This window comes from Xenopus laevis, chromosome 8L (genome assembly GCF_017654675.1).
Source record: "Xenopus laevis strain J_2021 chromosome 8L, Xenopus_laevis_v10.1, whole genome shotgun sequence".
Lineage (NCBI taxonomy): Eukaryota > Metazoa > Chordata > Amphibia > Anura > Pipidae > Xenopus > Xenopus laevis.
The window spans coordinates 72,070,052-72,204,773 of record NC_054385.1 but is presented as its reverse complement, the minus strand read 5'-3'; the positions used below and the strand labels follow the sequence as shown (position 1 = coordinate 72,204,773).

General features: G+C 38.9%; 4 protein-coding genes and 1 pseudogene across 8 annotated transcripts in view; 1 reads left to right on the top strand and 4 right to left on the bottom strand.

The window, feature by feature from the left end:
• The first annotated feature begins 46,664 nt into the window (after window positions 1-46,664).
• On the top strand, window positions 46,665-47,065 carry LOC108698958 (annotated as a pseudogene).
• Window positions 47,066-47,288: 223 nt separating this feature from the next.
• nccrp1.L (non-specific cytotoxic cell receptor protein 1 homolog L homeolog) lies at window positions 47,289-68,562 on the bottom strand. Of its 2 annotated transcripts, XM_041572965.1 has the most exons (6): window positions 65,088-68,555; window positions 63,477-63,551; window positions 60,175-60,271; window positions 52,408-52,503; window positions 51,777-51,915; window positions 47,289-47,467 (listed from the first exon to the last, which is right to left on the bottom strand). In XM_041572965.1, the coding sequence occupies exons 1-6, from the start codon at window positions 68,038-68,040 to the stop codon at window positions 47,330-47,332; spliced, it is 3,498 nt and encodes a 1,165-aa protein (XP_041428899.1). In that variant the 5' UTR covers window positions 68,041-68,555; the 3' UTR covers window positions 47,289-47,329. The 2 variants fall into 2 exon arrangements, with proteins under 2 accessions (XP_041428899.1, XP_041428900.1); XM_041572966.1 differs by lacking the exons at window positions 47,289-47,467; window positions 51,777-51,915; window positions 52,408-52,503 and adding an exon at window positions 54,592-55,632 and having other exon boundaries at window positions 65,088-68,562.
• Window positions 68,563-86,248: 17,686 nt separating this feature from the next.
• pak4.L (p21 protein (Cdc42/Rac)-activated kinase 4 L homeolog) lies at window positions 86,249-111,442 on the bottom strand. 4 transcript variants are annotated; one of them, XM_018228715.2, is made up of 10 exons: window positions 111,297-111,400; window positions 109,590-109,614; window positions 94,703-94,920; window positions 93,758-94,411; window positions 92,411-92,827; window positions 92,139-92,272; window positions 90,733-90,859; window positions 90,094-90,219; window positions 89,881-90,015; window positions 86,249-86,902 (listed from the first exon to the last, which is right to left on the bottom strand). In XM_018228715.2, the coding sequence occupies exons 3-10, from the start codon at window positions 94,904-94,906 to the stop codon at window positions 86,747-86,749; spliced, it is 1,953 nt and encodes a 650-aa protein (XP_018084204.1). In that variant the 5' UTR covers window positions 94,907-94,920; window positions 109,590-109,614; window positions 111,297-111,400; the 3' UTR covers window positions 86,249-86,746.
• Window positions 111,443-113,344: 1,902 nt separating this feature from the next.
• On the bottom strand, window positions 113,345-129,307 carry acp7.L (acid phosphatase 7, tartrate resistant (putative) L homeolog). Its single transcript, XM_018230309.2, has 14 exons — window positions 129,181-129,307; window positions 124,050-124,248; window positions 123,481-123,678; window positions 121,223-121,405; window positions 120,706-120,731; window positions 119,898-119,995; window positions 119,212-119,274; window positions 119,010-119,124; window positions 118,743-118,856; window positions 118,040-118,097; window positions 117,019-117,086; window positions 116,354-116,425; window positions 115,007-115,144; window positions 113,345-114,780 (listed from the first exon to the last, which is right to left on the bottom strand). Exons 2-14 carry the CDS (start codon window positions 124,156-124,158, stop codon window positions 114,733-114,735), a joined length of 1,290 nt encoding a protein of 429 aa, XP_018085798.1. The 5' UTR covers window positions 124,159-124,248; window positions 129,181-129,307; the 3' UTR covers window positions 113,345-114,732.
• A 3,429-nt stretch (window positions 129,308-132,736) lies between these two features.
• Window positions 132,737-134,722, bottom strand: part of mrps12.L (mitochondrial ribosomal protein S12 L homeolog) — a 3,373-nt gene continuing 1,387 nt past the window's right edge. The window contains 2 exon segments of the mRNA NM_001087176.1: window positions 132,737-134,182; window positions 134,342-134,406. Coding sequence (NP_001080645.1) covers window positions 133,779-134,182; window positions 134,342-134,390 — 453 coding nt within the window. The 5' untranslated portion in view covers window positions 134,391-134,406 and the 3' untranslated portion in view covers window positions 132,737-133,778.

Genomic DNA, 134,722 nt, shown 5'->3' with positions numbered 1-134,722 from the left:
AGGGTGAGCTAGAGCTGACAATTTAAATCTTTGCTCGTTATCCACAAGGTTACAATTAAAGAGATACTGACACCAGAAATTAAACCTTTTTTACATATACCATAAAATTTATTTTGTTTGCTACTTAAGTAGCAAAAGTATTTGCCCAATGCTTTTTCATTACTTATCTGACTCCCTATGTTCCTGTATTAGGATTCAGATTTGGTTCGGCCAGGCAGAAGGATTCGGCCGAATCCGAACCGAATCCTGGATTCGGTGCATCCCTGCAGTAGCAACCATGCATTAATTTGAATAAGAGACTGGAATCTGAATAGGAGAGGGCCTGAATGGAAAGATGAGTAATAAAAAGTAGCTACAACCATACATTTGTGACCTCTATTTGAAAGCTGGAAATAAATATCAAAATAAATAATGAAGACCAATTGAAAAGTTGCTTAGAAATGGCCATTCTATAACATATTAAAAGTTAATTTAAAGGTGAACCAACTTTAAAGGTATTTATAAATATTATAAATATTTCTAAATCTAAAAATGATTTTTGAACAAGCAACAGCCAGCTGTTGCCAATAATCATTATTTTGTGCACAAAGCATGCAATACAAAAATAAAATAGGAATTATCATTAATATAGTAAACCCCTTTGTTTGTAATGGGATCTTTGTGATCTGTGGCACAATCAGTTAACAATACATGAAGACTTCTTTGGCTGACCTGTGTTTATCCATACAAAAGTCATTACACATTCCTCCCACTCATGCAGCACACAGGCAGCTCCCTTTGGGGAATGCTGGCCCAGATAAGGACAGTTCTATCAGATTAGTGACAAATAGCTTTAACTCTTCATTGCTGAGAGAAGCTGTGCAATTCAACAGTAACACATGCAATCACTGCCTAAATCACTGCATGTTCCATTAAAGAGAAGTGCTTGTTATCTTCAGTTAGAGGGAATGAGATTTCAGCACTAGGGACAGTGCAGTGCTTTGATGTTCTGGGAATCTGTGCTGTGTGAAAAAAGACCATTTACTATTTCATGCACAGACCCCTCTTACATACAGAATGTGATCCTGTACCATGGTTTACAGATGGGCTTGCCTGCTGCTGAAGAGCGTGTGCTTTATTAACTTCTGCAAGGAGAGCTAGCAACACATAGATTTTAAGGGTAAGTCCACACTGGGCGTTTTGGGGAGATTTGGTCGCCTGGCGACTAATCGCCTCATTTTTGCGGTGACCAATCTCCCCAAACGCCGTCCCTGACTCTGCTCTGGCTTAAAATGAAAAAACGCTGGCGCTATTCACACGCGGCGGTTCGTTTTCCGAAGTCACCCAAAGTTGCCTCACGAGGAAGCTTTGGGAGACTTCGGAAAACTAAGCCGGCGCAGAGTCAGGGACGGCGTGGCAACCAAATCTCCCCAAAATGCTCAGCATGGCCTAACCCTAAAGGGGAACTATTGCAAAAATGAAAATTTTATATAAGCTTCAGCATAATGAAATAAGAAAACTTGTACATACAATCAATTAAATATTCTGCATAATTTCTGAAATAATCAAGTTTATCTTCACTATTCCTCTCTCAGCATCTGTGTCTCTTCAGTCTGTCTTCATGCAGCAGTTGGGTGTCAGATATTCAGTGACCGTTAGATCCAAAAGGAACCCCCCTATAAGATATATTGAATCTAACTGTCAATAATTACCCAACACCCAACTCCTGCACGAAGAGAGAATGAAGAGAAACAGATGCTGAGTGAGGAATAGTGAAGATCAACTTGATTATTTCAGAAATTATGCAGAATATTTAATTGATTGTATTTAGAAAGTTTCTTATTTCACTTTGTGGAAGCTTAAATTAAATTTTAATTTTCACAATAGTTCCACTTTGGGGGTCATTAACAAAAAATAATATAATGATCTTTATTGGAAGAAAGGGTTTCCATTGGAGAGAAACAGCTGACTTTGCAATATTTTTGCATACTTTTTTCCTCATTGCATACATCCTTTGTTTGTTGCATGGGTCATCAGCTTTAGAAACCACTACACGTATATGTCAAAGCTGCAATGCCTTTTCTGCATGTTTGAAATAAAAGATTGTGAGGAATAACAGACAACATAAAACATTCACCAACTTTTGTGATTAAGCTGTAAATATATTATAATTGTGTTGCACAATCTAAGCTTGATTTTTAATGTAATCAGACTTATCTTACAAAAATATTAGAGTATTTTACTGGCTTTAATTTTGACTCTATATATGTTCTACATTGGTTTATTTCTAAATAGCTTATGGCTATTGTGGGCTGCAGTGACACTCTTTATTTCAGTTCCTGCACTGAAATTAAGCCATGAATGTGCCACACGGTCAGCTGTTACACATAGTCAATTTTAGCAACATATATTAGTAGGGCTGAAAGCTGGAGTATAACTCATATTTGACATTTAGAATGCTTGCTTAACAGTTTATTTGGCCTTCAACTAATCAAGCACTTCATAACAGCTTCTACTACACCAGTATAGGACATCTGATGGGTTGAAAGAGCCAGCTGCTCTTTGCACATAGTGCCTAATCAAAATATTGAGATGAAAAACAAGGCTAGTACATTGGAGAGCCCCAGAGGAATACAGTAAATGAGGATAGAGAGTAATGCAATTACAATGTAACTTTAAAAAAACAGTGCTATTTAGAATGCACATTGAGACAATAATGTCTTCCTAGCTTCATGTTGTAAAATTCTCTCTCGGTCTCCACCTCTTCTCAGTCTGGGAATGTGTTCAAGTACCTGAAACCTTATTTGAGACACAGTGTGGCCTTTTTCTTTAATGTCTTGCGATGGGTTTTTTACCAACATAACCTAGTCCACAAGGACATTTAAGATACTAGACAAGAAAGGTACTACTGAAGCAGGTATAGTAACCCAAGATTGGTATTGTTTGTACTAGGATGCATTTGATAACACCGTTACACTGAGCACAGTTTCTACACGGAAAGGTTCCATTAAGTGTTTTCAACAAAAAGGTTTGTTTTAAACTTGTGCTTTGGTGTGTCAGTGTATATTAATATGTCACTCAAGTTCCTAGCTCTCTTAAAGGCAAAGTGTTTTCCTGTAAAAAGATCACCAACCTGAGGATCATATCGTAGCGTATGCCAGTTTGTCGGAATATCCTTTATCTCATTAGATTATAGACAGTAGGTTTAAACACATGCAATCGTATTCTGTGTCACCTTACTCTGAAGAAGGGATTCTCTGTCACTTTTCTACAATTTCTGTTTGAATATCTGAATTGGACTGTCAAAATGGGTTTCAGCGTATTAGTGTTTTCGCCTGTCCGAATGAAAATGCCTCAGTAAGTTGTTTTCAGCGTTATTTGGTTCTTACTATTCTTACTTTATTATGTATGTACATTTTCTAAAAAATTCTGCCTCTTTTCATTACCATTGGGCCCTAACTCCTGTGTTATGCATTTGTGTTTAATTATTATTAGGCTAGATGTAAACACAGATATGGACCTGAACTCCACGTAAGAAGCTATTTGGATAATGTAAAAAATACATACATCACATAATCTGGTAAAATAATTGAAATAACATTATAAAGTGCTTAGTTTATTTTAAAAGTCAATAGTGTTGTATCAGTGAGCTATGTAGCAAGCAGAAACACGAGCTCCAATGCTTAAAGTAGTTTTATTCAGATATAAAAGCTACAAATGACGGTACTCAAGTGGAGAGGGAGAAATATAGTCTGTGCCATCTATGTGAGCAAACTTGCAATCAAAGAGCTGTGCTAGGTGAACAGGCATCATTTCCTTGGTGTCCATTCCATAAAAAGGATCTGTAGTGTGTGTCAGTGCAGAGCAAGTTTGCTCCGATTGATTTGACTGGCTGTATTTCACTATTTACTTGGGAGAGCAGTAAATTTTCCTTTCAGTATAGCTGCGGGAAGCATTGAAGCACAGACCAATATGTATAAGTGACTACTGATGTTCAGTCGATGAGCCTGCCTCTCTTGCCTGCAACTGGTTTACTGGGCAGGCAGAATGCTGGATCAACATGACTAATGTTTGTGTAATGTCTACACAAGCTCCTGACATCGTCAAATTCAGGTTATAAATTATTTTTATTGCTGCCTATTGGAGGCCTGTGGATATTCATATTTATTAAAGCATTTACCCCGATTATATGGCTTCAATGGTACACTGCCTATCAGACAAAACAAAATAAAGGCGAATGCAAATGACAATTCTCATAGCTATGAGAGAAAGAAAATCTATTTAACCTGAAGATTTTTCACAAAATATGACACAAGAAAATGCATATTGCTTTGGTTTGAAAATGTTTTTATAACAGCCATAAGTATTTACGAATTTTCATTCTTTTGCAGACAGTGAAATATATGGAACATTTGTGCTGAATTTAATGGGCTGTCTGGGGTAGTCATCACTGGCAGTGGTAATTCTACATTAGTCTTACATTAGAAAGTCAGTGGCAGAAATACAGTATGTGGCTCATTAATCTAAGAACATTGTTTAATTCTGCCATGACAGAGATTGAAATAACTTTAGAAATATTTATAGAGTGAGAGAATAAGAAAAGCTAAGGATGAGGTTAATAGTCAGTATCTTATAGGTAACATGCTGTCTTATCCTGTGGAACCATTATAACAGCAAAATGTAGGTTAATGACAATCATCCCATAACTAGGTGGGGATATGATGTAATCACAATGATGTAATCGTTTATTTATATAGCTTCAGAAAGTAATATGATACTTTACACTAATGCTATACCAAATAGTAGCCATGCAGCATATTAACATTTACAGTAGTATTACAGGTATGCAACCTATTATTCAGAATTATCGGGACCTGGGTCTTTCCGGATAACAGGTATTTCTCTAATTTGGATCTTTACCCCTTAAGACTACTAGAAAATCATCTAAACATTAACTAAACCTAATAGGCTGGTTTTGATTCTATATAAGGATTAATTATAACTTAGTTTGGATAAAGTACAAGGTACTGTTTTATTATTATAGAGAAAAAGGAAATACTTTTTAAAAATCTGGGTTATTTGCTTATAATGGAGTCTATTGGACACTGCCTTTCCGTAATTCGGATCTTTCTGGATAACGGGTTTCTGGATAACGGATCCCATACCTGTATACCTAACAGCAGTCATACAGCATATTAATACTTACAGTAATATTGCAGTATACTGGCTACTTAAGTAGCCATACAGCAAATGAACATAGGTTGGAGAACCTTGCTCTTTCTTCCATCCAGGTTGCATTGGTTACATTCCTAGAGCCCATATACCCAGTACAGAATCTTGCTTAAACATAGATGAAGTCTATTGAATGTGGCATGGTGCATGAAATTTTACAAGAATACTAAATTTACTAATTCTCCTCTGGAGCTACAGACAGCCTGTAGACCATCAACTTTCCCATCATGTGTTATTGCAATAGCTATTACACATCCTCTAACTATTACACTGGATAGGCTTCACACTGTTTGCCTTTAAATAGGCAACACCACCCTTCAGGTGTGAGCACCACAAAGTACTCCTTTCATCATATATTTTTCCAGTGGGTCACCTGATTCTGTCTGTGGATCTACCTTAAGCATATGCATTCTGGAAATGCTTACCGGTATATTAGTTTAACATAGAGCTTTTCTGCAGATAGGTTACCTTCTTTGCAGGTAGAAGTAACAGAAGACTTTAAACAGCCCATAACTGGTTTGTTTGAGGTAAAGAATGTAGCATAGGACTGGCCAAATTTTTAAGCTGTAATGAAATGTTTAGATAATCAGCTTCCTGTAAGTTTATTCACGTCTGTCTGCTACTGCTTCTCAACCTCTGCAGAGAAAGAAGGTGGAGGGATTCTTGGACTTCTCTACAGAAAAGCACACAGTGTTCAGAACTTGTAAAAACATTGATTATTCAAAGATAATGAGACAATGGGTAGATTTGGGGATGTTAAAAGTGTAATATGCCATTTTTGGACTATATACGGCAGTCTAGCAGTGTGAGATAATGGTGGCATGGGATGAGTAGCTAATTACCAGTATAACAGCATGCATTCTTTATTGGGGTGCTTTTGGATGGGATGTCCTAGCACTATATTTAGGGGAAAGTAAGGGTTATGCTACATAATTTGCTCCAGTAGTAGAGTGTTTATAAAATGTCTAGAGGATAGATTGTTAATAATGAGTTAAAATATTGCATTTTTATGCATCACCTGAGAAAATGAATTCTAAAAATTCCATGGAGCATTATAGCACTGTGACTTGAGCAATAAATATTACTCAGTGTCTGTGGTTAGACCATGACACATTTAATTTGCTCTATACTTCAGTTAATATGCTTGAAATCAAACCTTTTCTGAGCTGTGAATGCTAGCATAAAGGTCACTTTAACAATACCGAATCAGCACTGTTTGTATTTGGCATACATAATTAAGGTAGAGAACCTGTGGTACCCTCAAATGTACATATTCTGGATGAAAGAAGCAAGGCAACCAGGTGCATATGGAATGGTTTTCGGCTTTTACACCCTAGTTCTGATATGAGTCTCTCCACATTGGCTGACTGGTTAGGTAAACATATATAAATCCAAGGTATCTCATTTTGGGTAAATCAGGTGAGAAGAAACATTAATTATTTTAAATAAGTTCATTTAAAGTTAAATTGCCTCTTAAACTGTGACAATGTTTCTCTCTGTTAAAATTTTTTATCTGTACCTTTCTGTATCCATGTCATTCCTTCCAAACCTACTTGAGTTAAGGTTGCCTTGATAAAGAGTAGTAATGAGGAAAATCAAGGTATTATGTTTCGGTCAGGCTCTGCTGAGATTTGAGCCAGGGACCTTTGGGTTTCTGATTTGCTGCTTTAACCACTGGGCCAGGTGAGCAGCCCATAGGGTTGCTCACTAGATGTTACCTGGCCTTTGCAGCCCTAGCCCAGCAGCAGCCTGATTGGTTTGCAGTCTGCCAGGGCTGACCTTGCGCTATTTAAGGCCAGCCCTCCAAACTCTCCTTGCCTGAGCATTGACTTCCCAAACTAGCAGTGTGATGTTGGCCCTAGCCCTAGGGTTCCAGCTCTAGCCTCCTTTCCTTGTCTTGTCCTGCCTTACCTTGCCTTACCTTGAACCTTTCCTTGAACATTTCCTCCTTACCTTATTCTGTTCCTGCCTTGTCTTTCCCTCCCGATTTTGCTCCAGTCCTACTTTTAACCTTGCCTTTACCTATTTCTGCCTTGACCTTGACCTGACCTTGCCTTGCCTCGCCGGTTCCTGCTACCTGTGCTGTTCTGACTTGTACCCTGTCTTATATCTTCCCTCTTTCTCGCTCTGCATCTTGCTCTGCCTATTTCTTCCTCTTCTGTTATCTGCTCCAGTCCTCTCCATTTATCCACTCCAGTCCTCTCGTGCTATCCGCTCCAGTCCTCTCCTGCTATCCAGATCCTTCTGTTCCCCTATTCTCAGTCTAATCTGATTCTACACCCGCACCGTTCTGTCTCTCCCCATCTGTTCCTGTTCTACACCTGCTCCATCCCCCTCTTACCCAGTCTGCTCTTGTCCTGACTCATCCTGTCCAGTCCTGATCTTCACCCATTCCATCCTGTTCCAGTCTGACTCATTACCCTGTTCCTGCCCTTTTCCTGTCAGTGTCCTGTGGGTTCAGCCAGCTCTTGCCTAAAGGACTCGCCTTCCTCCTGCTGCCTCAACAGCGGCCCTTACCTAATCCTTGACAGTTTCACCTAAATGTTTGCTGAAATGCACTGGATTCAAAGGGATGGCAACATTTACATTCCAGCATATACACTGCCCTACCTTGTTAGAGAAGCACCGTTCCACTGTGCTAAAACTGTTCTTCCAAAAAAAAATTGTACCGTCTATATATTTCTTCCAGTTGTTCAGGGCAGACACTCTCTAAATCAGGTTGAACTAAACTACTTTCAATTTTCCATTAATTATGCACTGTAGTGAATGCAGCTATCTCTCCAGAGAGCAGCAGAGGTGAAAGGCAAGGGGCCGATTAATGACATCTGCTGGGAGTGTTTTTTATTTCCAGCTAAACAGACTGCATGGAGAAATTCTATTTCAGATTCATGAAAATGTTTGCCTCTGGTGAAACCTCAAGTTTTGCTGCAAAACTGTACTGGGTGAAAAAGTTACCCCATCCCTAATAAAGAGACCAGCTTGGGCCTAACTTCAAAAATACAAAGTGGTAGGGGTTGCCACATCAAACACTAGGAACCTAAGCAGTCCTAAAAATCACTTGGAACCTTATGATTGCTGACAGAACAGATTCCAATGTCAGTGGAGGCTCCCAGTAAAAAAACCATTCTGCCAAACTGCCCCACTGCATAAGTCCTCCTGTTGTTGCCACTGGCCAGCACAGTAAAATGACAACCATGGCGACCCATGAAAATGTGAGTGGGTAAAAAATGGTGGTGATTAGGAAAGTAGGAGTGATGTGCCCATTGTTTCATTATTGGGTTTAAACAATTCAGTGAAAGTACTGCTTGAGAGGTGGTCTAAAACTGTATTCTTCACTAATCTTTATTTTCTTTCTTTTGGATTCGCTACTGATAGAAACAATTGAGTTTATCTACATAAAGGACACAGAGATGGGGTGTTGCTAGCTTCTAAAAAAGACCCAGTGCACAGCCCTTAACAATAACTATATATTCAAAAATTGGACCAGCCTGAAGTACACAGGGAGTATGCTCGCATCAAAGTCATTGTGAATGCTACCAGGGGACAGAGGTTTAGATAGGCTGCTCAGCATTCCTTACTCTTAAGACTGGCATCAACCTCCTTAACATTTGTTATTGTCTGTTTCCATTGAGCTTTTCTTTTGGATTTCATACCAGATGTCATGTGAATGAGAAGAAGTGGCATGCTCCTTTTGGTTTAGCTCCTCATTTTCCTTACTCATATCTGTGTTTGCAGAAGAGTTTAAAAAGTAGAAATTTTGATTTCAAGTACTTAATGGTACCTGTGGTTTTGGGATATTTAAACCTATGCTTGCCTCAAACAGGTCCTCAAGAAGTTCGCAGCTTCCAACACGTCTAACAATATCAGGCTTAATTTAGTCTACCAGAGCTAGATACTTCATTTTAGCTGACTGAATCAGTATTACCTCCCAGGAGTGTGGGTGGTTGACAGGTTTTACTGAAGAGAAGAAACATGTATTAGAGAAACAAAAACAACAGCGGCAGACTGTGGCTCAAGTCTAAATTGATTGTTGTGATTTTTTTTATTACTGATAGCTTTGTTTGCCATGTACTGTACTTGGTGTTTACCAATGTTTTTGTTGGGATGGGCACTTTGGTTTTAAGATTTTATTATCATCAACAGTTTTCACTGATTTTTTGAATATATATGTAAATATTTCTCTGTGAATAATCAGAGTTCCAATTTCAGTTGTCAGCTTGTAGAAGCATCCCTGTCATGATGACTATCATATATCACACGTGCAGAACACAAATTCTTTCATATGAGAGAAGCAATGGTTTTGAAATTTCTCTTTAAATTATGGGCAATTTTGCACACTAAGGGGGTTATTTACTAAACTTCGAATTTTTCTGGTCTGGCTTTTGGGGCAAAAACTGGACCTTTTCCTGAAAAAAAAACTCAAATTTTTGGAGATTTACTACACCGAGATGCTGCAAAAAGCCTGAATCTGAAAATCTGCAGACTTGTCAAGGTCTTGTATAAGTTAATGAAATAGGTACCAATCTCAATTTGAAGATATTGTGGTTTGAGCTGAGTATAGCCAGAAATCCAAAAAATTTGGGGTTTTCGGGGAAAAGTCCGATGATTCGGGTTTCCCTTGATTTTATCAGGTTTTTCCGCAAACTGATTAATTTGAGTTTTTCTATTTATAAATACAGTAAAGTCAAATCGGGCATGGGAGTTTGGATGTGTTTTTTTTTTTTTTTTATAAAATATGAGATGAATAGAGTAAATGAGTAAATAACACCTGAAATCTCTGCTTTGTATGACTTTACAGTTGTTATCTTTTTAATTGTACCTATTCCATGTTTGGTCATTGTGTTGTAGATCATTAGATTTGAAGTGCTCAGATAATCCCTATTCAGTTTCCCTGTTTGCTCTGTTAAAATCAAGAAAAAACAAAACAGTAGAACAAAAGACAGAAATTATGTTCAGCACAAGCCTTATCCATTGCACTCATGAACAAGGGCTAATCTGCTTCTGTAATGCAGGATTTTGCTTAGTTTACAAAGGGGTCACGGAAAAGTATCACTAGCTCTAGGTAAGAAGTGATTCAGGTTTTTAGTGCCAGCGACGCCATGCTTCATTTTTTGGCAAACTGCAGCACTCGGCTATATACCTCCATTTACAGTATATTAACCAACACGACAGAGAAAGTGTTGCAGTGAGGCTGGTTCATCAAAGTAAGCATGTAATCCATCTGCTAACACACTATGTGCAGCTCATGCTCCACGCCAATATTAATTGCTCTGCTGCCCATGTGAAATGTATCCCAGCAGCCTTTCTTCTGTTCAGAGGCTGCTCTTATGCTCCAGCAAAAGATCATGTACAGAGCTTTCCCTGCTGCTGATTCAGCAATGTATCACTGAACACAATCTAGTATTAATGAGCAATAAAAAGATTTCCTTATTGCAAAGGCAATGCCCGGGGGAGTTCTGCTCAGCAGCATGCTGTAAAATGCTTTTTCCTTTATTCCTCTACTTGTGTTTATCCCTCCCTTTATGGGCACTTTATTTCCTGAAGCATATCATTTTGTGTGAATAGAGTTAAGGCACACAAAAAAAAATCTTGTTCAGTATTCAAGATCAAATAGTATTGTTTGGTAACAGGTAGAATGGAAGCCAGGGGTCTCATATTTTGGAGGTAGAATTCACTGGTAGGAGGGTATTATTCACATGGCTCATTTACTAGCATAGTTGCTAAACTGTAGTTGCCAGTAGCAACAAATCAGCATTTAGCTCTGAACAGTCTACTACAAATTAGATAATGAAAGCAAAGATCCGATTGGTTACTTTATAGATAACTGCGCTGGTGCAATTCGGCAAGTTTGTTTGTAAATCATGTACATCATGTACATATGTACTATTTTATTTCTCTAACCAGTAGTAGCTTATACAGGTTTCTCTCCAGCAGCTCTTAAACCAACCTAATAGAGCAACACAGTAATTGTATAGTTTTCTCCTCTAATGACATAGATCTCTCTCTATTCTCATACTTGCAGCTGCATGCCAATGCAATCATGCTGGTGTCACCACAGGTACCACTACCAGGTCCTCACCTAATGAATTCCTTCGTTAGTTCTTCCCTACTCAATGTGTTTCAGCAGGTGTCCAGCCTCACTGTTCCACAGCAGCATGTTATACTAATTCTTTGTTTAGCATTAGCTCTATCCCCTAAACTTGTGAATTCACAGCCATCTTTTGTTCAAAACTTGTTTGCTTCAAAGCTAGTTTCTTTAAGATGACCAACATTATTCTGCAATGCTCTTTTTACCTTTAATGTAAAAGAAAAGTGATTTAGGCGTAATGTTTGCTTGAACATCACATCTCTAAAAAGTTACAGACTGACAAAGTGAATAACAAACTTTGTCTATAAGAACAAAGGGAGATGATGTGTTATATTTTATGTTGGAAAAAAATATATTTACTGTATTTTTAACTTTTATTTCCTAACACATACTTCCCAACATTTGAAAAATAGAAAGAGGGACAAAAAGATCTGCCATGTATAGCACACCAATATTTTTTGGCCAAGCCCATTTTATGGCCACATCCCCTAAATACAACATACATTTTACAAAACTTGGCAGGTTATAGAAAGTTTGAATGCATTTCAGGGGGTTTTAGGGTCAGGTTTTATGTCTTATCCAAGTTTTGCTAGTGAAGGTAAAGTGCACTTTAAGCTGCAAGTCACAGTTTCCCAAAGAGACCTGCTTACCTTGAATACCGGTAGTTACAATTGTATCTTTTTTATCTTAAATCGTTACAAATGCATTTAAGTGCATGCGCCGAGTATTCTGGGCTCTCTGTCAAAAGCTTCTTATTTAATTGCATTTCAGAAAAAATTATCTTTTTCTGGCTGTTCAGTGCAGGAGATCAAAAAGAAACTTGGGACATTTCAGTAAGAAACTGGGACTGCGGGCTGAGCTGTCAAAATCGTGACTGTCCTGTGAAAAACAGGACAGTTGCGAGGTATGCTTAACATTCTCACCATAAATTAGCTATTGTTAAGTTATGGTGAAGTTTATATTTCTATATTTTGCCTTTCACTACTTATCAGACATCTGAATTGTTAACACATTATAAAGGATATAGGAAGGGTGATAATAGTCTGAAGCAAATACAAGATTCTGAGTTTTGGCAGCTCAGTTACTATTGCTAAATATTTGGAAAACTGCATATTAATCTTTTACTTATGCCCACTGCAAAACCACTAAGAGGTGCAAAATTGTGCCCTTTGCCATGGGCTTGTATGTTATTCCTATTTATCTAGTATTTATCACCTGTTTGCAAGCAGGTGATTCATTATTATTTTTTACAGGGTATAAAGGGTTTAATTTGTCTGTTATTTGTTGCTGCTGCTGTTGCCATTAGAGGAGTTGGTGCCATTCTGTCTGCTGAATCCAAGCCTTTTCAATTTTCTCCTTTTCCATGGCTTCACACACAGATTCAAGTGAAGAAAACCATCCTATTTCTGAGAGGAGGAGGAGGAGTAGGGAACAAACAATGGTGTACTTAAGACTAGGAAGAACTATGATGATGAGTCAGTTTCAAAATCTAATTTTGTATAGGAGAAAAGAAGAAAAGTATCCCCGTCTTCTTAATAACAAAAGAATATATATTATCACTGTGTGATCTGTTTTCAGTTAAACCATTAGGTCACGTGATCCAATATCTATGAATTCCCTCTTTTTATTTAATTAATTGATCCCACAAAGTGCTAGTGCTTAACCTCAATAAGTTAACATTAAATAGAGTAAAACTAAAACACAATTAATTTTCCTTTTAATTATTGTGTATATTGGGTAAATTCTAACTCATGAAGGAAGGCCCACATGTCGGGGTGTACAGGGGATATACTAGCTGGTCAAGTTGGGCAAGCGGATTGGGGGGGTGAGCAGACCACAGCTAAACCATGGGGATACTAACTGTTATAAACGTTTGCTTAAAATGGTAACAACATTGTGTACTGATTGCTGAATAAAATAACTTGAAAAATATAGAGGTCCTTTGCCTGATATATATCATTTATGGCCTATGGGTTGAGTCAGCCTGTTACACCCTCAGTGCTCATTTACACAGTACTTGTATACAGGGCATTATTGTACTCTGCACCTTGCACTGTATTAAAAAGGTGTAAGTATAAATGAAGATCACAACACTGTCTGAATGATACAGAATCAGGGGGGCCATATAAGCCTGGCCCTCATGAATGCACTGCAGGCAAAGGCTGTAGTACTGTATTCATCGTGGAGTGGCTATTGGAGTTAACCAAGGGGCACAGTGCAGACTGTGAAAAACATGGACCCTTTAATGGAAAAACTTGAACGCATTGCATTATAATAACACTTTTTTTTGCTGTAGGATGAAACTTCAAATTATCAAAGGGGATCACAGAGACCCTCCCTAAAAAGGATAATTTGTGGTTCCTGACTCATACGTTAAGATTAGAATCCACAACATAACTGCAAAGGTTCTCTATTATAAAACAGTGTAAGAAAAGGCAAAGGACATAAATAGATGTACTACAAATATACTTTATTACACATCATTAGCATTCCAAAAAATATTATTTAATAAAGCGTATGTGAAGTAGCTCTGTATGTGTCCTGCATCTCTCTCCATGCCGTTTTACTATTTTCAGCTCTGAGTGGTGAGTGTGGGGGAGTTAGCACGCAGCACTGTCAGAATACCGTATTCTATACAAATGCTTTCAAGGCCCTCTGGCTCACTTATGGCTATGTACTACCTAAGCCCTTGGGCGTTTCATAGTTCTCTGCTTTCTGCATGCTCTAGGCTACAACATTAGCATTATTGCTCTGTGAAAACAAAACAGGAAGTGAATTTACTCTACACTGGTAAATAAAAGGAAAAAATCAAATTATGTACATTTTAGGAATAGAATAACTCACAAATCATTCTGAGGTCAAAAGGAGAAAACTCCATGCATATAAAGTCATTCTGCACTCACATAGCCAAAGTTCAGCTGAACACAACAGAGGACTCAGTAGATAAACAGTGTTTAGCCAGTAGATAAAAAATGTTTATAGGACCTGTGAGCAAACACACTTCCAATTGGTGTGTAATTCCACTTCTACTAATCAAGTTTTGAATGTTGTGATCCTGTTCCCAGAATCACGTGTAAACTTAGCGACAACCGTGTATATATTACTCTCTATATGATGCTCAACTATAACACACAGCTTGTTGTAGCGTCGGGTGCAAGCTGCTGGTCCCCCTGCGAGGGACCCACGTATAACTCCAAGAAACACACTCTGCAGAATCCTGTGACAGCGTTTATTGTGCCAACAAACTAGGCAACGTTTCAGGCCAACGCTGCCCTTTCTCAAGCCTCTTGAGAAAGGGCGTTGGCCTGAAATGTTGCCTAGTTCGTTAATAATAACCACAATAAACCACTGTCACCAGATTCGAAGTGCTGCAGCGTGTGTTTCTTGGGGATATCCCGTCTGGGATACAAAATCTAGAAAGGGACATCCACTAAACAAAATAACATGGACATAATTCTATCCCATTCAATATAGCATCCACTGTTATTTCACTATAAAAGGCACAGAAACAAGTATTTCTGTATTAGTGCAGTTATAGCAAACACTTGCTAATTTAATAGACATACTAACAGCAGTTGGTGTACTACTCTATTGCACCCACATGATTATTACTTTCTGTGTGTTTGTTCCAAATGTTACTGAATTATTTAGCAATTTTCACCATCTCCCTCCAGTCAGTAACAATACCATTTACATGCAGATTATAGGCTTTTTTCCTCCCAGCCTCCCCTTTAATGCCTCTAGCAATATGCGTGCAGATAAACCCAAAGAAAGATGAGGCACCTGTTGTAAATTGATGGCTCAGGCTGAGGCACTCAGCAGTGTTCATTTGATTCGAGTGTGACCATTTTTTATGAACAAGTTAATATACTTTAAAACAAACTAAAAAATTGCTCACAAAGCTGACAACTACTGGATGTATGCCCCTGGGGGAAACAATGGCATTTGCACTTGGGCTTTGTTTTGTATATTGATTCTTGTCTCACATGCCACTACTGGGAGAGTGCAGTGGATCTGTCTGTGGTGCTGAAATTGCTTTTTCCTATATACTCAGTGACCTCCAATATCTGGACAGTGCAGCCCACAGGGGGCTAGTGGTCTCTGGTGCTAAAATTGCATTTCTTTGGTTTTCTGCCAACAGCCCGCATCTGCTGCTTTCTCTTAAAGGTGTGTGTTGGTGGAAAGGGGCAAATAAAGCTGACAAGAGACCAAAGTAACATTTAAATCAAGTTCAGGTAGATCATTTACTGGGAAAAGTATAAAGGATTAAACAGATATATCTTATATTACAGAATGCATAACAGTCAGAAATCTTTTATTAATTTATCAACAGATCAGAAAGTCCAAATGTCTGGTTCTTATGCATTGGTTATTGGACATGTATTTGTATTTTACATAATACAAAAAAGTGAAAGTTTAGTCTAGTGGTCTGTAACAACCAATTGGGTTGGGGAACAAACAGCTGATTGGTTGCTATGGGTTGCTTTGTCTGAACACACTTTATACCCTTTATTACATTTCCTCTTTGGACTTCCCTGTTCTAAACAAATCTATCAAATATAAACAAAGCTGCAACAAATTTATTCCATGTACCAACCCATCACCTTCGATGAACTCACGGGGTTTCAAGATATCACAGTGTTATTATTCAGTTATCCTGCTGTACTGTTTTCAGTGTCTGCCAAACAGCTTCACATAAACTGTCTGCCACTATGACCACTTTCCAACCAAGGATCTGCAACTGATTCCTGCCTGTATCTGCATTGCCTTTGGATGCCACTATAAAGTATAAATGTCTTGATCTGTAACAGGTCTGTCTTAACCTCATTTTTGTTGCAGTATTATTCTAATCTGGTGAGTTGATGTACATTATAGAAATTCTGCCCCAACCTGTCACTGTCTCCTTGCATCCTGTATCAGAATAGACATGTTACAATAAACCTGAATGTTGCATTTTATATGCTTCCCCAACCTGACATTTCTCAGGTCTCAGACTTTACTTCATGTAGTCATATGATGACAGTTACACTAATATTACCCAGAAGTGTTTCACATTTAAATATCAAATCCTCATTAGACAAAATGGGATATTGCTAGGAAACATGGCAGTGTGTGCATGCGTGTCTGTGGTTATAGCACGGATGAAATGCTTTGATGTAAGACGAAGCACATTACTACATTAGCATATAACTGTGCCCTATACTATAAGATGGCAAAAATGAGCCATCATATACAGTATACTCTATTCTCGAATCCACTACTGTTTATCCAAAGGCAGCAAGAATAAAACACAAACTTTAAACATCTTCAGTGTTACCACAGGAGAAAAATATCGATATATCTTAGCTTTGTCATTTTCATTATACATAACTTCAAAAATGTACTATATAATTGTTCTATAACTTGAAAATTCCAGAGAGACAAAGAGATTGGCTCTTAAGAGGGTTGTCAGTTGGTGCCACACTGGCTTGCTCCAGAAATGTCAGTTGTGTGTAGTCATAAAACTCTCGCAATTAACCCCTGCTACAGTCAGCTGTTAATTACCACAGGAGAATAAAATTTAGGGTCCCTGTGCTAGATTTGTGTCCATTCCCTTCCCCTTTGCTAAAAAAACAGATAGAAGTATATTTCTATTAATGGTATGGCTACTCCTGCAGATGGTGCATTTGTACATAGCACAAGTCACAAACACTTGCACGTTGACATTAAGGGGCAGATTTACATAGGGTTAATTAACCCTCGATATTCGACTGCCGAATGTAAATCCTTCGACTTCGAATAACTAAGTCGAAGGATTTACCGCAAATAGTTCTATCGAACAAAAAATCCTTCGATCGAACGATTTACATAGGGTTAATTAACCCTCGATATTCGACTGCCGAATGTAAATCCTTCGACTTCGAATAACTAAGTCGAAGGATTTACCGCAAATAGTTCTATCGAACAAAAAATCCTTCGATCGAACGATTAAATCTTCGAATCGTTCGATTCTAAGGATTTTAATCCATCGATCGAACGATTTTTCTTCAACCAAAAAATAGTTAGAAAGCCTATGGGGACCTTCCCCATAGGCTAACATGGCACCTCGGTAGGTTTTAGGTGGCTAAGTAGGGGGTCGAAGTTTTTTTTAAAGAGACAGTACTTCGACGATCGAATGGTTGAATATTTCGAACGATTTTTAGTTCGATTTGAAGTCAGAGTCAAAGGTCGAATTAGCCAAAAAAAAACATTCGACATTCGAAGTTTTTTTTATTCTATTCCTTCACTCGAGCAAAGTAAATGGGCCCCTAAGTGACAGGATATGAGAGTAGAGTAAACCCTTTGCATTAAGTAAAGAAAAAAACCATATCATTCATGAAATACATAGGAACAATTGGGCTACAGATAACATTCTGCATAAATATCATCACTGTACCTGTTTAAATGCCCCACACTACATTTTAACTGTGTAGACCATGAACTGGACTATCTTGCCTATGGTGATATAATTGCTATGAATAGGCTATAGCTCTGTACTTAAAAAAAGAAACATATCTGCAGTCCCTGTGCCTTGTACAACAATAAGCTGCTCTGCACAGCTCTGTCAGGATGAGAACAGCATTTCACAGCTCAGCAGCTTGAACCTGACACATTTATTAATAGAACAGAGGAAAGATTCGGCAGGCTGGGAGTTTGGAAAGGTTACTAGCGCTTTCGTTTTTTTGAGAACTCACCTGCAGGGGGCATGAGAGGCTTTCCAGGGGAAGGGGTGTCACTAGGAGCATTCCTTTAATGGCGCAGAGGAAGGAGAACCCAATGCTTTCTCTCTTTAAGTTTGATTATGGTCTGCCAGCAATTCTACATAGTTTTATGCTTGACCTTGAAGGTGACATTGAAAGCAGTGCCTCACTGTCAGTTGAAGACAAAGAATATGCAAAGCTCTGAAATGGTGGTTATACTCGACAGAGTGTTTTAGATTAAGAAACAGTAATGATGAGTTGCATTGCAGATAGGGTTCAATTCTACTATAGGAAAGATTATGAAGGGTTCATCAGTGAAATAGCCATGAAAATAATTACTGAAACATAGATAAAAACTGTAATAGTTGATGTTGATTGAAAGCTTTGGGTTCCTTGCTAATTACAATTCAGCACAAAATGATTTTGAGTTTAAAATATGGAAATATATTAGGTTATATCAGGGGTCAGTAACCTTTACTATCAAAAGAGCCATTTTGCCCCCTCTTCCACTAAAGAAAAATAGTCTGGAGCCGCAAAACATAACACAGCTTATAAACTTTTAAATGTTTAAACCTTTTTTTAATTGTAACTGTTACAACAACAGAATACAACAAACAGAAGTGCAATGTGTACTGTAGGTCTTATTTTGAAATAAATGAAACACTGAATAGCCCTATTAAATGCTAGTGTTCTCATCAGTTTAATGTGACTTCTGTTTCTGACGCTCCATGCTGATCTTCCCTCTCTTGTCTTGAGTGTGTGACCACGGTAAGGACCATAATGAATCTTCTTGTTGCGGCTTGTTCTTACCTGTCACTCCTGGGACATCTATATAGCCCTCACACCTGCTGGCGGCTTCCTGAGTGTGCGACCGCGGTCGCGGTCGCACACTCAAGAAGCCGCCAGCAGGTGCGAGGGCTGTATAGACAAGGCAAAGCCGCTAGACTGAGCCGCAGCAAGCAGGATAAAGAGCCGCAGGTTCCCTACCCCTGGGTTATATAGACAGGGATATGTGTTAATAGATACAGTATTGAAAAAATTCCAGTGGGTGGCCACTGTAAGAAGAAGAAGGTTAACAAATTCCCACTGCAAAAGAAACAATATTCCCAGAGATGAAGTAATTCTGCTCAGAAGTGGAACTGACAATATTTTCAGTTGAAACCTGTGGCCTTAGTGCATCCCCAGCATCCCTTGGGAATAAACATTTTTTGACACTATAAAACAACATACAGAGCCATTTCCCAATCTACCAGAGATCTTTGGAGATGGCTGAATAGAAGGGGTGGGTTTCACAGGGGATCTAGGGGCAATTTACATGCCTTGTTTTATAATCTGTTTCATACATGGAGAGTCTCAGAGATCTGCTGCGGAGTCCTCTTCTGAAATTAAGTTCTACACAGAAGCCATGGCCACATGTTTTATGCATATTCTTAGTAATCACTACAACAAAACAGTAGACATTACACTGCAAAATTTTGTCACTGAGAATTTCCCTATGGGATAAGAGCAGGTAGGCGAAGCGGTTACACTAGCACTACAATGTTTACCTGGAATAAGACTGTACATAATTACTAGGTTCTCAAGCACTGCCATTTCTCAGGGATCTTTAGTAAAAAGTGGATCCCACCATTTTCATAATGATGATAATTTGGTCACCAGAGGTTCTGCTTTAGTACACTCTGTGAGAATGAAATGTTTAATGGTTACAATTAGTTTTGTCACATATATAATAATACAGCTGAGAGAAAATCCATCAGAGCATGCCATCAGTGTTCTGTTAGGTTCAATGTTCAGTCAGCAGAAAATGTTCTATATACTGTATTGTATTTCAAATCTTTAAAAGCAAACCTGGCAGGAAGAGAAGTGCAAATCAATGCATCTACATACAAGTAGACTTTCAGATACACTCTGTCTTCTTTACTCACCGTTTCTTAATTTATCTCACACAGAGAGAAGCAGGGTTACTCAGTCTGTGCACACATGCAAATGACTCTGCCTCACTCACAACCAGACTCACTCTCATACACACACAGGCAAAGTCACATGATTACTGACACACATACACAAGCAGATTTACTCGTCCTTTAAACACACAAGCAGACAAAGCCAGACCCACTCTGTCTCAAATACACATACATAATAACGCACGCACAAACTTTATCTCTCACACACACACATTATTGTATCATTAACAAAGCTTGGTTCTTGCCTATTTTTAGTATGACTGGCTATTTATGAGATTCTTGTGCTGGTCATCTGACAGTGAATAATCCTGCCTGATTAAACCCACAGGGGGAAACGTAATAAAATTTGCAAAACTTTGCAAATAAAAACACCTGCTCTGGAGTTTTGTTTTATATTTTGTGGCAAAAAGGTTTTGCGATTACAAATTTGTATTACATATACTGTGAGAAAGTCGGTAAGGTCTTTAATCCGTCAAGAATGGGCAAGCATGGTGGCTCACGTTTGCAAGAGTCTTTGTGACCGTTTTTTGCGCTAGCAACACATATTTCATTCTCCCCCATAGCATTTGTTTGATCCCAATGACCTCACAGTATTAATCCAAACCACAAATATCTCGATACTCCCTTTTCATCAACTCATTTTTAAGGCTGTTCAGGGGCTTTTTTTTGTGCCACCATGTGTGGGAATATGACACACAATGTGTGTTGCAGAGGTCTGCTTTTTCTTGCTTTAAAGCATTTGGCTTTTTTGAGCTAAACTAAATTAATGACGCGTTTCTTACTATTTACTCTAATTTATATAGCCCCAAGTATGGGATTCTTTCTCCCTTCTGTATGGTCTATTAGTCTATTCACTCAATGGTGCTCCCCTACTGATTGGGATGAATTTATTCAAGAGGTTTTGCACTTGTTTGAGCTTGTTTTCTGTGTCTTAAGATTTTGACAAGCTGATAAACCACTTTGCATTAGAAAAATTGATCCTCGAACTTCATTTCTTTTACAGTCTCTCTATTAAAAAGCCTTTGATAAAGCTAGCATATACATATACTTGTGATCCATTCACTGATGAGTGTCATTCTGCTATGTACCACTTTATTTGGTAAATGTATTTAGTACAGTAAGGTGATTACACTGGAAAGTGGGATATCTGAGAGAATGTTGGAAATACTGTTGGAAATCTTAAAAAGGATGTATAAAATACTGTATATCGCTGCTATTTAATGTGGTAAAGTAAAGGTGGAAATGTCCTGCAGTGTATGTCATCCTAAGAAGCAGTATGGAATAACTTCTGCACACTTTCCATCTGTGGTTACACAGAAGTCACATCAAAAACTGCATTAATAATGGCAGGGAATTTAAATGTGCATGAAACAAGATGTGGACAAATCAGATAACAGTGACATATGGAACATAGCCAGAGCTAAGAATATAGAGCTATTTGTATGATTTATGAAGTTTCCTGAGATTCAAGTTGTACTTATAGCTTTTGCATTTCCAATTCAAATGTATGCACTGACTGTTATGCAGCTATTCAGTTCAGACTATAAGCCACTGGAAATCAGTTATGCATACTGCCATGTTTTCTTTTCTTTTTTTAAATAATATTGTAACTGTTATTATCCCTTTGGCGCAATGATATGATATTAGTTAGGGTTGGACCAAAGATAAAATTACTTTGGTAATGTACAGTTAGTATAGGTTTTCCCCTGTACTGAACAATTCAGCAGGAAAGTATAAGTATTTAGGGGTGAAATTCACTAAGATTCGTAGTTGCGCCTTCGTCTGATTCGCCGCACTTTGCCAGGTGTATTCTCGCCAGCGCTACGCAAATTCACTAAAATCCGAAGTTGCGCTCAGGGGAACTGTAAGGTTGCGAAGTTGCACTAGCGGTAATTCGCCAAGCAAAGCGAAGTTACGCTAGCTATGCTTAATTTGCATACGGCGCCAAATTGAAGTTACAATGGAGGTATATGTAGGATCACTACACAAGCCTGGGAAACCTTCAAAACAGCAAATAAAATTTTTATTTTGCCCTACACATGTGCTCCACTGTACAGTTAAGGTGCCAAGAGTTAGGAAATGTAGGGGGGTAGGAGGGGAGCCCCAAAAAAAATTTCATTCTTTTTCAGTCTATCACCCATAAAAAAAGAAAAAAACGCCAGCGTTTTTTTGGGACTTAGAAATTTTTAACTTTTTTTTTTTGAAGCAATCCCTATCTACTCTATTGCACTTCGCCTGGTCTGAGGTGGTGAAGGAAATCTGGCGTAAAAGGTAGCGTTCAGAAAAATGAGCGCATCAGTGAATTTGCGTAGTTATGTCCGTTGCGAAAATTCGCCAGTCGAATTTACGCCAGTGTCCGTTAGTGAATCAGTGAATTAACGAAAATGCGCTACGCTAGCGAAGCGTTAGGCACTTCGTCCTTTAGTGAATTTGCCCCATAGTTTCCCTTAACTGTGTAGCAATATGTTCAGGAAAAGCAACAGAATAGACAGTGTTCTGGAGACAGAATTGTCAAGCAACAATGTATTATAGAGATAAAAATTAAGACAGGAAACAGCCCTAGAGTTGGGGGTCAGTTTACTAAAGTGCGGTAAATCTGACTTTACGTTTCCGCATGTAATTGCTGAGAATATTTTTACGCCAGAATATTCGCAGCGACTAAGTTTACTAAACAGTGATACGCTCAGAAGTCATTGCGATCACTTGCGGTAACTATGTTAATGAACCAGCTTACGTCAGCGGTAATGTTAGCGAGTTGCGAATTTTCTGGTGAAAAATTAAGTTTTTGCGAATAATTATGCTATAAAATAGTCTTGTTTTATGGCGGTTATTATGGCAATTTTTACTGTGACATTTATGGCCAGAAATGTTTCTTCAAAACTCATATTGACTGATGATTATACCATCCAACAACATTACCAGAGTAACACCAATCATACAAATATGCATCATATAAACCCTTCTGCCAATAGAATCATATGAACAAGAAATCATACCAGTCAATCTCTTTGCGTCATAGAAATGCACAGTTTAATGTAGCCAATCACAATGAAACCAAAAAAGTGTAGAAGCTGAGAATCCTTGGACTGTGATGCCCGCTGCCAATAATACGCCTCTGAGCTGAAACTGCTGCTGTTGCCACAGATAGAAGCAGAAGCCAAAACATCCTGTCAGCAATAGCTACAGATCTCTCTCCTGTCAGCAAAGAATGATGGGTAAAAAAAAAACAGTATTATGGGATGTTTCCTGCCCCTTGAGAATTTTCTGGCGAAAAAAATTCTTTTACGCCACTACATAGGTGGCGGTAAAATTTTGCGAATATTCTGGCGTTAATTTTGTCTTTAGCACATTTCGCTGTTTTATTTTTCAGTGAATGCGATAACTGGCAAACAATTATTCTTTATTTTGCAAATTTATATTTACCACAGGTTAGTAAACTGGCGATAACATATTTGGCGAAAATTCTGTCTATATACTGTATTGTTCAAATATTTTTAACGCACTTTAGTAAACGGACCCCTTGATCTGGATTCACAACTATAGACTGCAATTGACCAAAAACCTTAGCATGTATTGGATCAGTTAGATACAAGCATAATAACATAGTAAGTTAGGTTGAAAAAAAAGACATCAAGTTTAACCTTTTAAGTCTATATGTAACCTGCCTAACTGCTAATTGATCCATCGGAAGGCAAAAAACCCATTTGAAACCTCTCCAGTTTGCCTCAAAGTGAAAAGATTCCTTCCTGACTCCAAGATGGCAATCAGACTAGTCCCTGGATCAACTTGTACTATGAGCTATCTTTCATATCTCTGTACTTCTTCATTTACTAAAAAGCCATCCAATGTCATCTTCAGGGAGAGAATTCCACATCTCCACAACTGTAACTGTAAAAAAAAAAAACCTTTTTGAATATTTAGATGTAACCTCCTTTCTTCTAAACGGAATGGGTGCCCTCTTGTCAACTGGAAGGACCTACCGGTAAATAAAGCATCAGAGAGTTATTGTACGATCCCCTTATATATTTATACATAGTTATCAAAATAACCCTTAAGCACCTCTTCTCCAGTGTGAACATCCCCAACTTGCCTAGTCTTTCCTCATAGCTGAGATTTTCCATACCTTTTACCAGCTTAGTTGCCCTTCTCTGTACCCTGTTGTACAAAACTGTTGTTATTGTGCTCTGTAAAGTTGAAGAATGACCCTTCCTCTGGCGAATATAGCCCCCCTTTTAATACAGCTCAAGACCTTGCTTGCCCTTGAAGCTGCTGACTGGAATTGCTTGCCACAGCCAAGTTTATCATCTACAAGTACTCCAAGGCCATTTTCCATTATGGAATTGCCTAGTGCAGTCCCATTAAGGGTATAAATGGCTTGCATATTTTTACATCCCAGGTCCATGACTTCACATTTATCAACGTTGAGTCTCATCTACCACTTAACTGCCCAGATTGCCAGTTTGTCAAGATCCTGTTGCAAGGATGCCGCATCCTGGATGGAATTAATTAGGCTGCATAATATTGTGTCATCTGCAAACACTGATACATTACTCACAATACCCTCCCCTAAGCCATTAATGAACAAGTTAAATAAAATGGGACCCAATACAGAGCACTGAGTGACCCCACTAAGAACCTTACCCCAAGTAGAGAATGTACCATTAACAACCACCCTCTGTCTCTGTTCCTGTAGCCAGTTTCCTATCAATCTGCAAACAACTTAATTCAGCCAAACAGACTGCCTGTGGGTGTATTCCATCTGGCCCAGGTGCCTTGATCACATTGATTTTTAGTAAAGCTTTATGAACAATATTCTGAGTCAACCACTGACTAGATTGAGCTGAGCCAACATTGCAGTTATGAGGTGGGTGTGGGAACCCTGACTCCTCTACTGTATACACTGAAGAAAAGAACTGATTTAGCAAATTTGCCTTTGCTGTATCTGTTACAACTGAACTGGTACCATTATTTAAAAGAGCAATACTCTCAACCTACATCATTTTACTATTAATATACTTAAAAACTTTTTGTTGTTAGTGTTAGCCTCTACCACAATGGGTTCCTCATTTTCTATCTTTGCCTTCCGGATTGCTGATTTACAACATTTATTATAGTGTTTATATTCGTTAAATGCAGCTTCTGTCCCCCAAATACTAAAATACTAGTAGTTTTTAAATGCCTTTCTCTTCTTTCCTATTACCTTCTTTCCTTTTATATTAAGCCACATAGGGTGGTTCTTGGTGCTTCTACATTTACTACTTAAGGGACTAAATTGAGAACAGTAACAATTTAATAACATTTTAATTGACAACCATTGATGTTCTGTGTTAGTAGCAAAAAACAATGCCCCAATCTATGCTCTGAAGGGCACCCCTTAAGGCACTTAGATTTGATTTTCTGAAATCTAGAGTTTTTGATGCACCAGTGTAAATTTGGTTTTTGCCCCAGGCATTAATTAAGATTACATTATGGTCACTATTACCCAGGGGTTTAATTACTTACACATTTCCTATATGTTCTGGGTCATAAGAGATTAGTAGATCCAGTATAGCATTTTTTCTGGTTGGCTCCTCAAGAACCTGTGTCATAAAATTGTCACGCAGTACTATTGCTCCATTCAATATCTTGATAATTAAAATCCCCCCATTAGCATTACTTTCCCCAAGCTAGCAGTTTTTTCTATATGCATCAGGAGCTTAGCCACTTCCTCTTCACTTACATTAGGGGGTCTATAGCATACGCCTACATTTAATTTGCTAGATTTTTTACAACCAGTCAAAAGTATATCCACTGATGTTAACTGACCAGTCACGATACTCATTCAGCCATGTTTCGCAACACCAATCACATCATATTTTTCCACCAGAGCCACCACCTCCAGCTCTTCCATTTTACCAGTCAGAATCCTTGTATTTTAAAACAGGAACCAGTGAGATTTTTGTAAATACAACATGCAGGCTGATTGCTAAATACAATTTGAATATTTTCAGCACAACTATATAAACCTTTGTACCATTACCCAGCATAAAACAGTTCTAAAGAGATTGCAGCATGGTTTTTCAAAACTGCCTCCTGAGGAACCTATATTTGATGGTTAAGCAAAAAAGCGAAAACTGTAATGCCATTATTTAGATTACATTAAAAACTAATTTCAACCTCTAAAGCCCCACAGAAGTAAGTGATTTAGAACCACAAAAAAATATTACTTTTCAGGTCCCCATTAAAGGGTGAAGAACAGTCTCACACTTGGTTTAGGATTTTGCAGAAGAAGAAGAAGGAGAGAGAAACTAAATAAAACAAATCATGACAAATCATTCTTTGTAGTACACAGAAGCCAACAGATAAGGAGAGTGTGACCACAAATGCCATTGCTCACTCTACTATATGGGCCACAACTAATGTTTCTACCTTCTCAGTTAGAGACTAGTAACTACTAGATTTCCTCTGTCTTTAAAAGTAATGCCTGCATTTATGTAGTCAACACATTAAAGAATATTTTTTTTGTAAAACTTTTCCATTTTGGCAACTATTTCACCTTGCCACCTCTCCCTTCCACGGGGCCATAACAGATGTTACACATGCTGATCATTTACATGAGTTCTTCTACTGATCCACTGTGTTTATTTCCTGCCTGTTCCTTTTTTTAGCTTCATATTTGACTTTCTCTTTAACTCCTTTGGATTCCAAGTCACTGTTCTTAAACAGGTTTAGCAGTTTGTTTCTGTTTTTGTCACCCTCACTGTCTTTAGCTCTGCTAATGTAGCTAATTTCTTGCAGCTGGAACAGGGCCTCTGACATCCTTACTCCATATTACATTGATACAGATATCTAATTGATGTCTTATTAGGCACCCATTAAAAGTCCCAGAAGCATTGCAGGCAGAGAATAAATTAATCTTCATGACTATTAGCAGAGCTCCTAATTAAACATCTCCTCCCTTCTTCCATCAGGGTCAGCACAATGTCTGTACAAGAGGTGGGAGGGACAAGTATTTTTATAGAAGAGTTTTTTTGTCTTCTGTTATTTGCTGCTGTGTAAAAATAAATTCTTCTCAATGTAGTTAAAAGCCTTTGAACCTGTTTGCTGAATGAGGTAGCTCATAAACAGATTAGGAGATTGCTTATTATGTTTTCAGAGCTACTGCAATACAAGATATTTAAAGACAAGCTTAATCAAAAGTGCAAGGCAAAGAGAATGTCACATCCCTGCTTTTGTAAAAAAAAAAAAAAACATTAATTTACCAGTGAATCATACTCTTTTTTTTTATAGAAGTAACGGAAAGGCTCAAAAAAAGTTGAAAAAGGGGCTGATTTATTGAATATTTTTGTAAAAACCCTAATAGTCCCACCCATCTGATCCACTTCCGGCTACCTCTTTCCCCAGGCTGCACAGGGTAGCAGTCGGCACTCAGCATACTGCGCTGTAGGCTACAAACCCATCAGCAGCTAGGCTGACCTGATAGGGAACTGAAGTCTGTATTTGCTTGTGTGATTGCAGGTGATTGGCTGTTCCCCTCCAACTATGATTTGGCAGGAACCATTAGGACACACCTACCCGCTCCTTTGAAACACAGACAGGGACCATAGCAGATCTATAGGGAGCTCAAATAAAGGGACCATTCTTGAAGATAATATTCATTTTTAGCCCAGAGTAAAACTAGCACCATACTTTTCTCATTATTGCCTACGAAATTAGGGGTTTACATATCCTATATGTCACTTTTAAGATGCATTAACCACATAAGAAGTATGATCAACAAAATACAAAGATTGTGGAGCTGAGACTGATATCTTTTATTATAGAATCGTGACTATTTCTTTCTATGCCCGTCAGCTGCCAGGCCCTGTGCTTGTGACTGCAAATACAAAATGCCACACAGTGTTGTGGATAAAGTACTAGGCTGCTGCATACTGCAAGTTCCTTTACCATTTTGTGAACCAGAAAGGTTGAGACCTTTATACAGCAGCTTCTATTTAATCTACATATTTTAATGTCATGGATTGCTATTAGCAGAGTAAAATGGAAACGTATCATATACAGTAAGTTTACTTGTTGTCTGCATTGAAGATTTGTATTTTGTTTTGTTCACTTTCAAATACACACTCTGCTATGCTGTAATATCTCTTAATAACTCAGAGTTGTATGGCTATCTGCAACTGTATCTCTGAAATGTTTCTTTGCAGCATTTTTATTTCTGGAGCTGTACAGTTGTGTTATGCCCATGGAGCAAATTGGGCTAATATTCAGTTTCAAAAGCAGCTGTTTCAGTAGCAGAACAATTGTTTTGCCTGTCCCTAAGGATGAAAATGCATGTTATATGCAGCTGTTGTGATATTGGTGTACAGCTATTTTCTTGTTGTTACACACCTGGGTTTGGGGAATGAAATTGTTTTGTTATTCATTTTGACAAGATATTGCTTTTAGTTCTAGTCATGGTTCTTAGCTTCATTTTAGGAGAATTAGTTTGGAGCTCGGAATTATTAAAACATTACATTTACCACGATTTCACAATTTGCTAAATGGTTTCACTCATCTCTAAAGTTTGTCAGGAAGGGGGCATACCCTGTGGTACTTGCTTCCCTGATGGACACATTACAGTCTGTATGACTCATATCCATAAGAGGTTGGATAAAAAAACTGTACTGTGCTGTACTGCATCAACCCTATCCCACTGTCTCCCTGCAAGCAGAGGTTCAAAGCTGGCAATTGAGCTGCCATAAGACGTATTGCTAAAAACTGAACAGCAAATACAGAACATTTCCCACTGTTTCTTATAAGACAACATTTCTCATGTTTACCAGCATAATCATTCCCTATGTGATCCCACTGGTACTAGGGTTGCCACCTGGCCAGTATTTTACCGGCCTGGCCGGTAAAAATGATGGTTCATCCCAATGTTATTAATAGGAAAAAAAAGATAAATATATAAGGTATTTTTTTTCCAAAAAAGGTGGCAACCCTAACTGGCAACCTTCTCAAACAACAGCAAGAGATTTAAAGCACTGCGTCGGCTCTATATACTGTAAATAAATGATGATGCTTTACCTGGTAACACCTTTTTCCCAGAAATGTGAAAATATGATTTTAATGCCATGCAAATTACTGGGTTGTTCTCAAGATGTTATAAGAGTTACACATTCACAGAATTTCTTTTCCATGTAAAAATAATTAAAATGTGATATGCAGCACAAAAAAGGAAAGGCAATAAGTGGCAAAGTATGCATGTGTAGCTATATAATGTATAATACATAATGCACAGTAATTCACATTTGTTTATCTCTCAGAGGAACAGGGATTGCCATAATACAGGGCAATTTACACAAATGACATATTGTAACATGACATTTATTTTACAAATACAACATTTATGCACTGTATTTTTTTCATAATAAAATATAAACATAATGGAATACATAATGAAATATATTGTATGAATTTGCAATACAACTGTAGTGCCAAATATGTATTGTGTTAGCAGAAGGTTTCTAGGAAAACATGAATATAAATTTCATGCATTTTATATATTGTGCTGGGAAACCTCTTAAAAATATTTAAATGTATGCCATGATTGCAAAATGAAGTCTGTCAACATAGAATGCAGTCTTTGAACAAAAATGAATATTCTGCAATCACACAAACTATATAAGATGTGAGCAAAGAACATACAGTACACATGGGGACATGTGTGTGTATGTATATATATATATATATATATATATATATATATATATATATATATATATATATATATATATATATATATATATATATATATATATATATATATACACACATATATATAGTATATTTTTGTTCCAGCAAATTTATATTCAGCTCTTTGGTAAAGCAAAGAACTGTATATCAGCAAGTGCTAGCATCTGTTGCATTCCCAGTAAAGGCTGATATCAGATATAGTAAATCCAATACAAACAGTGAACACCTGGTTTCCTGAACAAGTAAATGTTGGCATTGCAATGCCTTGTTAATTGACTGTGCAGCACAAACCCCTAAAATAGAGGAAGTTATTCCCACCACTGCATAGGCTCATGCTGCAAGGGATGAAAAAGCTATACAGTTATTTATATTTCACATCTGCAGCCTTTCTATCCACTCGGATAGATGTACTATGGATTTGTTTGTTGTTTCTTTAACACTAGTAAGCTGACAAAGAAAAACTCATGAAACTGAATCCGAGGCTCCCATTAACTTAAATGAGAAATACTTTATAATAGAAAAATTGGTGGTTTTCAACCTTTAAATGTGTTAAGTGCTTTAGTCTAAGTCAGTAGGCTTTGTAGGCAGTAGCTGTGTGTGTATTTGTCAGGGAGCCGGGAGCTCCCTCCAGGGAGGTTGTCAGGATCAAGGAGGAAGCCCTCTTGAGGGAACAAGGTCGCGGTGTCCAAAGGGTTAAACGAAGAATAGTCAGGATCAAGCAAGAGTTCACAGGCAGGCAGAATACAAACAAAGTCCAAAGTCCAGGCAAAGGGTCAAGAAACAGATCAGGAACAAGATTTGGCAATAAGGCACACAGGAAACCCAGGATACACTTTAGGGAAAGTATTCCTATTCTTGGGCGCCATTCTGGCGTCTAGTTGGTGCTTTTATTTTCAAATTTGGCGCCATTCTGACGTCATTGACGCTCTTGCGCCGACGTCGACGCGCTGACGTCATCGCGCCGGCGCCGCTACCCACGTGGCGGCCATGGGCGCCGCCATTTTGGGAGCGACGCCGGCAAGGAGGGACGCGCCGCCCGGAGATCGTGACAGTACCCCCCCCCTCACGGGGGGCCTCCGGACCACCAGGACTTGGCTTCTGGGGAAATTTGGAGTGGAACTCCCTCACCAGACGAGGAGCGTGAACATCACGGTGTCCTTCCCAGGAGCATTCTTCAGGGCCAAAGCCCCTCCACTGAATGAGGTACTGAAGGGACCCTCTGGAGATCCTGGAGTCTAGGATTTTCTCCACCTCGTACTCGAGTTGACCCTCCACAGAGATGGCAGGAGGAGGAGATTGACCGCCAGAGAACCGGTTGGTGATGGCGGGTTTCACCAGAGACACGTGGAACACGTTGGGGATTCTCATCTCTGGTGGAAGCTGGAGTCTGACAGCCACAGGGTTGATTATCTCCAAGATGGGAAATGGACCCACGAATTTTGGACCCAACTTGGGAGATGGTATCTTCAACCGGATATTTCTGGAAGAGAGCCAGACATTATCACCCACCTTGTAGGGAGGAGAGGATCTTCGACGACGATCCGCGAAAGTCTTATGAACAAGAGCGCTCTTCTCTAGGTTCAACTTGGTAGCAGCCCAAATAGCAGACATATGGGCTGCGGAATCGTCAGCAGCCGGGACGTCAGATAGCACAAAGTCTTGGGGAAAAGCTTGAGGATGCTGACCATACACCGACATGAACGGAGACCTCCCTGTAGAGGAATGACAAGCATTATTATGAGCGAATTCCGCCCATGGGAGGAGATCAGACCAGTCATCCTGGCAGAGGGATACGTGGTTCCTCAGGAACTGTTCCAGGGCTTGGTTCACACGTTCAGCTGCCCCATTCGTCTGCGGGTGGTAGGCAGACGAAAATTGAAGTGTTATTCCCAAGTCTTTACATAGGGAACGCCAGAACTTGGCGGTAAACTGGGTGCCTCTGTCGGAGACGATCTCCACCGGGAAACCATGCAGGCGGAAGATGTACTTAATAAAGAGTTGGGATAATTCCACCGCAGAGGGTAACTTCTTCAAAGGGATGAAATGGGCCATTTTGCTGAAGCGGTCTATGACAACCCAGATCACAGTATTCCCACCGGAGGGAGGAAGTTCGACAATAAAGTCCATAGAGAGGTGCGTCCACGGACGAGAGGGAACCGGCAAAGGCTGTAACAACCCGCTGGGGCGGGAATGGCTAGGCTTAGAAGTGGCACAGACATTACAAGCAGCCACAAAGTCCTTTACATCCTTGCGGATATCAGGCCACCAGACTAGGCGCCTCAAGAGTTCAAGGGTCTTGGCCGGACCAGGATGTCCAGCTTGCCTGGAGCAGTGGGTCTGTTGCAGGATGGCCAGGCGAAGTTCTGGAGGGACGAAGGCCATGCCAATCGGAGTATCTTGAGGAGCCGAGGACTGCCCAGCCAAGATCTGGTCGGCAAATTGGGGATACAGAGAGGCAATGATCTTGACTGGTGGAATGATTGGTTCCTGCCTCTCAGGGTCACGGTCCATCGGAGTGAAGCTACGAGACAAGGCGTCGGCCTTCAGATTCTTGGAACCTGGGCGATACGTCAAAACAAAGTTAAATCGAGAAAAGAAAAGGGCCCACCTGGCTTGTCTGGGATTTAGCCTCTTGAGGGACTGTATAAACTCCAGATTCTTGTGATCTGTGTAAATCTGGACAGGAATTTCAGAGCCCTCCAGGTGGTGACGCCATTCTTCAAGGGCAAGCTTGACTGCCAAGAGTTCTCGATTTCCGACATCATAGTTCTGCTCTGCGGATGAGAACTTCTTGGAGAAATACGCACAGGGGTGCAATTTTCCATCAGTGGAGTGTCTCTGAGAAAGGATAGCTCCGGCTCCGACTTCTGAAGCATCAACCTCGATGCAGAAGGGTAGTGCGGGATTGGGATGTCGGAGAACAGGAGCGGACGTGAAGGCCTCTTTCAAGGACTGAAAGGCTTCTAAGGCAGATGGAGGCCACAGGCTTGGTTTACCCCCTTTCCGGATGAGGGCCAGGATAGGTGCAATGCGGGAAGAGAACCCCCGGATGAACTGTCGATAATAATTAGCAAATCCGATGAATCTCTGGATTGCCTTGGTACTCAGTGGGAGAGGCCACTCCTGGATGGCCGACACTTTCACGGGGTCCATCTCAAATCCCTCTGGAGAGATAATGTACCCTAGGAAGGGGATCTTGGATACCTCGAAGACACACTTCTCCAACTTGGCGAAGAGAGAGTTCTTCCTCAGACGAGAGAGTACCTCCTTCACCTGGGAGCGATGACTTTCAAGGTCCTTGGAGAAGATCAGGATGTCGTCCAAGTATACGACTACGAACCTTCCTAGGAGATCTCGGAACACATCATTAACAAACTCCTGGAAGACGGCAGGAGCATTGCATAGGCCGAAGGGCATGACAAGATATTCATAGTGCCCATCCCGAGTGTTGAATGCCGTCTTCCATTCGTCACCCTCCCGGATGCGAATGAGGTTGTAGGCCCCCCGGAGATCCAACTTGGAGAAAATCTTTGCTCCTTTCAGCTGGTCAAAGAGCTCGGCAATCAGGGGCAGGGGGTACCTGTTTTTCACGGTGATCTTATTCAGGCCCCGATAGTCTATACAAGGCCGAAGGCCTCCGTCCTTCTTCTCCACGAAGAAGAACCCAGCCCCTGCAGGAGAGGTAGAAGGGCGGATAAACCCTCGCTGGAGATTTTCTTGGATGTACTCCTTCATAGCGGTAGTCTCAGCAGGAGAGAGAGGGTAAGTGCGCCCTCTGGGGGGCATGGCTCCTGGCAGGAGTTCAACCGGACAGTCATAGGAGCGATGTGGGGGAAGGAACTCTGCAGACTTTTTACAAAACACATCGGAAAATCCCTTGTAAGTGGAGGGCAAAGTCTTTAGTTCCGCAGTGGAGACATTCACCTTCTCGAGGGGTTTTGGCGGAAGGCAATGTTGCAGGCAAAATAAACTCCAACGAGAGATCTGCCCAGTGGACCAGTCTATGGTGGGGTTATGCAGACGTAACCATGGAAGACCCAATATTACTGGAGTAGAAGGACAGGGAATGATGAAGAATGAAAGTTTTTCTTGATGCAGCGCCCCAACTTGTACAGATAGTTCCGCCGTGAACATTGTGACGAATTCAAACTCCAGGGGTTTGTCATCTATGGCGGTAATTCGCAGGGGTGAAGACAATGGAAGCAGGGGAATCTTCATGCGTTCAGCAAAGAAGGCGTCCATGAAATTGCCATCCGCACCGGAGTCGAGGAAGGCCCTTTCGAAGATAGACTTACTTGCCAGATGAATCTGCAAAGGAAGGAGAAGTCTGCGTGAATTTTCTTGATACTTCTCCTGAGAACCTCGAGTGATGCCCCCTACATGAGAAACCTGAGACATACCTCGGGGTACAAAACTCTTGGCTTTGGCAGGACAGGCGTTGGCAAAATGGGAATGCCCACCACAGTACAAACAGAGCCCTGCCATACGTCTTCGGAGTCTTTCCTGCTCGGAGAGGCAAGCTTTTCCTACTTGCATAGGTTCCTCCAGGGGAGACGTGGACACATGAGTCACAGGGACAGCGGGTGCTTGCAGAATCGGCCTTTGAAAGCGAGGGGCCAACATGGGAGAAAATCGTCTGCTGCGCTCTCTCTCCACCTGGTGTTCTCTGAGGCGGGTGTCCACCTTAATAGATAGAGCGATCAGTCCTTCCAGGGTGTCAGGAGTCTCTCTGGAGACGAGATCATCTTTGATGCGGATGGATAGGCCTTGGTAGTATACGGCCTTGTAAGCGTCATCACACCAGGAAGTCTCCGCCATCAGTGTTCGGAAGTCTATAGCGTACTCATTGACACTGCGGCTTCCCTGCCGGAGCTGCAAGAGACGGGCAGGGGCGTTCGTGACCCGACCTGGAGCATCAAAGACTATGCGAAAAGCTTGGAGAAAGTCTTTAACATCATAAGTCACCGGGGAATTCTTCTCCCAAAGAGACGTTGCCCACTCCAGTGGCTTGCCTTCCAATCGAGACATCACATACCCCACCTTGGAACGTTCACTTGGAAACTGTGTGGGTTGGAACTCAAATTGAATTTGGCACTGTGTGGCAAATCCCCTGCAGGCTTGTGGATCCCCACTAAAGCGAAGGGGAGGTGGAATGCGAGGCTCACCTGTCGGGTAGCTTGCGTTCATAGAGGCTGCCGCCATGGGGGGATCTCCAGTAGGTGGAGCAGCGGAGGGCGCAGAAGGCACTCGAGTAAGCAGGACATCGAGTGCTTGCCCAATGCGAACCTGCTGGTTTTCGTAGTCCTCCATGCGGGATGCCAGTCCGCGGAGTGCTCGTCCGACATCAGGTGTGGCTTCCTCAGAAGGATCCATGGCCCAAGAATAATGTCAGGGAGCCGGGAGCTCCCTCCAGGGAGGTTGTCAGGATCAAGGAGGAAGCCCTCTTGAGGGAACAAGGTCGCGGTGTCCAAAGGGTTAAACGAAGAATAGTCAGGATCAGGCAAGAGTTCACAGGCAGGCAGAATACAAACAAAGTCCAAAGTCCAGGCAAAGGGTCAAGAAACAGATCAGGAACAAGATTTGGCAATAAGGCACACAGGAAACCCAGGATACACTTTAGGGAAAGTATTCCTATTCTTGGGCGCCATTCTGGCGTCTAGTTGGTGCTTTTATTTTCAAATTTGGCGCCATTCTGACGTCATTGACGCTCTTGCGCCGACGTTGACGCGCTGACGTCATCGCGCCGGCGCCGCTACCCACGTGGCGGCCATGGGCGCCGCCATTTTGGGAGCGACGCCGGCAAGGAGGGACGCGCCGCCCGGAGCTCCGGGCGGCGATCGTGACAGTATTTAACTGGCTGAAGTGCCACGTGTGCTATGAGCCTTAAGCTACTGAGGCATTTGGCTTCCTTGGGAAAATCTAGTGTAGGTTAATCTAAAAACAACTGGACTTACTGAGTAATTAATCAGCAAGTCCAGTTGTTTTTTAGATTTACCTATATCTACCTAGATATACCATGACCTAGATGAATAAAATCTTCATAGTCATATTCCTTGGGAAAAAGTTTTTCCTCCTCAAATCAAATCGTGTCCATAAGTTTTTATGTGATTAAACCATAAAATAAAATTTTCTCTTTGACTTGAATCTGACCCTTTGGGCCAGATTTAATTTAGTGAGAAAAAGGTTTATCACGTGAAAAGTCATGGACGAGATTCAATTTGAGAAACATTTTTCTCCACGTTTTGAATCTCATCCATGACTTTTCATGTGATAAACCACGACATAACTTTTTCTCACTGATTTGATTCTTGCCCTTTATGTGAGTAGTGAACATATTGCAAATTCTGCCGAACACACAGGTTATTGCATTCTCTGGCAAGATGGAACATCACTGCCTATCCTGTTATTTTAAAATCGCCGTACAATGGGTGGGAGCATTTAGTTTATCTGTAGAATGGTTGAAGCCCCTCCCCAACAGATCATTGGTGAGCCAACACTTTGAAAACAATTTGCTTTTTGTTTACTGCTCACAGTGCTGCCATTCTTTTCTTTGAAAATAGACTTTAACCAGCGAATGGTTTTGAACTTGTAGTCATAATATAGTCAATAGCTTGTGCGTAGCATGTTAAACAATTTCTCCCTCAGAGTATTTTGCTTTACATTAATATCTTATGCTTAACTTTTACAGTCCCAGTTGTGGTAAATGCTTTTCCAATAATTCACATAATTCTTCCCTCATTCTCTCTCTCTTTTTCTGTCTGCAATATGGTTAGAAATTGTAACTCCTGATTCCTTTCTGTGTTTGTTCTCTTTCTGTTTCTTTATGTATTTAACTTTTGGTGCACGTAGGAGCCCTCACTGCAATGTCGTCCATGTCTCCCCAAATCAGATTGATAACACTCTCAACAAAATGCCCATCCTTATCCCTCTCTGCTGTTGCACCAACACAGGTAAAATAAATGGTTGGAGACTGCAGGGAGAGGAGTAACACTAAAAATTATACATAATATGTAGACCCAGGTTATTTGGTTCTTATTTTATAATCTGGTAAAATCTGGCAAATTTTCAGTTGGATATTAAGCAGCCAGGTTATTTAGAAAAAAAATTACAGCTCACATAATCATAATCATATTTTCCCTATATATTGTAAAGTGTGCCTGAATATATTGGCACTCAATGTTCCTATAAAACAAATATCATTAGCAATTTAATTCTTTAGGCCAGTGACAAGTAAACCCCTATTTACAGCCCTCTGTTTAACAGTTTTACTCACTTTTGCCATATTTATAAATATCACAATCTACTTTGAGTAAAACTGCACAGACATTACTTTACAGCTCAGGCTTGATGATATTCTAATATTTCCAGTTGGAGGAAAAAAGATACTTGTTTGGTAAAATGAGATATTTGCTACCCAGGGAAAGTCATTGAAATGTCATTGACACAGTAATTTTCTTCTACTTCAGTTACTTCGTCATTACTATTTTGGCAAGTGCTTCACTTCCACCCAACTTTGCAGGAAACTATCTGAAGCTTTAGAAATAGGTTATAACGAAACTGAAGAAAGTGGTCACCTGCAACAAAGCTGTAAATTAACAAATTGGAACAGCTTTTTGTCTTACAACTGTAACTGGCCTTACTTTATGTGTTTGAATTATTTCACTTTTTTCTCCTTTCCACTTTGGAATTTAAACTATGTGGTTAGTGGGGTCCTAGCAACCAGGTGGTGGTTTGAATGGCAGACTAAACAATGAACAATAGTGGTGGTGAATTGTAAGATAAGTGATAAAAAGAATTTAACTAACAATAAAAATTTAGCATATGGATTCATTACCTTCCTGGTTTGGGGTGTTACTGACCCTGGCAACCACTTTAGATTGTAAGTTCTACAAGGTAAAGAACTGGGGGCAAATTTACTAACCACAAAAATTCACCAGTGACGGCTTTGCTCACATCGCAACACTTCGCCAGGCGTAGATTCGCCAGGACAACTCATTCTTTAAAATACAAAGTTGTGTCCAGGGCACTGAATGCTGGCGAAGTAGCGCTAGCGTTACTGCGACAAGCGAAGTGAAGTTGCACTGAGGTTGCCTAATTTGCATACGGCGGAAGTTAAAGTTGAATGGACGTATATGTTGCAGCAAATACATTACACTACACAAGCCCGGTAAACCTTAATACAATAAAATAGAGTTTTTATATTGCCCTACACATGAGCCCAGTGTATAGTTTATGTGCCATATGTTAGGAAATGTAGGGGGGAAGCCGGGTACCCCAGTAAAAATGTACGATCTTTTGCAGTCTATCACTCTGAAAAATGAAAAGTCGCCAGCATTTTTTGGGAAAAATTTAGAAATACTATTTTTTGAGGAAGTCCTATCTACTCTATTGCACTTTGCCTGGTCTGAGGTGGCGAAAGGCAAGTCTGGCGCAAGGAGTAACGTTTAGTAAAATCCGAATTTGCGTAGTTACGTCCATTCGCCATATCACAACTTCGCCAGGCGTAAGGGAGAAAAGTACCGCTCGAGTCTTCCTCTTTCGCTAGCGAAGTAACGCTAGCGACCATAAGTAAATTGGCGAAGTAACAAAATTATGTCACACTGGTGAATTTTCGCAAGCGTTAGTCACTTCACCCTTTAGTAAATCTGCCCCCTGGTTCCTCATGCCTCTTTTAATATTGCCATTTAATCTTTGTTATTGTGTATAATTTTGTAACTTTGTATAATTATACTGATTTATTGCAAAGTGTGTGCCCTGCTTGTACCATTACTGTATAATAGCATTGTACATTGCTGCATACACAGCAGCATAATATAAATAAAGATATGCATACATACATATCATTTCATAGGCTGGGAAATGGCAGACTTAAAGGGCAAATATTGTAGCATATTTCAAAAATATACTGCCCCTACTGCTTCACCCATTAGAAGTGTGAATGCAAACAGTCAAGCTCAGAAGCTTCCTATAGCTCATATCCTATATAAAATAAATGACAGGGATCAGCAATGAGAATGTCAAGGGAAATAAAACTTCTTTAGGTGAAGTGATGGTTGATGGTCAGAACACTGTGATAAGACAAGTTCCAAGGAGATTTAGAGAAGGTCTGTCAATCATCCCTGCTAATAGCTGAGTGGAGGTATTGGGGTGGGGATCTGTAAGTATGCAACAGACAAGCAGGGAAAAACAGTGGGTGCTACCATTTTAGATGACAGGGACATACAGCAGATATCAATAGTGAAATAAAATGTAAAGAAAGTTTCAACCATTAATTAGAAGGTTGTTTGTAATATGTATGATGGTGAATTGGATATTGTGTGAGTCTGATGTCTTAGAAGTCAGTTGCCAGGTAGCGGTTGCTGCTGCATAGGATTTAGGGGTGAATAAAAAAGAAGTGCTTAAAATCTGCCTGTTCTAGATCTGCAGCTAAAGATGGAGGTGAAAAATATGACTTTACTGTTTGACAAGACAGGGTTAAGAGTTATCAATTTCCTGCTATAAACTGTTATTGCTTTTTTAAAGTCAGTGGGGCTGTGTCAGCCAAGGTGTATACGACCTTCATGCTGCCAAATTAGAGCTGAGCCCCCAGGAGAAGAGGAGAAAGGAGACAGAGAGAACGTGAGGAGAAGAATGAGGCAGAGAACATGCCGCAGCCTGCAAAGCAGGGAAACAGCTGTCTGTCTGTTCTAGGAAGGGAGGGAGGATCTTGATTAACTTAGTATTTTTGCCTAGCACCTGCCAACTTGGTAACCAGTTTCTCTTTAAATTTGAGATAAATAGTTTCAGCTATCCTATCGCTCATTTAAATAGGATGTATCACTTCTTAGCTAACATATATATGTTTTTTTTTTCTATAAGGATATGTTGTACAGCTGATTACAATAAGGGCTCTGAATTCAAAAGTTATTTTGCAGAAATACAATAGATTTATAGACAAGTCATTTCTGCAGCAGAGTCTTTTCTTGCTAGTTTTCATTAAATGAAGGTTTTTTTCCATGCGGCGGCAATAATACGGTATCAGGATATGATTTATGCAGCAGACATAACTGTGTTGTTTGAAATGGAATAAGATTTGAAAGAAGCATCACCCTGGAATGGCAGCCCCTGATTTTAATTGGATAGAACAGCTCTGCACCCAACTTTTCCCACTCATCTTCCTCACTGGCTCATATTTTTCATACTTGCCAAGGAACATGCAGTTCGTTTTTAGACACCTATGCCTGCTGGTGCAAGTTACACTTTCTTAGGGGCAGCTTAACCATTCAACCTTTGTCCAATAACTGTCATAAATCAGTTTCTTATTTCATTTAAAAATTATTTTACAGGATAATTTTATTATTCTTTTCTGTTCTTTAATTAAATGTGTTTATAGATACGTGATATATAGCTACATAGATACACACATAAATTAACAGATAGACACATGCACTGGACAGCACTAACTGCACTTTATATTGTGTCTAACCCTAGTCCATTGAGTCAGGGACAACAACTTTGCAGTCATACATGGTTTCCTGCTAAAGAGAGGAATCCTATGCTTTTCAATTGAAAAATTGCTTACAGTAACAGAGACAGAGCTTTGCACTTATAAAGCATTAGCCAACTGATTAGGTATATATTAAACAGATTTGTATCTCCCTTGTAAAAAATATTAAGTCCCCATTTAAACCTGTTTTATTTTCTAAAACCAAGAGGCTCTAAAGTCTAGGCCTAGAGCCCAAAAGAGATGGATATTTAATATAGCCATGTACCAATTGTGGGCCCGGCCCGTGTGCCTACACTTCCTGCCCCCGTTGACATGTGCGTGCCCTTTCCTACTGGTACTGAGGACTTTGAATGTGAGAGATTTCATGTAAGAATTGTGGAGTAGATACAACTGGGCGGCATGCCACACCAAAATAAGGTGCCACCTTAGGCCCAGGCATTGGTGGCCTTCCCTCAAAGCTGGACTTATTTGTGCCACCTAAACAGTAGCCCCAAGCTATTGGCCAGTCAGGACTAGATATGCTATCAGTTTCCCAGTTGCCCTTAGTCATGTGACTTGTGCTCTAAAAACTCAGTCACTCTGCATTGCTGAACACTGTGACTCCTTCGGTTACATTGAATAGGAGAAACAATAGCTAAACTGAAAGCAATTTCATCATGGCTCTTTCTGAAAGCACATGACCAGGCAAAATGAACTGAGATGGCTACACACCAATATTAGAACTAAAAAAATACATTTGTTAGTTGAGGAATACAATATTATATGGCAGAGTGAATTATTTGCAGTGTAAACAGTGTAATTTAGAAATAGAAACGATACCTTAAAAATCATGACAGAATCCCTTTTAACTAAAGCCACACAATAGTGCAATAAACTCTGTGGGTAGAGCCCTATACCGTTTGTATCAGTTATTGGGTTTCTTTGTATGTTTTCTTGAATGTTCAATGAATGCAATCTTAAATGTTCAATGTTGTATATTCTGTACAACACTGCATAAATATGTGAAAATAATAATAACACAGTGTTCAGTGTGTCTACATGATCAAAGAATGAAAAAATAATGTCTGGGACATTATCCAGTGAGAAACACACATATCCCTGCTGTAATCTTACAGAACAATTGCAGGGAAAGAGTTTCACACAGTGCATGAAAGTCTCCTTTTTGTCTGAACACCACACACACAGAAACACACACACAGAAACACACACACATATACATCATTAAAACAGATATGCCTGAGGGGTGCATTTATTCTCTGTTTTTATTGGTTTGTATTGTTTAAAAGCAGCAAGCACCAAACAACTGCTGAAATTCAGCAAGTGCCCCATAAATCTTTAAAAGCAGTAAAGACAGTTTACCTGTTAAAATCTAATCTGTTTGCTGTTGCTATTAAAAATCAGATAGAACTTGCACCATTTAAAATCTCAAGATAAGATAATCAGAAGAGCAGCCATATGCAGACAAAACTATGGCCCTTAATCTCTGCGAAGATCAATTGATCCTCTTTGATTCTTGGAATCACTCTATAATTGCATAACTAAGCCCATTAATGTTACATACTTACTTTGCACATTTTTTTATTGCTATTGTGGCAATATGGCCTTTAATACAAATTATTCTCCTAGTTGCTGTGTTTTATTTAGATTTTAAAGATTTGTTCAAACGCCCTATGATTATGGTGGCATCCAGCTCCTCCAGATATACAGTAACTGCCCCCATTGCCCTTTTTTTGATCAATGTTCTTTTTTTTCGTGCAATTACGTCAGGATTCTATATTTTGTGAGGATATAGTGACCTATGTGAGTGACCTTCCAAAGCTCCTTGCAGCAATCAGAATATTAGCAATCCATATACAGCCCACAGCCATATTTCTTTTCTCTGTGATGGAAAGGCAGAAATCATATTACTGTTTTTTTCTTTTTTAATATCTTGTTTTTAATACATTCTGCAAGAGACATGTAGGAGCATCCTGCTATTCTATTGTTTTATTTATTTCTGTTGTCAATGCTTTGCATTAAGTAATCTGATGAATATTTTACTTGTGTTGGTGCTAAGCCATAGATTCACAGAAACTCTTCCACTACATCAGTGAGAGGACACGTTTCCACACTTCCATGCTCTGTTGTGATTAATGGGGTTTCCTTTTCCATTTCTTTAAAATAATTACTTTTGCCGATGCTGTAAGCTCTCACAAGTAGCAGGCTCTCTACAGTTTGGTCCGTTTACTGTTTGTATTACACAATTTCTGTCGGTTAGGGTTTGGTCTGGCCTGCTCAAGATATTATATATGATCTTTGTGAGGAGGAAAAGCTTTCAGCAATGTACAAAGTGTTATCCTGCATGATGACGGATTACACTGTGGATTGTTTATACTATTTTTGTAGATTTTCCTAAGCTTTCTTACAATAATTTTTTCTTCCATTCAAAGAAATGCTTCTGTTTTCTCCAAGCATGCAGATACCAGGAAAGCTTCATTCAGCAAATTTTACATAGTTAAATTGGGTTGAAAAAAGGCAATGTCCATCAAGTTCAACCCCTCCAAATGAAAACCCAGCATCCATACACACACATAAATTATATATACCCATATCTATACTTACTATAGAGTTTAGTATCACAATAGCCTTTGATCTTGGATATTGTCTGTCTTTTTATGCAAGACAGAACTTTATTTGCTTTAGTAGCCACAGAATGACACTGCCCAGAATTAGATAACTTGTTATCTACAAAAACCCCTAGATCCTTCTCATTTAAGGAAACTCCCAAAACAATGCCATTTAGTGTATAACTTACATTTATATTATTTTTGCCAAAGTGCATAACCTTGCATTTATCAACATTGAACCTCATTTTCCAGTTTGCTGCCCAGTTTTCCAGTTTAGACAAATCACTCTGCAAAGTGGCAGCATCCTGCATGGAACCTATAGTTCTGCACAATTTAGTATCATCTGCAAAAATAGAAACAGTACTTTCAATGCCCACCTCCAGGTCATTAAAAGGATACTGTCATGGGAAAAAAATGTTTTTTCAAAATGAATCCGTTAATAGTACTGCTCCAGCAGAATTCTACACTGAAATCAATTTCTCAAAAGAGCAAACAGATTTTTTTTATATTGAATTTTGAAATCTGACATGGGGCTAGACATATTGTCAGTTTCCCAGCTGCCCCAAGTCATGTGAATTGTGCTCTGATAAACTTCAATCACTCTTTACTGCTGTACTGCAAGTTGGAGTGATATCACCCCCCTCCCTTTTCCCCCCAGCAGCCAAACAAAAGAACAATGGGAAGGTAACCAAATAACAGTTCCCTAACACAAGATAACAGCTGCCTGGTAGATCTAAGAGCAACACTCAATAGTAAAAACCCATGTCCCACTGAGACACATTCAGTTACATTGAGAAGGAAAAACAGCAGCCTGCCAGAAAGCATTTCTCTCCTAAAGTGCAGGCACAAGTCACATGACATGGGGCATCTGGGAAATTGACAAAATGTCAAGCCCCATGTCAGATTTCAAAATTGAATATAAAAAAATCTGTTTGCTCTTTTGAGAAATGGATTTCAGTGCAGAATTCTGCTGGAGTAGCACTTTTACCTGATGCGTTTTGAAAAAAAACATGTTTTCCGATGACAGGATCCCTTTAGGGATGGGCGAATTTTTTTGCCTTGTTTCGCCGCGGAAATGACCATAGACTTGTATGGCGGTGTGCGTAAAAAAAAAAAAAAGACGCGCGACAAAAAAAATTTCACCGCGCAACAAAATTTTTTTGACGCCCATAGACTTTAATGGGCGACAGCGTCAATTCGCCGGCGGCGAATTTTTGGCGAAACGAAACGCCTCAGATTCGCCCATACCTAGATCCCTTTAATAAATAAGTTGAAAGGCAAGGGACCTAGTACAAAAATATGTTACTTAGGCTTGTTATTTGGTTGCTGTAAAAAAAAAAGGAAGCTAGTTTTGACTAAAAGGCTGTTAGAAATCCCTTTGAAATATTTCAAATCTAAAAAAAGAAAGCCTATATTGTAATATCTTGGTTTGTAATTTTTACCTAGATAATGTTATTGTTATATTATTACATATATATCTTGGTATTTTAAGAAAGCTTGAACAAATGTTGGACAACAAGGAGCTTTGAAACAGGGTTCGATTGACCCAGTGGCCCCGGTATGGGTGGGTCCTTCCTCTTTCTGGAGCAAAGTGCATTAAAACTTTTTATTAGGTTCTTCTTCTATTTTCATTAATTCCCAGAAAATGTGAAATTCACAGAGTGCTGCGGATTTCATACTCTGTTTCCTTAAAAAGAACTGTTTGATTCAAGGTACCTAAGGTAAGCCAAGTCATAAAAGAAAACCGTGAGCAAGATCGAAAGCTAGCTGAGGGAAATGACAGAGGCTAAATTTATTGCCACATAAAGCAGGAGGGACTGTTAATCTTAGGATGAGATTTATATGGAAGAATTTGTACAGTGTAAATGGCAGAGCAAGATCTAATGCATTAGGCAGAAACTTGTCATACATATATAATACGATCTGTTTGTTTTTGAAGGCCGCCAAAGAAGCAGGGCCAAATCAGGCTGATCCAATCTTTGGGCAGGGGGTGGGTGACCAGAGCATAATTCAGGCCTACAGATATCTGTTGATCGAGAATAGCATCAAAGCACCAATGCAGCTTTTGCCCAGTGGACTTTTTCACTTCCAACAGATATGTGGTCAATTTTATATCAGGCATTCTTTGACAGGTCCTCATACAGTGACCAATAGCCTGTTAACTCTGCCTGAAATGGGCGACTTGGCAGCTTATATTGGCCTAAATATGGCCAGCTTTAAAGATATATTAACCCAAACAACAATATAGTCTGTCTTATAAACAGACTATATGGCTGTTTGGTAAACAATGAACTTTTCAAACATAGAAATATGTGGGCCCCTGGTATTAGATTTTCTAGGGGGCCCTTGGTGCCATAGTCTAACACTGATCTGTGTTTATTGTTATTTTAAATGCAGAGTTTATTATAAACGGAAAATGTTGATTCTTACTACATTTTATCCCAAACAGATATGTTGTGAGTATAATTTTTGATCTATAAATTGTTAATTGCATGTAAATATATTGTATATATTTTATTAAATAAATGCTTAGTTTTGTTTTTCTGTGCATTTCTTATGCATGTTTATACAGCATAGGTGCCTCCATGACACCTGAACAGTTCCAAAAGCAGTGTTGAATGAGTTTTATTACAATGTCCCTTCTGCAGAACAACTGATATAACTGGGAAGTTTTTCTTTCTTCTAAATTCATTTATAGTTTGTAATAAATGTACTATATGTGTAAATCCTTTTCTATCCTGCCGGGGTCTCACTGGCGCCTACAGAGTTATTCAATTGTTCTACAGAAAAAAAAGTTATAATATGTCTGGGCTGACTCATACTGTTTGTCTGGCTTGAACTATTCAGGTACCTCCTGTAAATCACTGAAAAGGGAAAAACCTGATATGGATGCAATGCACATGCAGAAATAAATACACACAGATGTTAAATTGAGAAATGAATCAAAATATAGTCAGTTAGATATAAACACTGATGTGTTGGCACAATAGATCTTCCTAAATTCTGTTATTTGCTGGCATCATTCGTGCTTGATTCAGAGGTTCTTGTAAATGAATGACACCATTGATCGTTTGTCACTTCTGCACTAATTTTCACCAGTTGCCATGTCTAGGGGTAAATCTTTTCCTCAGGCTTCAGATGATGCTGACCAGTCTAGCATTTGTGTGGCCAACAAAACAGTAGAAATATTTTAAATGAAGCATATGCAGAAATTTTCATCAGTTATTTCTACAACTTAACGGTTTTTTTTTCCATGTGAAACTTCTGATACAGAACAGGTGTTAGGTGAATAAGACAGCACAGTTAAGGCACACAATGTTCAAAACATTGCGATCCATTGTGTGCTCAATGAGTTAATGAGAACTCATTACCTGCTAATCATCGCATTTATTCCAGAACAGCAGCAAAGCGTACATCTGCCTGTGCAAATATGTGCAAACTGTATTACATGTCTGAGCACAGCCTTGTTGACTGTCTGCAGGGTGTTCTACATTACATGAAGCTGAAAATAGCTGCTTACCTGCAGAGCAACCTACATTAATCTGAAATGCAAAGCACTCTACAATGAGTTCTAATATATACTTCACCTCTCTAGTTATTATTTTCCTCTGCTCCATTATAGAGTACAATGCATTGCAGGGTCATCTGTTGTTTAGCTACTTTGTAAACTCTCTGTGATCCCTATTCGCCAGCTTATCAGGGTCACTAGCAGTGTCAGATCCCCCAATTCTCACACTTATCAGTTGGCAGACTCCTCAGAATTCACCTTGACCACAGCTGTCAGACTTCTGGAGCAAAAGGTTTCTCTCCATGCCAAAATACTTCCGTTCCCCCTCAAGTATAAAATATTTCCCAGATCCCTGTCAGAATGCAGCCATGATACTTCAGAGCCTCTGCATCCTGCCTCTTCTGCTCTGCTCTGCCCTTCCTTAGGGCTTTGTCCTGTTCCTGCTGACTTAAAGGATGTTGAGGGCAACAAGCTCTGTGCCCGACTATATGAAAACAGCAGCCCCTACTATGACCAGTGCTGTGAGGGAGACTACATAGATGTCAAGCCTGGTGATGATGTGCCCTACATTCCCCTGAAATGGCACAACCGCATTTCATCCCTTGTTGTGGGCACTCGGTGTGAGCTGACAGTTTGGTCTAAGAAGCCAAAGGATGGATACACCAAAAAGTTCACTGCTGGTGCACAACCTCGTCTTAAGGAGGTCAAGAAGGGTCTGCTTGGAGACTGGGATGATTCAATCTCATCCTATTACTGCAAATGTAACTAATGCAAGATGTGGGACCATTCCAGCAAACTGAACATAGAACTTTTGACTTTAAACAACATCCATTACTCTCCAGACAACTGCCAACCATTTGTGCTGAAATAAATTGCTTTTCCAAATTGCATCAGTATCCAAAATTAATGGCTGGGAGGCAACTGGTGAAAATATTGGTGAATGAGTGAATGTGCAAAGGTGTTATATGAAAAAAAACAGAAAACAAAATCTGTACAGTTATAGTATTTATTCCTAAATATTGAGTATATGTGATCAGTCATGTAGATTAACAAATAAGCTGCTATTTGCGACACGTGTGCGATGAAATCCCAGAACAGAAAGGTCTTTACTCTTGTGCATGAAGTGTACATATCGAACGCCGGAGCCATAAGACTTAAATATGTGAGAGACCTGCAAGAATAGACACCAGAGAAAATGAAATTCTAACAAGGTTTGTATATCACATCACTGAATGAGTTAGCCCCTGCCCCATGTATGTCAAACAGGGCCAGACACTTCTGTGTGTGTGGAAAATGTTTGAGACTATTGGACTGTATTTGGCACTGACAGAGTAGGGTAGACGTTCTCATGCAAAGGAGAGACAGGAGAGACTTTCCTGTGTTTCAGGGGTTTCCCTGTCAGATTTCAGTGTCAGTCATATCCAACCCACTCCAGCCACAACCACCAGTGTACTGTTTCCACCATTCCTTAACAATCAGAAATCAGAGGTCTCTAAAGTACAAATGACATGCCTTTGGTGATTAAAAAATATCACTTCGGTATGTGGAATGAGTACAGCAAAAGAGAGAAGAGCATTCACATAATGTTACAGTATATTGTACTGTATTACATGTCAGAAAAATGGCATTGAATGCATTGCACTGAGAATGCTGTAAAGGTTAGAAAATATACTAGTGCCTTTTAGATTCAGAACTTATAAAATACATCAGAGCAGAATATGGTTTAAATGCTTTAAAGGGTATATTGGGTAAATAAAAGAAAGGGAAAAAACAGCAACCAGACTGGGTAAGGATAAAAGAGATTGTAAACTCAAATATAAAAATGCACTTGTGAAAGCAAATGTCATTCTATGTAAATGCAATTATGAGAGAGCAGTCTCTGTCTCTTGTCTGCACTGTTGGTTCCTGACCATATGGCTCATTTATGTAGTGATGATGTCCCCACAATGAAAACATTAGCTGCAACTTGTTCATGATTCACAAAAAAGTGAATACTGTTTAGCAAGCTTGTTGCAACATTGCAGCAATTGTGTGTGGCCACGATGCTGTTTAAATTCTGGGTACAACATGATATTGTGGGGAAAAAACATGCTGATTGGTGTCCCAACAGTTTACTTTGCACTATGTTAGTGAATCATGTATCTTTGAAACAATGTAGCAGTAATCATCTTCCTTCCAGCCAAGACACAAAGCATTGGGCTCTTTTATAAACACTGGGCAAATTACCCATAGCAACCAGTGATCAGTGATTAGCGTTTTCTAAGCCAGATATAATGCATGCAATAATTTGTTTGCCATGGGTTACTGACCATGGGCAAATTTGCCCAGTGTTGATAAATGACCCTATGTATGTACTGTGATTAACAGTACACTTAAGAAAAAGAACCATAGCAGTGTGCAAGGCACTGTGGGAAGGGGCCTTGTCTAGTAGAGAGATGATTATTGCAACATGGTTTCTGTGGTGCATGTAGTCAGAACAAACAGTGTAGAGAAAATAAGGCATGTAAAGTGATTTTACAAAATGTTAGTAAAGTCTGGGAAAGCCACAAAGGCCCAGGCCTAGGGCAGCAATTTTAGGGGCAGCATGCTGCCCACCTGCATCAAGATTGGGTCCAAAGCACTGGGGATGTGCAGGAAATTTGATTTGTTTTTAAATCTCACATGCACCAATCCCCAGTTTGCACATAGGGGCCTAGTGGTGCCTATTAGTTAAATCCAGGCCTGAGTAAGTACCTGGGTAAATTCTGTCTGTTGTCATAAAGTGGGAATGGGTGAACCCAGACAAATCTGGCCCCCACAGCACACACTCTCTAGATACTTCACCAACTTCTTATTTTAACCCTTGCCCACATCGCAATTACATCCAGGAATATTCCAAAGACTATATAGAGTCGCATAGTGCTAGCCACATGTAGTTAGTGTTATTGAAGTAGTTAGTGTGTTTAGCAGGAAAATGTAATTTTATTTATGGTACCACTCATCACTTCTTACCTTTCTACTTCTGCCACTGCAGCCCCCAGAGTGCAAGGTATTAACGTCTATGTGCATAATGCAGCCGGCAGCCTAGAGCTGCTCATGTGACCAGATTTATTTATTTGTTCTTTGCAGAGACTAAGCAGGTTTTTCTTTATCTGCTGCTTTTTTGGTAGTGCTGGTGGGAGGACTGAAATAATTCAAAATATTATATTGCAGGGACAAGTTGCTTGTTTACAAAATATATCATTTTAAACAAGTTGTCCTTTTCCTATTTTTTTTTATATGTCATTAACAGGCACAATGGCATTGAGACCAGGGTTTTACCTGCTTGTTGCTTGTTTACAAAATATATCATTTTAAACAAGTTGTCCTTTTCCTATTTTTTTTTTATATGTCATTAACAGGCACAATGGCATTGAGACCAGGGTTTTACCTTTGATACCAACCCCAGATGTTAAAGGGATCCTGTCATCGGAAAACAAGTTTTTTTTCAAAACACATCAGTTAATAGTGCTACTCCAGCAGAATTCTGCACTGAAATAAATTTCTCAAAAGAGTAAACAGATTTTTTTATATTCAATTTTGAAATCTGACATGGGGCTAGACATTTTTTCAATTCCCCAGCTGCCCTCAGTCATGTGACTTGTGCCTGCACTTTAGGAGAGAAATGCTTTCTGGCAGGCTGCTGTTTTTCCTTCACAATGTAACTGAATATGTCTCAGTGGGACATGGGTTTTTACTATTGAGTGCTGTTCTTAGATCTACCAGGCAGCTGTTATCTTCTGTTAGGGAGCTGCTATCTGGTTACCTTCCCATTGTTCTTTTGTTTGGCTACTGGGGGGAAAAAGGGAGGGGGTGATACTCTAACTTGCAGTACAGCAGTAAAGAGTGATTGAAGTTTATCAGAGCACAAGTCACATGACTTGGGGCAGCTGGGAAATTGACAATATGTCTAGCCCCATGTCAGATTTCAAAATTGAATATAAAAAAAAATCTGTTTGCTCTTTGAGAAATGGATTTCAATGCAGAATTCTGCTGGAGCAGCACTATTAACTGATTCATTTTGAAAAAATATTTTTTCCCATGACAGTATCCCTTTAAGTAGTGTGTGTTTGTGGTCCTAGTCCCAAATTATATTCTTGTTATATTTTTAAACTCACACAACTTGCAGATGGGGAGGGGCCTCCTTTGGTAGTAAAAGTTGCAAGACTTCCTCCTTTAATAAATGAGTACTGATCTCTAGCTAAAGCCTCTGCAAGATACAGCTAGGTATACCCACATTTGGCTGGATATTGTTTGTTTGGCCTTATTACTGATTTTTTCAATTTTTTCAGTTCTAAATCTTTTCAGAGTTTTGAATGTGTTCATGAATGTTTTAGAGACAGTACGGTTTCTCTTTTACTGTATGCCACTGTATTACACTGGCAACTTGCCATGCAAGATACTAATTCATTAGCCTCGGGTGGCATTGCTGTGGAAAAAGCTTTTTCTATTGGATGAAGGAACTGTAAATCCTTCTTGCATTGAACTGAATCCCTGAGCAGCAGCAGCAGCATTGATTGGTGTTCCAATGGGGTTAACATGAGCTTTACTTGGCAATGCAATTCAGTGCAATACGACCTTGTATTTGTTAAGCTAGGGCCTTAATGACAACAGAGCAGCAATTTATGCTTGAGTTTCCTATCCTGGGAAAGATTTGTTGAGACAGCCCCATCCAGGTCAAACTGAATAAAGCCCTGTGAGAGACAGAGAAGATGAGACACAGAGAATAAGGGCAGAGGAAAGTGCTGTTGACTGATTCTTATGAGGTAATTTATAGACATGGCAATATTTGCCTGCTCTAGTTACCCATTGCAACCAATCAGCATTTAAAATATTCTAATCTGTTGTAGCTTGAATCATGAAAGCAAACAGGCAAGGTCTCTCTACAGCAAGCACTACACAGGGTAAGGTCATACCTGTGGGTGGTCTCACTGGTTCTGTTGTGCATAACTTGAAACCCAGCAGTGAATCTGAGTGCATCCTGAATATATATTATAAGCCTTTTGACTGCTGAATACCTCTCACCAAAGTGATATTAAGGGCAAAATGAGGTGGAGGATTATAAGAAGCAATTTGTTTCTTAATAAATATACCTAGCTGTCTCACACACACACACACTAATACACAAAACATACACAATAGCAGGCAAACACAGTGTGCATTTTTTTCCCTAGATAAAAATCTATTTCTGGTGCATATTTTACAAATGAACCAGAGAGGCCCTACATTTTAACCCATAAGATGACGGCAAAAATTTATTGTTATTGGATTTTTGCCAATAACTGTATCTGTGTGCATGCCTGGCCCCTATAATGGACATGCACCTTACAGAGCACTAATAGCAAGGAACCTTGCCAAAAATAGAAGCTATTCTTCAGTGTGAGTAGGAAACTATCATAAAAAGCCATCTATATGGGTGTGTTTAACAGAGCATGGAAGCCCCATTCCCCACTGGCACTCACTGGGTTCCATCCTTTGGGATCCCCACTCATGTCGTTTTCTGGGGTGAGGTCATGTTGAGCTATGATAGTTTTGTTATCTTCAGCCAGCAGCTTCACATGTAGCTCATACACATTTTTGTGCAGTTTGCTGTCCTCATACCTGGGGTACAAAGAAAATTGTGAGACAACAACTTTCCCCCAAGCCGACAATATCAGTGCATGCTGTTAGAATGCGCTGCAGGGACATTGATGGTGGCAGTTTGCATAATGGGCCACACATGATAATATCTGTAATGCTTTGCCAATGGTAGCTGGTTGAGCAAGTAAAAGAAAATGGACATATGAGCAGCTGACAATAGTGTTCATGCGCTGGCGCAGTGGCATACCTAGATGTTTCTGGGTCCCACAGCAAATAGATTTTAGGCCCCTAACATAGCCGGAGATTGCCCTGTTTTACCAACATATGTTGACATTTCTCATTAATTAGGGCCTAGTTGGGCCCCCTATACCTACTGGGCCCCCCTACAGCTGCAGGGTCTGCTTCCTCTGTAATTACACCACTGTGCTGGTACTGCTAAGCCTGTGCAGTTACATCCAAATACAGTGTGTGAGTAGTTCTGCAGATAGCATAGTACGAAAAATACATCCTTACCAATCTAGAATGTAAATATGTGGCTGATGGATGTCCAGCAGCTCAGGCCACAAACCCTCTGCTAATAGATCCACCATTTGCTCCTTCACACACCAGCTGCAAAACACAAAACATAGTATCACTGATATGTATAGAATGAATCTGTCACAGAAACCCAGCAGTATTAAAACACCACCACCAGGATTTATGCAATTAGAAATAGTATGATGTCTAACTTGGTGAAACAGTAACGTAACACCGAAATTACACATTTGTCAATATAAAAAAAGTATGTTGCAATATTTTTGGCTATATAACTCTTTATAACTAAAGTTTTCCATATAAATACCAAATGGTTTTTTTCAATTTACTGAATAAAATAACTTGGCCTTACTAGTTTCCACTGTGTCTTGCCTTAGTAGATTGCAGCCTAAAATTACTCTTCTATGCACGTTTGCATTCTTTTCTAGTTTTCATGATATAATTAGGTTTTACACTACAAATATAATGACTCAAATTTAATTTTGTGACAAGAGGACCATGTGGTGTTGTTGCTCTGCTTAGAACTGGCGTGAGGAAAAATGTTCCTTTCCTTACTAAATTATTTTTGCAGTCAGTTGGCCAAAATCAGGTGTTATTACATATTAATATTAGAAGTGTAAAGGGTTATTTACTAAAACTCTACAATTTTTTTCTGGTCAGGCTTTCTGATTTATTATAATCCGATGTTACAAAAAGCCAGAAAACACGGCATCTCAAACCTGTGTAGGTCATGTGTAAGTCAATGGCAGATGTCCTTATTCAAGTTTGAAGATATTGTGGTCTGTGCTGGATTTAGCCTGATAAGCTGAAAAAATCTAGTGATTTGGGAGAAAAATCCAAAAACTTTGTATGATTCTAGTTTTCTCTCTATTTTGTCAAGTTTTTTCCCGACCCAACTTTTTCAAGTTATTTTAATCATAAAAAGGTAAAATCATGGATGGGAGTTTGGTCGAGCTTTCTTTATATAAAAAAAAAAATCGGATTTTAGTGAATAACCCCATAAATAGCTTGATCTCGGAAGTGTTTTCAGTTCCTGTAAATTGTGATTTTAATTCTGATGTGAAGAAAAAATTGTGAAATTGTGACTTGGAGGTTCAGGGGTAATAGTATGCTGTTGATTGTAACCAAATAAGGCAATGTAACTGAGACCTAAGGCAATATGCATTTACTGTGCAGTACAGGAGCCTTAGGCAGAAATTTTATTCAGAAACTAAAACAAAAAATTCCCTTAAACCAATTTTATACATTAAGTACACACCTTCCATACATTTAGGTCCTCCATGCAATGTGCCCTGCTCTGAAAGATACGGTGTAAGTATATTGCCTGAAGAGTTCCCCAGGAGAAGGTACTCCCAGGGGTAAATCAGCTAGAATATGTGAACTGGACCTGAGGGCAATGTACGGTAATGTCAGACTAACAAATCACTTAATGAACATGCTAGCTTTCTAAGCTTAGCACAGATATAACAATATAAGCCCACCTGACATCCCTAGAGCTAAGAACTAGGTAATTTGCTGTAATTTATTCTTTGACTTCTCTAAGGCAGAAAGGCAGGGGTGGAACTAAAGAGGAAGTATATCCTGCAGTTGCTGGGCGCCACAGAAATGTAGAGCCAAGTAAAGCCTACATTTCTGGGTCGCCCAGAATTATCATCATCGGGACCGGAGCAATGTGGATTGGCGCACTGGAAATTTAAAAAACTAAACTGGACCAATGTGGGTGTGGTTAGGCAGCATGCCGCCCCCCAAAATCCTGCTGCCCTAGGCCTGGGCCTTGGTGGCCTTTCCACAAATCCGGGCCTGGGCAGAACAGTCTAATACATTGATGTAGCCAGGACAGATCATTGGTGGTCAAAGAGAAGATGGACAAAGCCCGGACTAGGGGTAGGTTGCAGAAAAGGTAAGTGCCTAGCACCCCACCACCATTTTGCCCTAGGTATGTGCCAATTCTGCTTTCTTCTAGTTCCAGCCTTAAATCCAAGACCATCGGCCCTTCCAAAACCCTGTCTAAGACGATCCATAGGAAGTCAAGAAGAAAGAAAAAAACAAAAAGCAAGACATAAAAATTTGATATAAGAAAAATTCCTGAGCTCATAATGGAAATCATAGTGTTCCCTGTATTAAAGACTAGGCAAGTTTGCTAAAAAAAACTCATCAATCAAATTGCATTATTCAGAGTTTGTCCCTGAAGCATTTTATTTGGACACATAGGACAACACCAGCATGGGGGCAGCCTATACAGATAATGTTTTAACATATTTTATTATAATCAGTTATTTAGTTACTACACCTGGTGGTTTCATTCAGGCCCCCAGCCTAATGTGGTAGCTGTGTAGCTATGGCTATCATTAATAACAGGCGTTGATGATTAGAGTGCAGTCTTTATCAACCATACTTGTTACTATATGTCCAAAATAGTTTTTACTATAAGAACAGGTACTACCATTATTTCCTAGAAATTAGGATTTATTATAATGCCAACCACTAGCAGCGCAAAGGGTTATTCTGTATCAGAAACTCACATCTGACAAAAGAGCTACCCAGGTTTTAATACACAGAGGAAGACAACACAGCCTCTCTGGAGCTCAAGAAGTCCAGTAGAGAGGAATCTATTTACACTAGTTCCAGGAAATTCAGAGAAATAATACTTTATTTTTATTCATAATACTATATACATAAAGGATAATAATAATAATCCCTGTACAAGCATTCTTTTTTACAGAGCTGAGCATCATCTGGATAATGTGTGGCAACAGCAACAAGCTTCCAGTTCTGCCTTTGATTTTAAAAAAACGAGTGATATCTATGTTCCACGCTTGTTACGCTGTTAGCATCATAATGCTCATTATTTATCTACCAATGTTCTTTTTTTTACGTGAGTATTACCAGTATACTTCAGTGACCCCAAGTGGACAAGGAGGGCATTCCATGTTGCTGGGATTCGGTAGACTAAGCAGGGAGCCATCTTGTGTCCATTGTTTATATACAGAAAATTAGTACCTATTTTTCACTTGTTTCCTTTTATACTTGCAATATTTTCTCCTACAGATTAAAGGGTTTAAGGGATTCAAGTATATTTTAGATTAACCTATTCTAAGCAATTTTTCTGTTGCTCCCATTGTTGATTTTGTGTGGTTTTTGAATTAGCTTTCCAATTTCCAGCCTGCAAGTAGAAATACCTCTGGTTGTCGGGAATGGCTGCCCCTGGCAATCAAAACAGACTCACATTTCAATTACAATTCAAATGTATTCCTATTTTTATCCAATATGAAAAGTTGTGGTTAATAATGGGTCCAGTAGGCAGAGCTTTGATGCAAAATTCAAGTGCACAATGTAAAATCCTGCTTCATGTAAATAAACTATTTTCATAATAATATACTTTACTAATAGTATGTGCCACTGGGTAATCATAAATAGAAAATTGCCATTTAAAAAAATAAGGGCCACCCCCTGGGATCGTACGATTCACTGTGCACACAAACAAACTATACTTGTTAGATCACACGAACCAACTAACAGACAGAGTTCTGTCTTTTGCTTCCACACTTCTTCCTGTTACAGTCAGAGCTGAAGTATTTCTGGTCAGGTGATCTCTGAGGCAGCACACAGACCATCACGAAATGGTGGCTCAAGGCAAGAGATGTAAAAGGATAAGATTTACTTAAATATATAGACCAGTTTGGTAAGATTCTTTAATATGCCACTTAATATGATGTAAACTATCTGTAGCTTAATTGTTAATTTTGTGGGTATAGTTTTCCTTTAACCTCTTTTTTTACCACTATTATGGGTACAAGTACCTTAGTTCTGGAGTATGCACTCTGAGTGGTGTACAATGCACTGCTATTGAATAAACCCGCAATCACACCCCCACATCCCTGGTAGTTCCGCCATTGGTTATGGGATCAGTTATCTGGAAACCCATTATCCTGGAAATCCATAGACACCATTTTATCCAAATAATAAAAATGTTTACCTATTTTTCTAGTAGACTTAAGTTATGGAGATCCATATTACAGAAATCAGTTATACAGAAATCCCCAGGTCCCTAGAATTCTGGATAACAGGTCCAATACCTGTACCTTGTTCTTGATCAACTAAGATATTATTAATCCTTATGGAAGCAAAATACTATTGGGTTTAATTAAAGGGGTTGTTCACTTTTGAGTTAACTTTTAGTATGATGTAGAGAGTGATAATCTCAGACAATTTCAGTTGGTTTTCATTTTTTATTATTTGTGGTTTTCATGTTATTGATTATTCAACAGCTCCCCAAATTACTATTCAAGCAATCTGGTTGCTATGATCCAAATTAACCTAGCAACCATGCCCTGATTTGAACAAGATACCAGGATATGAATGGGAGAGGACCAGAATAAAAGTATGAGTAATAAAAACTAACAACAATACATTTGTAGATGTACAGAGCATTTGTTTTTGGATGGGGTCAGTGACCCCCGTTTGAAAGCTGGAAAGAGAAAGGAGAAAAAAGCAAATAATTAAGAAAATATAAAAAAATATATAACGAAGACCAGTTGAAAGGTTGCTTAGAATTAGCCATTCTAAAACATACTAAAAGTCAACTAAAAGGTGAACCACCATTTAATGTTTGAATATTTTTTAGTAGATTTAAGTTATGGAGACACCAATTATCCGGACAGTCGTAGGTCCAGAGAATTCTGGATAACAGGTCTCATAACTGTATTATGTGTAACGCGCTAGGTGCTATCATGTACTGTCAAGGAGAACTGTGTGGTGGTAGAGTAAGAAGCATTTCAAGGAAGTAATAAACCCGTATTGGTACCACTCAATAAACAATAAATTGTCCCCCAAGGGAAAAAACTTAATCCAGTAAAATCAAATACTGTAAAAGTGGTAATATGTGGTGTATGTGTAGTGGTATAAACATTTATCAGACTGTGCTGCAGACCGTGCACTTATCTCAATGTCGAGTCCACTTTAACTAAAGGATAAACAATGGGAAAATCACAAAAAGGTAGAAGGGATTAGAAAAGGTGGAGTGAATACAAAACATGAGCATAAAATAGTCAAAGAAGGGAAGTGAAAACAAATGGAGAGAAAGGTGCAGAATTTTGGTAACATGAGAAGAGACACAGACAGAATCACACATTCCTCAAATGTGATTCCAGAATAGATAAGATGTGGATTGTGGCAGTCAGTTCCATTAATTAGAGCTCTAAATGGAGTTCTTCCAAGGGAGAGGTACCACAGCTTGTAGTACTAAAAATGCAGTGGGAGACAGTGGAAGGTAAGTATCATAAAATTACTGTAAAAACACACCTTGTTATCTAGTTACTATTCTAACAAGTGTAATATATACTTTATATAGTATATAGATTTTATAGATATATAGTAAATATTTATATCTACAAAAATAGAGACTTTGCCTTTCTGTCTCCTTTGCAGACAATAAGGGCGACTAATCTCCCCACTACTATTTTTTATATATACAAGATGCTATGCAGCACTGTGGGCAGCAATTCAATGGAGAAAAGGATCATGTTCCATATAGCCTTTTTTCAATTTCCGCCATTGTTACACAGCAGCTTGTTTATATGAACTATAGTAGTGTTTCTGAAGCAAACAGATCAGTTTTAGGGCAAGGCTCAACTTCGGAAAACTAACCGCCGCGTGTGATTAGTGCCGGTGATTTTTCATTTTTGCCGGCGCAGAGTGTGGGAAGGCGTTTGGGGAGATTGATCGCCGCAAAGACGAGGCGATTAGTCGCCAGGCAACCAAATCTCCCCAAAATGCGCAATGTGGCCTTAACCTTACCAGTGCAGGGCAACAGTACAATTTTTTGGTGTTACTGTTCCTTTAAGAAGCTAGAAATCAAAAAGGCCAGTACTGATCCCTGGATTAGACAACTAGAAACGTTAGCCCAGTCTATCAAAAATACTTTGCTTCTATGCACTATAGCATATTGATTATTCTCCCTGCATGTACTAATGTGCTCCCCTAATCTTTTGCTCACCTTTAGATATTATATCAAAAGCCTTTGCTACGGCATCATCTGCCTTTCCCTGCTCCAGTTTTAATACTATTATTTCCTCCATTAGACATGACTTATATTTATACAGCCATGACTATGCAATCTCTTATTATGTCTTCATTGTAACTATTGCTGTCAGATTTAAAGGAAATTATTTATTGGTTCAATTGACCTCTACTTCCATAAAGCATTTATTTTATCACTGGTACCAAACCTTTATTATTTAAGGAGCCACTATAACATTTGATAGTGGGGATATATATTGAATATCTATTTTAATATAAATAAATATATGCACAATAAAACTTTCTCATCAAGATTATTTTTTTAAAAAAATGTTTTTCTTGCTTTTTGGAAATAGCACTTGCCTAGTAAGTAGGTTAGCCATTGTTCTCCTGCCATAGACCCCATCAGGTCAGATTTATGCCTCAGTTTGTCTAAAGAGACAAATAGTGTCAGCATCAAAAATGGTCTTTATGTGCACAAGTAATACCCACTCATTTGATTCACAAAACAAATAAATATAAAATCAGCTTTCTAATAGGCGTCGCTGACCCCTTCCAAAAAGCAAATGCTCTGTAAGGCTACAAATGTATTGTTATTCCTAATTTTTATTACTCATCTTTCTAATCAGGCCTCTCCTTTTCATTTTCCAGTCTCTTATTCAAATCAGTGCATGGTTGCTAGGGTTTGAACCCTAGCAACCACATTGCTGAAATTGCAAACTGGAGAGCTGCTGAAAAAAAAAAAAAAAACTCATAAAGCACAAATAAAAAAAGAAAAGAAATTGCATATTGGCTCAAAATATCACTCTCTGCATCATACTAAAAGTTATTTTAAAGGTGAAACACCCCTTTAAGTTTTGGTTGTTTGACAACTGTTTTTTAATTAAAAACAGGAAGTGGCCAGTCTGAAGTAATTTCCTACTGTGTTGAATGGGGACTGCGCAAACCTCAGAACATGCAACATACTAGAATAAACAAAATAAGTGAAGTAAATAGAGTCACAATGTAGTATCCCATTTTCTAATTGTTTCTCTTATATCTTCCAATGTAAACCAAAGCATAATTTCAGCTATTTTCCATTATTTATCTGTGGTTAATAATTTATCAATGAATCTGTGGTGTTGACATGAAAGTAGCATTGTGTCTATGATGTAGGTTACTGCATTTTGGGATTGTCTTTTGATCTATGCCATACTGCATGTTTACTAGCAAGATACTGTGTGCAAGATCAAAACAGCCCATCATTTGAAGGTTTCAAATTGAAGAAAACTATTTATCCATGTCTCATTTTAGCTCATCAGTTAGTTTTATAGTCACATTCACCCAACATAATTCTGTTTATTTTTTACATTTGTGTAACATTCCCTGTACTTAAATTCTGTCCCTGCCCCCTTTTCCATATTATCTCATCAATTCATATAATCATCCACAGAGGCTGCTCGTACACTTGCTTCTAAAAAGCATATGATTGCAAGTGTATTTATCTAGCAACCTATTAACTTTCACTATTAATTTAAAAGGCTATAATTCTAAACTTTAAATCAGACTGATCAAGCCCCTTTCGCAATCTAGTTAAAAACATATCTATTACAGCCATTTATGAAATCATTCCCCTGTTTGGAGATTATTCCATTATTCCATAATAATCTGTAAATGTACTGTGTGTGTGTAAGTATGCATTTATATTACTATGAATCCCGATTTGGTAGTGCATATAAGCATGTGTACCTGTAAATGGGGAGGTAACACACCACTACCCCCGGTGGAATCTTGGTACGGTCCACAGGGATCTCTTCTGTGCTTATCTTCCATCCACTGAAATTACCTGAAGATGATGAAGAGGAACTATTATAATTCTACTATTCAAATTATCAGTATATTATTCATAATCCAAATATTGTATATGAAAACTGAGTTTATGCAGCATGGTGCACATCATTTCCTGCCCCACAGGAACATAAAATCTAACCTTTCCTAGCTAACCAAGTCAGCCTTAAGGTTTTTTTTGACCATCTAATGTAAGAAAGAACCCCAGTTACAGTATCAATGCCCTTAATGTTTTGTATTGATCCTGTTTAAATTGCCAATACATAGAATTATATTCTATCCTTAACCGCAGCCTTAGAGCTCATTGCAGTTGCACCTATAAACTACTCCTCTGGCTAAACCCTCAAGGTGGCCATAGACGTAACAACTACGATCTTTCTTGGAAAACATCCTTCCAAGAAAGATAGTTCATTTCAATGCACACGTGTAGACAGGGCTGATCCTATCAAATGTGGGGCCCAATTGGGACCATGTTGGCGGGGCCCCTAGGCAAAGTGTTGCTGGCTACTGACACACCAAGTATTTAGGAAAATAAGGGCATACAGGCACAAAATAGAAAGGAAAGGGGCAGACAAGGTAAGAGAGTGAGAGGGATGAAATAGGGGCACATAATAGGGGCACACAGGGTAAGAGAGAGAGGGAGGAAATAGGAGAGTGGACTGGGCCAATTAGTTTGGGGCAGGCTGGGCCGATTCAGCTTGGGAGCAGGCTTGGTTGGATTGGGGGCAGGCAGGGCCTATCAAGGTTGGAGGAAAGCTGGGCCTATGAGAGTTGGGGGCAGGCTAGACCTATGGAGTTGGGGGATAGGCTGGCTTATCAGAGTTGGGGGTGGGCTGGACCTATGGATGTGGGGGTGAGCTGGACTCTCAAATTTGGGGGCAGGCCAGGCAGCATCATGTGCTGAGGGAAATATTATCTGTGCTGCCCTGTTGTGCGGGGCCCCCAGAGGTGCGGGGCCCTATTGGGCCCAATTGGTCCAATAGGCCTAAGGCCGGCCCTGCGTGTAGAGCTGAATCTTCAGATATAGAGGTAGAAACAATAGAATTCTACCTGTATCTGACGATTCAGCAATAGCAATGGCCAATGTTTGGATGCCTTCAAAGGCACCCAATAAAAATTTTCCATCCAGCCCAATCAACGAGCCGACCAATATCTAAGTCTTCTGCTGATATTGGTCGGCTCTTTTCCCACCATACACGCACAGAATATTGTACAAAAATTTGTTTTGTACGATATTATTCTTCTTCTCACAGTCTGCATGATGCATGTGAAGGTAATCCTAGGTAAAGCTGACTTTATCCACTATTAAGGTCTTATGCTGTCCTTTCACGACCATACTAAGCAGGATTAATATGGCTCACTCATAAACAAATTCAATCAGCAACTCTTACTCCTTATATTCAATATCATTCTATAAACCTCACCAACAGAATCCCTAATCTTCCTACATTCTCCTCAGGACTTTGCTGACTTCTTAAAAATCATATTATATTATATTTACAAACTGATCACCACCCCTACATACATTATTTTTAGTATTACAGTATCTGGATTCTTTACATATGTATCTATCTCCTTAAATTCTTCATGTGACTAAGTCTCTTTTTTTCTCACCACTTAAAACTTGCTCCTTTGACCAAATTCCATCTTTGTTATTTAAACATTGTGGTCCAGCTCAAACACATATAAATTCAAATTATTCTTTCTTTCTTTCTGCAATGTTTTTATATTCATCAAAACAGGCATGTTTCAAGTCTATTCTTAAAAAGACCACACCTGACCCATGCCGGCTCTCTTAGTACCTACCATTGGTTTCCCTTCTTAGCCGCTAGCCTCTAAACTTCTGGAATCTAACATTCTTTATAAACATCATTTTTGGAACAGTTGGGACACGTTTCTATTCTCATCCTCCTGGATTTTTACAATCACTTCAGATGGCATGATTCAAACTTGATACAAATTCAGTGGGGAAACTCTATGTACTATGATATAGCAATATTGATAACTGTTAATGTGCCAAGTTAAAAAAAAAATGGGACTCGGGATATATAAAAAACACAATATAAGATAGAAAATAGCAAATGCATTTATTAAAAGGCAAAATTTGTAGAAATTACATAAGTGGGTTCATTAACAACTGCAAAAATGAACGCACACATTGTATGAATTGATGCCATTCATTAAACTTAATTGCATCCCAAGCCATTTATTGTACTTCTACATTGTTGTGCTCTGTATCGGTGTGCTTGTTCCCGTCCTGCTGTGAATTACAATCAAGAGTGCCTTTTAACATTGGTATACTGTGTCAATAAACACAGCATTGTTGTGCCTAAAGAATTACATGCAGTTGTTATTTTGACACAGAGCACCAGATGTTATGCAATTATATATGATTCATAAAAACACACAAATGTATGTGTTTTTATGCACACTGCACTTATATAAATATAAGCTGTAGAGCAGTGATCCCCAACCAGTAGCTAGTGAGCAACATGTTGCTCTCCAACCCCTTGGATGTTGCTCCCAGTGGCCTCACACCAAATGCTTATGTTTTAATTACTGGCTTGTAGGCAAGTTTTTGCCTCTTGTAGGTTGACAGTCCACATAGGGGCTACGAAATGGCCAATCACAGCCCTTGTTTAGCACCCCAAGAACATTTAACATGCTCATTCCCCAACTCCTTTTACATCTGACAGTTGCACACGGGTTCAAAATGTTGGGGATGCCTGCTGTAGAGTATTTATGTGCAGGTCGACCCACCTGAGACCTTACTATGCTCTGCTTCCACCTCTGGAAAACAAGTGCAAATGCTAAAGCACGGAAGCAAAACTCTGTGTATGTGCCTCACACACATTCCTAAAAACTTGCAGCCACACCAATGCCAAGGGAAACTTTAATTACTGCCAGCCTGAACCTGGCGGTAATTTCAGTGTTCAAGTTGCTTCAGTAGTCACAACTGATTTGCAGCAAGCGTGTTGGGCACTAATTCTGTTAGTAATACCATGCACCATTCTAATACAAAGCCTGTGGAGATTACATACATCTCAACTTGCACGCCATTAGTAAATGAGGTTTTTAATCTTCATGATTTTAATATTTATATTTATCTCAATGTCAACTCCCCTGTCTGCAATAAAAGTATTGTAAGAAGTACAACACTGAGAATACAAACAACAAACTGACAATCAATGAGTCTCACCCACCTAAAGTCTCCAATGGCTGCTTCTGTGGAGGGGGGTCACATTGCTCCTGTGGGGGCATCAGGGATGTAGATAAACCTGAAAAAAGATCTACAGGTTAGAGCTTGCTAAATGTGTGGGGTGGGGCCCAGAGGACAGACAGAGACAGTCTGTATCTATAGTGGAGAACAAGAGAGACAGGCAGGCAAGGAAAGAGAAAGACCAACATGAATGGATAAGGTGGGGAAAGAGAAGCTACAGCCATAGCAGAAAGGTATGTTTCAAGCTGCTACAAGACCAGGAATGTTACAGTGAAGTCATAAGAGCTCAGCATTTTCCTTGCCCCCACTACCCCTCCCTGTATTTTCTATCAATCCCCTGGGAAACATGTGTTTCACTGTATTTTGACTGCATATTATTAGCTGTACGTGTTAATACATCTTTTTTATATTAAGAAAAAATAAAAGGTATTGCTATCCTGAGCATAGGAAGATCCTTTCAGACAAGTGTTAAGCCTCTTCCACATTGGCCTTTGGTCAACTACTGCAGCTGTCTGACAAACCTGGTACTGATGTCACGGTCCTTTGAACTGATGCAATTTATAAAAGCTAAAAGGTGAATGGGGTTGGGAATGTGATTCCTTATGGCACCAGTACCTTGGCAACTTCTGCAATCAGTTTGCATGGCAGCACATTAATCTATAAGGCCCTGATGCAGGCCAGATAATTGTGCAACAATTCAGGGCAACCGAACACCCCCAAATATGAATGAGGTTGCACTAAGCAGAAGGCCACAGTGCTCTCAAGTAACATACATGCCTATGAGATGTTGTATGTCTTCAGATATCATGCAAACATATGGCAGCCATGTAACCATTCAATTAAAGGAGTCGGTAGATATCACACCCATTAGATACAGTACCTGTAAAATATATAACCGAATGTTGGGTGTGAATATAACGTAAGGCATTAATGCTATCTATATACAAGTGATGCTATTCTTCTCATCTCTTAATTACAGAAGTTTGCATAGCATTGTGGAAAATGGAGACTTATATAGAGCCATGCAGAGAATAAAAAGGGTCAGATACTGCTTTCAAGAGCAAATACTATTAACAACACATTCAAATAGTTAATCTTAGCACAGAGGTAAGGAGGTATACAATAGGTAAGCACACACAAAAAAAGTATTATGTGTATATATATATATATCCAGGTAACCACCTATATAAGCAGGTATGTTGGCATCTGGGAAGCCCAGGAGTTAGATGAGCAGGCAGGTACATACTGTAGTTAGCTAAAGACATAGGAATGTGGGTATACAGATAGCTAGCACACATACATAACTAATGCTACAAGTGAGTAAATATGCTGGCACTTAGACAAAGGTAAGAGGCAAAGTGCTGGCCAAGCATTTGAGTAAGTAAATATACGGATAGATAAGTACAAGAGAAAGTAGGTATACACACATATGTGTGTGTGTATATATATATATATTTATATTATATATATATATATATATATATATATATATATATATATATATATATATATATATATATATATATATATATATATATATATATATATATATATATATATATATAGGTTAGTAGATTGTGTCAGTAACACATACCCTCTGGGTTGGGGCTCTTTAAGAAATTTCTTCCAAATGGCTTATTTTTATAGATCTGTTTGCAGTTGGCAGAATCTGGCAAAGGGATCTGTCTGGACCTCAGAACCCACTCTCGGTCACACAACTCCAGCCATTCCTGGGCAGTCTCTGGTTCCTTTTGCACCAAGGGCACACTCTGTGCATTTTGCTGAGGCATATTCTTGTTCTGCTCTTGGACCACTGAAGTTTCACAGAGTTGTTTCTCCTCTCCTGAGGTTCCGCCATCTTTCTTCTGTTCCTCTGCTATTTTTCTCTGTATTTCCTGTGGGGTTGCTGTCTCTTTGGTTCTCATACCAGCTACTTGATTTTCTAGCTCTGCTAGCTCTGTCCTAGTTGTCTCTTTGCATTTCTTCCATTCTTCAGTTGTCTCCTTTTTAGTCAGCTCTTCTCCGTTCATCCCTTTTTGTTTTTCCATGCTTCCAAGGGTCTCTTTCTGCTTTGTTTGCCCTCCAGCTGCATCTTCCTGTTTCTTATGTCCTGTTCCACTGATTTCCATATGTTTCACCTCTATCCCACAGGCCAAGTCTTTCTGTGCCACTTTTTTCCCAGGTGTGTTTTTATGTTTCCCCTCTTCCCCAATTGTATCCTGGTATTGAACTCCTTTACCAGCTGCCTGTGTTTCCTTGACCCCTGGTGTCTTGTTCTGTTTCACTTCTTTTCCAGCTGTCTCCTTGTGTGTCACCTCTTGCACAGCAGTCTGTATAAGTTCCACTCTTTCTTCAACTGTCTTTTGTTTCACCTCTTCCTTAGCTGTCTCTTTCTGTTTCTCTTCTTTTTCAGCTATCTCTTTGAATGTAACACTTTTACCAGCTGTCTCTTTGCGTTTCACCTCTTCCTTAGCTGTCTCTTTCTGTTTTACCTTTTCCACAGCTGTCTCTTTGTGTCTCACCCCTTCCCCAACTGCCTCTTTCTGTTGTATCCCTTTCCCAGTCTCTTTTTGACTGACTTCTTTCCCAAGTGTTGCCTTGAGTTTAACCTCTTCCACAAATGTATCTTGGTATTTAGCTCCTTTGCTTGTTGTCTCTTCTACATTGCCCCTGGTGGTCTTTTTAAGTTTCAACTTTTCTTCAGCTGTCTCTTTTTGATTCACCCCTTCCCCTGCTCTCTCTACCGGGTTCACCCCTACCTTAGCTGCCTGTTCTTTTTTTACCTTTTCTCCAGCTATCTCTTTGTGTTTCACCTCTTCCTTAGCTGTCTCTTTCTGTTTTACCTTTTCCACAGCTGACTCTTTGTTTCTCACCCCTTCCCCAACTGCCTCTTTCTGTTGTATCCCTTTCCCAGTCTCTTTTTGACTGATTTCTTTCCCAAGTGTTGCCTTGAGTTTAACCTCTTCCACAAATGTATCTTGGTATTTAGCTCCTTTGCTTGTTGTCTCTTCTACATCGCCCCTGGTGGTCTTTTTAAGTTTCAACTTTTCTTCAGCTGTCTCTTTTTGATTCACCCCTTCCCCTGCTCTCTCTACCGGGTTCACCCCTACCTTAGCTGCCTGTTCTTCTTTTACCTTTTCTCCAGCTATCTCTTTGTGTTTCACCTCTTCCTTAGCTGTCTCTTTCTGTTTTACCTTTTCCACAGCTGACTCTTTGTCTCTCACCCCTTCCCCAACTGCATCTTTCAGTATTATCCCTTTCTCTATCTCTTTTTGACTGACTTCTTTCCCAAGTGTTACATTGAGTTTAACCTCTTCAACAAATGTATCTTGGTATTTAGCTCCTTTGCTTGTTGTCTCTTCTACATTGCCCCCAGTGGTCTTTTTAAGTTTCAACTTTTCTTCAGCTGTCTCTTTTTGATTCGCCCCTTCCCCTGCTCTCTCTATTGGGTTCACCCCTACCTTAGCTGTCTGTTTCTGTTTTACCTTTTCTCCAGCTGTCTCTGTGAGTTTCACCTCTTCCTTAGCTGTCTCTTTCTGTTTTACCTTTTCCACAGCTGTCTCTTTGTTTCTCACCCCTTCCCCAGCTGCATCTTTCAGTATTATCTCTTTCTCTATCTCTTTTTGACTGACTTCTTTCCCAAGTGTTGTATTGAGTTTAACCTCTTCAACAAATGTATCTTGGTATTTAGCTCCTTTGCTAGTTGCCCCTTCAAAGTCTCCTCCAATTGTCTTTTTAAGTTTCGCCTTTTCTTCAGCTGTCTCTTTTTGCTTCACCTCTTCCCCTGCCCTCTCTACTGGGTTCACCCCTACCTTAGCTGTCTGTTTCTGTTTTACCTTTTCTCCAGCAGTCTCTTTGTGTGTCACCACTTCCCTAGTTGTGTCTTTTTGTTTAACCTCTTCGTTAGTTGTTTCTATCTGCTTTACCTTTTCCTCGGCTCTCTCTCTGGTTCCTTGCCCAGCTTCCTTTTTTTGTTTCAGATCTTCCTTAGCTGTTTCTATCTGCTTTACATTCCACCCAGCTGTCTCTTTGAGTTTAGCCCCTTCTTCCTTAGCTGTCACTTTATGTTTCTCTTCCTCCCCAGCTGTCACTTCATGTTTATTCTCTTCATTTGTCCTCTCACCTCCAGTATTGTCTTTGGGTTTTTCTTGCTCCCTAGGTGTCGCTTTGTCTTTATTTTCTTTCCCACCTCTGTCTGTGTATTGTCCTAGTCCCACAACTGAGTGTGGGTGTTTCTCCTGTTCTCCTGATGTCTCTGTGTATTTCTGATCTTCTCTCCCCTGTCCATGTGACTCCTCTACATTCCCTTCATCACGCCCCCTTGCCCCCTGTCTCTTTCCCCCAGGCACCGTGTCTGTCCCCCCCTCTGACAGTCTCTCAGACTTCCCAGTATCTCTTAACTCCTGCCTTTCTGATACTCCAGCATTTATGTTGACAGGGCGCCCAGTATTGCTCCTCTGAGTACTCCCGTCATAGCTGTCAGACTTCTCTGTAACTCCCGGCTTCTTTCTCTGGGCGCCTTCTTCCTTAGCCCCGCATTTACTCATGTCGCTGCCAGCAAACCGTCTCTCGTCTAAGCAGATGGGACAACACCTTTACTTATGTGTTGCAGCAGGGTGAGGGAGCTGGAAGGGTGGAGAGGTGTCGGCAGAAGCAAATGAGAGCTGGTTGGCACAGGAGGGTGTGGCGCAGGCAGATGAAGGGAGGGGTGCCCTTCTGTATGTTTCTACACTCCTTCCTTCACTTGTTGCTGCTCCCAGTATTTCATAAGTCTGCATGACCCCCTCCTTTGGGCAGAGTATGAAGTGAGTAGCAGCTGATGTGGTGAGGAGCGCGGCGCTATCGCCCTATCCGTGTCAGATTGGCCGGGACGTCACATGATCTGCTCGATGCTATAGAAATATAGAGATAGCACATTTTCAATGGCAGCGTTGCTAAGAGAAAGGGAACATGGCGTTATTGTGGTTTGGTTCCTGGGACGAGTGAGCCTATAAAGAACATTAACATTTCGCACCTTTATGGGACATTGTTGGGTGGTTGCGAATGTATGCAGGTCACGTGTCAGTGCGCGGCAGCTCTGTGGTTGGAGTAGGACAATGTTGTTCCAAGACCTGTTGCCTCTCCCCTCCTGACTGACTTGCGGCTGTCCAACTGACACAGCGTTTATTTACAGTTTTCCAACACTTTCACTTTGGGGGCATCGCGTGGATTTTTAGGATAACCTTTTCAAGATACATCTTACTTTTGTCTGAGCAGGCTAGAAATACCAAAGAAAGTGAAAAAAAAACCAAACATTTACTATAATACAGAGAATTATTTAGTTATAGATGTTATTTTCTGAGGGAGAATACATCTGATTTGGTATGTCCAATACCAAATATGTCAAGTTGTATTGAGCTTTCTGACTTGTAAAGAAGAGAATAAAATTGCCTGGCAGTACAGCACATTAATCAGCACACCTGGCATGGTGACAATGCCACTCATTTCAAACCACATCTTTTTGGAAAGTATATTTTCTGATGAATCCAAAATGGCTAAATATAATCTCAAAGTGTGCAGTTTACAGCATTTTATTTTAGTCTTAAGGGGGTTTCACCTTCCAACACTTTTTTCAGTTCAGTTGTTTTTAAATACTTCACCAGAAATAAAGACTTTTTCCAATTACTTTCTATTTTCTATGTGTGACCGTTCTAACATTAAAGTGCAAAGTTTTATTTTTCACCTTCTAAAGCAGCTTTGGAAGGGGGAGTCACTGACCCTATAAACTGTTCTAAATGAAGACATTTAGTTGATATATTTCTTATCTTTGTCCCTGCTGAGCAGAATCTCTGGGTTTGCAAAATTGTAGCAGTTCAGAATCTGCACCTGAATTACTGAGCTGACAGACTCAAACACTAGAGACAGGAACGTTCAACTTTAAACTTCTTAAAAAATGGTAAAAAATAAAAAATGGAAATTGCAAAAAATCTTTTATGTCTGGAGAACATTCTGAAAACAACTAAACTGAAAAAAAGTGTTTGGAAGTTGAACAATCCCTTTAAAATAACACTATACCCCGACACATTGTAGGTCTTTATAAAATATATAGTACACAAAAGCCATAAATATCTTGTAAATTATATCCTTATAAACGGTGAGTTCTGATGTCATCAGTTATAAACGGTGAGTTCTGATGTCATTTCTGTCACATGACTCACTGAAACTTGTGTATTATAATAAATAAAGTACCCCCAGTTGCAAAATATGAGGATATTAGAAGTTACCTCGGAGTTCCATGACCTGTATAAAAACACTTGGCCTTCGGCCTCGTGTTTTTATATGGTCATGAAACTCCTCGGTAACTTATAATATCCTTATATTTTACAAAAGGGGGTACTTTATTCACTATATATTTTACAAGAGGGGGTACTTTATTCACTATATATTGCCTAAAACAGCTCATGTGTAAAACCCTGCTTCTTGTAAAGAAACTGTTTCCGACAAAAATTCTTTGTACAGCACCTTGTAGTTTAAAAATGCCTTTAATAACAATTTCAGCCAGGTTTGCCATGAAATTGTGAATAAAGGCATTTTTAAACTACAAGGTGCTGTACGAAGAATTTTTGTCTGGCTGATGGATGATGGTCCACTGATGGTACGTGCACCTGGCTATTGAGAATTGAGGGTTAACTTGAGCTGACTCTAATTAGCTACTAAGAAACCATTTCCATCATATACTTTTTTTAGTAGTATGTGCATATGTGCTACTGGATAATCCTAAATAAAATTGCCATTTTAAGAACCAAGGGCTGCCCACTGGGATTTTGTACACAAAAAAAAAAAAAAATACACGTTAGGTCACATGAGCCAGTTAACTGACAGTTCTGTCTTTTACGTCCATACTTCTTTCTGTTACAGTTAGACCTGTGTTATTTCTGGTCAGGTGATCTCCTGAGGTAGCACACAAATCATCTCAAAATGGGGGCTCAAGTTAAGAAATGTGCAATATTTACTTAAATATATAAGATTCTTTAATATGCCACTTAATATGATATTAATATGATATATTAATATGTTGGTTAAGTATTCATTTTGAGGATAAAGTTTCCCGTTAACGCAGTCATGCACAGGGCAAATAGAGAAAGTGTAAAAGTAGCCATACATGGTGTGACCAACTTTCTTTTGCTATAAGCATTTGTGCAAAGTTCATGAACAATTGGAACAGCTTCACTTCTTTGTGTACTGGGTGACAGCTGAGCCAGAAGAGGCACAAAGGCAGAAGAGGCACATTCCTAGGGTATAACAGTGGGGGGCACTAGAACCCCAAGTACACACCCCTGCTGCCTCCTCTACATCTGGCCCTGCAGACATGGCATGTATCTAGAGTGGGTTTGAGATAGCATTCCAGAAACGAGAGTTGCAGGGGGGAGGTTGACAAATGACAGATGAAGGCCTGTGTGTTATTTGCAGGGTCAGCCTGTGACAGCATGACACCTGGAAAAAACCCTGTGGGCCCTGCCAACCCTCTGGTCATAAGCAGGATAAAAAGGTAGGCACGGGGGGGGGCGGGGTTGAGGCTGGGGCGGGGGGGCCTGAGGTGTCTAACATGTCTTCGCCGCTGGGGCATGGGGCCTGGGGGGGGGTGTGGGAGCACAAAGCAGCAACCCCGGTGGCCCCCCCAGACCGACCCTGGTTATTTGTTATCGTATTACTTTGTATACTGAGACTCCAGTAATCTTTGTTAAAAAAAAGTTTTGTTGCGGATCTGAAACCTACTGTTTATGTCACATAGGGTAGCCATAAGTGAGCAGTTTCTCACTGCTGTTGCCTCTCATTAACACCAAAAGAACCACTATGAGTCTACAATTAATGATTAGGAATCCACTTGCAGCAAGATACCAAAGGTTTGATCATCCAGACACCTCACGTGAAATAAACCAGTTGTACACTAGATACATTTATAGTCAAAATCCTCTATAACAGTGCTGTCCAATGTCAGTGGTACAGAGGGCGGGAATTTTTCAGGCATACATGGTGAAGGGCCAATAATGGAAACCAGTGTTGACTATTCCCCTTTATAAACCACACCCGCTTTACACCACACCCATGTTACCAGAATAAATGTTAAGATGATATCCACATTAATGGTGGTAGCCCACAAAAAAATGGTTGGTGCTTACTGAAGGGATATTACTCATCACCATTGTGAAAAAGTATATGTCAGAGTATGTCACACATAGGGAGCATAGGGCAGGCAGAGTATGGCACACACAGGGTGCATAGGGCAGACAGACTGTGGCACACAAACAGGGAGCATTGGGCAGGCAGAGCATGACACACAAAGGGAGCATACGTCAGGCAGAGTATGGCACACACAGGGAGCATAGGGAAGGCAGAGTATGGCACACACAGGCAGAGTACAGGCCCGGATTTGTGGCAAGGCCACATAGGCCCGGGCCTAGGGCGGCGCAATTTCAGGGGCGGCCCAGCCGCACACACTGAGGGGGAAGAGGACAGCACCTGGAAGGGGAGGGACATCGCTGGACAGGGGGAAGCGGAAGTGGAGGCTACAGTGCTGGACAGGGGGAAGCGAAGGGGACGGCACAGTGCTGTTCCCGAGTGTTAAGCTATGCGCACGTACAGAAAGTGTAAGGCCCTGGAAGGCAAGGGGACATCGCTGGACAGGGGGAAACCGGTAGTGGAGGTAACAGTGCTGGACAGGGGAAGCGAAGGGGACAGCACCGGCTGGGGAGTGGGGGCGATGAGTAGAGCCGGCCTAGGGGCGGAAAGTTTGTAAATCCAGGCCTGGCAGAGTATGGCACATTCAAGGACCATAGGGCAGGCAGAGTATGGCACACACAGAGAGCACAGGGCAGGCAGAGTATGGCACACACAGGAAGAGTAGGACAGGCAGAGTACGGCATACACAGGGAGCATAAGGTAGGCAGAGTATGGCACACACAGGAAGTATAGGGCAGGCAGAGTATGACACACACAGGGAGCATAGTGTGGGGATCACACAAGGGGGTGTCAGTGCGTCAGTTGGACAGCACTGCTCTAAAGATTCTTCACGTTACATAGAAAGCTGTAGCATAGAGGGATGCAGACACTTCATTGCCTTGTGAGTGTTACTCAGTCTGTCGTGTCATATGTGTAGCAGACTACAAAATGGGAAAAAGCTGCCAGAAGTTTAGGATCATTCAGCTACCTAAGTTTTGCATGAACTCTGTGTGTTATAGCACTATACATGATAATAAAATGTTTAAAGCAGTAGCTAAACTAATAAGGGAGATGAACAATTGTGGGTTTAAAATATTTTATGGCAATTTGAGTTTATTGTTATTTAAGCCACAGTAATACAAAGGCACCTATAAAATATAAGGGTGTGTTTTATGGCTGAAAACAATAGTATGTCATTAAAATAAAAAGGGTGTGGTTTCATTTCTTTTAAGAGATAACTTGAGTTCTAAAAAATATAAATCCATTTTTTTCTATTTGTGTAAGACATTATATTATTAGGTATGACCCCACAGCTGGCTTAAAGGATAAGTAAACCTTTAAAATAAGTGAATGTAAAATTGATGAGAGTGCTATTTTAAGCACTTTTCTAATTGACATTCGTTATTTATTTTCTTTTTATTCCAAGATATTAAGGGATACATGTACTGTTAATATGAATGAATTGTGTTACAGCAGCGCCACCTGCTGGTCAGTTTCCCACCAGTCTGACCAGCAAGTAGTCAAGGAAGTTGTCAGGAGAAAGAAAGAGGCTGATGTTCTTCTGCTTAGGAAAGATGTGAGAAAGGTTTCTAATTTTATTCCTAAGCAGAAGAACATCAGCCTCTTTCTTTCTCCTGACAACTTCCTTGACTACTTGCTGGTCAGACTGGTGGGAAACTGACCAGCAGGTGGCGCTGTTGTAACAAAATTCATTCATATTAACAGTACATGTATCCCTTAATATCTTGGAATCAAAAGAAAATAAATAATGAATGTAAATGACAAAAGGGCTTAGAATAGCACTCTCATCAATTTTACATTCAATTATTTTAAAGGTTTACTTATCCTTTAAGGGCTCCATAGACTTCTTTCTATGACATTATAATTTTAATGTGCTCCACAAACTTGTGGTATGTCAGGTAATAAGTTCATTGCTCGTAAGAAATTGTACTGCCCTGACAATCTAGAGCAGTGATCCCCAACCAGTAGCTCGTGAGCAACATGTTGCTCTCCAACCCCTTGGATGTTGCTCTCAGTGGCCTTAAAGAAGGTGCTTATTTTTGAATTCCAGGCTTGGAGGCAAGTTTTGGTTGCTTAAAAACCAGATGTACTGCCAAACAGACCCACCTGTAGGCTGCCAGTCCACAAAGGGGCTACCATTAGCCAATCACAACCCTTATTTGGCACCACCCATGAACATTTTTTGTTCTTGTGTTGCTCCCCAACTCTTTTTAAATCTCAATGTTGCTCACTGGTGAAAAAGGTTGGGGACCCCTGATCTAGAGCCTGTAATAAATCAAATTGCCACATAACACTGCATTCTGAACACCAAGCCTAAACATTATTGTATTTTTAATACTGTGTAAAATTTGTGCATTTTTAATGCTAACAGATTTTTGCAAGTGTAGTGGACAGTAAAAAAAAATAATTTGGGGAAAGTCATGCAAAAAATAATGGTGAGTATATTTTTACACCAGAATGTCTTCTCTGCAACAAGTCTGATGTGATGAAAAATAACAGCGTGTATTTTCGTGTTCAGGCATAAAATACACACACATTAATACACATGCTGAATTCGGCATTGTAATAGATTCTGTCTGCTAATTTTAACAATGGCAATGGATGTAAGCATTAATACACAGCTTGATAACTTCACAGTTTATGTTGTCCCATCTACGTCATAAAATCTTTTATGCTGCTTGAAGGGCAAGGAAACCCTTTACCACAAGTTTTAATTATGTTATTGAATAGTTAAGCTGTAACCAATAGCTATTTTTTTAAACCTCTTATTGTCTGCAGTCACATCTGGACTATTAGGCAGCTCCAACACAGGCACCATTTGGCTTGCTTGTTATCATTAAGATGGCCACTGTAAAACTAGTGTGCATTCACAAAGTAAGTGTAGAAAAAATGCTTGCTCTCAATCTTAGCTAACATGCACTCATCACTTTCTTACATGAGCTAGTGCACAGACTCATGGTCTCGAGAAGTGCATTATTATTGTTTTTTTTTTTTTTAATTAACAGCGATTTTTTTTCTAAAGTTTGTGTTTGTACAGCACCACAGAGAAAAATGAATTTTTTAGGATTCATTGAGGTCTGGCATGGTGCCCATATTCAAAAAGGGATCCTGTTCTCATCCTCAAAACTATAGGCCGGTTAGTCTGACATCAAGCTTTTCTAAAGGGTTATTAAAGGATAAAAACTATTTTAATTTATTTTTATGAGAAGCTGAGCAGGGACCTCGATTCTGGGATGGCAGTGGATGTGATTTACTGAGACTTTGCTAAAGCATTTGATACAGTGCCACACATAAGGTTACTGGTTAAATTAAGTAATGTTGGCCTGAAACATAGTATTTGTACCTGGATAGAGAACTGGCTAAAATATAGACTACAAAGAGTGGTGGTAAATGGAACAATTTCTAATTGGACCTGTGTTGTTAGTACCACAAGGCACAGGGTTTGTGATGAACATACTTTTTGCCAATTGCTTTAATCAAGAAAAATCAATAGTTTCTGTTATTTCCTGAGCCAAACAGGGACATTAAAGTTACTCCATGTTTGGTCTTTGTAAATAAGATTATTAAAGTAGAAAACAAGAGCTCAGATAATCCCCCTGCATAATGAAGTTCTGTTTAAATGTGCACTGGTAATTTAATTATATCAAGTACCAAACATGGAGTAGCTTCAGTTCCACCATTTAGTTCAATAAATAACAAAACCTTACACTAATGCTAAATGGGGGCTGATCTCAACCTGAGAAAAAGCACAGGAACCATTGTGCTTGTCCAGGTGCAGACACACGCCACACCAAACTCCACCACATGTGCCTGCACCCAGAAACACGCAGGTCGAGATCAGCCCATGTGGCATTAGCCTTAGATTTTTCATGATTAAAGCAAAAGGCAATAAGTATGTTCACACAAGCCTTATTTTTTTGAACTCATGTTGAACAAGGCTGCCCTACTGCTCCCCTTGCTCTGAAGGTGCAGGGCAGATTTTGGCTCAAATGTAAAATGTAGCATTTCCACACCAAAATCAGCCGTGTCTGCCTGCACCCACACAGAAACAATGCAGGTAGAGCACAAGTGGAAGAGCAGCAGGGGAGCAGATTCTTGGTCGGCTGAGAAATGCAGGCCGAGATCCGCAGTCGTCTGTCCCTAGCCTTAAGGTGGCCATACATGGGCAGATTAAAGCGGTCAATATTGGTCCTTTAGACCAATTCGGCAGTTTATCTGCCCAGGTAGGGGGAATTCCAATGGGACTCCCCGATCTTTATCCGGCCAAAAATCGCCCAGCTATCGATTGGCAAATTCGTTTTTTTGTCAATCGAGGACTGCATCAGCTAGTTAATGCGATGCTCGTCCTGTTGGTGCCCATTTCCTTTGTTGTAATACAATAGTTTGGCGCTAGGGCCAAACGATCAGATTATCCCGATATTGCCTTGCCTTTGGTGGGCATATCTGGTTACGGTTTGCTCATCTGGTGATCTTATCTGGCTGTGTATTTACAAGAAATCCACGCAAGGCTGTATAGCCCTGGCTGCAAAAGACATGTCAGGTCTTTGCAGTCAGCAATTCAAACATGTTCAGGAAACATTAAAGGCAGAAAGGGATTTGTCCATTTGCTGTTAATTGAGGTAAAAATAGGATAAACTGGAGCAGGCCAACATTAGGATTCTCTACCCCACCTTCAGAAGCTGACTCTTGAGGTTTATTTAACTGCTCCCTCTCTCTTATCTTTTACCATGTTTAAGGGATTCTGGGACTTAGTTGCTCTGTTTTCAGTGTTGGGCAGTGCACAGCTCCCACCTAAGGAAGGGGGAGAAGGACAGGACAGAGACATTCGGGTATATTTATCAGGGTGAAGTTAGAGATCACCACAGTTCGCTAGAGTGAAATACTGTCTCTCTCTATTCATTTCTATGGGATTTTTAAATGCGTATTTATCGAAGGGTGAAAGTTTCACCATTTAATAAAATCCCATAGAAATGAATAAAGAGAGGCAGCATTTCACTCTAGTGGACTGTGGCTATCTCTAACTTCACTCTTTGATAAATATACCCCATTGTGTCTAAGGGCTATGGCACACTAGGATATTGGTTGGTCTCCATAAATCTTCTCTTCCACAGATGACTAATCTACTGCAAATGCTTTACCGCCTGTAATAATGTAAATTGCCGGTTGGAAAATGTATGTGGTAGTTTGTTTATTCCTCACAAGCTAAACTTCTGGTGTGTCATAGCCATAACCCACTTCTGTCACTATGCTAGGCATGCTGCTTGTTGTGCATTTACCTGCTATTCCCAACGCCCTTTCTTGACCCTATTCATGTAGTAAACAAATGCATTGTTTGTATCATAGATGACATGGAAAGAAAAGCAGCTTTGCTCACACCCTGGCATCCAGCTTCTGCGCTTGTTAATGGCTCATTGTGGTGTAGGTTCCGTACTTGAGTGGAGAACATGAAGAAACTTGAAAGAAAACAACTATTTTGATAGGATAATTACTAAATGAGCTCACAACAATCAAATGCTGGCTAACCGGTCAGACTGGCATATTAACCATAAATGCGCTTTGTGAAACAATTCATCGTGCTTATAAGGCAGGGCATCATTTTACTGTAATGTATCATAAGAATGAGAGAAAATATGGACCTATTAGTGAGGAATAGATGTGCAATATTTAAAAAATTAGGAATTGTGTTTTCAGTCAATTTTGTTTTAACTACTATTTGCTCAGTTGATCTGATTTTTCTGTATGACAGAGTGCTGGAAATAGCTCTGCACTGCAGCTTTGTTCCAGTTTGATCAATCAGACCAATACCGTGTGTTTCCCTTTAAAGGTCTGATTCCCTGCCATGAATGTGAAATTCAGCTGAACAAGAATTTAGCTGCATAAGATTTGCAGTCAGGCAGAATCGGCGTGGAATTGCAGTTTAGCATGAGCAATGAGCCTTTAAATGTCATGGTTCTCCATTACAGTTGTTGCTTGTCAGATGTCGCTGAATAACAACAATCTACAGAAAAGAATTGGCGCATGACTACACCTTCACCTTTGATCTCCACTTTGAAAATACAGCTGCACTGTACCATTGTTTATGATTGAAAGCAGACTGAATTGACATTTTTTTTTTATAGCACTATAGTCAACAAAGAAATCCCAAAATAGGAACTCAAGGGGGTTCTCTGCTTACCACGAGAAGATGACTGAACGTGCTGTAAATTCAATTTATACACAAATAAACAAGATAAACACAGCACTTTATAGTATGGCTTGCAGTCTACAAGCTCATGTGGGCCTCTGCAAAATGTGATATAATGTTAGGTGAGACTATTTCAATTTACAAATCAGGAAATCCTTTTTATTCAATGTTTAAAGGAGACATATAGGATAAATGAAAAACCTCTACTTTTATAGGCAATAATAAATACTATATGGTGCCGATGGTGCTGGTGTTACTTTGGGCTAAAAATGACTATTATCTATAAAAATGTCCCCCTTATTTGAGCTCCCTTTAGATCTGCTATGGTGCTGTCCATGTTTCAAATAAGGGGAGTATATCCTAAGGGTCCCCACCAGAAGCACAGCAGAAGGGGAATAGCCCCAATCACAGCCCAGTACACAAAAGCAAAGACAGGCTTCAGTTCCCTATCAAGTCAGCCTAGCTGCTGGTTGGTTTCTATCCTACAGTGCAGTGCCGCCGGCTCCCCTCCACAGCCTGGGAAAGGAGGCAGCAGAACAAATGGGTGGGATTAGCAGGGGTTTTCAATAAAGTAACTAAACACTTTTTAAAGCACATTACTTCTATTTTTAAAAAGAGTATAGTGTATTAGCACATTCTTGTTTTTCCACATAATATGACTCCTTTAAACTCCCACCCAGCTCTGTCTTCTAACACTACTGGAACTGAAGCAGTGAGCACTGCAGTAGCTGTCACTTTGGACAAGTGCCCAGTTCATTGCACTGATCGAGCCAACAGAGTGCAGACATAAACATTTCTGTTACAGAAAATGGTAGTACAGTGACACCTGCTGGCACTGTAACAAATAAATGGAGCTTATACTAGTTACCAGCATGAATATATATATATATATATATATATATATATATATATATATATATATATATATATATATATATATATATATATATATATATATATATATATATATATATTGTGAATGGGGAGAAAAAAAAATGTATATGGTCATTAACCAAAAATTTACAGTGGCTTGGCCATTTATGCTGGAGGAGCAGATGTGACATTTTGGATAGTTAAATCCTTCATGCTCATAAACACAGCCTCAGATTATGTTTGCAAAATACATTTTATCTTCATTTCCATTGTTGTATCCACAAAATGAAAATTATGATTTATTTTTTTTTGAAGACGTATTAAATTTACAAAACTTATTTTGGAATATAAGTTTCAAATAATTACTTTTTTTCTGTTGCAATTTGTTTTTTAATATGTAGCTTTTTTTTTAAAAAAAAAAAAAAACCTCATAAAAGCTCTGTAAGGCAAGCTGGTGACTTTCTACGGATACAACTTGATAGACTCCTTGATAAAGTAAGGTATACATTTTAACAGCTGCTCTGTGACAGCCCAAAAAAAGCCAGGGAGTTTGCTCAGTTGGGGCTAGAGCTTCAGAGACTGCTGAGAAATGTATCGACTAATGTAGCAGAATCAGTGATTTGCTTCCTAACCTGCCACTAGGAAAAGGGAAACAAAGTAATTCATTACAATAAAAAAAAATTAAACGTGATAACAATGGTTACAAAGTTACAGTCTTTGGGAAAAAGAGGTAATTATTTATGGTGTCCTACTTGAAAACTATACAGCTTGTAAACTGCCCATTAAATAAAGGGTTGGATATGCACCCAGTTACCACTGGACTTTGACATGAATGTTGGATAATTCAGATTTAACAAAGTATTGAAGCTACAAATATAGAAAAGGAAACATTCAGGCTATTTTACAAATGCTGGGCTAATCTGCAGCCAGGCAGTAACCCATGGCAACGAATATTTTTGCTTTCACTTTTCTACCTGCAGATTGCTGAACAAAGCAAACCACTGACAGGTTGCTATGGGTTACTGCCCATGTGCAAATGGCTTTTCAACCTAATAAATAAATAAAAGTCAATACATTCCTGATGTAAAACTAGCCAACCTGCAATGGGATGAATGTAAAAATAATTAAATGTCAATGAAAAGGAACTATGGGGCAGATTTATCAAGGGTCGAATTTCAAAGTAAAAAATACTTAGAAATTCGACCATCGAATTTAAATACTTAGAATTCGAACTTTTTTCATCGAATTTGGGTATTCTGCGGTCGAAGTAAAATCGTTCGAACTATTTTAAATGATTTTACTTCGACTTCAAAATACTTAGAAAAATGCTGTGGAAGGTCCCCATAGGCTAACATAGCACTTCAGTGTTGAAGTCAAATGTTTTTTTGTTTTTTTTTAAAGAGACAGTACTTCGATTATCGAATATTCAAACTATTTTACTTCAAATTGAATTCCAAGTAAATTCGAAGTCGTAGTATCCTATTCGATGGTCGAAGTATCCAAAAAATTACTTCGAATTTCAAATTTTTTTACTTTGAAAATTCCCTCGAATTCACTTCGACTCTTGATAAATCTGCCCCTATGTGTTTTAATGGAATGGAAAGATAAATGACTATAACTTCTTCAGGGGAAAACTCAACAGGAATTTCTGTTATAGAACTACCATTTTGTCTTCAAGTTCCTTCCACAAACAATATATTTTTTTAGTAATGTTAAATGACCATTGGTAGCAGAGACTAAAGCTGGCCATAGACGCAAAGATCCGATCGTACGAATTGAGGATTCGTACGATTTTCGGACCGTGTGTGGAGAGTCCTGACATTTTTCGTCCGGTGGAGATCGTCGATTGGACAGGTTAAAAGATTTCTGTCGGCTGCAGGTAATATCTCTGCGTGTATTGCCAATCGTACGATTTTCAGAGGGAGACTGTCACTAGCTTTGGTCGGACATAACTTTCATACGATTGCTGTCAGGGGCAGAACATCGGCTGATCTGTTCTTTTACTACTTTATTTGATCTGAATGGTTAGTGGCAGGTCGGGAGATGGGAAAGTCCGAACGTACGTTGATTCGTACGATCGGATCTTTGCATCTGTGGCCAGCTTTACATTTCATTTTGTATACTAGATTAGTCATTCCTAACCTAGTTCTGAATGACTCAAGCATGAGATCCCCATGAGAATTAGATTCCAACACAAGTACACAATGTGTTTAGCAAACATGAAAAAAAGAATGGCATCCACACCCATCACAGCAGCAATCAGTCTGACAATGAGTCAGTTAACCACAACTATAATGACCTAGGCATGTAGTCACCTGCACTTAAAGGGGAACTAAACTATGGCTAAAGCTGTATTTTGCATAATGTAACAGGCTAGAGGTTCAGCAGCCTTTAAAGGTGTTGTTCACCTTTTCAGTTGAGTTGTTTTCAGATTGTTCTCCAGAAAAAAAAAAATACTTTTTTTCAGTTGCTTTCCATCTTATATTTGTTAGTTTTTGCAGAATTAAAGTGTAAAGTTTAAAGGGGAATTCCACACAAACATAACTTAAGCTTTTTGAAAAGTAAGCATAATTTCAAGCAACTTTGCAATATAAAGCAATTAAAAATCTGCAGACTTTTCATGATTTTTAATGTTCCCAAAGCCTAGCTGAGCTGGCTGACTACTGTTACTTTGTATCAGCAGTAACATCTGTCCTTAGCCTGCATCCTCCAAACCCCACAATTCCCTGCACACATGATTTCAATAAGGAACGGAACATCGCAGTGCAATGTATTGTGGGTTATGTAGTTCCTGCATGCTGTCTGTAAGCTGTGGAGAAGTTGTTACAGTTTGTAACATCAGTGTTTAGTCCCTCCTTCCCTTCCAGGATTTCAAATGATGCAGAAAGATAAGAACTGTTAAACAGCTGGATTTCAGCATAGAAAATGGCATTTATTCATACTTTTTGAAGAAACAAATAACTGTGATGGGTATATTAGGGGTTTCTGTGTTATGTGGGTCTCTTTATCAAATTTTGGTTTGGAAGCCGGAGTTCCCCTTTAATGTTCCTGTCTCTGGTGTTTGAGTCTGGCAGCTCAGTAATCCAGGTGCAGACTCTAAACTGTTACAATTTGCTACATTAGTTGATATTTTTCAGCACTATCTATGGGATATTAGCAAATATTGTATCCATTAGAACTGCCTTTAATAAAATACAGGGATTCTGATAAGAAATGTATCAATTTTAAACAGATACAGAGTTTACACATGAAATAAACCCAATAGGCTGGTTTTGCTTTCAATAAGGATTCATTATATCTTAGTTTGGATCAAGTACAATTTACTGATTTATTATAGCAAAAAAGGATTTTTTTAAAAAAAAATTTGGATTATTTGGCTAAAATGGAGGCTATGAGAGACAGGCATCCCGTTATTTGGAGCTTTCTGGATAATCGGTTTCTGATAACGGATTCCATAAACCTGTGTATATTGCCATTTTGACAGCATGTTTCTAGTGAGGAAATAATGCGCAGGAAAAAATATCTGCCATTGCTCAAAATCTGAGAATGTAAAGGTTTAAAAGGAATGTCCCCTTTAAAGTTTTTTTTTCTTTTGAATAAAGAAAGAAAATTTAACTCTGCACAGATTTCCCCAATCCAATGCTTATATTATATATTTTTAATGGTTTGAAGGTTACTTGTAAATGTATTAGTGATTGCAATTAAAATCAGTTTGTCTCTTCTAATGCACCTCTGTATTTCTCAGACTACTTCTACCATTGCAGCATTGTATCAGGCAGGTCTCTGGCCAAGACTCCAAGTCTCACAATGCCTTGTAACTGTTCTGTGATAAACACACCTGCAAAGACAGAGAAGACAGATGACGCTGTGGGAAGTGGAATCTTGGCTGGAGGAAAGTTGTTTTCCAATACACGGTTTCTAGAAGCAGTCTCTGACATATGTCCTAGCCAGCTAGATTTTTCTTGCATTTGAGCAATTTTACATTATGATTGCTCATGATCTCTGCCTCTTAAATGTTTTTCTTCTCATTGATTGCATAAAACCCATAGAGGTCAGCTGGGCTAGTTACAATGATGTAGTGGGGGGCTGTCTCCCTTCACCCAGAAGAGGCATTGTTACATGATGTTTTGTCTGGAGATTCCAACAGAATCAGATGGGATCAATGGTCAATCTATGAAGTCTGCACCCCTATTAACAGTAAGCTCAAAATCAAACTGCTTGATCAAATCTAAACTCACTAAATGGGCCAACGATCTTCTCTTTTAGCCATTTTGACTAAGAGTGTGTCCCCAGCTGTGTAAAGCAGTTACATTCAAACAATGCTTTAAAAAATTACTCAAAGGTAACAAACGACAAACATTAGAATAAGAGCACACGTTTTCTTTTTTTTTTTAGTCCAAAACTGTATTTGTAAAACTAGTACTTCTATTTCAACTTTGTTCAAAGAAAATGCAAAATACATTTGAATATCTTGTTACAAATCAACTGAAAAGCAGTCCTTAGTGTCACAGCTCTGCTTTCACTTCAGATCAAATGCATGATTACTACAGTGTTTTCCAAAACATACACTTTATAAATATATATTTATGTATAAAACTATAACCAGTGTTCAATAAGAGAAGGACGAAAGGGAAAAGGGGTAGGGATCGGAGGAGCTATCCCAACATTACAAGTGGGTTACAGTGCTCCTTGGGACTATTGCTTCCAAATTATTCTTCATGTTGATATATGATTGTCAGGCTAGCTTGTCTTATGTTTAAGACGATATCACCTGTGAACATGCAAATGCAGTAAGGCACTACCGATTGTGATACAGAGAAATGGCATGACAAAGGAGTTTACACCCAATCCAAAGAGAAACTATAAAAAAAAACAACTGAATTTTGAAAAGCAGTCCATGTGCAATTTCTGTATGATTGCATTAGAATGAATGCACAGACACACTAACCAAAATACCATATTGGACTCATTAATTAGAATTTAGCATGGTGCTATTTTAAAACTAGAAAACAATTAATCCTGAGACTTGCGTGCCATCATAAAATTATAGATCCCTCCACAGAGAATGAGATTTCTTGTCTAGAAGATGGGTAACACACAAATGCCCATTTTATGTTTGCATTTGTTGGTAGACTAGTATGCCTTTGTTTTAAGAAGAAATTTCCTTAATGGGCCAGTAAAAGCAAAATCTAAAAGGGCTTCATAAACCTTTGCATTCTTTTTAAATGCTACCTTTTACATGTAAACACTGAGTAATTCCTTCAGAAGCTCTAAGGCTTATGGCACAAACAGCACCTATTCCCATTTATTGGAACAGGGGATCTCACAGAATTAAATCTGTTATACAAGGGCCATTATTGCTAAAATAAAAGAAATGCAGGCGCTGAATCTATAAACATACATGTAATATACGTCATATTTATTATATTTTTGATTTTACTGGCACTTTAACTGGAAATCTTCACCACTTTGAGTCACAATAGTACTAGAGCAGTAGGTTTTGGATGTTTTTGGTCTGAACCTCCTCCCTTAACTTATTGTAAGGTAACATATATATGAAAACTATGTTGTGTCAGCCTTTCATGAATGTTTCCAGAAATATTAAGGACAACAAATAAGTGATGTCCCAAATCTCACCTTAACTGACCTACGTGCTGGGCTTCCAGGAGTATCTGGAAGTGCAAGTTGGCATTTGTTCCTCAAATCTCACCACCAAGCCCCTCAGACTGCTAAGGCCTCACTACCACCAAGGCTGGTTGTCCCACAACAACTCTTGTACTAGAGCTTGTCTCCCCTGTTTTCTCTCCCTTTTCTATAAATGGTTAGAAGCTTGACTTAAAAAACTCCCATTATCCACAGGTCTTTAGAGCCAGTACCTACCTAAAGATGCAAGTGGGCTCTCCAATAAGATCCTGCCTTTTGCGTGGACAGTCAGTTGGCAGTTTATGTTTTGAAATTATTAAATATTTAATTTATTACAAAATACATAAACATGACTGTTGATTCTACTGGTGTGTGATTGCTGTATTTAGTCAGCAAGACACTGATGCAGATTTTGGTCTGTTTCAACTTATTTAGCTAAACATCTAAGCAGAAAACTGGGAGTTAGACATATCAAGTCATAATCGTTCCCCGCTGTAGTATATAATGTAGTGGAGTACATGGTTACCTTAGTAGCTACCATTATGTACAGACTTTCAGTAATACACATCTCTGTAAAGGGACCATGCTAAAAAAAATATTTTAGCACTGCTCACTGTATTCTGCCAGTGTAATGAATCCAACTTTTAGTAAATAACACAAGGGAATTGTTCTTTTCATAATCAGTCTGTAGTGTATAGGGAATGATATATTATCTGATTTTATTGCAGTACCCCCACAGTTTTCTCCAATAGTAGGCCACGAATATGGTAAACATATCCCTCTACAGTATGGTTATCTATAAACAAGCATTCCCTCTAGTAAATAGAGTATTTATCTGGCCGTTCATAATTATTGCATACAGTTCTTTCGAAAAGATTGCCCACACAGTATATAAAGAGGCATGGAATCCTCCAGAATGAAACTACTACATCCCTATAAGGGATCTCTCAAAAATAAATAAGGTAGTAATCATACTATCTCAGTAATAACCATGTATAATCGGTGTAGTCTCTACAGTAAATGGTGTGATAATGCTCTGCATGCTGGCCCAATGCAATACCTGGTAGAGGTATGGGACCTGTTATCCAGAATGCTCGGGACTTGGGGTTTTACAGATAATGGATCTTTCCGTAATTTGGATCTGGTAGAAAATCATGTAAACATTAAATAAACCCCATAGGATTCATTATATCTTAGTTTGACAATGTACAATGTACTGTTTTAATAGTAGAGAGAAAAAGGAAATAATTTTTAAAAATTTTGGAATATTTGGATAAGATGGAGTCTATGGGAGACAGCCCTTCCGTAATTTGGAACTTTCTGGATAACGTGTTCCAGATAACGGATCCCATACCTATATAGGAAATCTCCATAGTAACATTATGATCCGTAGTGGCAGTAGTGCTTTTATCGTGTGGATTGGAACAGATTGGAACATAGTGTTATCTATGAAAAAGACCTGGCTAAAGAGAGATGACATCGGTAGTGAAAGCGCAGGCCAGAAATGTGTAATATGACATTTTGGAAGAACAGGATAATAAACTACATTCTTGGAATCCAGTGCCACTGTGGGAATTTATAACCAACTATGGTCCAGGAAAATAACCAGCCATCCAGACAGATCAAGCACAGAGTTATGCATATCATATATGGTGGTTAATCTATTTAGTCACTCTTAAGTGCCATTTGATTCAGTACATGCAGAGAGAGTGATCCAGCTAGAACAAGCCATGTCTGTACAGAACCCTTAGGCACCCCATATCAATGCAATGAACTGCAATCCCATTAGGTATGCTAAAACACATTGGCAAGATGAAATAATTAACAGAGTCAGCTCAGATAAAGCTCCTATTCATTCCTCAATATGTCAGACAAACATTACTTCTGTCCTCCAAGGGAAAAATTCCAGTTGTACCCTGTCCAAAGTTCAATGAATTTTTCCAGTGTTCAGTCCCAGGTAATTATTGGGTATGTTTGTTTATGTCCAAGTGCTAGAAGTGATCCAGACTGATTCACTATTATTCAGAACCCAAACTCTATATTTCTCTTTTAAAACCACTATTTCACTGTTTTAGCAAGTTGGTCAGATGTCCACAGATCATAGCAATAAATTACCTGATAACCCTTAGGCTGGAGAGATATTTTAACATATTCCTTCAGTACGCTCCAAGAGAACAGAAGAATGAGGGGAGATGGTGGAAGAGGAATGTTCAGTAGTATATACAACACTGAAATAAAGTGAAAGTGTTTGACAAATTGATGTTCTCCTCCGCCCCATTCTTCTCCATCTTTGGTGGTGCTCAGTGGGGTGAAAGTCAAGTGTCATCTTCTCTTCATCTCATACGATTCTGTCTCATTAGTGGGACAATACAAGATGGTGGTCCGGCTTTACCCAAAAAGGGGTGTTTAAGAAGCTCATTTGCTGATGCTCTTTGGCTGGGATCTCTAACAAGAAGCCGATCCAAAAATCCCTTTAGTAACGGAGATACCTACAAAGATAAATGTAAAGATTAGGGAATCATAATAGCAAGTTTACAAAAAGTAGGCAAAACCCCCCATATTTGCAAAAAGGTTCGTGATCAGTCTGTATGTTTTTAGGGGATGTGCTCTATCCAGGGCCACCACGAGAAACTAAGGGAACCTGTACAAGTTATTTATAAGGAGCTCCCCATGAACACAAGCACGCTGTACCAAAATATTATGCCATGTCCACTGTGTGCACTTCACAAATAAATAACTAGGAGATAGGTAGCTTATGCTGGGACAAAAGGTTGAAATTGTTGGATTTTATATATTTTTTTAAACCACAGCTACTATGATACAAACTCAACAATCATTTTACTGAAAAGCAGGGGTGTAACTATAGAGGAAACAGACCATGCAACTGCTGGGGCCCCAGGAACTATAGGGGTCCCTGTAGCACTGATAAGCAAATGCAATAAATATATATATATCTTGCTGTGGGGCTCAATAACCATAAAGTCTAAGTGAAGCCCTTGAAAAAGAGCTTTGCAGCTCGAAACATGTCGTGTGGTGAATAAAGGACACTTAAGCAGCAGTTCTCTGTGCTCCCTGGTATCATTACCCCATCACAATTCTTTTTCCGGGCTCAATAACCAGTCATTTTAATGCTGAAAATTTAAAGGGATACTGTCATGGGAAAACATGTTTTTTTCAAAATGCATCAGTTAATAGTGCTGCTCCAGCAGAATTCTGCACTGAAATCCATTTCTCAAAAGAGCAAACAGATTTTTTTATAATTTTTTATAACATGATTGGAGGCAGCTGGGAAACTGACAATATATCTAGCCCCATGTCAGATTTCAAAATTCAATATTAAAAAATCAGTTTGCTCTTTTAAAAAATGGATTTAGTGCATAATTCTGCTGGAGCAGTACTATTAACTGATGTGTTTTGAAAAAAAACATGTTTTCCCATGACAGTATCCCTTTAATGTAGGAGACACTCATACTAATAATAAATATACAGATCCCAATATAAACAGATGCTACTCTATACATAATTATTTCAATTAATGTGCTAATTAGCCACTTAGTTCATTAGGGGTCAGTGTAATTCGCCCAAAGTTTAAACTCTGCCCACCTACCTGCCCCTATCACACTGCTCTACACTGTCATTGCTTGATAGTTATGTAAGTTTCTTTGAAAGTAACCAAAGTTTTTGCATAAGTGAAGAGGCCCAATGATCTTGTTATGGGGGCCAATAACTAGTCATTCCACTGCTGAAAATTTCATGTAGCAAACCCTCGTACAACTCAGTAATTTGATCCCATAATATTTTATTCTATAATGAGTTTCTTTTTTAAACATTTAAAAAGCTTAATTAATATGTGAATAAGTCAGTTGGTTCTTTGGGGTGCACCGTTTAATTTATTTAATTTATTTGTGGTCAGTGTAGTTTGCCCCCGTCAAGTTTCACTTTGCTTGATATGTAAGTTACCTAAGCAAGTAAGTAACTTAAGTTTCTAGACAGTTCACAGACATTTCTAAACCTGTTTAAAAGCAACCATATTATCAGTTGCTATAAAGCACTGTGCCTAAGCAAAATTTGTGCCATTTATTATGTGGCGATTACTTGCTATAAATCAAGCTATGAGTATTACTGTGGAAGTATGGTATTTGTATACATGGAACACTATATTTTGCTTTTACCAATTGGTGCACCAAAGGTATCAGATTTAGAAATTAACTTAAAGGGGAATTTGTCCAAGCTTTATAATTGTGATTCATTAACACCAACTATTACATAGAAATATGCCAGAAATAAATGATCACACTTATGTATAACACATCTACTGGCAGCTATTTTAACAGATAGCTACTGCCAGGTTGTCAAAGAGTAGTCATATAACAATTACTGCCAGAGCAATCCCCTTCCACTTAATCCCAAAATAACAGATTGTAATTATCTACAAATTGCCAGGTAACGGCCTTTAACTATAATCCTCCAAGAGAATTCTGATCTTTACTGTTCATGACAACCATCATTTCTCCTGCCAGATTTAGCAGGAAGCACACATGTACCAACTATTACCAGGATAACAAAGTAGCAACTAAGTGTTAATAGCAATTAATATGTACTAGCTACTGCCAGAAATGAAGACAGTTTTCTGCCATTTACTGGCAAAGTAACATAGAACATATAGCCGTTTTGCAACTTATATTTATGTTGTGTTGTACGTTTCATTGTGCTTCGGTACATCATGTGAGCACCTTTATTTTGGGCTTCTAGTCACGTAGTCGGTGAGGGGCATAGGGAGTTTTCAAAAGTTTATGCTGGTATGGCAACAAATAAGACTTATGTAGATGCTAATATTTAGCTACTAGCAATGATCTCCTATCCATTAATATCCATTGGCCAGTTCAAAGCAATAAGTAATTTTTAGTGTGTGTGTGTGTGTGTGTGCTGTGTGTGGTGTGTGTGTAACCACACTACTCATTGCTACAGAAATATCTGCACTGTATTCTGTCAATAAAGATTTACCAGGTAAATGAAACCATCTAATATGGGGCTGCAGCATATAATGTTTCTCATGAAGTAGAATACAGTGCTCATACATAATGCAGTGTTTCTAATGCAGCTCCTTTGCACTGGAACAAAGGCACTACAGTAACAAATTAATCTTACAGTTAAAAGCATGAAAACTGTAGAAATCTCCCAATATATTCAGACAGTGGCAAAGAGTGATGCTCTACCATTTACAGCCAGTGTAGAAAGCACAAAACAGTACAGGCATGAGACCTGGCGTTTTATGGATAACAGATCTTTCCATAATTGGATCTTTGTACCTTAAGTCTACTAACACTGCATAATACATATATATATATATACATACATACACACATATATACACACACACACACACACACACACACACACTCTGAGGAAATTGAAGGAGTGGTACTAATGACTATTTCCACGCATTTCAAATTGTAAGATGGTTTACCTTCTGTGCATTTTTTAGCTTGGGAGGAAGATTGTCCCGGATCATTTTCATTGCCTTTAGTGGAGGCTCATTAAAATAAGGAGGCTCTCCATCCACCATCTCTATCACCATTATCCCAAGAGACCAAACATCCACCTGCATGCAAGGAGAAAATACAAGGTTCAGCATAGGTAAGTGTACAATTAGAGTTTACCTCTACCCACAACACTTTACCTCTGGTCCATATGGTAGCCGTGAAATTAGTTCTGGGGCCATCCAGTAAGGTGTGCCAACTAAGGATTTACGACGTGGCACCTCCTTATTAACTTGAGCACAGAATCCAAAATCTGAAAGTTTCACCTATTAAACAGTGGGGAGAAATCAAAAGTGAATATGTTGCATAGAGGACAAAAATACAGAGATAATTTGGAAGGTAAAATATGCCACTGTGAATGAAGTGGTTGTATTGTGGTAACAATTCAGAAAGAAAAAAAAAAAACATTAAACAGTTTGCTCAGAAACACAGTACTGTAGTACAATAGTGTATCCTAGAAATGTAAATGCCACGCATTGTATATATTTCATTAAAATTTGGAATTTTAGCCTTTTATGAGTTTTCATATACTTTTTCTTCTGAATTTTTGCTCATATAAAATGTATGTTGTTTTACATTTCTGTGAAGAAACACAAATAGTAACACCTGCACGCTTCCAATAAACAAATGGCATTGTTTTAGCCTTTTAAAAAGTGTAAACTTTATTAATTAACATTGTTTTCCATGAGTACAACTGCAACCACTACCCATAAAGCCTCAGTGGAGCAACCCAACACTACAAAGCAATTTGAGTGTAAGATACTAAAGCTGCACTTTACCCGTCCGTCATGTGTCAGCAGTATGGAATCGCTCTTAATATCTCGGTGAATGACCCCTTGAGCATGAAGTACAGACAAAGCTTTTAGCACAGACACGCAGACAGTAGCTATCTGTTCTTCATTCATCCTAGTGGGAGACAAGATTATGATAATAATATGATAAGGAGTGTTGCATTAGAAACAATTACATTCTTAGGATCAACACAATTATATGAGGGTCATACCATGCTAATTCTCCAAATATATAATAGTAGGTAAATTGGCTTTTGAGGATATTGACACTAATGTGTATATAGCATGGAAAACTTGGCTGCAAGGTCCACTGAATAAAGGACTAGTGTGAAGAATTAAACATTATTTCTCTTTAAAAAGTGATGTAAGATATAAGCACTATATATATATATATAAAATAATAAGGGTTTCCAGTGAATGCTATTACTAACAATTGTTGAAAAAATGTTGAAAACATGCTATGTAAAAGATACTAGAAACAGTTCCTACATATATGGGGTCAGCTCTGCAAAGTCATAGTTAATAGCAAGTGACATTATGACAGGATGGAAACAGATTAAAACCCTTTGTGTGCATCATATTACTTACAAACACCTATGTACATATACATTGGGCAGTACTGGGGCAGATAAACTGCAAAGCATAGAACAGAGGCAAACAGCTTGAGCAAGACAAAGATTTCAAGGCACAGACAACACAAAACATTCCTTCATCATAACAAATGTCTCTTATTTTAAATCAGACATTTCAAGAACAGAATATCAGTAAAAATAAAAAAACTCCTTTTTAGGTTTAAAAAAGTTAGACCATCTCCAGAATATAAGGTGGTATTTGGTTCATCAACGTAGGCAACATGCAGCCAAATGAATAAAGGCAAATATTACTTTCACAAATAATGGTGGGAAATTCCTTCTTATAACTTTTTGGAGCTCTGACTTTGGGCAACTAAAAAAAGTTGCTGAGGACAATGCACCCAATATTGCCCATGTTCCGTTACCCTTACAATAAAAAAAAAATGCAAGGGGTCACTGTGAAAAATGCATCACTTGCTATTGTGGAGCAGAAATTATAGTGTAACATGATTAATATCATTAGGGTTCTGTGTATTAAGCTAGAATAAATAATAAGGCATTTAGGATAGGAATGCTGCATGGTGCTTATGCCACAAAGTGATACTTCACCATGTTTTGGAGCCTATGAAATATCCTTGAGAATTTGCAAATTTTGCATATCACAACAATGACGCAAGTGTACCAAAGGAGGTTCAGATGTGCAGGTTCCTAGTTAAGGGTTTACTGTGTTGTAAGTGGAAAGAATTTAAAGCAGTTTGTGCACAGTGCATCCTATCCAAATGTCCCAACACCCAGCTTTCTTTTAAACACTGTCCTATTTACCTTGTGTGTGTTACAATATCAGTAAGTGCGCCTCCTTCCAGGAACTCCATAATGACCCATAGTTCATCCCCCACAAGGTAACTGTTGTACATCTCAACCACATTCTCATGTTGATAGTCCCTCATTATAACAACCTGCAGTACAAAACATGAAGAATTACACAATTTAGTAGAAATTACAATCCACGCTAAAAGAAGGCACTAAGTTTTCTAAAGCATGATTTTTTTGTTTTCAGAAAAAGGAAATATTTTCTAACTTAAAGCATATCTCACCTCATTAAAGAGAAGTTCCCGCCTCTGTTGTTTGCGAAGGTCCATTTTTTTTACGGCTACAAGTTTTCCACTGCTCTTTATGGTAGCAATGCAAACAATTCCTGTAGAGCCCTCTCCAATTTTAATAAAATTATCTAGGTAAGTCCTTGGATCCCCAGGATCCACAACCATTTGCAGGGCTGCCCGAAACTGCTCGTGCGACACTCGCTGTGGCTCCCTCTGTGGAGAACGAGGCTGGGCAGGATGCTGGGTCTGAACAGGACGGGAGAGCTGAGGATCTGAGCTGTGTGGGGCAAGCTGTGTAGGATGAGGCTTTTCTGGAGGCTTAGGCTTAACTTGTCCTTGCTGAGGACGGGAAGAGCCTTTGCTTACAGAGCTTTTGGAGTCAAGTGGAACAGTAGAACGGGAATCGGACACCTAAACGATAACCAGGAAATATTCAGTAAGGATATATTAAACGTATTCTACAGTCTGCAGTCGATCGGGCCTGACATTAAAACCACCCACCACTGCTAAAACGCTACACACAACAAACCATAAACTACAAAGCATAATGGCCTCTGAGCAGGATAGGAAAAGATTTTTTTTTTTGGTTTGGAAACACCCTTTCCAAAACCTTGTTTCTATGCCTTTGATGAATAAAGGAGTACAATGAAATTGTGGAATAAATAAGCATTTTCACAAAACAAAGAAAAGATCTACGGTAGTAGTCATATATTTCTACATTTAGGCACAAGGAGTCTAAGTGTTAGGCCTGGTTTATCCATCGACATTAAAACAGGACCGGCAACTACATTTTTCCCCATACACAGCGCTTTAGTAAGTGGGTGGGTTTCTTTTTAAAGGAGAAGGAAGTATATAATTAATGGGAGGGGGCACATTTTTAGAAACCCTGCAAATTGCTTACTTGAGATCCTGGTGTTGGTGCTCCTGTTTACTAAAAATGGCACCAGCTCATGTACTACAGTAGGAGTGCCAAGTCACCACCTTCTTACACTTTGGAGATCCCTATACAGAGCTAGGCTAGGTACAAATGTGCAGTACAGCAAAAAGCCAGATTTTTGCCTGAAGTTCAGCTTTTCACCTCATTCGCTAAGGGCTGAATTCCTGGGAAACAGGAGACGATGGAAATGTGGGACTCCTACATCAGTACACCGTACCAGCACAATTTTTAGTTAACAGAAGAAATGTTCCAGAGTCTAAGGTAAGCAATAATTCTCACTGGGAGGGGGGTGCCTAACACATTTGCACACCCCAGTGAATTTATGTATCAGTTTCCATTAAGAAAAAACTGTAATTAAAATATTTTCAACAACTGAGCAACACATTTTGTTTTCCTTCTATTACCTGGTGAGCAGCACCTCTACTGGGGTCTGTTTCAGCACGGGGGTAGGTATTGAATGGCCTTCCTGTCTCTGTTTGCTTTACTACTCCGTCTGTTGAAGAACTGCCAGGGGTGCGGATATTGGGCCCAGAGAGTGGCCTCTTGTCCCTAGGAGACTGTGGGCTGCCCTCTCCACTAGTGTATGCTGACTTAGGCCTCTTTTCCTCTCCCTTATCCCTCTTCACTACTCGTTCTACAGGATCACTATGGCCACGGTCATTTCCAGGGTATTCTCGTCTCCCATCACTCTTTTCATGTGATCGAGGACCTCTTTTCTCAGGTATATCTTTAGGATAGTCTGGTGGTGGTGGCCGATGCTTGTTGCTTGGCTCTTGTCCTCGTGGCTGCTGGGGGACTGCTCTGTGTTCTTCTCTTTGTCTCTCTCTTCTGTGATGCTCTGATCTGTTCCTCTCTGACCCTCTCTGTCCATCTTCTCTTTGCTGCCTTACACGGACTTCACTCATACCATTCTCCTGGTGAAAACGGTCCTCTCGGGGTTGACACGGGGGGCTTTCTCTACGCAGAGAGTTCGACCGGCAAACTGACATGTCATCAAACTCATCCAGAAGCCATGCCAAGGACCCATCCAGCGACATCTTATTCCCACGCACAATAGTCTAAGGGAAAAAAATAATTCTCAGCCATGGCCAGCTTTACACTGCAGCTTACATTTAGCAAGTCAACACATGCTTTACCCTTCAATGCATAGAGAGCATGAAAGCACCCCCACTACCCCAAAAAAAAACAAGCAAACACAAACAATTCCTGAGAACCTTTCCACCATCACCAGTTGATCTATATCCTTGTATGCCGAGAGATAGCCCATACTACCCAGTATGACAGAGACCACTGGAGATTTTGTGTGTGGCTTTGTCTACAAAAACGATCTGAGTAATATGGGAATTTACCTTTTGAGGGACATGTTTAATTGTTGTGATATAGGAGGGGTCAACAAGTGGCTTGGGTCTCTTGGCAGACTCCTCAATTAAGCTTTGCCACTGTCGCGGAAGACCCGTGAACTTCTGTTCCTGCTGATCAAAGCCAGTATGCACCCGGTGTTCAAAATTTGATGGAGCAGAGATCTCAACCCGCTTCTTCTTCTTAGCAAACATGGTAGCTAATGGACCTACAAGAGGTAATTTTATGAAAAAATTAAAAAAAAAAAAAAAGAAAAGGTACAAACAAGGCAAGTAAGCAAAACAACATCAGCATTACATGAAGTAATAAAGGGAAAAATGAAAAAAGTAAAAAAAAAAACCACCTTTGTTTAATATGACATTAATAAACCAATCATTCTAAATTTATGCATAGTTTATTTATTAACTTATCGCTCATCTACAACTGGTATATGTTACAAAAGCTTACATAAATGAACCAGTGAGATTATGCCAAAAAGCCCATACATTGTCCAATAAATCAGTAACTATCTAGATTCCTCATGGGTTTTTGTCTTCCTTTAACCCTCCTCACCCTGACCTCTGTGGTTTTCCCAGTTGGTTACTTATACTTTGCACTGATGAAATAACTCATTTGAAATAGGCTTTAGCTCTACATTTTAAGGGTTATTATTTGAAAGTAAACCAGCAATTTTGAAAGGACAGTTGGTCACAGGGATGCAAAGAAATAATTTGCACATCTCTACCCATGGTTTATTAACACGAGCTGAGGACAAAGTAGGGAAATCTTGTGATACTTCTAGTGGATGAGTTTACTAAAGCTAGGCATTCTTGGTAGAATACTCAGGGTAGTGCTACAATCTGAGCATGCTCGTGAACTCATTTGCATGTTAGTGTCATAGTATGGACTCTCTCAGTGAAAGAACCCATTTGACAAAGCAAGGGATTTTTTAAAAACTGCTGTTATTTTCAAAAAACTGTATATGTAGTTACATAGATACCAAAAAACATAGAAGGCGCTTACCCAGGAACCATAATTTAAAAAGTAAATCATTGCAAAACAACCCACTTCCCAATATTTTCATTACGCTAGATACCAATGTTTCTACTTCAACAAAACTATGTTTTTGCCTATCCTCTTTATAGTAAAACAAAAAAAAAAAATGGAGACTTTTTTCTATGTACTTTACACTGCTGCAGAAAATGCTGCTATTTTAAAGAAACACTAAGGGGCCGATTCACTAACTTCGAGTGAAGGATTCGAAGGTAAAAAACTTTGAATTTCGAAGTTTTTTTGGGCTACTTCGACCACGACTTCGAATTGAAGGATTCGTAGTAAAAATCGTTTGACTATTCAACCATTCGATAGTCGAAGTACTGTCTCTTTTATAAAAACTTCGACCCCCTAGTTCGCCATCTAAAAGCTACCGAAGTCAATGTTAGCCTATTGGGAAGGTCCCCATAGGCTTGGCTAACTTTTTTTGATCGAAGGATATTCCTTCGACCGTTGGATTAAAATCCTTTGAATCGTTCGATTCAAGGATTTAATCGTTCGATCAAAGGAATTATCCTTCGATCGAACTATCTGCGCTAAATCCTTCGACTTCGATATTCAAAGTCAAAGGATTTTAATTCCTAGTCGAATATCGAGGGTTAATTAACCCTCGATATTCGACCCTTAGTGAATCGGCCCCTAAGATATCAATATATGGATAACACACACATATAGTTCGTGATCCCACTCCAAAATTGGTCTGACTGGTCTGAACATGCCCCTCTGCTAATCTGTACCTATAGGTTCAACCAGTGACATAAACCTTTAGCCTTGAACTTATTTTCTAATGCGGCATTAAATGTTTGCTAATAGAGACCAAAGGAACACTGATCAATAAAGACAGTAAGTAAGAAAGATAAGCAATTTATTACAGCAAGTATCCATAAAGTCAGCGATCCCAGGCCAATCCGTTGAAAACTCCATAACTAAACCTTACTCCTCAGAAGTAATTCCAACTTTTATAAGCATGCTAGCACAATCCACTATTATTTCCAAGAGCAAAAGCAGCTGTTTACTACTTGCTTGGTCATCAAGTTGATCATCTGTCACAGCTGCACTCTTTCCTTCTCTTGTCACATGAGATACCGAAATAGACAAATGCCTACACTAGAGACTAGGGACATTGTCACTACAACCAGTAATGTCATGTTTGTTCCACACTTAATTGCAAAACTTTGCACTGAACCTACAATTCTTCTACTGCTCAATCTGCCCATACATGTGGACATAGGATCAAGACAAACTTGTAAAATGGATTGTTCAGTAAAAAGCACGATATAGCATTAACACAAAGAACATGTTGGAGACATCAGTTAGGAAACCAGCCAGGAATGTCATACATCACCAATATCATCCTATTGTTATTAGCAGACTGAGTGAGAGTGTGTGTGTGTGAGTGTGTGTGAGAGTGTGTGTGTGTGAGTGTGTGTGTGAGAGTGTGTGTGTGTGAGAGTGTGTGTGTGTGAGAGTGTGTGTGTGTAAAAAACTTTTCCACTGCAATTTACAGCTCTAAAAACAGCATGAATGTTTTTTTTGTGCTACTTTACTGGAAATATACCCCAAAACCCTACTAGTACTACCTATGTATTCTACTTCCGGCTGGCTGCTTTCCCAGGCTATAAAAGAGACTGCAGTCAATCAGGCAGACATGGAACTGCAATTTATTATTCCTTGTGTAAAGACAGAGCTGTAATTAGTTACCCACCTCCTACCATGGATTCTGGGCAATTTCAATTATAACTACTACTCAATTGCAACAGCCAACAGACCAGAGGGGAGCTTCAACAAAGGTGTAATTTAGTTTTAGTCACATACTTAAACCAGACACAATACATTATTTATCACCGCCTACATAATGAAGGCAATTTTAAAATATGCCCCCTTTAATGATACAAAATTAATTAAATTTACAATTAACTTTTTTGTATGATGAAAAATAGTCTCTTTGTGCTTCTAAAGAACTTTCATGCTACCCGTTTTACAGATCTGCCTCTCAATTAGAACTGCACATTGGTATCTACTGCCTCAACAGTGTTTTTCTCCCAAACTGATTGTTGAAATACCAACTTCAAATATCACGATAAAGAGTATCCATAGTACGGAATTACGACTTGCATGTGACAAATTAATGGAATGTGCACAGAAAAAGTATTTAATGCATGGAACAGCTTCCAAGTATAATCCAGAAAAGGATCCTGAAAACCTGTAATCTACTAAAGTTGAGATTTCAGATTTCAAGTTTCACAGTCATGTGCACAATGACATCAGGGAAAGTTTAACCACACCTAAACATAGACACTTTCTAAAACAGTGTTGTCCAAAATGTTCCATGCCAAGGGCCAATTATTCTCTCTTTGACATGTTTGGGGGCAGATTAATACAAATGTCTGATGTCATACAGAGTGGTCTGTAGAGACCTTGGGCATGAATCCTCCCAGACTGCGAAAACCTGCCAGTGAGTCTCCAGATGGACAGGTCTGCTCTGAGATGAAGGCCCTATATCGGTTCCATCATCTTCTATTTAAATAGTGTCTGCAAGCTATGCAGCACTTTCCATTAATTTATACGAAACAGGGGGTCTTAAAATATCTTAACAAACAAAGGTTACAGAACAAAAATAGGATCAGATTGTGGATGTGATTTTCTTCCTTACCCATATTATTGTGTTAAAAGGGTCAGGAGCCAGTATGCCATTACATATAAGAAATGTATGAATCTGATTACCATAGTATCAACACTGTTTCCATAAGGAAATATTTAAATATTTAAGCTAAATTAAATGTATTTCTGAGCATAAAGCTGTGACTATTAGTGACCCATAGAAGGACTCTGGAAATAATTACTTTCTCTTTACTTTGCACTTGTGGCAATATGGATAGAAAACTATTAGTACTACGTATGGGGACACTCACCCTTATCTTCTGTTATTCCAGACACCATAGAGACCGATTAAATGACAGCCATCCAGGAGAGAAGCTTTCAATGGGAGAATCTGTTTCTCCCCTTTCTAATTGGTAGTCAGGATCCGACTGATGAATCCGCAATGGAAGACTTTCTGTTTCTGCTATGTAGGCCCTATATGCTTTCTCACACTCTCGCACTGCCTCAGCCAGTTTCATGACGTTGAAAAAATGCTCCTCCCCAGAACATGGGAGGAAGAGTGGAGGGGGAGGAGAGCAGCATAAAGAAAATGTACAAGGACACAGGAAAACAAAACACTGGACAGAAGGGAAGCCAAGTAGAGAGAGAGAGAAAGGCAGAGCAGGGAGTACAGAGATGAGTAAGAATGTACAGAGAGTGGACTGGCTAGTGCAAATGCATGTAGCAGATAGTAAAGGAATGTGCAGAACAAGCTTGATAGGGAATGTTAGGCTAAAAGCTTTGGTCCATCTTGAAAGTCTGCAAATATTCAGCTCAGTGGAGCTCCAGGAATACACACCCCACCTTCCTTATTCCCACTGACATATTAAATCTACAGATGTGGAAACAGGATCGCTTCACTTCTGCTTTCTATCCACTTTTATTGAATTCCACAAAGAATGCTGGAGGTAAAGGAAAACACATATACTAAGGATTCTAAAGCACAGATGCAGTTACTGAACTCCTCAGGTTGTTACATAGTATCACATTTATACATGTAGGGAAATGCCTGCCACCCAAAAACACTGTCATTATGCTCGGTTACTCTCTGACAAATAGGACTCGGCTATATGCCTGAACAGATGCCAGGTTTTCCAGAATTACAGGAGAAGCAAGTTCTTGATCAGGCAAACACATCAGTGGAAGTTGCAGAAGATAGGACATGTTTTAGGAAGGAGAAGCTGCAAGCTACAAAGAGAATGCTTCTCTGCTTTCACTGCAGATTATAAACAAACCCAGCAAGCAGGTACAATGATGTGGCCTCATTCTTATGTCATTGCTAGAAAGGAAACTTTCACTGCTCATTATACTGCCTCACAAATATTTTATTAGCATGGCAAAAATGAACATGAATAACTGCATACATATAGAGGGGTCCTTACCTACAACAAGGGACTAAAACATTATACACTTCAGGAAACAAGATCGCATTCTGTGAGGTTTGGGGCCAAATTAATATAAATGTGTGATGCCATACAGAGTGGTCTGTAGAGATCTTGGGCATTCTAGAAAGTAATGGCTATGCTCATGTAAGGTAATGGAAAAATATATTTCCAGATAGATTGGTGTTGCTCAGCTTTAATAGGGGAAAAATTATATTTATAAGAACTATAAACATGTAGCATTAATGCAGCTATCCCTGGACAGGGTTATACTGACATAACTTCCAGACTAAGCAAACAGAAAGAGCCCCAAAACACAATCTATCCCACTTTTCTTCTGCTGGAATATCTAGGGGCACAATGTGCAAAAATTCCTGCTAACTTGCACCACCGCCAGAGCCTCTTCTTGACTGACAGCTCAAGAAGCTCCCTCATTGGCTACAACGCCTCCACATTTATTATGTTTATTAAAACATAGCCAGCAAAACAGTTGAAATGATAGGAAGCATCAAATAACATCTTCACCCTAACTCCTACGTTTTGACTACTGTCCATACTCACATTACTGTTGCAGCTGCTGATTGCCAAACAACATTACTAGAAAGGGTACAGAATGAATGAGTTGGGGCATTGAGGGTACAAGTAATACTTGACATAAGTAACATCACAACAGCTGCTTCTCAGCATTAAATGCACAAGTCATTAATTCACTTTGTCTACAAACACTGTAGCAACTGCTATAATACGGACATCTGTCACAGCAGAGATTAGATGATATGTACTTGCTAAATAAAGATGGATTTCGGATTCTGGCCTACCGTCTCAGAGCACCCCCTACCAGATTAATTCAATGCTACATAGCAGATATTCTTTCGTATCAGATGTTCATCAAAGCTTGTGAACAGGAAAAAGCAAGGTAGACTTTTTCCCAAGCTCAATGAACAATTGCAGGACAAGCAAAATATAGAAAACCCACAGAGATATTTTAACAACCACAGACCTCCAACCACGCATGAAGAGTAAGAAAGAAATCAGACCTGTACTGCTCCTTTTAACTAAAGCTATACAAACAAAGGAACGTCATCAAAAATTCTTTGTACGGCTTACATTTTTGCAATTAGATTTTCATTCCATCACAGAAAAACATGAAATCTGAATACAAATCCCTTTCAGAAATTATTTCAGGATTGCACTTTGCAACTGAAGTCTTAAATAAGTAAGTAAGCTTTTCACTGCTTCTATTCCTGTCGCTCGATGTTTCTACCAGGACTTCTGTTCAGTAGCAAGTCTTGGCTTTTGTGCAGAAACCAGATCTTACATGAACTATTCCAAGCCCTATTTTGTGTAAACAGACTAACAATTCGTGACTCACGGGTCCAGACTCTCATAAGCACAGAAACCTATAGCAACCATCTAACTACAACATTTGTTTTTGATATCTTAAAAGAAGAACTAAACCCTAAAAATTAATATGGCAAAAACTGACATGTTTTATATACTGAACCTATTGCACCAGCCTAAAGTTTCAGCTTCTCAATAGCAACAAAGATACAGGACTTCAAACTTGTCACAGGGGGTCACCATCTTGGAAAGTGTCTGCAACACTCACATTCTCAGTGGGCTCTGAGCAGTTGTTGAGAAGCTAAGCTTAGGGGTTGTTGCAAATTATCAAGCAGAAAATGAGGTTGTCCTGTAATATAAGCTGATACTACAGGGCTGATTATTAAATTCTGATGCTAGTTACACTGGTTTCTGAGCTGCCATGTAGTAATTATCTTTATTTATTACTTATCAGCCTTATATTGCGACAATTATATTTTATGTGTACTGTATATTGTGAGTGGGTCCCTAAGCTCAGTAAGCGACAGCAACACAAGGCATGTGCAGTGAATCAGCAGAAAAGAAGATGGGGAGCTACTGAGACATCTTTGGAGACACATATCTTCACTTCTAAAGGGCAGTGGTTGCCTTGGGCTGGTACAGAAGCCCAGAACATAATGTACAACATTTCTAGCTGCTTCTTTAGTTAAGCTTTACTTCTCCTTTAAGTTCATTAGAAGAAGGAAAGTTTAGTACTTAACTATGGATTTCTACGGTTTACTTATACTGATGAAAAGCTTCAACCATATTGGTAAATTAACATTACTGTCTACTATCTCTTGCTAAAAAAACTATATGCCCACTGCAAGCTGTAAATAGTTTTTGCCATGATTGCTACTATCTGGGTATTTTTTATGGCAAGGCTGTCCAACTGGTGGACCACAGGCCAGATATCAAGCCAAGGGACTTTTATGGTCCCTATCATGGTCAAGAACTCTCAATTTACTCTTCTATTTACTAAGTAAAACCTCATACACAGGTCATTATGGTACATTCTCCGATTAACGGACCCATGGGCCAAATGGAGTGAGCATACGAGGTGCCACACATAGTATGTTAGCAGTTCCTCTTCAATTCACCTTCCTGATCCCTGAATGTACCAATATCTATAGTACACGAATATCCGCTGAGATTGGTGGGCAACCATACTCTTATAGATAATCACACTAATCTATGTCTTTGTGTGTTTGGCCACCATAACCCTAACAACCAGATGCTAGTTCAAGTTCCATATTGGAGAAAACTGCAGAAAGCTTAACAAAAAACAAAAAAAAACTGACCGAGAGTCAAATTGTATTTTAAGATTTATTAGCCCGCTGCCTGCCCAGCACTGACAAATAAGGGGAATGCTCATATAAATTGACCATGGCCTGATTTGTCCAGTTATGCCCAAACAAGTTACCAATCTGCCACATCCCCTTCATGGCAAGCCCTGCTCCTTTGGGGTCTAAGAATATTGTCTGTTGCATCTGACTGGGCCCCATGGTTAACGTAGGTCACCAATAGTCCTACTATTTGCTTTCCCTGATGAATGGAAGGGGGAATACAGAGAGTAGCAGCTACAGAGGATGAATCTTAAAGGGGAACTCCACACAAACATAACTTAAAGGGCAGCTGTTGGGTAAAATGTTATCCCTAACCAAAGGTGCGGGCTAATAGAGCCCGCATACTGGTTGGGGACAACAGTAGGGAGCTCCCGGTGCGAGCAGCCATGTTGTGTCACTCGTATGCGCATAACACACATGATCTCATGTAAATAAAGAGCAATTCAGGGCAGCTTTTCATTATGTGCATGTGATTGACCGGACATGGCTGTTCAAACCGGGAGCTCCCTCCGGGGCAGGTAGCCTAGCACTGGCGGGAGGCTTTTTTTTTTTTAAAAAACTACTATTATCCCCAACCAGAATGCGGGCTCAATTAAAAAATATGCAGCCTTTTCATGATTTTTAATGGTTTGGAACAGTTCCCTAAGTCTAGCCCCCTGCTCTCCTGCTGATCTGTCTGACTACTTTGCTGAGCTGGCTGACTACTGTTACTTTGTATCAGCAGCCATCTGTCCTTAACCTGCATCCTCCAAACCCCACAATTCCCTGTACATGTGATTTCAATAAGGAACGGGACATCACAGTGCAATGCATTGCAGGTTATGTAGTTCCTACATGCTGTCTGTAAGCTGTGGAGAAGTTGTTACAATTTGTAACATCAGTGTTTAGTCCCTCCTTCCCTGCCAGGATTTTAAATGATGCAGAAAGAGAAGAACTGTTAAACAGCTGGATTTCAGCATAGAAAATGGCATTTATTCATACTTTTTGAAGAAACAGGTAATTGTGATGGGTATATTAGGGGTTTCTGCGTTATGTGGGCCTCTTTATCAAATTATGGTTTGGAAGCTGGAAATTGCCCTTTAAAGGGGTGGTTAACCTTCAAACAACTAGTTTTCAGATAGATCACCAGAAATAACGACTTTTTCCAATGACTTTCTATTTTCTGTGTGACCGTTTATTGAAGTGTAAAGTGTCATTTTTCACCATCTGAAGCAGCTGGAGGGGGGTCGCCGACCTTGTAAACTGTTCTAAATTGATACATTTCTTATCTTTGTCCCTGCTGAGCAGAATCTCTGGGTTTCATTACAGGCAGCTGTTAGAATTGATACAATAGTTGCTAATACTCCAGAGATGCTGCTGAGAAATGTATCAACTAAATGTTGCAAAATTGTAACAGTTCAGAGTCTGCGCCTGAATTACTGAGGTGCCAGACTGAAACACCAGAGACAAGAACATTCAACTTTAAACTTAGATTTTGGAAAAACAGTAAAAAGTAAATAATGGAAAGTAATTGAAAAAAGTCTTTATTTCTGGGGAACAATCTAAACACAACTGAATTGAAAAAAAAAGTGTTTGGAAGGTGAACAACCCCTTTAAGTATTATCAAATGTATGGCAGCCAGGTTATAACCAGGTAAAACAATGTTTAAAAAATTGTATCAATCAAAAATTGTAAAATAACACTAAGTAACTAGCAGGTTTCCCATGAAACTCGGTATACTTAAAGGGCACCTATTATACAAAAATAATTTCCCGCACTCCGGTGGCAAAGGCTTTGTATTATGCAGAAATAAAAAGCGAACACTTAAGTACAGTCATTCCATCTCTAAGGCAATTATTTACTTATGACCTTATAACTGGAAACAAAGCAATAAGTAGGAACTCTCTGTGACTGAAAGCAGAAACTGGGGCTAGAATTTACTATATTAAATTCATTGAGGCATTCTACAGATCACTTATTGTCTTTAAAAATATATTTTTCCGGCACAGACTACATTTTAAAATCGATTTGAATTGATTCAGTGCTAATCACTGTACTACACGCTTGTAGGCAGGGGTTGATGTGCCCCAGGTACATTATAGTTACCACGTTATAATTATATATCAATGGTGTATTGGGGTCTAGAAATATTCTGAAGCCAGCTGGACATCAGCAGCACAATTTTTATGAACAATTAGAAAGATCTGTCAGAAAAGTCTGCCCAAGGTATCTTAAGCCATGCACAGGGACATCATACAAGGTTTCCAACCAATCGGCCCAAGAACTGAACCAAGACAGATGCCCTACGAGGACAATACACGATAATGTGCTAGTGCTCTGTTCATTTGGATAGCATGAATGATCACTAGAGCAGGAAGCAAAGAGAAGCTGCAACTCCTCGTCCCCTGCTGTTCATTGGGAAATCTGCCCATGCACCAAATCTACTAGTGGAACCATAAAACAGATCAGTAAGCTCTTATGGGCAGGTTATTGGTTGCTTTGTATGTAATTCTGTATATTCAGTGTATTAACCCATTTATTGTAAAGCGATGCAGAATAATGTGCTGCTTAATAAATATAGTTCAATACTAATCTGCAAGAGCTGCATTTAATTGTTATTCTTATTTTGAATTGATTATCTTTAATTGATTAACCCTCTCCTATTGATCTTCAATCCTGCCTTCCAAACTGTCTAGTTGCTAGTGGCAAATAAGCCCAAGCAACTAGACAGAAATTCCACACATGTGAGCTGCACAAACAAAAAATGTAAATATTTCAGAACACACAAAAAGTACAAAATGAAGACTAACTGCAAATCGTCTCAGAATACTGCTGCCTACATGAATGCTACAGCTGAGCAAGGAAGGTACCCAGGCTTTCTGTTGGGCATCACTGAACACTGTAGTACACATATAAAATACAGTGAATATAAAGATTAAAGGTATTAATACCGTGATGTCATAACTATTCTGATTATAAAATGAATAAAACGGTTAGGAAATAGAAAGATAGGATGGATTTCCATGTTAATAACTGCTGTTATATATTCTAGGCTTCCGTTTGTTTAATAGCAGCTAAATCTCATAATTCTCCTCTGTATATCCTGCCTCATGGACACTTACAGGAGGCATACTACATGACTACACTTAGTGATATAAACAAAAGGAAACGGGTACTCTTCCAGCCCAGGGTGAGGGGGTCACTGACAGGGGAGGACGGAGAAACTATGTAAGGAATGTAAAAAGAGACAGTGGGACCATCTCCAAGAGGCCCCTCACACTTTGATAAATTCTAGACAGACCGTTATAGTTTGCATTTGTTTTGAAAAGGCTCAGCATACCTCAGGATATATTAAAAGATTACAACATATTACTAAACAAAAACACCCTTTTAAATTCTGCAAAGTAGTTAAGATGGCACTACTCATACTGCATACAATCGACGTTATGAGCTGCGGTGCGGGTCGGAAGTCGTAGTCATAAGGTATGTCGTAAGGTATGATGATCAAAATTAGGGATTCATTATCCAGAAAAATTCACGCCCGAGCATTCTGGATAATAGATCCCATATCTGTACTTCATTCCTCAAAAATTGCATTCTGCTGTTTCAGAGAGCCAGATCACAATAGTTTTAGTTACTTTTAACTGAGAGCTTCAGCTCTATCTGCCTTTCCCTGGCAGTTGGTGCTTCACACCAATTGGATCAATTAGTGTAGACCTCTAATCTGGCCTATGGCATTTGTGTATAAGGAATGCCAAAGTTCATGAGTAAAGCTCCTCTACTACAATGAGAATCTGTTATAACACCCCAGTTTACCACAGTCTGATTTAGTCTGATGCACTGGGTATGCATGTTTTGTAAGCAGCATTTTTTGGACCAGTAGAGATAGTTCTTGCACATGATTAGTAAGGAGATTTAAAAATATTATTAATAATTGATGTGTCTGAATGGGGCTTAGAGTATCTTGGTGACTTGTAAAGGAACATATACCACTAGTAAAGAAGTGTGCAATATACTTGGAGAAAACATGTATGCATGTATTATTTATATGGTGCAAATTGTACATGCAGCACTGTACATATGGGGAAACAAAAATTGTATATATAATTGTGTGCAATTAAAATGATTTAGTGCCAAAGAAAGAATGTTGCTGCCAAAGACAGACCCTAACAATATATAAAAAATATGGAGTATAGCAAAACTGCCAAAAGCATCTTTATATGTCCCAATACAGTTAAGTGGTTATGGATGTATATTCTCTAGGTCACCTAAGCCACTGGCAAATCAGCTTACACAGAGATTTAAATGGATAATTTAGCAGCCCTAATGTAACTATTAACAGTGGACAGTTAGAAGATAAAAGCAAAGGGCATTCTAGCCAATGTATCAACATGAGCAGAGTCCTCTAAATGAAATCTCAGGAATGAAACCTGGAAAGCATCCAACATCCATCCCCCACCACCACAACCACAGCCTGTGATCTCTTACAGCAGCTCCACAGAATGTAGAGTGCACCCAACATATTCAATATTATCATTTATATATAGTGCCAACAAGTTACTCAGTGCTTTACATTAGATAATGAACAGGGAGCAAACAGTAAATAACAAACAAGGGTTTACAGAGTACAATAGGATTAGAGAGCCCTACTCACAAGAGTTTACAAACTAAAAGGTTAGAGTACAATTGAGACATATGTTTTTTACACACAAATCTGTGATTTATAATATGACTGATTAATTACGATACATTGAATAAGCTTCACTAAACAGGTACTAATCACTTGCTCACATAATACTCTCAGGCTTCCTACATCGGCTAGGAAAATAAATTTGTTTTATTTAATCCACTTTTCCCATTCTAAACTTCCACTATGCTGATGACAACTTACAAAAAGCAACAATTCTTAATACTGATACTATAACATGAAAATGAGATGTCTTTATACAATTATAATATTGTTATGGGCTGGGGGTACTAAACCAATTTGGTAGACTTCAAAGATGATCTAAAGACCAAAAACACCTTAATTAAAACATATACAAACCAAAGTACCATATCCATTTATTCCAATAAAGCCTATTCTAAGCAAAATAAGGCAGAGGACACGTTGCTAAACTAGTGCTTAAAGGGGAACTCCGGCTTCCAAACCAAAATTTGATAAAGAGGCCCACATAACACAGAACCCCCTAATATACCCATCACAGTTACCTGTTTCTTTAAAAAATATATGAATAAATGCAATTTTCTATGCTGAAATCCAGTTGTTTAGCAGTTCTCTTTCTGCATCATTTGAAATCCTGGCAGGGAAAGAGGGACTAAACACTGATGTTACAAATTGTAACAACTTCTCTACCCCTTACAGACAGCATGCAGGAACTCCATTACCCACAATGCATTGCACTGTGATGTTTTGTTCATTATTGAAATCACATGTACAGGGAATTGTAGGGTTTGAAGGATGCAGGCTGAGGACAGATGGCTGCTGATACAAAGTAACAGTAGTCAGGTAGCTCAGCAAAGTAGTCAGACAGATCATTAGAGAACTGTTCCAAACCATTAAAAATCATGAAGTTTGCATATTTTTTTAATTGATGTAAAAAAAGCTTAAGTTATGTTTTTGTGGAGTTCCCCTTTAAATACTGACATTTGGATTAATGAAAAAACAAGAATAGCAGCCCTCTATAAGAGTCCATAAACTACACTACTGTTATCATTATATATCATATTATGGTAAACACAAATCTTATTCATTTTATGGAATTTCATATTTAATAAAACACATAAAAGGGCACCAGTCATCTCAAAAATGTTCCCACAACAGGGCCCAAACTCTGGTTGGGGGAATAAATGGATTGTTTGTTTTCATTTCACACCAAGTGCAGGGAGCCTAGCGCTCACTGGGGGCTTTTTAAAAAAGAAACTGTTTCCACTAACCAGTGTGTAGGCTCTATATTTAAATCCAAACAGTGGTTTCTGGGTAACAAAGCACAAATTTAGACCTTCTCATCTAATAAACCACTGACTGGATTTACAAATTGGCTATGGATATACCATTAGACACATTACATATGATTTTTAATATAGGGATATTTATTAATATTATAATAGTAGTATCAGCAGAATGACATCTTAATGGCTTCTCTGTTATGGCCATAAATCTATGCAATATGAACCCAAACTGTAGAAACAGCATTTGTTTGTTGCTCTGCACCTGCAACTCCCAGTTTTAGTATGGACTGTGCTGAAAAGCAAGGCAGGAGTATAAGTAGGCTACCACAACACTTGTTCACTGTCACAAATAGGACAGACTCATAATAAATTCTAAAAAGCAAGCCCAAACTTCAGGGGACAAACTGAAATTGGGCGAGATATTAAAAAGGGCGGCACAGTTGGCTGCTAGTCATGGCACAATAACAAAATAATTCTAAAGGCCTTGTTTTGGCATGTAGATTTAGCCACCCATTAACCCATTATTCAGCTACACACTTCTACAACTCAGCTGCAATGAAAATGTAGAAATTAAACAAAGCTAGAACAAATCCAACTGAACTGCTGATGCAGGTGCGCCATTAATATAATGCACATTATTTGTCCCTCTGCATAATACCATAAATGTAAGTTTACATTGTTAGCTATTTGCCTTTCAGAGATGAGTAAATAGAAGCATATATCACATAAGTACAAAGCTTTGCATCGACAGCACAGCACCAGTTCTTTGGGAGTCCTGAAAGACTTGCACAAGGTCTATTAGAGGCTTAACAGAAAACACATTAAATCTATACAACATGTCACATGAAACAGAGGATATCCACTCAAAGCCTTACATGCAAGCAAAGAGTGAAGCATTCATGGACTGCCTCTTAGGTACTTGACAAGTAAGCCATAACTAGTCATAGTACAGCCAAAATGTATTACTTCACATTGTCTACAAGGCCTATGCCATATAACACAAAAGTGTCAATCCCTGAACGCTCTCCAGTGAACCAATGAAGAAAATCAACAGCAAAAGCTTGCCATACATGTAACAATAGCCATTTGCAGGCTGCCCCACTAGCATTCTCCATGTTTAACAAGCAAATTGTTGACAGAATGCCACTGAGGCATGACAAGTGCATTCATAGACAATAAAACCTTACCCGTGTGAAATATTTCAGACACTTCCTACAAAGGAAAGAAGAACATTTAAAACTCTGTCCCAAGCATGCCAAACCAATCACACTGTGTTGCTGGCCTGGAGTACTGAATCCTTGTTAGGTGCAAACTGTTTTAACCCCCCCCCCCATGTAAGTTCCCAAATGTATAATTTTCAATGCAGGGTTTCACAGCTCCAATCAGTGTACTGCAATGTAGACATTTCAGTTAAACACCCAAACACATCTATAATGTTTAGAATACATCACTAGAAGAATAGCTAAAAGACATGGCAATTAAGATCTAATCAAATGTAATTCTGAGCCGTTAAAATAATTTTAAATGATTTTAACATTTGCTTTCCCCGCCCAAGACTGCAACAATGCCTTTCATGTTCTTTGATTAGTATAGCTGGAATAAGGATAATCACATAAAGCTGGCCATAGACACAAAGATCTGATCGTACGAATCAAGGATTCGTACGATTTTTCGTCCGGCGGAGATCAGTCGATTGGACAGGTTAAAAGATTTCTGTCGGCTGCAGGTAATATCTCTGCCTGTATTGACAATCGTACGATTTTCAGAGGGAGACTGTCACTAGCTTTGGTCGGACATAACTATCGTACGATTGCTGTCAAGGGCAGAACAACGGCTGATCTTTTCTTTTGTACTTTATTTGATCGGAATGGTTAGTGGGAGGTCGGGAGATGGGGAAGTCCGATCGTACATTGATTCGTACGATCGGATCTTTGCGTCTGTGGCCAGCTTAAATTTGGCCTGGTGAGTATTGCCTTGGATAAGGAACCAACTCAATGTTATCTCTACTTTCTCAAAGAGTCCTCAAGAGCATCCTCAAAACAGGAAACTTTCCAACACTGCTGCAATACTTTTGTTTCTGTGCAATCACCTTTAACTTAATCGACTTTTAGCATATTACAGAGCAACCGATCAATTGGTATTTGTTATTTTGTATGGCTTTTCACCCACTAGCCTTCCCATTCTACCAGCATTCAAATAAAAATCCATGTGGCTGTTGTGGTCAGGGACCCCGACAGTCAAAAAAAAAACAAATATAGACTGTGAGGTTTCAGTTGTTATTCTTATTGCTCATTTTTCTTTCGGATTCCTCTTCATCTTCTAGTCTAACTTTTAAACTGTTGTTTATGCCTTAGGAACCATGTCCCTGCAACTGCAGAGCACAAAATGTCAATGTGACTATAAAGACCAACTGCAAACTGCATTAGAATTCTGTTGTCTCCATCATATTAGGAGTTAAGTCAATTATGTATATATTTATAGTACGTCAATATGATAGAGAACATTCAGAGGAGTGCATCTGATTATTAAAATGCTTGCTTAGGTTCCATCCCACCAATGTCGACAGAAACTCTGGTTATAGCATAATTTTAATGATTTGGACACTTATTGGATTCTGCATAATAATCGCACAGATTGCACCATTTCACTGCATTCACAAGACGTCACTTGTAATACCAAATTCATGTAACGATGCCCTCACCATACTGTAACTACACCCACTGCAGCGCTCTGACAAACAGGGGACCTCCCGTTAACACACAGGCAACTTCTCTGCAACTTGATAACTGGTAAGTGCTCTGTTTGGTTTAGTAGGTAACTGCTAGAGGTTTCCGTTTCACAGATAAATCGCAACCAAATATCTAGCTGTAGCAGCACAAAGAAAGTCGGCATACCTGTACCCCAGACGTCCTCTCAATTTCCTCTAATCGCAGCGGCCATATTGTCCGATAATATCCAACATCCGGGTGCTCTGAGCTCCCCTAGCAACCACTGCTAGGCAACGCGAAACGCCGCCGTCCTATTGGCCTGCAGAGCTATCGTAATGCAAGTCCTAAGCAATGGGACAATGGATTTCAGCTGTCAGTCATGAGAGTGGCGGGTTGTAATTGGCTAGATGAGAATTTGTAAATTGCCCAAGTTAACTTCCTGAAAAAGGCGGTGGTTAGGCGGAAGCTGCGGGCGTCGCAAATTCGCAATGTTATGAGTGTAGTGCCAGGGAGGAAGGGAGAGCCTGGTGCTTGGGGGTCGAGGAACGGAAAGACATTCAGAAATGTACTCAGGCTTGACGTTGTTCTAATTGTGACAAAAGCCAACCCCAGCCTTGATAGAAATGAAACCTCATACTTGCCTTCCCTGAGGGGCGGAGTCATATGTATGCGCCTGTCTTATGCTAGAGCTAGTTTTGTAATGGTGGCACTGAACTCTGCTCTTTATGGGGATGCCAGGTGTGCACTGTGCAGTTTGCTTGCAGTCCCTCTGCCTCAAGCTATACTACAATTTACGTTAAGTGATCAGTTAATAACACTTACTAATCGTTTGAAAGGAGTTTTTTTTTTTAATTCAAAATACATTTGTACAAATATATTTTGCTTCTTAGGGGCCGGGCCAATACACGATTGGTGCAGATAGTGCGATTGCAAGGTGCAGAGGAGTCCAGTACTTGTGCAAAAACAAGAATGTGCCACTGCATTATACTCTTAAATACAAGAAGAAAATTCTGAAAAAGTCAGGTTTATTTTCTGACAATTTCTGCAAAAATCCTTCTAGTCCCAACCATCTGTTCCACTTCATGTTGCCTCCTTTCCCAGGCTGTGCAGGGGAGCCAGCAACACTCAGTATACTGCACTGTAGGATAGGAACCAACCAGCAGCTAGGCTGACCTGATAGGGAACTGAAGCCTGCCTTTGCTTGTGTTACTGCAGCACTGTGATTGGCTGTCCCCTTCCTACTGTGCTTCTGGTAGAGATTAAGACACGCCAACCCTTCATTTAAATCATGGACAGTAGTGATGTGTGGCCCTGCCCAAAATCTGCAGGTCGGTTGGGGTTGGGTCCTCTCTCTCTCTCTCTCTCTCTCTCTCCCTCTCTCCCTCCCTCTCCCTCTCTCTCTCCCTCTCTCTCTCTCCCTCCCTCTCCCTCCCTCTCCTTGAGAAAGGTCCCAGTATGGACCGAAACGTTGGATATGGATCTGTGAATAAAATTCATCACTTTTTTTCACAAAAACATTGGAGTGCGGGTCCATTTACTATTATGTACTTTGAAAGAAATCCGGTAAGAGTGCGTTCACCAAACTGACTTTATATATATATATATAGTGAAGGACAGCACATCACCTCCAGTATCGGCCCAGGTGCAAGGTAAAAAAAAAAAAATACAACTGCAACAAAGGACCAGCAACATCATTGGTCCCCATTGAAGCCTTGAGAAAGGTCCCAATGGGGACAGAAACGATGCCTCGCTTATTATTACAATAATAATAATTGGTTGATGAAAGTCCCAGTATTTCTAGTTCTTTCTTACAGATATATATATTTTAACATTGTTGACTTTTTTGTTCATTGTTTAAAAAGTAGCAATCTTCAAGCATGTTTGTACTAAATGGTACAGTTATTAGCCAACCAAGAAATCTATATTAACACATAAAACACTAGTAGAACAAATGTCATCCATAATTAAACAACAAGAAACAAAACAAAGAAATTAAATACACATTTCTTTATATGCAGCTTGTGCATCACATGGGTGGTCACGTGACATGCTTTCTTTTGCTTTGAGGTTTATTTACATCAAGAACACTTTTTTTTAATCTGAAAGAGTTTTTATTAATCTCTCTATATATATATATATATATATATATATATATATATATATATATATATATATATATATATATATATATATAAATAACAAGCACAGAACCAAGTAGAAACAAATTACAAATGTTGAGTTGCACCTCTTTATTTTCAATGCATTTCTCAAGACATTGTTGACTGTGGTAAAATTTCTTTGGAGCAGCATTTTCATGTATCCGCTGAAATCAGGGTTAGCAAACATAGTACAATGTTCTACAGGTGCATACACCATATTTATATAAAAAAGTGGCCTGTGCCCCGCACACTTTAGATAAAAATGATGGAAAACAGCTTTCCTAGTAAATAATGTTTTGTTTCACGTTTTTTTATATTAGGGGATTAGTCTGTAGCTGGGAGCAGAACAGTCTATACAGGTATGGATGTGATTTTATGTGAGTCTTTTGTAAAATGGGAAAGGTAATTACAGAAGACCAGGTTAACAGATGTCCCTATCAGTCTCCCCCCACTCATTATTTAATCCAAAACAAAGGGGCCCTGGTGCCAAAGCCACTGCTATTACTAGGTAACAGCACTAAAAAGACATTACAGGGCATATTGGTAAATAAAGGCATGAATTCAACTTTGCAATCTCTTGGCTTTCTGGCCATTGGATAGTCTGGTTAGCCTTTGAACTCTGTCTGGGTTCTATTGGAGCTATGGGCCTTCAGCTGCAGCCCTAAAATGTTACATATAATCAATCATAAAACTTGCCTTTAATTAGCCATCACAGCATAGGTATGAATTTAAAATCATGTATTAGCATATATTTTTTTGAAAATGGAAACATTTAAAGGAAAAACATGACTTTTCATGTCATACTGTTGTAAGTTAGTAGGCAAAGGCATGTATAAATTACAAGGTACCCCTGGGCAACAAAATGAGCCTAACAGCACTGACAGGGTACAAATACTTTGTGTATGACACTTTTTGTGTGTTTGTGTCTTTAATACATTTAGTTTATTGTTCCTGCATATATTTGGTAGGTGTAATTTTCTTGATATGGGGCACAAACAAACTAAACCTGTTTATTGAGTACAGAATTGCTGAAATGGTCTTGATTCTGTATCATTGGCACTCAAGTGGAAAGGGGCCCTGCTTTCCTTAGAAGGACAACATACAATTTATCTATCTGTAGTTCCATACAAGATTCCTTTTTTGATTTTTCACTTTAACCAGTGCTGTTGTTTTGATTTTCTTTGCAGAAGCATTCTACAAATTTATATTTACCATCCGATTAGATATAAATCCAATTGAAGTTTACCAATTGATTTACATGGAAATTGTTATGTGCATTCAGTTGGAACACAATCATATGACCCAGGATTATTCAGGTAAAATCACAACGCAAAACAAACACACAATATATGCCAAATATAGGGTAGGCACATAGGTCACCAAAAAAAAACATATATCCAAAGCTTCTGTAAGATTACTTTGTGTGTGGATACCTGCTGAGGATATGCAGGATAGTTTCGGTCCTAGCGCTTGTCCTTAATGAGCCAAAAATCATCCACTATCTGTCCATTCTAAAAGGAAAAAACAGACAATTCAGATCTCTGCACCTCTTACAGAGCACAGTTCATTTTATAAACACACATATTCATAAGTAACATTGATTGGCACAGGCATGCACATGCCTAAATGGATTGGACATATATATATATATATATATATATATATATATATATATATATATATATATATATATATATATATATATATATATATATATAATGTGTACAAAACAGGCACCTGATCATCGGACACTTGCTGGAGGTGTATGTGTGTCTTGTTAGTAATGTGGATCCTTGTATAACCATAGTCTTCAATCCTAAGTGCACTCCACTCTCGGTGCACAGGGAAGAAAGGGTCTAGTCTTTCATTGCATCCCTAAAGGGAACAAATGCAATACAATAATATATACACAAAGTGCCAAACTAATCATTATTGAAGAATCAATTGCAATCCATCAATAACAATCAATGGCAATTATCAGCACAATGATCAATCTTTCGTGAAAGCATTATCACATTTCCAGTAAAGGGGATTTGATCAATATCTTATATATAATAGGATATTGATCAAATCCACTGGGAAAAACTTTAAAGGGCAAGTCAATCCCAAATTAAAAATGTACCCAATAAAAGAAAATATAAGTCTAAGCAACTTTGCAATATACATTAATACAAATTTTCTATGGGTTTTAAGTCATTTGTGTACGTATTGCTATTGAAAGCAGTGTTTGTCATTCCCTTTTATTCTCTGCCCTGGTGGCTCAGACTGTTGATACAATGTAAGACAAGGCAGCTGTATAACAGACCTGTCTTTGCTGGGGAACAAAGACTTTTGCAACATTGCTTAAATAGGAACAACCAGGAATTAAGAAAATTATGCTTTCAGTAGCAGTCTTTTTTACAAAAACTTTAAAAGCAATGGATATTTTTAATACATGTATATTGGAAAGTTGCTTATGTTTTCTTTAATTAGGCAAATTTTATTTTGAGGTTGCCCTTTAACAAATGAAATGTATCATTGCCCATAGCCTACTATGTCATTCAATACGATGATCGTATTGTTGTGTGAAAGCCTAGATCCTTGGAGGGCTATGCTAAGCATTTTTCTTTTCTTAATCAATCACATTTTCGAATCAGTAGCACATTTAAATCACTTCAATTAATTCAAATTTTTAATAAAGATGAACAGATCTGAATGCCACCCACAGGGTTCCCTATTGATCTGTAATTTATCTGTCCAATGAATGTATTTTTTTTTTTAATAAAAGAATAGCAGAAATAAATGTAGTTTTTGATCTGATCAGGAATGTTTCAAAGGGGGCTACAAAAGGAATGGCCTATATGAATTTCTATACAGAAAATAGGGATCATTTATGACAAGTGCACCTCTTTTTGCAACACTTCTTAGCATGGTCTGACTGTGCGCTGCACTTCATGCCAGATATAAAAATATAAAAGTGCTGTGCAGGCCAGCCAGGCCAGGTGGTAAAGATAAGGCCCTGTTGTAGCCTTTCTCACAAATATAATGCATGACAAAGACAAAGATGAGCAGGTTGGCCTTCAACCCCACTACCAACAAACTCACCGCAGAGCCTGTGATTATATGAACAGGTGCTGGGGGATTAGTATACGGAGCCTCAGGAGATCCCTTATATACCTGGAAACACAGGAGAGCTTTCTGAAACATCTCTGCAAATAAAATGCTTTAGACATTAAGTTCTAGCTGGAACTAGCACTATCCTCAACACTGTAAACTAATTTGTCCAATTTCATTAAGCCTTCAATTTCATTTTAAATGGACATGATAGCAGCTCTTTAAGCCTTTGTCACACAATGATCACCTTGCCTACACATTTTAAAGTTAAAAAAGAAGGACCAGTGAAACCCAATATTCTTTGCAAATGGCAATAGTCATGATTTATTAAAGAAGAAAAAACTTGAAACATCACATTAGAAAACTTGGCAAGTAAAAGCCGGCAAGTTCTATATAAGTCCATGGGAACAACTATATTAACTTTTTCCCAGTTTATTAAAATAAATTTTCATCATCATTGTAAAATCAATGTGATTTTTGATGGTGTGCTGAAAACACAACCGTGACTATTCAGACCATGACTATACATAGTATATTAACCATGTAGGTGCAGACCAATGGACAGTAGTTTACTGGTTATATAGCTAGCTAGCAAAAATAATGGCAGTCTAGTTATAGATACCCATTTATTGTAGCCTTGGTCTGTGCATACTCACTGTATAGTTATAGACAGGCCATAGACGTTCATAGGAATGCTCATGTGCCCAGATCTCTAAATCTACACCTAAGAGAATAGAGGTGTCGTTAATGTTGGTATGAATAAGTGTACAATTGAATAACAGGTTAATAAGGCTGAAATCAAGTGCATTCAATACATCCCTACACTTTTATTAGTGTCTAGCTGATTGTGAGGAACATTGTAAAGCATCCCCCAGAAAAGGGGAAAAAATCCTCTCTTATTACAAACAGCAGTAGCATTAGTCTATGAATAAAATACTTAATTAATATAGCAGGTTTGTATTGCCTGATTTTTCTTAAAAGACATCAAGCTTATTTCTGAGATGATCTATTGTGTATGATTTCACTGGGAGTTTCCCTCAACTTTCCTGTTCTCATTGCAAATATATTTTTTCCATTGCTACAGATAAACTTAATTTTTTCTCATTCAAAGAATTTCCTTGTGCCCTTTGGAAACATGTCATTGTTAAATCGGCTTTTTGCTTTTTTTTTTTTGTTTTTTTCTGCCTGCAACTGCTACAAACATTTTTTTTCTATCAACAAGCCTATTAACTAGCATCTCATATATCTATTATTCCCTAACAAACAATTACTAGTGCCATTTTGCATTAGACTTCAGATTTCTAAATCCTAAATGCCCAAATTTGTATTTATTTACCAAAAATCTTGAAATATTGAAAGTTGACATCTCCCACTCTATCTACCAATGTGGTATGCTAGACTGTTAAACAAAGGGTGATACAGGCATACCAGAAAGATGGCATAGGAATATGTGCCCACAAGTGTTGGGCATTATGCTGAAGTAGTGAGTTTGAATTTTTTATATGTAGGGTATTTGTCACACTACCTGTATAGATTATATTTAAATGAATAGGCCTGTGGAACCTTTGAGCAGGTAGTAAAAGTATGCAAGTAAACATCTATATCATTCACAGCCATCACCACATCTTATTTGAATAAGAAAAGTCTACATTTTGTAGTCGAAAGTGTATTAAATACCATATTTATAGAACAAATCTTCTAGCCCATATTGTCCTCCAAATATTCCTTTGCGGACCTAAAAATTGAGAAAAGATCTATGCTCATAAATTAATTTTTTTCCATGCCTCATCCCTGGTATCAGATGTAGTTATCAGTGAATCATTGGAAAGCCTATTGCCTGGGACCCATTTATCAAACTTTTTGTAACCAGCCTTTTTTGTTTGTTTCCCACTTTTTTATAACCCAAACTACTCTTCTATAACCCAGTGCTTAGTTATACAAGCCCTTCCCTATTTCCACTATTTCTATTGCCCCCAATTATAGGAAGAGGAGTAGGCAGTTCCTTATAAGACACAGGCACAGTGCTTGTAGGCCTCATGTAAAATAAAAATTAGGATTAGGACATAGAATAAAAACAACATATACCAGCGAAAGAATCTCTCACAGAAAGAATATTTGGAATGATTACATTGTCTTGTTCACATTACACTAAACAGAAGACCTCAGACTGGACTGAGGAATTCAGTATTTTAAACAATGTCACGTCGTATATATAGAAGGACAGATAAAGTCAAAATTACCAAAAGATAAATCTGAGTAAACAGGACTTTCTAATTGAACCGGTGTAAAAGTGTGAGACCGCCTTATTATGGATATTGTCCTACCCAGATAACCTGACTCCTGGTTATTTCCCCTTTATAATTCTATCCATTGTGCTCACCACAGAATCGTGCTGAAGACAATCATCCATGTCAAAATTGGAGCAGTACATGGGACGATGGCCCATTGTAATAATCCATGGGTGCTCTGATCGTTTAGAAGGTTTGTTGGCCTCCTGTTAGAAGAAGGAAAAGAATGACAACATTATTCCATATCTGGGGTGGGGTAGGGAAGTGATGAGCAATAACAGAAGTTTATAATTCAATTTTGGACTCTCTTCTGATCATCATGAGTCATTATATACAATTTGAACATGGTTATATCTGACCTCAAGGTCCTTCTGCAGCCATCGATATTGTTCATCCAACAATTCCTTTCCATAATTAATGAAGAAATATACTTCAGTGGACAGAGAAATTATATGAGCAGGGCCCAAATCCCAACTGTAGAGAAATTGACAAATTCCACTAAATTATTTCCTATAATATTTATCTCGTCTACTTACGTTAAAGATCTGCAAATCAGCTTACCTATACCAAAGCCCCTCTGTGCTTCCTGGCATTGAAAAACGGTTCCGATAATTGGAAAAGTTACTGAAAGAAATTGGAAAAGTTACAGAACATAAAGCAGGATATCTTTCGAAGAATATTGCAGATTCTCATTATAAACATTAAGTACAGAGTGTTTAAGAGGCAATATGTTGATTTATGTTCATTAGCATCTGAAGATACTTTTCCAGTTTCCCATAGTTTTATTATGATGTCTACCCGAATATCATAAAAGCAGCTCATAGTTCCACAAGCTACATAATATTACATTCAGAATAGATCATATCATCTTGGCATTACCTGTAGGCAAAATATCTGTTACGGTATAACTGATATGCAAAACAGAACATCTGATAAACAATATACATTACACCATATCATGCATGCCAGTTATATCAACATTAGATACAAAAAACAGACAACAATTTATTAGCATAATGTACCAACACTTGCTTAAAGCTTTTACTGTGTTTTCTTGAAGAAACTTACCCTTAAATGATTTCTGTATTTCCATCAGGTTAATAGACAAATAGCTCAACCTGTTAAAATCATATCTGCTTTTGTATTATTAAAAGGTGAATTGACATCATCTTGGGACTTAATGCTTGAATTATTCTCAGAATTGTATAGACATAATATATTGTACTGTAAAACATAGAAACACTTACTATGCCTGTTCATGATTGCCTGGGCAAGTCATGTAGGGAATGTAGCCTGCAACTGACTCAATCTGGCGCATAAACTTGTCTCCTATTTCAGCATTATCCTGTAAAAATCCAAAACTGGATTAGTGATTAGTGCATTCTTTATATTTTTATAGAAAATATCTTACATGGATCTAGTTAATGTGTTACCATTCTAATGTGTGCCACTCCTATGCATTTGTTGTGTCCTGGTGTTTGGGAAAGTAATTTAGTATCTATATATCTATCTACCTACCTATCTCTGTCTATCAACCTAACTTGTGTATTACAGGCTTCCTCTGAGTAAGGACAGGTGAGCCTACAGGAACTCTGTTTGGCAGTACACCTACTTTTTAACCAACCAAAAACTAACCTCCAATCCAGAAATCCATGGTGTATGGAGGGGAAAAAAAACATGGAATTAACACATGGTGCAAAAATTAGAAAAATGATTTATTTGGGTTTTAACTTGTATTATATTCAGTATATCTTGAGAGAATGTCTTAATATACATTTCTACTAGTAAACATAAAAACCATCTGATTACACCAGTAATACCAGAAAGAGTGGAATAACTCAGTGAGAAAAAATGTTGGATGCTTCTGTAAGTGAATTGATAGGACAGGAACTGGCCATTTGCAGAAGCATTTTAAGTAAAGTTTACTAGTTTCCTGTAAATAAGAATTTGCACCAGTTAGAAATACATTTCATAGATATGTAATATCCATACAAAGTAAAGCATTAATAGAATGACAGCTTAAATAATATAAGGAAACATTGTAAAATTGTTTACCTTGTCTAAGTCATATGCAAAATCTCCTGAAAAAGTTCAATGAAGAAAAGAGTTGAAAAAAATAGACAATGTAAAGCAGTGTTTCTCAATATTTTTCTTAGGGTATCAACTTCAGAATTCAAAAACAGTTTAGAACCAGTAAAGCGCTTAATTTTAATTACTATTTTATGCTGTAGGGAAACATTTTGCTACATTTTGGGTGAACTCCTTTTTATCTATAAAAACCGACAACTGCCTCTCCATCCTGTAACTTTAGGGTCGTTAACTAATCAATGTAATTAGTGAGAAAATTATCAATTTGTAGCTGTAACCTAACTTAGTGTTTGTTCCTGCACTTCTCTGTATCCCAAAGTCTGTTGTTCTCTAACTAATTTAAATGTATTATGCTCTGTCCCACATTTCAACTCAAGTATATTCAAACACACCACTTAATAGCCAAAATATTGCAGCTCTAAAATATTTTATCACAAAACCATCATTTCACACATTACTCCCCAAAATATCCTTATGTGCTTACCAACATGCAATATTACATCATACATGTCCATCTGTGTTTCCTTCAGCAGACGTGACAAAGATTGAGCATTCTCATTCCCCATATCCCCAAAAACAGCAAGACGAGGTCCCCACAAAGATCCAGTCTGCATGGCACGGAAGGAGAACTGAAGGCTCCAGCCAAAATCACTACCACAACGATACACTGAGAAATTAACAAGTACCGTGAGACACAACAGGGAACAACAGACATCCCAAACACACATATCATTATATCACCACCCTGGCTGTTTGGAGCTCTGAGTTTAATAAATCTGTTTCAGAGACAGGCTTTATCTTTTGTACTTTTTTTTATATATTTAATGCTGCAATTATGACTTTCTCTGCATAATTATTTTTTCTGCTGTAGATAAATCACTAATGTTGCATGTAATTTATGATAGGCAGAACATGGACAATGGATTCATATTTTTTGTACAATGTCCAAAAAACCTGTGGCAAATGCCTATGGAAGCAGGTCTTTGCACAGGTCTTCAGCTATGCAATACAGGTATGGGAGCTGTTATTCAGAATAATTCAGAATGCTTGGGACTGGGGGTGTCTGGATAATTTGGATCATCATACCTTAAGTCTACTAAATCACTTAAATTAATCAAATTAAATTAACCCAATATTGCCTTGAATATGGATTGCAGCTTAGTTGGGATGAAGTACAAGGTACTGTTTTATTATTACAGAGAAAAAAGGAATGATTTTAAGAATAGGTTTGATTAAATTAATTCAATGGGATATAGCCTTCCATTAATTTCAACAAGTGGGGCAAAAAAAAAAAAGGAAAAAACATAAAACAAAACTGAGTGAAAGTAAACATTTAAATAAACTATAAATGGGGTAAGTAATTGCTTTATACATTTAATAAACAGCAAATGATCTCATTTACTATAATCAGCACTGTCTTCTCCAGTGTGTTTATATATTTTATATCTTTTATATCTGGAACGGTCTATTTCCTATGACGGACGAATGGCTAGTGTCAGAGGGTCTATATCTATTATTTGAAACCCCCAATCCTCTGTTAGGAATGCCAGGCCCAAGGCAGGGATGGACTATAAGGGCAAATGGTCAACTGTGGACAATGGTCAGGTCACTCATATAACTTATAGTAGGCCATACAAATAAATGATCTCCACTCTGTTATTTAGATTCCAGATTGTCAGCATGTCTCTTATGTCCTTTTGCAGAAGTGTTGCTCAATAGCTGGCCAACAGATGTTTACGAGGCTGTGGACAGTTGGAACCAGAAAACTCTTATGTTGCAAAACTGCACATCTTACACAAGAATATATAAATGTATATGCCAGTAAGTCTCCTCACCAGACCATGTATGGTATTTCCGTGTACCCCTTGTCACAATTACAGTAAATGCCTTCTGAAAGCTATATATAACGCTTGGACCAAGAGGTGTGTCTTTGGTAAGTCCTTGGGTGACATTCTGTGTGTTACTCCAACAGCTTACCCAGACAATACTATTATGTTGTAGTCTGTGTGAATAAATTGCCTGACTATTACTAAAGGTTTTCCTTTACTTAGTTTTGTTTTACACAAGGTCAAAATGGCACTACTAAAAATACCATGAAGTGTAGGCTTAATAGAGGTCACGGATTCCCATGGGAATGCTTGTCCTACAATTATTTATATACTGGCTGCTGGATGACAAAGCGTGAATGTGGTATGTGTAGTGCTGGACAAATCTGACCCGTTTTCGCCAACATACATTGAAGTCAATGGGCAACAAATGCTTTTGACAATTTTTTTTCTTGGCGCGCAACAATTTTTTTCACCCTTAGGAGTCTATGGGTGTATTTTTTTGCTGCAATGTGTGTTGTGTGTTGGTACGAGTACCCCTGCTTGCTGATCTTGTGCATGATGTCTATAAATGTGCATTATGCGTGCATGCATGTTGTGGTAGGTACATGGAACAAGTTTAACAAAACAAATGAGAAACTGATGATTTACTGCATGTTTCACTAATCATAACCATTCAGTTGGCCCACTACTCATTATGATCACTACTCATTATGATCTTGGGCTAATGCATTTACTGCTTCCTGTACGATCTTTCTTTTATGTTCCTGGAGTGAGCACTTACCCTTTGTTCCAATAGGGAACATTTTATGTGTCAGTGAAAGAGTGGAAAACAGGAAAGAATATAATTAAATTAACAAGGCTAAAAGGGTTAAGGTAATTCTCAGACAGAGATGGCTAGTCGTCTGCTTCTTACCATATCTCTGTGCAGGTGTGAGATTCTTCAGGGTTACCCTATGTATGAACATAGTCCTCTTCATCCATCCTCCATCCACAAACTGGGTGGCATTACCATAAGCAGAAATTTTGAGTGGCCCAGGCACAGTACTGTACTTCACAACAGAGGGAGCCAGGGCAAAGGTTGTCCAGGTCACAGTCATTGATGTGGGATCACCTTAGCAGAAATAAAGAAACAAAGTTGACAGATGTGGAAGTAATTTACTATAAGCAGCTCAAGAGCTACAACAGCTCCTGTTCTCTGCACATTATGGCTGTTATGCCTTTCATAGAGTATGTGGCACAAGCCACACTATACCTTGTATCTAAGTACAGGGCTACATGTGTGCCTTGTGCACATGGCACTGGTAACTGGTTTCCAAGGGCAATTCTATATGCTTCACCTGCCATTGCAAATACAACTCTCTGGCTACAAAGAATGGGGGCAAAGTGTGTATTATGGCCAAAAAACATGTTTTTTTTTTGCCAGTATTTTACATCCTGTTCCCATGTGTAGAAAGATTTCTGTTTTATAGGAAAAATGCTTACCTGTGTAGGAAAGATGAACCTGTTCGGGCTGAACCTTATTCAATATAGCACTTTGTCCCAATGAGACAGCAACAAGCAGTAGCAGAAGATACTGCAACACCAGCATCATGCCAAGAGGAATGGCTGCCTTACACTGCAACCAGCCGATAAGTAGCAATCAGTACTTCAACCGTGCCCTCCAATAAAAGAGACCATCCGGCTGAGGGAAAAGAACAGACACTGTAATACACACTAGGGATGCACAGAATTCACTATTTTAGGATTTGGCCAAATTCTGAATCCTTTGTGAAAGAATACCGAACTGAACCTGAAATGAGAGGAAATAGAACTGTGCCACAGCTAAAAAAAATTTGACTTTCTGGTTTATGTGACCAAAAGTCATGATTTTTTTGGATTCGGATCGACCAGGCACTTGGTTTCGACTTGGTTTCGACTGAATCCTGCTGAAAAAGGCCAAATCCTTGTTCTTTACATTCCTAAAACACACCTGTATGTTTCATCCAGAGGTCTATTACTCTACATTCTAAGGGAAACTAGACCTTAAACTTGCCTTGTTTTCTAATGAAAAGCAACTGGCAGGAAACTTGATTCAAGTCATGTCATTGGTTCCTAACTATATACATTAGGACTGTGGTAGATGCAGAGGATACACTAACATGCACTTTCTTAAAACTATGCACATACAATATTTAGATTTCATTTAACTTTAGTCCTTTATTACTTAATACTTATTTTGAGGCAGCAGCCCTTATAACCATGGATATTTCTTCACATAGGATGAAATGTTAAACAATATAGTTTGCTGGGTAGGGTTGGCTACCCCCTTTTTGGTCAGCACCTAGCGAAAGACATGCTGTGTCTGTTAGAAATTGTGGGCCTTCTTGTGTTTAACAATGTCTCTTTAATAATAAATATGCATGTTTGTTCATAGTCTATAAAAATGTAATGGGATGAGCTTGACAAAAGTTCATTGTCAGTGTAGTCACAGTTCACCCATTTTTACATATGTTGAAAATGGAGTATAAGAGGTAATTTGATATGCTTTTTTTTTTTATAGGCTTTTTAGAAAAAAATAAATAAAACCACTGGTTTGCACCTCAATGGAAGGGGGTCCGCGGTGCTAGGGGAAAGAATGGCTAAGAGGTTGGAGGAGTGTTTAAACTAGGCAAGAGGGGGGTGGGTGAGATAAAGGATTATGGGGAAGCTAGTGTAGACGGGGTAGTGGGGTTAGTAAGGGGTCATGGGGGAGGAGTGAGGGGGGCATACAGTTTACCAGCTAAGGAGGTCCCTCTGTTACAAGGAAAACAGAATAATACTAACTTAACGTATAATTCTTCACTAAGTAATGCACATTTCAAAAGTAAAAGTAGTAACCTCCGCTGTTTGCTGGCAAATGCACGGAGTTTGTCAGGTAAAATGGGAGACCTAGAATTAATTGCATGCTCTAAAAATTATGATATAATTGGTATCACTGAGACCTGGTGGGATGAAACATGTGACTGGATTGTGAATTTAAATGGTTACACCCTTTTTAGGAGGGACAGAGGGATTAAAAAGGGTGGAGGAGTGGGTTTGTATGTAAAGCCTGAATTAAAGCCATGCGCTAAAGAAATAAAAATAGCTGGCACTGGTGAGGGTGTAGAATCACTCTGGGTAGAGATTTCGACTGGGCAAAAGGTATCAAAAAGAATTATCATTGGTGTATGCTATAAACCACCTCGTATAAGTGTCGAGTATGAAGCCCAGCTACTCTTGCAGATACAAGCGGCTTCACAGCTGGGTCAAGTTGTTGCTATGGGTGACTTCAATTATCCAGACATTGACTGGGGTAATGGGGTTGCTAAGACAGAAAAAGCTAATAGGTTTGTAAATATGCTGAATGACAACTTTTTATTCCAGCTCGTTCAAGAACCTACTAGGAATAACTCTCTTTTGGACCTTGTAATAACTAACAATACTGAACTCATCTCTAACATTTGTGTGGGTGAGCATTTAGGGAATAGTGATCATAACATGGTCTCCTTTGAGATTCTGTTGCAGAAGCAATTCTATAAGGGAGTAACTAAAACACTAAATTTCAGACGTGCAAACTTTGACAGTATAAGGGCATCTCTGCAACATATTAAGTGGGAAATGCTTTTCACAGGGTTAAACACAGAACAAAAATGGGAAGTCTTTAAAATGCTGCTTAATAAATATACTTGTCAGTATATTCCACTTGTAAGCAAGGAACGTCGTTGCAAAGCAAAACCTTTTTGGTTCAATAGAAGCGTTGGTGTTGAGGTGGGTAAGAAAAGACGTGCTTTTAAGGCTTTCAAGTTAGCTGGTACAGCCGAAACATTTATAAGGTACAAGGAGGCCAATAAATCATGCAAAGAAGCTATAAGGCAAGCTAAAATTGCTATAGAAAAGGATATTGCAGCAAGCAGTAAAAAAAATCCCAAATTATTTTTTAAATATGTCAATAGTAAAAAAATGAAGCAGGAAGGGGTGGGACCCTTACTATCAGAGGGGGATCAGCTGGTTGATGAAAACAAAATAAAAGCGCAGATTCTGAACTCGTATTTTTCATCTGTTTACACAAATGAAGAACCAGTAAGTGAAGGTTTCCTTCTTAACACTCCCAATTCTAGTAATACAACTAATGATGCATGGTTCACACAAGAAGAAATTCAAAAGAGACTTGAACAGGTTAAGATTAACAAAGGTCCAGGGCCAGATGGTATTCATCCCAGGGTAATTAGCGAGCTTAGCTCTGTGATTGCCAAACCTCTTTACTTAATTTTTCAGGATTCATTGAGATCTGGTATTGTGCCAAGAGACTGGCGAATTGCTAATGTGGTGCCTCTATTCAAAAAAGGATCCCGTTCTCAGCCTCAAAACTATAGGCCAGTTAGTCTGACGTCAGTATTAGGAAAGCTTTTCGAAGGGTTAATAAAGGATAAGATACTGGACTTCATAGCAAATCATAATACTATGAGTTTGTGCCAGCATGGTTTTATGCGTAATAGATCTTGCCAGACTAACTTAATTTCTTTTTACGAGAATGTAAGTAGAGACCTCGATTCTGGGATGGCAGTGGATGTGATTTACTTAGACTTTGCTAAAGCATTTGATACAGTGCCACACAAAAGGTTACTGGTTAAATTAAGGAATGTTGGCCTGGAACATAGTATTTGTACCTGGATAGCGAACTGGCTAAAAGATAGACTACAAAGAGTGGTGGTAAATGGAACATTTCTAATTGGACCAGTGTTGTTAGTGGAGTACCGCAGGGCTCTGTACTAGGTCCCTTGCTTTTCAACTTGTTTATTAATGACCTGGAGGTGGGCATTGAAAGTACTGTTTCTATTTTTGCAGATGATACTAAATTGTGCAGAACTATAGGTTCCATGCAGGATGCTGCCACTTTGCAAAGTGATCTGTCTAAACTGGAAAACTGGGCAGCAAACTGGAAAATGAGGTTCAATGTTGATAAATGCAAGGTTATGCACTTTGGCAAAAATAATATAAATGCAAGTTATACACTAAATGGCAATGTGTTGGGAGTTTCCTTAAATGAAAAGGATCTAGGGGTCTTTGTAGATAACACGTTGTCTAATTCTGGGCAGTGTCATTCTGTGGCTACTAAAGCAAATAAAGTTCTGTCTTGCATAAAAAAGGGCATTAACTCAAGGGATGAAAACATAATTATGCCTCTTTATAGGTCCCTGGTAAGGCCTCATCTGGAGTATGCAGTTCAGTTTTGGACTCCAGTCCTTAAGAGGGATATAAATGAGCTGGAGAGAGTGCAGAGACGTGCAACTAAATTGGTTAGAGGGACGGAAGACTTAAATTATGAGGGTAGACTGTCAAGGTTGGGGTTGTTTTCTCTGGAAAAAAGGCGCTTGCGAGGGGACATGATTACACTTTACAAGTACATTAGAGGACATTATAGACAAATGGCAGGGGACCTTTTTACCCATAAAGTGGATCACCGTACCAGAGGCCACCCCTTTAGACTAGAAGAAAAGAACTTTCATTTGAAGCAACGTAGAGGGTTCTTCACAGTCAGGACAGTGAGGTTGTGGAATGCACTGCCGGGTGATGTTGTGATGGCTGATTCAGTTAATGCCTTTAAGAATGGCTTGGATGATTTTTTGGACAGACATAATATTAAAGGCTATTGTGATACTAAACTCTATAGTTAATATAGGTATGGGTATATAGAATTTTAATTAAAAGTAGGGAGGGGTGTGTGTATGGATGCTGGGTTTTCATTTGGAGGGGTTGAACTTGATGGACTTTGTCTTTTTTCAACCCAATTTAACTATGTAACTATGTAACTATGTAACTGATACAATTAACACCCTTCAGGCCCGGACTGGCAATCTGTGGCTTCTGGCAAATGTCAGAGGGGATGCTATAAGATGCCATAGAAAGTCAATATTTAGTGTGTTGGCGGGGGCTGTTTGGGCCTCTGTGTGGGCTGATTGGACCTCTGTATACCTGAAATACCAGGGCCTATTTAAATTATCAGTTCAGACCTGACACCCTTAACAGTATCAGTTGATGAGTGGAACATTCAAATATATATGTGATGTCTGCCAGGCAACCCAGCACCTGGGCGCCAACTTATTGGTGTTAGAAGCACAATTGTTCAGAAGGCTTACAGGTTTGTATGTACAGCTCTTGCACTGGCACTCTGCACTTGCATCCACAGACTTGCCTTGAAATTGTGCAAATTAATCAAACTGTGGTGGGTTGTGAATCGCACACTAGCATACAACGTTTTGTGCTTACAGGGGTGTAAGCTACATCCCACTTATTGAGTGTGATTATTCTTTGCAATTTTAAAGCAAGTCTGTGAATGTGAGTGCTCTGTGCCCATGTGAACACTTTTATACATGATAAGAGCTGGATTAACTGCAATAACGTATACCTTAAGAAATATTACTCCCCAGAGAGAAAACAAATTGTTGCACTGACTTCCTCCCAACTTGTTAAACTTTAGTTTTTGTTCCACTTTCTATACAATAAGGTCTAACGCTTTGTATCCTGCAAAATATATCATAGGCATTATGCTCACACACAGGCAAATCAGTAAAAATATGGAGCAGAACGAATTGGCATAAGAGTAGACAGTTCTTACCTTAAATGAGCGTTACTTCTTGATACAAATGAGGCTGCAGTCTTGATACAGAAGTCAGCTGATCAAGCCGGAAACAAGTTAAAAAACACAACAGCATCAAGCATGCGTTATACTTGTGCACAATAGCTGCCACCTTATGGTTTCAACAGGTAATACAAGATCAACATGGAAAACACATCATAAAATGGGCATTTTTAAAGTGATAATATAAATCCCTTTTATTTTACTACTCTAAAGGGTCACTGTGAATAAATTTGGCAGACATGAATTTCCACGTTTCGCCGCAAACTAATTAATTTGCAATACTGTGGCGACAATTCACTGGAGAAAAATCCGGTGCGTAAAAAAAAAAATCATGCTCGTAGTGCATTGTCGCACGCATAAAAATTGTCACGCCTCAAAATGATTCGAACACTCATTGACTTTAATGCATATGGACCAAATAGTCCCGTGTGTAAAAATTGCCGCTCGCGTCTAACTTGACACACATGAAAATTATTTTGACGTCTATTGACTTTAATGCATTTCGCAAACGACACAGATTTGCCCATCACTAGTCACTGCCAATGTTCCCTTTGATTCCTTCTCGGCCATGTACGCAAAAAAATCTTTTGTGGGCACATATTAAACTAGCGTGCAGTTTTTAAAAACTGTGTGATCAGGTCAAAATTGATATAAAATTTTGTTTTCACACACAATTCTTTATGCGCACGACAATTTGATGTGTGAGCTGGCATAGGCGCCCCAGCACCCATAGGGTCTGCCTACTGTATAATTATGTCCCTTCCCTATACTTTATAAAGTAAACGAACTGCACAAAGAGCAAGACTTGTGGCTTATTTACATATTTTTATCTGGACAATTATTGGACTTTAAGACAAGCCTTTAATTGACCATTTGCTGCCTTACAATGCCATAGCGTTAGTCACAGAAAATTTGCGGCCTATATCTGACCGAAAATCGGGCAGATGTCAATCTGGCAGGGCTAAAACTCTTGCTGGATCGAGGACCGCGTCTGTTCGTTGATATGGTCCCGTGATCCAACGGCCCGTACTGCTGTATTATGATCTGATCGTTGGGCCCTAGGGCACATGATCAGATCAGTCCGATAATCGCCCACATCAAGGTGGAGAGATGTTGCCAAACGAGCGGATCTCTCTGTGTATGGCCACCTTAAGCAGCAACTTGACTTCCAGTGTTACTTAAAGGGATTATGTCATGAACTTTATGATGTCGTTTTTATTTCTAAATTACACTGCAAATAATTCACTCTACAATATACAATTTAATTCCTGAACCAGCAAGTGTATTTTTTTATTTATAATATTGGTGAATAGGCAGCCAGGTCATTTTGGCTGGTCAGTTTCTCCTACTCAATGTAACTGAATGTGTTGCTATGGGAACTGGATTTTATTATTAAGCGCTGTTCTTAGATCTACCAGGCAGCTGTTATCTTGTGATAGGGAGCTGCTATCTGGTTAATTTCCCATTGGTCTGTTGTTAGGCTGCTGGGGGGGGGGGGAGCGAGGGGTGATATCACTCCAACATGCAGTACAGCAGTAAAGAGTGACTGACGTTTATCAGAGCACAAGTTATATGACTTGGGGCAGCTGGGAAATTGACAATATGTCTAGCCCCATGTCATATTTCAAAATTAAATATAAAAAAAATCTGTTTGCTCTTTTGAGAAATGGATTTCAGTGCAGAAGTCTGCTGGAGCTGCACTATTAACTGATGCATTTTGAAAAAAAAAAAACATTTTTCCCATGACAGTATCCCTTTAAGCATTGAGAGAGACTCCATGATATCAACTCCTGAAGACAGAACTGCAGAAATAATGCAATGGGGTTTAATTGGTGTTGGATTCGGTTTAGGCTACTGCCACATGATCCACTGGCCTCCACTATCTTCTATGTCTGCATTGGCAGGCACAGACACATGGAAAGGTTTTTCAAGCAAAAAGGAATTATCACGCACTTCCACACCAAAATCCGTTGTGTGTGTCTACAACTGAGCTGACAGAGTGCCTTTGAGTGCAGACACAGGAAGAAGTGGATCAGATGATTCTCACCATTCATTCATACACTGGAGGAGAATCAGCCCCGTATGGTAGCATCCTTAATGAAGTGTGTGGAGGCAGGTAATCAGTCATTTTATTATATTATTGCAATAAAACCAGTCCTGTCACAAGACAGTCCAAGACCATTTACTCCATTTCCAATCTTCACCGTGAGCATTATGCTTTCAGGCAGGTACAGTTTTTCTGGCATCTGCCAAACCCAGACTTCAAAATGGTGAAATTGCTTATCACTACAAATGACAACATTCTAATGGTGGTGACCTTCACATCACTCCAACTGATGTTTGGAATTGCACATGGCAATGTTTAGTTTGTTTTTATTTGATCATGCTCCTCATTAATTCTTTTTCTGAAATCAGGATTGAGGGTTCCAACTGAGAATGTCAATTTAGATGCAGGATTCAAATACTGCTGGGCATCGGATTGGGACATGCATGTGCCAAGACTCATGTGTAAGCCCTATTCAGAAGAGAAGATTTGTGTACATAAGTGTCTGCTTAGTATTATACTACAAAAGGCAGCAGCTAATTCAGAATGCTTGTGCTAGCAGGCCACACTGAAAGAGCAATTTGAAAAGTTTTCTCTGATCATATTGCATACCTTTTGGCTGGATACTACGTGGAAATGGGTCTCAAAAGAGTGTTATCAAGAGATAATCACTTTAACTCTAATGAAGATAGACTGGATAAGCCATTCAACACGCTCCATTTAAATATATTGCATATATAACTGCCATTTACAACTGCAAGTGCAATGTGCAAAGTGTAATTTTGTACACAATGCCATGTTTTTTACCCACAATGAAGCATTTTCTGCCATAAGAATCATTGTGGTTGCCAGGGGGAGTTATGCTGGCCACAATTGCAGCAATGCATCAAAATGTGCACAGTTGTTCTTGCGCATGAAAGTGCACAAAGTGTGCTGAAAATGTAATTGTTGAGATTATATCATTTCCAGTGTCTGAGGTCTGTGCACAATGCATTAGGTGCAAGTTTGAGCCATCTATTGATGTAGGCCACTGTGGCAACCCTGAAGCTACCACCACCTGTAGAGGTGGTGGTAACTCCAGGGTTCCCCGGTGTCAATGGACACACTTGCGCACGATTTTCGGAACAATTGAGCAGTTTTGAATACAATGACCTATAAAGAATATAATTTTTGCTAGAATGCAACTGCACTCATGGTTGTAAATGATCACAGTATTGTTCTGTTAGTTTGCTTGCTTGTACAAATAACAGAATTGATCCAACATAGTAACTTATGTTTAAAAAGTTCAGCCTTTTATGTAAATAAAACCTGCCTAACTGCTGAAGATCCACATAATTCATATGAAACGTTACGCTGTCATTAAAAGAAAAACTTCTAAGAAAAATAGAAAGAGAGAAAACAGGGCCGATTCTATAATGGGTTATTGACACCTATTATAGGCTATAGCAATAATGTATTATAGCTGCTACAACTGGAGCCTCCCCTTGTTATTCAAAAGATTATAAATCCTTTATTTACTTTATTGCAGGATTATAAAACAGAATGGGCTCATATAGACAACTACTCATCATGTCTAGAAACTGGCATTCAACAATTCCCTTTTCAGGATAGATAGTGAATTGGATTTTGGTCTGGAAATTCTGTACACTTTGTGATGTGTATCTTTAAATTATGTGTGCACAAAAAAACATTTCATTGAAATATTCAGGTGAGAGATAATTAATTCACTACATCCATGAATCCTAAATGATTACATTTAGGACATTAGCCCAGCAAGATTTTTGCTTAGCTAAATGGCCCCATTATAGCATGATGAGGCTCAACACACATATTGGAGGCTTGGGCTGCCCAACTTGAGCCCCTAAATAGTTTCTTACAGCTCCCATATTGTTCAAAGTCTCCACTGAACTCTTTGCATGACATAATTTCATCAAAACCTGGCCCATAAACATGTAGTACAGTAATTAGCTGCACCTCCTCATATGGAAACAGTTGAAAAGCAGTGCTCTAACCAAATACCATTAGCAATACACTAGTTTAGCTACAAACAGCCCTCATACAGTATCCTATATCAACTGATCAGCAATAATGAAAATACAAGATGAACAATGAAAGTACTTCTTATTGGTTGCTACATAATATCGTTACATTTTGGCATATATACTAGTATTTTAGTAAATTAACCAATTATACCATGTTTTTAAAATTACAACCAAGTTATATACCTTATATTCTTAGGACAAAAAAAGGCATGCACCATCATGCCACAAATCAAATTATAAAGTAAATATTATGTTTGCTGTATATCAATTCAAAATGTAATCTTAGGTTTAAGAAAACACTTCAAGCTCTTCATTTTAAGTGCTAAATAATAGTAAGTATCTTATTATTTTCCAGAGCAAAATATTTTTTGTTTTAACAGTGTCCATATATTGTTCACTTAAAGTAGAGCCTTCGTTTACCTCTATACAGGAATCATGTTTATTTGGAGCAAAATGAGGATGATATGGCCAGCAAAATAAATGAAACACTATTTCTTCTTTTTGACATGTGCACAGTCATATTTGCCCCTGACAATCTTGAGTTTCACACCTGGCAGGTCCTGTGTGCGGCCCCCCTCCACCAAGACAATGTTATGTTCCTGTAGGTTGTGTCCCTCTCCAGGTATAAAGCAAATTACTTCTTTGCCATTGCTGAGTCGGACACGAGCACATTTGCGGTTGGCAGAGTTTGGTTTCTTGGGCTTTCGGATCATGGTCTTTAAAACCACACCCTTGAGCTGGGGGCAGCCAAAGGTGGGACCCAATTGTGGGGGGTCAGGCTTGGGCTTGCCTGCACGATGCATCTGGTTTAGGGTGGCCATGCTATGCGAGTTGCATGGTATGGAGGCACGGAACATCCACTGGGCAAGAACCCTAGAGAAAGGGATGAAACCTGAAGAAAGACAAACAAAAAATTAAAGCATTTTTACTCCATTAAAGCAAAAAATTGGTTATAGTTTATTCAGAGTTCTTTCAGTATTCCTGTAACATACATGGAATCAAAGCAAAATTCACGACGCATAGCAGGATAGCACTGCTACAATGAATATACCTGATCTGATGGCTGTAGAGGCAAAGCTCTTGATCACAGTGGATGACATCCTGAAGACAGGATACCTGCAATGCAAATTGTATACCAAGTAATTTCTAGATTATGGAAACTACAAACAACAGACACAGGTATGAAGAACTGGCATATTATGTGATGCACATTTGTATTCACCCTTGCTAAGTTTATTCAGTTGTAACTCAAAATACTACTGGGACTGTAAGCTGAAAAATTGCAAATGCAAAAAATGGAAACATGAGTTTAAAAGGAAATTACACCTTGAATTAAAATGAATGACCCATCAAATGGAAATTAATTGGTCAAACACAATATTAGCAGGACCCATCCCCCAATGTGAGCCTCGTAATTCCAAAAGTGACGACA

What these genes read in the sequence shown, in the direction of transcription:
- nccrp1.L (XM_041572965.1), bottom strand. Translation starts at nt 68,040, where the DNA reads ATGAGTAAATGCGGGGCTAAGGAAGAAGGCGCCCAGAGAAAGAAGCCG. An exon ending in AAAGAGCCCCAACCCAGAGG is followed by an intron (nt 63,552 to 65,087) that starts GTATGTGTTACT and finishes ATCTTTTTTCAG; the next exon opens with GTTTATCTACATCCCTGATG. An exon ending in TGTTACCTCCCCATTTACAG is followed by an intron (nt 52,504 to 60,174) that starts GTACACATGCTT and finishes TGTGTTTTGCAG; the next exon opens with CTGGTGTGTGAAGGAGCAAA.
- pak4.L (XM_018228713.2), bottom strand. Translation starts at nt 98,684, where the DNA reads ATGGTGTCTGGAATAACAGAAGATAAGG. An exon ending in GATATTGTAACACACACAAG is followed by an intron (nt 90,860 to 92,138) that starts GTAAATAGGACA and finishes GTCTCCCACTAG; the next exon opens with GATGAATGAAGAACAGATAG. An exon ending in AGCTAAAAAATGCACAGAAG is followed by an intron (nt 86,903 to 89,880) that starts GTAAACCATCTT and finishes TTATCTTTGTAG; the next exon opens with GTATCTCCGTTACTAAAGGG.
- acp7.L (XM_018230309.2), bottom strand. Translation starts at nt 124,158, where the DNA reads ATGATGCTGGTGTTGCAGTATCTTCTGCTACTGCTTGTTGCTGTCTCA. An exon ending in CACACCTGCACAGAGATATG is followed by an intron (nt 121,406 to 123,480) that starts GTAAGAAGCAGA and finishes TTAATTTCTCAG; the next exon opens with TGTATCGTTGTGGTAGTGAT. An exon ending in ATATAATCACAGGCTCTGCG is followed by an intron (nt 115,145 to 116,353) that starts GTGAGTTTGTTG and finishes TGTTCCCTTTAG; the next exon opens with GGATGCAATGAAAGACTAGA.